Below are 139000 nucleotides of genomic sequence, written 5' to 3' on the forward strand. Positions count from 1 at the left end.
GTTCCTGTCGTCTAATAAACCTCTGTTTTACTGGCTGGCTGAGAGTCCCGTCTGACTGCGAAGTTGGGGGGCAGGACCTTCTGGCTTCCCCAGGACCCCACCTGGGGGAAGTGCACGGAGGGGCAGAGGATGCTGAATGGTCCGAGGTCAGACCCAGGAAGGTGGAAGCCGTGTGAGCTGTGTGTCCTGCAGACAGGCTGCTCCCCGAGAGGAGACTTCCCCAGAGTCCTGCCTGGCTTCGTAGGGAGCAGTTCCAGAGCATCGCCCGGGGACTCCGTGACACCCTCCCATGCCACTGCCATAATCCTTGTGTAATCTCCCCACCACCACCCCATGCTCTGGCTCCAGTCCTGCGCCAGTGCCCTGTATAGCTCCATGGCGTAGCGGCTCCCCCACCTGGGGGCACTGCTAGAGGCAGGGGTTATGTGGAGGGGCCAGGGGCCTGCAGCTGGTTTGGCAGCTCGGGTGGCTGCAGTTCTGCTGTGGAAGGACCAGCCAAGGGCCTGAGCACAGTCTGGGGAGCTGCTCGGCTGGAGCACACGGTAGGGGAAGGCGCCACCTTCCCTGGGCCTGTGGAGGCAAGGATGGGGGGGCATTGGTGGAAGCCATGGGGGGGGGTGTAATGTGGAGGGGGGCATAGTCCTGCTGCCTGCAAGGGGGATACTTGTGATGGTGGCTTGATGCAGAGGCTCATCCCTGAGGACCAAGGCTCATGTCACACCCCTGTCCCGCAGTGGGGGGTCCTGCTGGGGACGGGGTGCCCCCAGCTTCTAGGAGAGGCAGCCCAGCCCGGAGAGGAGGAGAGCCCCTTTCAGCTCCCCGGGACGTTGACTCTTGTCCCTAAGGATGGCGGAGCACTGTGAGCTTCCACCGCGGAGCCTCTAGCGAATGCGCTTCGTCCCCCGCGGCTGCCTGCCCGGCCTCAGCCCTGGGGCGCCCCGGGCGCGCTCCAGGATTTGGTGCGTGAGCAGCGCCCCGGGCCCGTGGGGCCAGCGCGCGAGGCGCACACGGGCTGCAGCCCCCAGCTCGGCGCCGGCCTGCGGGGGGTCGGGGCTGGCCGGGGGGGCGCCCAGCTCTCGCGCCGAGCAGCAGCGGCCGGGCCGCGGATCCGCTTCCAGGCCCGAGCACCGCCCCGGCCCCGGCCCCGGCCCCCGGCCCCGGCCCGCGCGCAGCCCGGGGGCCCGGCGGGGTCGCGCGGGGCTGGCGGCGGCAGGGGGCGCTGGGCTGGCTCCGCGGCGGCGGCGGGCTCTGTGCAGTCACGTCCGGAGGGAGGCGCAGGGCAGCGGGGGCCGGGGCCGGGGGCGGGGGCCGGGGGGCGGAGGCGGCCTCTCCCGGGGAGCCGGGCGCATTCGGAGCCAGCGAGCGGCGGCGGCTGCAGCAGCAGGGAGCCGCCGGCCGGGGCTGGGCAGGGGGCCGCGGAGCGGGGCGGAGCGGAGCGGAGCGGGGCGGGCAGGGCCGGGCCCCCCATGGCGCCGCCGCCGCGGCTGCTGCTCCCGCTCCTGGCCGCGCTGTGGGCCGCCGGGCGCGCCGAGCCCGAGGGCGCGAACCGCAGCCTGAGCCTGGCCGTGGTGCTGCCCGAGCGCAACGTGAGCTACGCGTGGGCCTGGCCGCGCGTGGGCCCCGCCATCCGCCTGGCGCTCGAGGCGCTGGAGCGCGGCGACCCCCCGCTGCTGCCCGGCCCGCTCGCCGTCCGCCTCCACTTCAGGAGCTCGGAGCTGGAGGGCGCCTGCTCCGAGTACGTGGCGCCCCTCAACGCCGTGGACCTGAAGCTCTACCACGACCCCGACGTGCTCTTCGGGCCGGGCTGCGTCTACCCGGCCGCCTCGGTGGGGCGCTTCGCCTCGCACTGGCGCCTGCCGCTCATCACGGCCGGGGCCGTGGCCACGGGCTTCAGCCACAAGCGGGAGCACTACGGCACCACGGTGCGCACCGGGCCCTCGGCGCCGCAGCTCGGCGCCTTCGTCTCGCAGCTCCACGCGCACTTCAACTGGAGCGCCCGCGCCGCGCTGCTCTACGCCGACCACAAGACCGACGACCGGCCCTACTACTTCACCATCGAGGGCGTGTACCAGGAGCTGCAGGAGGCGCTCAACCTCACCGTGCGCTACCACATCTACGCGCCCGACGAGGGCGGCGCGGACGCGGCCATCCACTTCATCCGGGCCAGCGGGCGCGGTGAGTGCGCGGGGCGGGGCGCAGCGGCCGGGGGGCGCGGGGCTCTGCGCGGGGCGGGGCGCAGCGGCCGGGGGGCGCGGGGCTCGGCGCGGGGCGGGGCGCACTCATGGGTCGTTCCCCCTTTTGCTCTCTGGGTGGGCACCGAGGGCGCGCGCAGCCCTTTGGAAATTGGGCTGAGTGTCCGCGCAGGAGGTACCGCCGGGCGCGCTGGAGCATCAGCGGACCAGGAGGCATCGCCGCGCCCGGAGGAGTCTCGGTACCAGCCCGGGGTTCCGCCCGGTGCCCAGCCACCGGCCACGCCTTGGTCTCCTCCACGCTCCATGGCCCCTGCCCCAGCGCCATCCCCGCCCCGGCCAGGGCACAACCGCTGGAGGCAGCCCCTGCCCGGCCCGCTGCGAGCGGCAGTCCCGGTCCGGCGCAGCCCCCGCCGCCCCCAGCCCAGAAGCACCAGCCGCCCAGCTCTCCTCGGGGCCCGGGTTGGACTCAGCCTGCCCGGCGCTGTGGCCGTCCGGCGGTCTCGGGGGGCGGAGTGGGAGCAAGCGGTCGAGCCGCAGGGGGGCGAGGAGCTGCGGAGCGGGGAGCCGGGGCAGGCGCTTGCTGCTCCCAGCCTGGAGCGTGGGCGGCTCAGCTCTGGGGGGCCCTGCGGCGGGTGGACGCAGCGGCTCCGGCCGAAGTGTAAAGGGAGCTGTGGGGTGGGGCGGGGCCAGGAGAGACCCCAGTGGCTCCTGGGCTGAGCCCTGTGCCCAGGCAGGGGGGTGAGACCAGCCAGAGGGGAACGAACTAGCCGGGAGCCCCCAGCCCCGGGCTGCGCCCTACAGGAACTGCACCCCCTCTGGCGCAGCCCCACCCCCCCATAGGCTTTGTAGGCCTGGCTCCGGTGTGGGTTCCCGGGCTGGCTCTGGGGCACTGGGTGGGACTTGATTATTATTTGGGATAGCAGCACTTAGACCCCGGCGGAGATGGGGGCCCCGTCGGGCCGGGCGCTGCCCGGACCCCGGCGGAGATGGGGGCCCCGTCGGGCCGGGCGCTGCCCGGACCCCGGCGGAGATGGGGGCCCCGTCGGGCCGGGCGCTGCCCTGATGCAGAGCGAGAGACAAGCAGAGGGGAGGGGACAGCACGGTAGTGGCAAAGGACATGCCAGTGCCATGCTGGGAGTGGGGTTTGGCCTGGGCAGAGCTTGGGGAAGGCAACGTGGGCTAAAACCCCCTGGCAGGAGCGGCAGAGCAGTGCCAATCTCTGAGCTGTCATGCGCCCTTTGGGCCAGGCTGGGCAGTGTCACCTTCTCCGGCCCCAGCACGGTCCCCAGGAGGGGCAGCTGCAAGGGAGCAGAGCGCGGAGCTGGAAACAAGTGCGTGACTTTTCCCGGCAGATGGACGGAGCTGGGATTCCAGGCCCGGGTGATGGGGGAGGGGGCTAGGGGCTGCGCCAGCCTGCTGATGGATTGATAAAGCTGCCGCCCGCCTGGGGAGGTGGCCCTGGGAGAGCGGCTATATTGGGAGCAGGAGGAAATGGAGAGGATTACAGAGCAGCTGGAGCCCAAGGGCAGCCTGAGGCTGGTTCATTATTGATGAGAAGGGGTTATTGATTCCGGAGGCAGCTGCTCGGCTGCTGGCTAATGGATCCTAAGATGCTGTGTCATTAAGAAGGGCAGGGAGTTGGGGATGCTGGAGCCGGCGTGGCTGGTGGGCCCTCCGCTCTGCTCCCAGGAAGCCTGGCCACAGCAGGAGTGGGGCCTGGGGCAGTCGGTGCTTTGCACTGGCTCCTGCCCCAGGTGCTGAGCCTGGGGTGCCCCCTACGCTGCCCCACACTCATGCTGGGGCAGGTGGGTGCAGGCCCAGGCTGGAGACGCAGTTCTGGCCTCAGTTCTTGCTGCTGAGCGTTAGGAACTGGGAGCTGCAGTGACCTGGCCCTTGGGGGGGCTTTGCATCCCTGTGAGTGTGAGGGGACCCGGCCCCTGAACTTAGCCGAGGGTCTGAATGCTGGGCCCCCAGGGCCCGACGCTCAGATCAGGGAGGGGTCAGTGACTCGGCCCTCACACCAGTGCCAGGGCTGACTGACAACGGGCAGTTGGGCCAGGCCAGAGGAGGGGGCTTAGGGGTGGTCCAGTGGCCAGGGCACTCGCCAGGTGCTGGAGACCCCTGCTAAGTCCCTGCTCCAGGGATGGGTTAGTTATTTATATGGGTGGCAGCGACTGACTGGCCCCGTTGCTCAGGGTGCAGAAACACCACAGCCAGGTCTCCTCTGTTCATCGTGCTCTGGGGGCGCGGCGTCTCCCACGTCCCAGGTGAATGTCCTAAGCACTGCACTTGGGGCTAGAAGGGAGCTCCCGCTCCGCCCCACTCGTTGTGGGGCCAGCAGGCCTCAGCTTGGGCTGAAGGGCCTGAGATCAACCTGAGAAGCGCTGGGCTGAGACGGAAGGTGGGCCTTAGGCCGGAGCTAGTGGATCCCTGCCCGGGAGCGATACTGGCACCGGGACCCTGCACCCTCCTGGCTCCTTCCAGCGCCCAGCCCTGTGCCAGAGCCTGGTGTCTCCCCCGTCCCGCAGCCGCCTCGCCTCTGCTGCCGTGCTCCAGCCCCCGGGTGCAGCCCCCTCTCCCCCACGTGGGCGTGGGCATGCCTGTGTGCAGGGGCTTGGCCTGCAGCACCCTGTGACATTCCTGCCGCAGCCTCCTCCACCGGCCTGCTCGTGGGCTGGGGGAGGCCCTGGCTGCTCCCGCCTCTGGCCCCCCTGCTGGGGCAAGGGGCCCCCTTGGGGAGGGGATTTCAGCGGGCAGGCCGGGGGCTGTGGGCAATGCTCCAGCCTGGCTGGGGAGAGCAGCCTGGCTGTCCCCTTCCTGTCCGGGGAGGCGCCGGCAGGGCAGCCGTTCTGTTTCCAATTAGCGCCGGAATCCAGGGACCTGCACATTCCTGCCGCTGCCGCAAACCCAAACATGTTTTCACCCCGCTTGGAGCCTGGTGGCTTTGGCCAGGGATCCTCAGCTGTGCCAGGCTCTGCCCCATGTGGGTGTCGGGGCTCCTGGCCCCAGGGCCGGGGCTGAGCCAAGGGGCACAGCTCAGAGCAGGCTTCTCCCAGAAGTTTTCTGCCCCGTCCAGAGGAGCCCACAGAGCAGCCGGGGCCAGTTTTGAAGCCTGTCCCCCGTCAAAGGCAGGCCCGGGGCCGGGTGAGGCACCGTCGGGGGCAGAGGGGCTGGTCCGGGGGATAAGAGGAAGTGGGGCAGGTGGGGGCTGAGTTCTGGAGATGCCAGAGCAGGGATGGGGGGCAGGTGCGAGGCTGGAGCAGTGGGAAAGGGCAGGTCCCTACTTTGCGACGGGAGCACTTGCTGGGGTCGGCCCGGTACGTGGGGCTGGCTGGAGGCCTGCCAGGGAGCAATGCCCAGCATGGGGGGGGCTGGCGAAGGGGTTTGACTGGAGGTCTGTGTGGGGGTGGCTGGCACATGGGTCTCGCTGAGGATGTCTGTGGGGCTGGTTGGATTCTATGGGAGCTAGCTAGAGGTGTGGGGGGCTGGCTGGATGGCTGGGGGCATGCAGGGGGGCTGGCTTGGGACACGCGGGGATGGGGAGGGGCTGGCTGGTGGGGGGTCACATTCATATATATCATTTTTTCTCCTGTAAGATCATACAAGTCTCTGCAGGGGGTCCCCCTCATCCCCCACCCTAGGGATTGAACCCCCCTGCCAGCCACCCTAGAAATGGCACTTTCATTTTCCATGGGCACTTAACAAAGGGGGGACAGGCAGGGCCATAAGCTCTGGTCCGGGTGTGCCGAGAGAGAGGAGCTGGGCGAGGGGCAGGGTGGGGAGAGGGTTATGAACCCTGGGGATGAGTGTCCAAGGGCTGAGGTGGGTTCTCCCCCAGTGACCGTTTTTTCACTCAGGATGGGATGGGTTGCAAAGAGATCTGCTCCTGGCGCCTCCGTCCCGCGTCCTACGGAGGTCAGACCAGGGGGCACAGGGGGGCTGCCCTTGGAGCGGCTGACCCTGGGAAGGGGCCGAGGGGGGATGGCCATGTTCTGGCTCCTGGCTAGTGCGACATGCAGCAACAGGCCTGTCACGCTCGGGCACCATTGGCTCTCGGGCCTCAGCCTGAGGTGGGGAGAGGGAGAGGGGGTGTGCGCGAGAGGGTGTGCGGGTGGGTGCATGCGAGTGGGTGCATGCAGGGGTGTGCGCGAGAGGGTGTGCGGGTGGGTGCATGCGGGGGTGTGCGCGAGAGGGTGTGCGGGTGGGTGCATGCGGGGGTGTGCGGGTGGGTGCATGCGGGTGGGTGCGCGAGGGGGTGTGCGGGTGGGTGCGTGCGGGGGTGTGCGCGAGGGGGTGTGCGGGTGTGCGCGAGGGGGTGTGCGCGAGGGGGTGTGCGGGTGTGCGCGAGGGGGTGTGCGCGAGGGGGTGTGCGGGTGTGCGCGAGGGGGTGTGCGCGAGGGGGTGTGCGGGTGGGTGCGTGCGGGGGTGTGCGCGAGGGGGTGTGCGGGTGGGTGCATGCGGGGGTGTGCGCGAGGGGGTGTGCGGGTGGGTGCATGCGGGGGTGTGCGGGTGGGTGCATGCGGGGGTGTGCGCGAGGGGGTGTGCGGGTGGGTGCATGCGGGGGTGTGCGCGAGGGGGTGTGCGCGAGGGGGTGTGCGGGGGTGTGCGTGCGGGGGTGTGCGTGCGGGTGCGTGCGTGAGGGGGTGTGCGGGTGGGTGCATGCGAGGGTGTGCGGGTGGGTGCATGCGGGGGTGTGCGCGAGGGGGTGTGCGGGTGGGTGCATGCGGGGCTGTTTCCGCACTGCTGGAAAGGTGTGTTCCTACCTCGAGTTCCATTCGCGGCGCTGACTTGGCTCCGTGGCTTTAACCGGGCCCAGCAGCCTGAGTTACACCCTGTGGGGCAGCCTGGGCTAGAACTTGGCGACCCACGGGCCATGTCTGCGCTGCTCTTGTGACCGAGTTAGGAGCCTTTTTTGCAGTGAAGAGGCACGTTGAGTGACAGCCGGGGTGGGGGGTTGTGGGTATCAGTGGAGGGGGGGGTGGGTGAGAGCGGGGGGGGGTGATGGGCTGGGTGGACCGGGTGCCAGGGGAGAAGGAGCCAGGTGAACTTCCCATTCTTCCCCAGTGAGCTGCCTGTCCCCCACCCCCGTCCCCTCACCTTCCCTCCCTCTGCTGGCCCCCAGCTAGCTTGTGGGTGGGGGCAGGGCTGGTCCAGGGATCCCCAGTGCCATGAGGGCCGTGCACTGGGGAGCTCAGGGCATGGAGGCGAGCAGGTTCGGGACATTGGACTCCGTCCGGGGCAGCCCTGAATGTAGCGTGGGATGGGGTCGCTGGAGCCAGCATCCTAGGGACCAGTCTGACCATCTGGGGCTGCCCGAGCTCCAGCATCACCTGGCCAGAGACACCCTGAGCCGCAAGGAACCAGAGCCCAGCCGCAGGAAGAGATGCCCCATCTGGGTGCAAGAGTGACGGAGAATCCCCCTGTCTCCACATTAGCTCTTCCCAGGCGTTGTGCCCCTCACTGGCATGCTTCTGGCTGGGTTTGCCCAGTGCCAGCTGCCGGCTTGGGCACTGCCCTCGTCTGCCTGTGCCCTGAGTGTGCTCCCCCGCCGAGGGGCTGACAGGTTGAGGTGATGTCGCAGCTGAACCATCCCTTCAGCACTCTCACCGACAGGCCGAGTTCTCCACTGTCCCCATCCTCCGGGGAGCGGGATTCCCAAACTGAACCCATCCCATGATGGGCTCCTGGTGCCGTGTGCTGAGTGTGGGGCTGCCCCTGCAGAGCTGAGACAGTTTATCCACTGCTCCCCATAGGGATTTCCCTACACACCCCTGAATTTCCCCAATCTCCCCCCCCCCCCCCCCCAGTTTTGTGAACTAGTTACATTCAGTGTTGCCAATGTAGTGATTGTTTGGAAATTTGAATTGAAACTGAAACATTAATACACACTTTAAAGCATATACAGTGTATGATAAAATACGCGTATCTGAAAAAGTATCACAGATTTGAAAAGTATGAACATAGACTAGCTTCCTTATACAGCTGTTGTTTTTTATGACAATGTCACTGATGTTGACCAACCTAATAATTTCAAATGATGATTTGTAAGCAAAGTCTAAATGAGCTCTCTCTGACGGGTTGGGTCACAGAAACCCCCCCTGGGACCTGCCACCTGATGTGCTGGGACTACCTCTGAGCCCGTTTTCCCTGGCAGCTTGGGACTCCGGAACCCTTGCCTGGTTTGAGCCAGACATGCCAGCCTGCTACAAACACAGACCCAGGTCTGAACCACGTCCCTCAAAAGCTGCAGGCTTAACTGAAAACAGCTTAAGGGGTGTTCCTGTCTCCAGCACTCAGATGCCCAGTTCCCAGTGGGGTCCAAACCCCAAATAAATCCTTTTTACCCTGTATAAAGCTTATACAGGGTAAACGCATAAATTGTTCGCCCTCTGTAACGCTGATAGAGAGAGATGCACAGCTGACTGCTCCCGCCCCCCCCCCCCCCGGTATTAATACATACTCTGGGTTAATTACTAAGTAAAAAGTGATTTTATTAAATACACAAAGTAGGATTTAAGTGGTTCCAAGTAATAACAGACAGAACAAAGTGAATTACCAAGCAAAATAAAATAAAACACACAAGTCTAAGCCTAATACAGTAAGAAAGCTGAATACAGATAAAATTTCACCCTCAGAGATGTTTCAATAAACTTCTAACACAGACTGGACACCTTCCTAGTCTGGGCCCAATCCTTTTCCCTGGTGCAGTCTTTGTTCCAGCTCAGGTGGTAGCTAGGGGATTTCTCATGACTGCCGCCCCCTTTGTTCTGTTCCACCCCCTTCTATAGCTTTGGCACAAGGCAGGAATCCTTTGTCCCTCTCTGGGTCCCCACCCCTCCTTCTCAATGGAAAGCACCAGGTTGAAGATGGATTCCAGGTCAGCTGACATGATCACATGTCCCTGTGAGACTTCATTACCCACTTGCCAGCACAAGTAAAGACTTACAAGTAAACAGAGCCATCACAATTCCAGACCACCGTTAATGGCCCACACTTTGCATCGTTACAATAGGCTCTCAGAGTTATACTTCCTACGTCTAGTTTCAGACACAAGAATGATACATACATACAACTAGGATGACCTCACTCAGTAGATTAGAAGCTTTGTAATGATACCTTACAAGAGACCTTTTGCATGGAGCATATTCAAGTTGCATCATATTCACACTCATCAGCATATTTTCATAAGATCATATAGAGTGCAACGTCACACACTCCCGGACAGCTAGTGATGAGCTGGGGGCAGGGGGGAAAGGCTTCAGGACCAGATTGTATTTACAGTCACACCTCATCTACTGAGGTATCCAGCAGACAGAGCTGCCTTGCCGAAGTGATAGATTTTGGCTGGAGCTGGGTTACAAATCACTTGAATGCGGGGGGAGGTGGGTGGGAATGAAATGCTGCTGTTCTTATTGTCTGAGTAAAGGGCAGTAGAACTGTACTTCACCTGTGCTGACTGAGGGCATCGAGAGAGAGGGTGGGGACAGGTGTTTTGCTTGATGGTCTGCCTGATTCACAAGTACGATTTGACCTGCCCCTCTCCACCGTTTAAAGACAGAGCTGATCAGGCTCCATAGAGAGTCTTTTGTTCTGTTACGTGACCGCTACAGCTGAAGTCACTGATAATCAGGTGTAAGTGCTTAGACCTGCTGTGGGGACAGTGTTTCTGTGGCAGAGACGGCCCAGCCTGCGCTCGCAGCGAGGTTCCCACCCTGAGCGCTCAGCTGAAATCACTAAGAGCCGGTGGAACCTCAAGAGACCGACTCGCAGAGGTCACAGTGGCAGGTGGCAGCGGAAGGTGACGGCGCAGGGCCATTGGCAACCGAGCAGTGGAGTGAACAGTGGCACAACGAACAGCAGTGGCCAGAGCGAACAGTGGGCAGCTGGAGGAACAAGCCAGGTGCCTTCTTGCCCCCACCTGGGAGGTGAACTCACGTGAAAGCACCTCTGAACTCTGAGTCTCCACTGACCAAGGACAACAGCGGTGAGTGGGGTGCGGTGGAGGGAAAAGTGAGGGGCACGTTAAATAAACATTTGTTTGTTGGATTATATTTTAGTGACTTTGCTTCAGAATACTAGATTTGTGACTGGGAATGGAAACTTATATACATATGTTTCCTAGGAGGCCAAGATTTTTAAAATACATTATTTGCCAAGGTTGTTATCTCACATTGTTGCTATCTTGAGAGGTCATTATGTTGGGGAGTTTCTGTACTAAACATTTTTATTATTATAATTTACATAAGAATGACCACACTGGGTCAGATCAATGGTCCATATAGCCCAATATCCTGTCTGCCGACAGTGGTCAAGGCCAGGTGCCCTAGAGGGAATGACCAGAACAGGGCAATCATCAAGCGACCCATCCCCTGTCACCCATTCCAAGCTTCTGGCACACAGGCGAGGGACACTCAGAGCATGGTGTTGCATCCGTCCCCATCCTGGCTAATAGCCACTGATGGACCTATTCTCCAGAATTTATCTAGTTCTTTTTTTAATCCTGTTATAGTTTTGGGCTTCACAGCATCCCCTGGCAAGGAGGTCTACAGGTTGACTTTATGTTGTATGCAGAAATACTTCCTTTTGGGTTTTTTTTTAAAACCTGCTGCCTATTAATTTCATTGGGTGACTGCTAGTTCTTGTGTTATATGAAGGATTAAATAACATTTCCTTATTCATTTTCTTCACACCAGTCAAGATTTTATAGACCTCTATCATATCCCCCCTTAGTCATCTCCTTTCTAAACTGAAAATTCCTAGTCATTTTAATCTCTCCTCCTGTTTCATGCCCCTAATCATTTTCGTTACCCCTCTCTGTACCTTTTCCAATTCCAATATACCTTTTTTGGGATGGGGTGACCAGATCTGCACGCAGTATTCAAGGTGTGGGCGTTCCATGGGTTTATATAGAGGCAACATGATATTTTCTGTCTTATTATCGCTCCCTTTCTTAATGATTCCCAACATTCTGTTTGCTTCGTTGACTGCCCCTGCACACTGAGTGGATGTTTTCAGAGAACAATGACTCCAAGATCTTTCTTGAGTGGTAACAGCTAATTTAGATGCCGTCACTTGCTATGGCTAGTTGGGATGATGGTTTCCAATGTGCATTACTTTTCATTGATCAACACGGAATTTCACCTGCCATTTTGTTGCCCAGTCACCCAGTTTTGTGAGATCCCTTTGTAACTGTTCGCAGTCTGCTTTGGACTTAACTATCTTGAATAGTTTTATATCATCTGCAATTTTTGCCATCTCACTGTTTACCCCTTTTCCCAGATCATTTATGAATATGTTGAATAGGACTGGGCCCAGTACCGACCCCTCAGGGACACCATTTACCTCTCTCCATTCTGAAAACTGATAATTTATTCCTACCCTTTGTTTCCTATCTTTTAATCCATGAGAGGACTTCCCTCTTATCCCATGATGGCTTACTTTTCAAAAGTCAATTTAAATTAAATACATTTTTAAAAAAATTATATTTGTTTTAGAAATCTAGAATTGTTATGTGTTTTGGTGTATTTTGCATTACCCTTATGTTAAATTTGCATTATCCTAACAAAACATTTACTTTATTCATATCTCTTTTATATGTTGCAGGTCAAAGTGAAAATGAAAAGACAAAAAACAATGCAACAATTTTTCCACTCAAAGGCCTCAAAAACCAACTAAGGTGAAGAACACGTTAAGAACCAAGAACATATCAACATGTCGTCTGAAGGTTCAAGTGGTGTATCTACATCCGACCAGCCTGAAGCACGAATACAGCTGCCTACTGAAGAAACAGTGTCTCCAAAACCTAAAGGCAGTTCCTGATGTTTGTTGGTCAAAGTGTTCCCATTTATTGAAGTTACAAAAGATGGCTACTGGTGCACCTCTTGCAAAAAAGCTTACGAAGAAGGAAAGCTTCCCAATGCTATAATTGGTAAAAGTGGAGGAGCTTGGTTTGTCAGACTGATCAGCAAAGCGAATGCTGACAAACTACGTGGAAAGGCTGCAAAACACCACGCCTGTGGAGTGCATCAACATGCAGAAAGCCTCATAAGCCCAGTTTCAAAGGCAATTTTAGAAGTACTTAATGAGGCTGTTAAGAATGCTGGAGACACAACACAGTTCACGTGAACAAACGTGGCTGTGGCATCCTACTTTCCATTTAAGCAAGAGATACCACACGCTGCAAACCAGAGGCCAGTGTTAAGTGCATTGTCACTTGTTCATCCTGGAGCTGAACACTGGTTCCGAACAAGCCCAGCAAATGCTCACTGTCTTTCTGCAAGAAACTCAGTTGACTGGCTAGATGCATGCGGTGCAACAGTGAAAGACTCAACAGTTGAAAAAGTGAAGAACTCTCTCACCACATTCAAAAAATTGAGAGGAGCCTTCCCCAGAGTCCTGCCTGGCTTCGTAGGGAGCAGTTCCAGAGCATCGCCCGGGGACTCCGTAACAGGCATCAAGTATTGAGTCATTGTGTACGTTATCCTGATGTCAGTGATAGGCCAGTAGATGCGTTTCTAGATGTTCAAGTTATAGAAGACACATCGGCTGCATCTGTGACAACCCACATCTTAGAAGAGTTAAATGCGTGTCAATTGGACCCCAAACAGATGCTGCTTGTGCATTTGATGGAGCCGCAAACTTCTCTGGAAGACATGGTGGAGCACAAGGTTTGCTCAGAGAAAAGCGTAACCCTAGTCTCTCCTATACACACTGCAGAGGCCATCTACTCCAACTAGCGCTAATACGAGCTGCAGAATCTTCAAAAGACATTAAAAAAGCTATACATTTAATGTCTTCATTGTATTCTTTTTTCAGCAAGAGTCCAAAGAGACTGAATATCTTGGAAACAAATAGAAGATACACTGGGACTGAAGTTCAAATTAGTCCAACCTGGGAAAACCCTCTGGCTTTCTCATGAGCGATCCTTGGCTCTTGTCTTAAAATTACTCCAGCTGTTATCACTGGCTTTGGAAAGTATCTACCAAGATGGGATGGATCTAAGTAGTGAGGCTGGGGGATTACTTTTGCTACTACGTTCAGAGAAGACTGTCGCCATTCTCTCTCTCTCGTAAGTCTACTGTGGAAAGCGCTCGGGCCATTGAACAATGGCCATCCGGGCATCTGCTACAACAGTAGTAGATCTCTGTCCAGCAACAGAAGCTACATTTGGATCAATCCGAGAGCTATCCATTGAAAAAGAACTGGACGAAGGAAAGACGTCAGTCCAGAAGTTGACTAATGAAGGCATTTATATTGAATCCTTAAGTGAAAAGGACAAGAGGTGTTTAAGACAACTGAGAAAGTACACAGGCTTGATTCTTAAAAATCTACAACAGCGACTTCTAGATTCTACTCAACCTCTACGTAGCTTTTACAGATCCCTGTCCTATAAAACACCGACAGCTGAGTGGAGTGAGGCACTACCAGCAACGGGGCTGCCGTGTGCTCAGGAGAGAATAGAGAATTTGAACACACAGTGGAATATCATACGACGAATGAATGAAGATTTGACTTCAACTTCTTTTTTATCATCGCTTGTGGCTCAGCCCGATCGTTGTGCTCTGTTTCTTGGGAGGAAAGAAGTCAGAATTCCTCTCTTGCTACTCCCAGTCACAGCAGCCACAGCTGAGCGTTCTTTTGCCTCATTGAATCGAATTTTGTGTTCGGAAAGAAGTCGCCTTCTGCCTGATCCTGTGACTGAGCTAATGAGCCTATCAGTTGAAGGACTGGAAGTCCCGGACACACGAGAAGCCACCGAAGTGAACTGCATTCAAGAAGTTCATTAACAGAGTTGTGCAAAATTATTACAAGAAACCAAGAAGGATGCAGACGTCGTGCTTCATAAAAGGCTTGAGTAGCCAACTTTAATTTGTGTGATGATTTTAAAATGTGAGTTAAATCTAATGAAATGGTCATGAAACATTTTTCAGTTTTTACTATCATGCCATACAGCCACCTTCACCCTCACGGTCTCAGCCCTCTGCGGCCTTGACACCTCCTCCCTGGTAAATTCAAACACTCCCCCAGTTTCAATTCCTGGGGAAAACACTGGCTCCCCAGACGTTGGTCTGTCTCTGCTGGGAGGTTCCCCGGCAGGCGGTGGGGGCCGCTCAGGGCAGGGGTAGCGCCATATTGGCTGGGTTAAGGGTCTTGCCCCGTCCAGCAAGGGCAGTGGCCCTGACCAGGCACCAGCCCCTTCACCTCTGCTACTCGCAATAGTCTAACTAGCCTTGTTGGCACTGCAAGTAACACGCCCAGCATCAGCCACACAGCACTGGGCCAGGTGGGCAGGGGCCTGGTGCGGAGGGGGGTTACGCCTTCCTCTGGCGCAGCAGTTCTCAACCAGGTGTCCGGGGCCGCCAAGATAAACCAGAGAGCAAGGCCGGTGTTAGACTCACTGGGGCTCAGGACAGAAAGCCGAAGCCCGAGCCCCGCCACCCAGGGCTAAAGCCGAAGCCTGAGCATCTTAGCTCTGCAGGGGCCCCAGGCAGTTGCCCTCCTTGGTACCCCTAGCACCGGCCCTGGCGTTTAGCAATTGTTGGGCCACAGGCAGGCCGGGCACTTTGTATCGCATGTTGCAGGGGAGGGATAGCTCAGTGGTTTGAGCATTGGCCTGCTAAACCCAGGGTTGTGAGTTCAATCCTTGAGGGGGCCATTTAGGGATCTGGGGCAAAAATTGGGGATTGGTCCTGCTTTGAGCAGGGGGTCGGACTAGATACTTCCTGAGGTCCCTTCCAACCCTGATATTCTATGATTCTAAAAAGGTTGCAAACCCCTGGGCTAGGGCATCAGGCACTGGCTAGCTGAGTCGTCCGGGGCCTGGCACAGCCTGTGTTCCCAAGCGTCCGGGGCTGCAGTGCTGCCCCGCTTGGAGGCCGCTCGTGCTGTGCGGGCGCCGAATACAGCAAACGAGCACCAGGAGCACCGAACGCTGGGGGGTCGAGGGAGGAGCCCCCAGCTCCTGGCTGCAGACAGCCCTGGAGAGCTGGGGAGATCTGGCTCTGGGGCGCTCCAGGCTGAGGGTGCCAGGAGAGGGGCTGGGCTGGGGAGGAGACATGCCGGTGCTTTGGGACTGGCCGGCTCTCGTCAGGGCCCAGTTCACTCTCCCCTCAGCCCTGGCTGCGTCTCTGCCCCTGAACAGTCGCAGAGCCTCTCTCTGTGTGCCCAGCACAGGCAGCTGGGAGCCACCGACTCTCTGGGGAACCAGCTAATGGGGGCTGGGGCTGGGGTGCAGCCGGCTGGTCCCTGTGCGGTGAGTGGATTAGCCGGGGAAGGCCTGGCTCAGCCAGCCAGAGGCTGCTGGGAAGGCGCTGGCAGTGACCCGCAACTGGAGGTGTGACTCGCCTTGGTGGGGGGTGGAGGGGCTGTCCTGGGGGGGCGGTGATGCTCACTGGGGAGGCTGACCCAGGGAGTGATTCAGGGGCATGTTGGGGCCGTTCCGGGGGGTGACTGTCACGGAGTCTCAGTGAGAACGGCTCTGGATGAAGTTAGACGACTCTGGGGCAGCGTCTCAGGGCACCCTCACCAGGGCAAGGAGCCTGCTCGGCTTCGGCACCTCCTGGGTCTGACCTAGGAGCATTCAGCCCCCTGCTTGCCTCGGGAGCTCCCTGCAGTGAGTCCCCCTGGGGAGCCTCACCCCCCCCAAAGGGCTCTGGCCCCCACTCCGCAGCCAGCAGTGACCCAGCCAGCGTGTGACACAGACGGGTTATTAGGTGTGGGGATATCACGGTGTCCCCGGGCGATGCTTTGGAACTGCTCCCCATGAAGCCAGGCAGGACTCTGGGGCAGTCTCCTTTCTGTGACCAGCCTGTCTGCAGGACACACAGCTCACACGGCTTCCCCCTTCCTGGGTCTGACCTCGGAGCATTCAGCCTCCTCTGCCCCTCCGTGCGCTTCCCACAGAGAGTCCGCCCAGGCGGGGTCCTGGGGAAGCCAGAGGGTCCTGCCCCCCAACTTCGCAGTCAGACGTGACTCTCAGCCAGCCAGTAAAACAGAGGTTTATTAGACAACAGGAGCATGGTCTAAAACAGAGCTTGTAGGTGCAGAGAACGGGACTCCTCAGCTGGGTCCATTTTGGGGGGCAGTGAGTCAGACAACCACGTCTGCACTTCACTCCATGTCCCCAGCCAGCCCCAAACTGAAACTCCCTCCAGCCCCTCCTCCTCTGGGCTTTGTCCCTTTCCCGGCCAGGAGGTCACCTGATTCCTTTGTTCTCCAGCCCTTTAGCTCTCACCTTGCAGGAAGTTGCCAGGAAACAGGGTGTTGGCCATTCTCTGTGTCCAGACCCCTGCACACACCTGCCCTCTAGGGCTCTGCAAGGATCATACACCCTTATCCCACCACCTAGATACTTAAGATCTGCATAGGGGAAACTGAGGCACCCTCACAATATTCAGAGGAAACATTAAGAACAGTCCCACTTCATCACGGGGGAACCCAGCGTAGAGCAGAGCTTGTTCCTGGTTTCTGAATTAACATTCAGCAAAGTCCACCTTGGGGCTCCCCCCATCCTCCCTGAGTCCCAAAACAGGAGACTGACCAGCTTGCAGGAGCCCAGCCTCTGTCAGGCCCAGCTGCCCCCCTCTGGGCATTGTCTCTTTCCTGGGCAAACAGCAGGTCACCTCACTTGGCCTCCACCTCTTTCTTTGTTCTCTAACATCTCCAGCTGATTCTGCAGGGGCCTGCTCTGGCCATCAGTTGCCAGGATACAGGTTGTCAGCCATTCTCTGTCTCAGGCAGCCCGTCGGTGTCACACTTGCCCTCTAGGGGCCTCTGCAATGATCACACACCCTTGTCGAACCACCTAGGTACTTGAGTAACACATAGGGGAAACTGAGGCACACACAGTATTCAGACAAAACATTAAGAACATTACCACTGCGTCATAGACTCATTGGGGGGTTGTGTGTGATAGGGTTGCCAACTTTCCAGTTAGAATCATAGAATATCAGGGTTGGAAGGGACCTCAGGAGGTCATCTAGTCCAACCCCCTGCTCAAAGCAAGACCAATCCCCAACTAAATCATCCCAGCCAGGGCTTTGTCAAGCCTGACCTTAAAAACCTCTAAGGAAGGAGATTCCACCACCTCCCTAGGTAACCCATTCCAGTGTTTCACCACCCTCCCAGTGAAAAAGTTTTTCCTAATATCCAACCTAAACCTCCCCCACTGCAACTTGAGACCATTACTCCTTGTTCTGCCATCAGCTACCATTGAGAACAGTCTAGAACCATCCTCTTTGGAACCCCCTTTCAGGTAGTTGAAAGCAGCTATCAAATCCCCCCTCATTCTTCTCTTCTGCAGACTAAACAATCCCAGTTCCCTCAGCCTCTCCTCATAAGTCATGTGTTCCAGCTCCCTAATCATTTTTGTTGCCCTCCGCTGGACTCTTTCCAATTTTTCCACATCCTTCTTGTAGTGTGGGGCCCAAAACTGGACACAGTACTCCAGATGAGGCCTCACCAATGTCGAATAGGGGGGAACGATCACGTCCCTCAATCTGCTGGCAGTGCCCCTACCCATACATCCCAAAATGCCATTAGCCTTCTTGGCAAGAAGGGCACACTATTGACTCATATCCAGCTTCTCGTCCACTGTAACCCCTAGGTCCTTTTCTGCAGAACTGCTGCTGAGCCATTCGGCCCCCGGTCTGTAGCGGTGCATGGAAACCGGACACCCTGCTTTGACCCATCTCCCTGAGGCCTTGCCCCCACTCACTCCTCTCCCCTCCAATCAAAACAAAAACACCTAAACCCCAAAGCAGGAATTATTGCAGGAAATTGTGTGTTTCCTACGCCCTCTTCCAATCTTAACCCTTATCACATGTTCTGAGGAAAGGGGGTGGTGAAGCTTCGCTGCAATACTTATCTTGGTATTTGTCAGGGTACTCTGGGAAGTGTCAAGGAGTTGCTCACTCCTACTGCATTAAGGGCCATTACTTGTATCCCTAGCACCGCAGCGCGCCAGAGACGCTGTGTGCAAGACGAGGGATGAGCCAGCTGCCGTAAGAACCCTTCAGCAGAGAACTGTTGGGATGCTGAGTTACTACACAAGTACGGTGCGGCCTGAGATATAAACGCAGGAAATGCATTTCAGCAACAGACACCTGCTCTGTTTCCCCCTCTCCCCCCTGTACGACGAGAGCAAAACAGGGACTTTTGCTGGCGGCATGTTCGTTTTGGCTGAGAAGTTCGTTCTTGCCCCCTCCTCTATCCAAAGAGCCAGCACCTGAGCCCCACCTTCCGCGAGCTCACGCTGAGAGCAGGTGACGCGGTCCTCTCTACAGAGCTCTCTGCGCTGTGCGGAGAAAAGGTCCACAGCTCAACCAGGCAAGTCCTGGAATAACCCCGACAGGGCAGCGGGTGTTTAGGACCCTCTTTAAGACACATCATTGAGGGAAGAATGTGGGGAGAAGGGGAGATACTGACTCTACTGAGCTAAACCTCAGCGCCCTCCCCAAAAAAGATTCCCAAAAAAGTCAAAGACCTTTAAATAAACTCCAATACTGACACACCCCCGCACACACATACACACCAGAGGCGAGGATACAACACATAGTAATTCCAGGGTGTTGGGATCGGGCTGGAGGGGCACTGTGATATCTGTGGTCCTCCTGGGGAATGAGTGGCAGGGGAGCTGGCTCCAGGTCCTGCGCAGGGATGGGGGAGGGCTGCGTGGCCAGGGTGCGTGCCCAGGAAGGGGGATGAGGCTTGGAGCCAAGCCGGCCCCATTGTGGGAGCGGGGCACACAGGGGTTTTGCTGCCGCAGGGGCTGGCTGGGGACAGGGCAGCTGCAGGCTCTGTGTGCGGGGTGTCGGCAGTGAGGTGAAACACTGCCAAGGGGTAGGTGCAGCCCCCCTGCCCGGGGGAGCAGGGACCTCCTTCCCCGTGAGCTGCCCTGGGCAGGGGGCACAGCAAGTGTAAGGACGGGGGGCACTCTGCCCCAGCCACTCACCCAAGCAAGGTGGGAGCGGGCGGCAGTGCAGCAGGGGGGCTGATGCGGGGGGCGGGGGCAGGTTTGCGAAGGGCAGCGGGGCAGGAGCAGGGTGGGGAGCCTGGGCGGCCCATCCCTGGTGCTGCTGCCCCTGCTCCCGCTGCTGGAGCAGGTGGGAATGGAGACTCCCACGCGGGCACACGCTGGGAGGAGCAAAGTGGGGGGCACGGCCCCTTGCTGCCCCCGCTGCCAGCTCTGTGCCCGATCCCCTCACAGCGCCTCCCTGCCCGCCAGCCCGCCTGCTTGGCCCCAACGGTCCTGGCGCCCCTGCAGGACTTTGGGTGTCCGGTCAGTGTTTCTGACTGGACACTGTCAGGTGCCCTTTTTGACTGAACTTTCCAGTCGAAAAAGGGGGCACCTGGCAACCCTAGGCCGTGTGGAGGGGCTGTCCCAGAGGGGCGGTTCTTGTTGGGGAGGGGATTGGGGTGTGGAGGAGCTGTCATGGGGGGATGGCTCATTGGGGAGGTTGGGATGTGGAGGGGCCGTCTCAGGAGGGTGACTTGTTGGGGGTGGGGTTGAGGTGCAAATGTGCTGTCCCAGGGGCGTGACTCACTGCGGGGTGACTTGTTGGGGGGGGGGGTTGGGGTGCAGAAGTGCCATCCAGATGGGGATGATGGAGTATTGAGGGTTTTTTATGGGAGTGTAGTCGCCTTAAATAGAAAGGTAGACTGGGAACTTTCCCTGTCCCCAGCTCCCCCCACAAGGAGAAAGGAGGGAACCCAATGAGACTGAAAGGAGGGACATTGAAAATGGATCAAAGGAAACTCTTTTTCACATGGTGTGTAATTAACCTGTGGAACTCACTGCCACAGGATTTAATTGAGGCCAAACTTTTAACAAGTTTCAAAGGGGATTGGCCATTCCTGAGCATTACAGCAATAGTCAGGGTGCAGTTAATGCTAACAGTTCTGGCTGGGAGATTAAACATTGTTCTCAGGGCTTGAAGCAATCTCTAACTATTAGAGACCAGGGTGGGACCTGAGGTGGGGTACATAATCCCACACCTGCTACTGTGGGGTTGTTGCGCCTTCCTCTGGAGTATCTAGCGCTGCCCATGGTCGGGGCCCTGGGATGATGGGTGCCAGTTCAGTCCTGTCTGGCAGTGCCCATGTGCCTGCGAACCTGTCCACGTGGTGGGGGTGGGCTCTGGGTATGTTCCTCTGCTGATCTGGTGTGAGCGCTGCATCGGCCCTGAGCCTCCTGCACTGCCCTTCCGTCAGGCTGGACCGTCAGAGCTCGGGGCCCTGCATCATACTGGGACCAGTCCCCCAGCTCTGCGCAGGCTCCCGGCTTTTCCTGCCTGGGACAGCTCTGAGTGTTCCCAGGGGGCCCGCAGCCCTGAGCTGCACGGCAGGTCCCAGCTGGCCAGCCTCGGGAGAGCCCAGGCCTGGGGCTGTGAGCAGGGGCATGTGGTCGTGCTGTGCGTTGTGACGCTTATGCTCTCCGCCTGTCTCTGCCCTCCAGCAACTGACACAGCCTGTCCCCCATTCTCCACCTGTCTCTGCCCTGCAATGACTGACACTTCCTGTCCCCCCTCCTTCACCTGTCTCTGCCCTGCAGCGACTTGACACCTCATCACCCCCATTTTCCGCCTGTCTCTGCCCCGCAGCGACTGACACAGCCTGTCCCCCCTCTTCCACCTGTCTCTGTCCCGCAGCGACTGACACCTCATCACCCTCATTCTCCGCCTGTCTCTGCCCCGCAGCGACTGACACAGCCTGTCCCCCCTCCTCCACCTGTCTCTGTCCCGCAGCGACTGACACCTCATCACCCCCATTCTCCACCTGTCTCTGCCCCGCAGTGACTGACACAGCCTGTCCCCCCTCCTCCACCTGTCTCTGTCCTGCAGCGACTGACACCTCATCACCCCCATTCTCCGCCTGTCTCTGCCCCGCAGCGACTGACACAGCCTGTCCCCCCTCCTCTGCAGCAAACTGACACTGCCCCTTCCCTCCCATCTCTTCCCCACAGTGACTGACACTGCCCCTGTGTTTCCCACCCCCACAGTCATCTACATCTGCGGCCCCCTGGAGATGTTGCACCGGATTATGAGGCTGGCCCAGCGGGAGAGCCTGACTAATGGCGACTATGTCTTCTTCTACGTGGACGTGTTTGGGGAGAGCCTGCGTGCCAGTGCCGCTCGCGACGCCTTGAAACCCTGGCAGAACAGACAGAGTCAGGACGTGGGCCTGCGTCAGGCCTTCCAGGTACCCCCCGGGGCTGGGGCTTGGCTTGGGCCTGTCCCACGCCAGTCCCTGGGGAGCGACCCTCCAGGGTGCCAGCCCCCAGGCAGTCCCACAGCCTCCCAGACTCCAGCGCTGGGCCTGTGGGCGCACACGATCCCTGTCTCCCTCTGCCTCCAGAGCACCCCCTGCAGTGCTCAGCCTCTGCTTTCCCCTCCTCAGGGCTTCTTAAACGAGCACCACCCGGTCCGAAGAGAATGAAGCATTCCCCGCCTAGGATCCGATTGCCCCTGCCCCTCCAGCCCAGCTCAGCATCTCTCTCCTCATGAGCTCAACGAGCAGTCTTTCAGATAGAACGATAGGCGGCCCTCCTCCCAGCTGCAGCTGGCACAGTCCTGCCCCCCACACCTCCCGCCTGGAGTGGGTTCTTCTCCGCAGGCCTCCCCCTCAGCGGCTGACTCAGGGCCCTGCAGGAGCCGCCTCAGGCCACATCTACGCTACAGACTGTGGCTGGCGCCCGGTTCGCGGGCAGGACGCCGCTGCAGTTGGTGCATCGCTCCTGCACGCGCCTGCTGGGGTCCTGGCGCTGTGGCCATGCTCAGGGCAGCGCTCCGTGGGTAGGTGTCCCAGCGTGAACTCGCATCGTCCGGCATCACGCTGGCTTTTGGGAAATGGTGGTGGTGCGACCTGGGCAGAGGTGACTGGTGCAGGGGTGACAGGGAGTGAGGCAGCAAGTCCCCAGCATGCGACATCCTCCGAAGTGCCACCCCTAGGCTGTAAGTTTTGCACCTTTTTAAAAGTCCCACAGACCTGCCCAGCACCTCACAGTCTGCTGGCTCTGACCGGAGCTCGGAGCCTGCACAGCTCTGCCCTCTTGTCAGACACCCTGCAAATGTGGGACACGCAAGCCTCCGGTGTTCGCAGAGCTGCAGGAGGAACCGCAGCAACAGGGAACGTGACGATTGCCGTGGGACGTACGAAAACCAGTTCAAGGTTGTTGGTGGTCTTCACGGGACAGCTGCAGACGGTGGAGCTGGGCTGAGAAACAAGCAGTGACCGGGGGGATCGCGTTGCAGCGCAGGTTGGGGACGATGAGCACTGGCACATTCCTGGAGCTGTGTGCCGCGCTCACCCCAGGCCGCCAGCGCAGTGACCCAGAGCGAGAGCTGCACTGACCGTGGAGAAGCGAGTGGCGATTGCACCGTGGAAGCTTGCAGCACCCCACTGCTGCCGGTCAGTGGGAAATCAGTTTGCAATTGGAAAATGCACAGCGCAGGCCATTGTCATGCGAGTCCCCAGGGCCATTAATCGTCTCCTGTTAGGCAGGAGCGTGGCTCTTGGCAGCGTGTAGGACATAGTGGCTGGATTTGCAGCTGTGGGGTTCCCGAACCGTGGTGGAGCAATAGACGGCACGTTTCGCTCTATTTTGGCCCCAGACCACCTTGCCACAGAGCACATCAGCAGAAAGGGCTTTTCCGTGGCTGTGCAACGCTGGTGCACCCCTGGGGACACTTCACCGGCATCAGTGTTGGCTGGTCAGGGGAGGTGCATGACGTGCACATCTTTAGAAGATAGCACTGCTCAGAAAGCTGTCGGCAGGGACTTTCTTTCCCCACCAGGGGATCATCACTGGTGATGCTGAAATGCCGGTAGTGATCCTGGGGGACCCAGCCTACCCCTTACTCCTCTGGCTCAGGAAGCTGTACACCGGCCCCCTGGACGGCACCGAGGAAAGATACGCCAGTGGAATGTGCTTTTGGTTAAGTGAAGAGACGCTGGTGGTGTTTGCTCACAAGATTGGATCTCAGTGAGAAAAACATCCCAATGGTTAGAGCTGTCTGTTGTGTCCTGCAGAATATCAGTGAGGCACTGGGGAGAAAGCTGCCGCTGGCATGGAGGGGGAGTGGCTGTCTGCTGAGTTTGACCAGCTAGACAGAAGGACTGTGAGAAGAGCTCAGTGCAGAGCTGTGCGGTTGTGGGAGGCCTTGAAAGAGCCCTTTACCAGTGAGCCAGAGCAATGTGGTGTGGGGGACAGTGCTCCAGCTGGCCCTTACGTGTTGGGGCTGTTACGAATTGTGTGGGGGCTGGTGACCATTTCTGATTATAGCAGTTTGTCAGTGGACCTGTTAATTTGGCGCTGCGTGCTGTACCTTTATCATTATGACACTGTGTGTCGCCGAGCCCAAGAATTCTGGTGCCCTGGACAATAACAAGTGGGGGGGTGCTTTCAGTAGCACTAGGCCTATTGTATCCTGTGTGGCGAAATAAAGATAAATGGTATTCCCCCAAATCAGATTTTATTGGGTACCAAAACCAGTGCATAGAAACGGTGTGCAATTAAAAACCAATATGATACAAAGTTAGAAAGAAAGGAACAGAACTAAACAAGGGGAAAGAACATTCTTGTCTCTTTCATCCCGTGTTGGCCACCCATACCGCAGTCGTGGCTCTCTCGCGTCAGTGTACAGGAAGCTGGGCTTGTCCTTGCTGGTTCTCGGGGTGTAGGCGTGCAGGCAGGGGGGCACCCCTCAGGCGATGTGGACTGTTAAGAGGGCTATAGGGAGGTGCTGCAGTGGAGTTCTCCATGGACTGCAAAGGGAGGAGAGCCCAGGCTTGTCGACCCTGTATGTCCACAAGAGTCTGCAGCATCTGTGTTTCCTGCCGGAGAAGTCCCATTATGGCCTGGTGCAGCTCCCTCTCCTTGGCCTGCTGGGACCCTGGGGCCTTTCTCTTGTCTGCTTTTCCCTTCTCCATACAGTCTGCAGTATTCTCTCTCGGGGCCCTCTGCTCACAGTCGGATGCAGCGCTGGCTTGCAGGATCTCACTGGATATGGCATCCCGAGTCCTCTTCTTTCTCCTCCTCTTCTGGCTCAGGCATTCCCCCCAAAGCCGCAGCCCCGGAGCTAGAGCTAAAACACAGGGCGGCACCCTTGTCAGCGTAGTCACAACAGAAAGTGAAAGCAAAGGTGCAGAAATCCCCTTGCTCCCCTAACATTTTAAACAAGTCTTTCTCATCGCTGCTTGGAGTGATTGTGCCCAGCTCTGTTCTGCATTCGGAGTCCTGGGGACCCTGGCGGCTGGGGCAGGGGGGCAAGGGAATGAGGAGAGAGTTGTATACACACATGGGGCAGTGGCACTGAATACAGGCACTCGAGGGGCCTTGGGGATTTCAGCGGAGCTCTCGCTCACGAGAGGCACAGAGAGCACAGCGGCTGCTAGTGTCCCGAAGCCGGTTTCCTGCAGTGGTACCAGCCGAGCTCATCGCAGACTGGCGTGGGAAGGGGTCCTACTGTGGAGGAAGAAATCGGGCTCCCATCCCTAGAGGCTTTCGGGAGAGGATTGCAGAGTACCTCTGTGAATGTTTCACCGAGAGCTCTGAGGAGTCAAGGAACATCCCTGAGCACATAAATACGCTGCTCCACCTGCCACCCTTGCCTAACTCTACAGGGCAGTGAAAAGCAGATACCAACTCTCCCTCTGGTCGATGTGTGTTACCTCTTCTAGTACGCGTAAATGAATGAGAAGTGGATGGCTGTGTCCTTTCACAGTGCGGTCCGTCACCACCACTGCATTTAAACTCCATGAGAAATGCGTTCACGTTCCTTCCCATGCATCAGGCGCATCCAGGCAGGACTGACTGGCCTGTGGGGAGTCTCAGATGGTCCTGGCTCGTGGCGTAGCAGGACCCACCAGCTGCGTGTCCCTCCTCCTCGTCCTCACTGTTGACAGCGGTGGTCTGCCTCAGGCTCTTGGAGGCATCCAGGGTGGTGGGCGGGGGGGTGTGTGTGTATGTCTCTGCTGAGGATGGCATGCGGCTCTTTGTATAAGCAGCGGGTCTGTGGCTTGGCATCGGATTGGTTGTTGGCCTCCCTGGCTTCCTGGTACACCCACCACAGCTCCTCTGCTTTCACACGGCACTGCCGCTGGTCTCTGCCATACCCCTTCTCCTGCGTCCCCCAAGCAATCTGCTCACAACTGTCCACGTTTCTGTGGCTGGTCCGTAGCTGTGCTCCCCACAGGCCTGGGAGATCCAGTACCTGTCTGCTCCAGGAAGGAGCGCGTCTGGAGCGCGTCGCTGGCTGGGCGGCTGCACACGACAGTGGAGAGCCGCTAGGCGAGCTGGGCAACCAGGAAAAGCCATTTCAGAAATGTCCGGTGGTTTTTCAGTAGGGAGGTGGGTTCCGGTCTTCGTGACCCCTGGGCAGCCGAGTTCACAGTTGTGACCAGAGTGCTTGTGCTGGGCATTGTGGGACAGCAGCTGGAGGGTTGTTAGGGTCGACATCGTCATGCTGCATTGACCTGCCTACATCGCCCGTCGGGGAGGCGGTGTCACTGCGTCGCCGTAACAGGGCGCTTGCGTGGGCGAGATAGAAATGGAAGTGTCGAGACATGCCTGGCTAGTTCGACACAAGGCAGCTCACATCAGCCTGACTGGAGTGTAGACAGGCCTTGCTCTCTGCAGACATAACCACAACTTCCTGGACTTCCCCTTTCTCCGCAGCTTCCTGCTGCTTCTCTCCTGGCATCACCTGATTCCTCTTGGGGGCGCTCAGTCTGCAATCAGGGTGGGCCAGCCCCAGTTCTCCAGCTGTTAAGGGGTGAGCCACCCCGTTATAGGTTCCCTGCAGAAAATCCTGCAGAGCCAGAGCCCCGAGGGAGCTCCCCCAGGGCACGCCGTGCTCGGTGATACCTGGCAGCAGTTTATTAGTCACCTGGCACAGCGTGCGAAGGTCCCGAGGTCAGCAGACAGATGCAGAGGTTCAGACGGGTCAGTCTAGCCAACACCCAGCCAAGCTGCTGTAGAATGCATTTGGGCCCTGGCTCGCTGTCTCGCCCTTTCTTGTTTGTCCCAGGTGCGTGCTCAGGGTCTCTGCACACTCAGCTCTTAGCACCGCCACCTGGCACCGGTCCCCTGTGCTCCACTCGGGGCTTTGCTCTGCTTCCCTGCAGACAGGGAGGGGAATCTCCTTCCTCGGCTGTTATCGCTCGGTGCGACGCTCCCGCCATTGGGCTCCCTTGGCTTTCCGGAGCTGCCCCTCACACACCTGTGGACTTTATTCACGTTAATGACTCTGGTTTCCAGCCAGGCTGCTGAGTCAGCACCTCCTCTCTTCCCGTCCACTCAGTGCCTGGCCACGCCAAGGCCAGAGGGAAATGGAGGCACGCGTGGGGTCATAAAAATATTACCAAAATTCCCCCATGTCACAGGCCGGGCACTGGGCTGGGGTCTGGGGTTGGGCCTACGCCAGCTCGGGGCCGGGGGGCAGGGGTTGGGCCCAGTGGTGAGCTGGAGCCGGTTGTTAAATTTAGAAGCCCCTTTAGAACCGGTGGTTCCGCGAGGGAGAGCCGGCTCTAAAAGGGCTTCTAAATTTAACCACCGGCCAAAAGTGGCGCCTTAGGCGCTGACTCCGGGGGTGCTCCGGGGCTGGAGCCCCCACTGGGAAAATTTGGTGGGTGCAGAGCCCCCACTGGCAGCTCCGCACCCCTGCTCCCCCCCAGCTATGCTCCCCCGCCCCTAGGAGCCAGAGGGACCTGCCGGAGGCTTCCCGGGAGCTGCCCCAGGTAAGCACCGCCAGGACTCCCCACCTCGCCCCCTGGCAGGTGCCTCTGGCTCTTAGGGGCGGGGTGGGCACCCACTACGGTGGCCCACGAGACCCTCCTGCCCGGCTCTGGGGGCAGTCAGGGGACAGGGGAGGGGGGTGGATGGGGCAGGAGTCCCGGGGGGCAGGGCTGGGCAACCACCCCCTCGTGGGGTGAGGAGGGAACCAGTTGTTAAGATTTTGGCAGCTCATCACTGGTTGGGCCTATGCACGGTCAGGGCTGGGGGTCAGGGGTTGGGCCGATGCCAGGCTGGGGGTCAGGGGTCGGGGCTGCACCAGGGCTTCCAGGTCCATGCCTGGTGTCGGGTTTGGGGGCCCCCACAAAAGCCATTCCTGCTTCAGTGAGCAGGACACAGGGCAGTGGGCGCCCACCCGTGTGGGGGATTCTGGGAGACCCCAGGGGGACACATGGTGTCAGACCCACAGGACCGGTGCTATGACCCCAGCTTTGGAACAGCTTCTGCAAGGATCCCATCCTGTGCCAGACACCCTAGGGTGTCACTCTTCCCCAGGGTGAGCCATGCGGCCTCTCCGCCTCCTTCGGCAGGACCACTGGGCCTGCAGCCCCCCTGCTCCACCCCGTGAGCTCCGCTCCGCGAGTCCCTCTGAGGCAGACCCTGAGAGGGAGACCTGTCCACCTTGGGGAGCAGTGCGCCCTTCGGCCAGCGTCTGCAGGGACACAGCCAGTGTGAGCAGACAGTCGGGGTCATTAATCGACTCGCACACAGCACGGAAAGTCCTTGCTTAGAAAGTTCCAGCCGGTCAGGTCCGCCCAGAGCCCCAAGCCTAGCCCCTGACTACCGTGTCCCAGTCGGTGTGTGCCCCCAGCCCTCAGCAGCCAGCCCTGAACCAGCCCCTGGCACCTCCCCAGCCCTTTGTTCTCCAGCTGGGCAAATGCTGCTTGGCTTCCTGGTGAGAGGTAGCCGTCCATGGCCGCTGGTTGCTAGGTATCAAAGTCCCGGTGACTGGGGTTGCCATTGTCGTCTCACAAACTACCTGGATATGGGGCCCAAGCCCCAGACTGCTGGGAGCCATCCACACCTGAGTCTCTGAGCCGCTGCAGAGAGCACCACGCCTTTCTACCCACTAGGTAACAGTGCGGCACGCAGGGGAAACTGAGGCACACATAGATTGCATAAAAATGTTACAGAAAATTCCCATGTGGTCACCCCTGGGGCCCTGAGACAGAACACCCCTCTCTGAGCGGGGCTGTCGCCCTCTCCTCCCTGGCCCCAGCAGGGTGGGCTCGCTGCTGGGTATGAAGCTGTGGCCTGTGCTTTGCCTTGCAGACGGTGCTGGTGATCACCTACCATGAACCCCAGAACCCCGAGTACCAGCACTTCCAGACCCAGCTGATCCTGCGAGCCAAGGAGGAGTTCAAGGTGGAGCTCGGCTACTCGCTGGTAAGTGGGCTCGGCCTGCCTGTGCGTGTACCGGGGCTGCTGTCTGCCTGGCACCTTCCCGCACACACGCGCACACACCTCTCCCTGCAGGCCCTGAGGATTCCCCGCTCGGCAGTGCTGGCGGCTGGGAAACAGCTGGGTCCCGACCAGTCCCCATCCCACCCACCTGCCCCGCTCCGGGAAACCTCTCCCAGGGCTCCGAGCAGGAAGGGAACAGCCTGGTAGAAGCAAAGGGCCCTTCTGGCTGTGCCACGGGCCGGCAGGGGCCCCACCTGGCCTGTTTGCGCCGGGGGATCTAGGGGCCCCACCCGGCCCCCGTTCACAATGGGAGATCTAGGGGCCCCACCCGGCCCCCGTTCACACCAGGGGAATCGTTGAGGTCTGTGCTGTGGGGCTGCAGGGTCTTGTTCACACGTGCATGGCACTAGTTGAACTCGTAGGAAGCCCTTACACACACAGTCCCTTACACATGTGCACGCTGCCCTTACGTGTGTGCACACTGTCCTTACACACACACACTGCCCTTACACGTGTGCACACTGTCCTTACGCACTCTCGCTGCCCTTACACGTGTGCACACTGCCCTGACACACACAGCCCTGCCCTTATATGCACACACACGCACACGCATGCACTGCCCTTACACGTACACGCACACCGCCCTTATATGTACGCTGATTGTACATGCACACGGACCCTTGTGCACACACACACACACACACACTGCCCGTACATGCACATTGACCTTACACACACGCTGTCCTGGTACGTGTGCACACTGTCCCTATGCATGCACACCCTGCCCTGACACGCAGGTGTGCTGACGGTACACCTGCACTCTGCCCTTATATACATGTACACACGCAGAGTGCCCTTATGCGCACGTACGCTCACTGTACACGAGCGCTGTCCTTATACGCACACCCACACCTACGGACCGTACACGCACACGGCCCTTGTGCGCGCACACACGTACACTGACTACACGAGCACTGCTCCTATGCACACTCAGCCCTGCCCTTATACGCACACGTACACACGCACGCCGCCCTTGCCTACTCACACACCTACACAGAGCATACATGCCCAGTGACCATACGCACACACAGTGCTGTCATCCACATGCATGCACACGCCAGTGAGCTGCTCCACACGCGCGGCGTCCCGGAGCCCGGGGGCCAGGCAGAGCCATGGCTGCCAGCCCTGTCTCTGGCCCGCCAACCCCAAGCAGCAGTGGGAGCTCCCCCAGGCTCTGTCACTCACTGAGGACTGGCCCTGGGGATGCCCCTACAAGGGCAGCGGGTGTGTGCCTCACGGTGGCAGCGTGGGCTGGCCCTGCCGGCAGGGCTCACAGAGTTACAGCCGCGGCCGTGCCTCTGATTGGGTGCAGGCAGGCGGAGGCTGAGGGCTGCTGCTCAGGGCCTGGGTTTAGGAAGGCTCCGAGAGTGTTGCTTAGCAACCTCCTGGACTCGGCAGGGGCGACGCGTGCGGTCGAATCTGGCACGCGGCAGCGGGAGTCTCTTGGGCTGTCGCTCTGTGCAGTGCCGGTTGTGCACGTGGGGCGGGGGTGGCTGCTCGTGAGAGCCTCTCTCCCCTCTCCCGTGCCACGAGGACAAGGAAGTTCCAGGGAAACCAAGGGGCAGCAACGTTACAGCTGATCAAAGGAAATGCACAAGGTGTGATCGACCTGCGGAACTCTCCGCCACAAGGTGTCACTGAGGCTGCAAGCCCAGGGAAGGCTCAGCTATTTCTGTGGTGAATGAAACCAGCCAGACTCACACATGTGCACAAGATTAAAAACAGTTTGGACGGGACCCATGCCTCGCAGTGACAGAGCCCTGAGTGAGGGGGCTGCCGTCCCCTCCTTGGGGCGTGGGGCTGGCCCAGGGCTGTGGCAGGCTCAGCTCCTCAGTGGGGCGTTGGCTTCTGTGGCTCCGGCAGCACCATGAGTTGCTTAACTTCTCTGTCTTTATGAACAACGGGAATTGCTTGGTGATGCCGCTTGCTGAGATCCCTCCTATGAGGGCAGCCCGTGCTGCAGAGGGGATACTCTCGGGGTTTAGCCCCATTCTGTGAAGGTCCTGGTTTGAGCTGGACCCCAGACTCCACTGCCCTGTGGCCAGGTGGCTGGGAGTCACTCCTCAGACAGGAAGCTGGAGTCTGTAGTCGTCTCAGGGTCCGCCTGCACAGCAAAGCAAAGCCCCTGGCTGGCCCATGCCAGCCAACTTGGGCCATGGGGCTTGGGCTGCGGGGTTGTTCCCCTGCTGTGTGGATTCTGCAGCCTGAGCTCTGGGATCCTCCCACCCCGCAGGGCCCAGAGCCCGGGGCTCCAGCCACAGCAATGACACAGCCCCGCGGCCCAGCCAGCTGGCATGGGCCAGTCGTGGGTGTTTCTTCGCTGTGTAGACAGACCTTTAGAAGCTTCCCCGTGGGGCTGGGCTGGTGGGTGGCCAAGGTCCCCAGGATGGGGCTGAAGGCTGCTGTGGAATGACTGGAGCAGGGGCCTGGAGCCGAGGGAGCCGGGGGTTGCTCTTGCTGTTGGTGAGTCTCTGGAGCGTGGCTGGATTGGCGGCACTCCCAGTTTGGCTGGGCTGAGCTGGGAGCCAAGCCAGCTGCAGTTGGGCTGGGCTGGGCCCTGGGGTGCCTGGCCGGCAGACCCCAGTCCCCCAGGTTATGGGTGCAGCACTGTGATGGGCGACGCTCAGGCTGCAGCACTGCCTGGCTCCCTGTGTCGGGCAGCGCCCGCTCCCCTGGGGTTGCCCGAGGGGAGGGCGCGGACACTCCCTTCCCAAGGAGCCAGCTCACAGCCTGCACAGGGGCAGGGGCAGGGGCTGGGGACAGCTCCAGCGAGGGAGCCAGGCTAGCGGGGCCAGAGGCCAGGAAACTCCAGGGCTCAGTGCCTGGGGGCAGATCTTCTCTGCCAAGCAATCTCTGGAGTGAGATTTGGGAAGCTGCCCTCTCCCCCAACCCCTGCTGTCCCCAAGGGCCCCGTGCTGCCCTCCAAGTGTGACCCCATGGAGCTGGGGTGGGTTCCCCTGCTGCCTGCTGGCATGGCCCAGGACAAGCCAGGGATCCGGTGGTGCCCTGGGGAACGTGTGGGGAGCCCACAGCTGTGTGCAGGCCCCAGGCACCTCCCACTGCGAGCTTGGACAGAGAGACGGCAGCTGCTTGGGGGGGGCTGTATGGGCCGTGTCGGGGATCAGGGCTGGGGGGGCCGTGTCGGGGATCAGGGCTGTACGGGCCGTGTCAGGGATCAGGGCTGGGGGCCCGTGTCAGGGATCAGGGCTGGGGGGGCCATGTCGGGGATCAGGGCTGTACGGGCCGTGTCGGGGATCAGGGCTGGGGGGCCGTGCTGGGGATTGGTGCTGTGCCGGGTACGGGGCTGTCTCTGGTGCAGGCACCGGGGCGGGCGCAGGGCTCTGATGACTCTCTCCCGCGGGCAGATGAACCTGGTGGCCGGCTGCTTCTACGACGGCGTGCTGCTCTACGCCATGGCTCTGAACGAGACGCTGGCCGAGGGCGGCTCCAAGAAGGACGGCACCCGCATCGTGCAGAAGATGCGGGACCGGAAGTTCCAGGGTACCGGCCTGGGGAGCCTGTGCGGGGAGGGAGATACCAGCCCAGGTGCTCTGGCTGGCACGGGCCGCTTCCCCCTCACTGTCCCAGCAGCGTTTTGCCAGGGCAGCCAGGGCCTGTGCTGGCCCCCGTGGGTGTGCTCGGGCTCAGCGCCCGGCCTGGCACACTAGTTGCCGCGGGACGGGGACAAGCAGCCCCAGGCCCAGCTGCTGCTCGTCGGAGTTCGGGAGAGGAGCTGCTGCCGAGCGCTCACTGGTCAGGAGGGGACCCCCGCACCCCTACCCCCACCCCCTGCCTCTGCCTCTCCAGCCCCAGGTCGCTCACCCCTGCCCCTCCCTTCCAGGGGTCACCGGACTCGTGAGCATGGACAGCAACAACGACCGGGACACGGACTTCAGTCTGTGGGTGATGGGCAACCCCGAGAGCGGGGAATACGAGGTGGGTGCAGCCCCGAGCCAGGGGGGCTCCAGAGTCCACAGGACTGTCCCAGCTGCAGAGCCACCTTCCAGGGCAGGGCTGGGAGCAGGAGCTGACCCTGCCATGGGGTTTGGGGGAGGGAGATGCAGCAGGGTCAGTGCCCCCGGCAGGGGTCGGAGGAATCTGGGGGGACAAAGCGGGTGCATGGGGGGAGGGGGAGGCTTAGTGACTCCCGTGCTCTGGGCTGTTGGGGGGTTGCTCGTCAAGGAAGGGGGTGCGTAGAGGGGTGGGGGATGTGCTGGTATGGGCCTGAGGGGGGGGCTGGTGGCCTGGTGTGGGAGGGGTCGCTGTGGAGCAGCCCCGCAGAGGCCCGGCTGTGCCCTCTCTCCGTGCAGGTGGCAGGGCACTACGCGGGCGCGGAGAAGAAGCTGAACTGGCTGGGGAGGCCCATTCACTGGGTGAAGGGGGTCCCCCCCCTCGACAACCCCCCCTGCGTCTTCGATGTGGATGATCCCTCCTGTGATAAAAGTGGGTGTGATGGGGAGCTGGCTGGGCCTGCACCCCTGCCCTGGGCAGTCTGCGTCCTGCTGGGCCTCTCTCCTGAGCCCCTGGCATCCCTGCCTCCCATTCAGCCTGTCCCTGGGGATGGGTGGGTCGGGGCCCTGCATCCCTCTGCTCCAGCAGCGTCTGGACTGGAAGGCGCCTGCCCCACATGCAGGAAAATACCCAGCTAAGCCGGGAGCCTTGGGGCTGCAGGCCTCCTGCTCCCCTGCCAGGTCTGGGGCTGCCCGCCCTCCTGAGCCCCCCACCTCTCCTGATGGGTTGACACGCCTCCCCTTCCCCGGATCCATCCCCGGATCTCTGAGCATGGGGAGCTCTGTCAGGTCTCTGGCTGCTGCCCTCAGGGCTGGGGTTTGGGCCCATCGGGCACCGGGCAGCACATGCTGGGTGCCCCGAGGGAAGGGCTGAGCATTTGACAGAGCAGGACAGGGTCTGGGGGCCGTGTGGGGAGTCCTGCCCCCTCTAACGAGCTCTCCGCTCTCTCCAGCCCCACTCTCCACGCTGGCCATCGTGGCGCTGGGCACCGGCCTCACCCTCGTCATGTTTGGAATCTCCAGCTTCCTGATTTTCAGGTGAGATGGCTATACCCAGTCATGGCACCCTGCTCCCGGGACCCAGCCTGGCGCTGTGCTCCCGGGGCCCAGCCATGGCACCCTGCTCCCGGGGCCCAGTCATGGCACCTTGCTCCCGGGACCCAGCCTGGCGCTGTGCTCCCGGGACCCAGCCTGGCGCTCTGCTCCCAGGACCCAGCCATGGCACCCTGCTCCCAGGGCCCCACCCAGGCACCCTGCTCCCGGGGCCCAGCCTGGCGCTCTGCTGCCAGGAACACCAAGGGAGCCTGGTGTCCCACCCCGGTTGGATCACAGCCAGTGCGTGTGCACTGGAGGGTGCGTGTGCAGGGTGCGGTGGGGTGGGTCCTCAGCAGCCCCCTCCCCACTGGCACTCAGCAGAGGCCAAAGGCAGAGGGGCCTGTAGAACAGAGCCCCCAGGAGGGGGGGCCGGGAGTGGGGGTGGCTCTGCCAGTGCCCTGGGTGCTCGGTGCCTGGCCCAGCCAGTCCCATCCGCAGAGCGCCAAGGCGCAGGGCCTGGCTGGTGGCAGAGGCGTCCTGTCCTGGGGGCTCCTGGGTGAATGTCCTACCCTGTGATTGCTGAGCCAGCAGTTCTGCCCAGGCAGCCCCAGTGGGGAGGGAGCTGTGAGGGGGAGCAGCCTTACACAGCATGGCCAGATCCCTTGATACCAGCTGCCCTTCGGAGGGCAGCTCTGGGTCCTCCGCCTGGCCGGCTCCAGGCCACGCTGCCCAGCCTGGGGGCACGCCCACCTTCCAGAGCACTTCTCTTCCGGCAGCTGGGTTCCTCTGGGAATCGCTCTGCTCAGAGCTTCTGTATTAACCCCGGAGCCTCCCGGGGAGCTCAGCCCCATGGCACCCTCCCACTACGTCTCAACTGGGAAACCATGAGCCTGGCACCCTCCAGGGCAGTATCCGAGCTGCTGGCCTGGCGCTCCCTCCCAGCACAGCGTCCGAGCCACCAGCTTGCCTCCCGCCCTGCGGTATCCAAGCCACTGGCCTGGTGCTCTCCCCCGGCACAGTCAGGGGCGGCAGGTTTGTATAATTTTTGGTAGTGCCCAACTTGGTCCAAGTCCTGTCCCCACCCCCACACCTGCCAGGAGCACCGGGTGGTGCCTGCTGGGGGGCAGAGCTGCTCCCCCCGAGGGCAGGAACCCTCCAGCCTGTGGGAGAGACGCCGCGAAGGCTGCTTGGGAAGGCCTTGGCTGGCATCACAGCACTGGTGCTGGGGCCAGGAGGCTGTGGCCAGGGCTTTCCGGAGCCTCTCCCGCAGCGAGCCTGCCACTTGCACCACCCGAGCCCCTCCTTCCCTGAGGCGTGCGCGCTGGCCCCCAGCTCCCGTCTGGTCGGCACTGAGCCCCGGCATCCACGAGACGCCCAGCGCAGGGTGACTGGGTCCCCCGCAGGGATCCCACAGGAGGCTCCGGAGGGGGCTGCTCCGAGGGAACAGCGCCCCATTCCCTCAGACACCCCGGTGCTGTGGCTAACGGTCACGGGCCCCCACCCCATGTTATATGTGCACAGGCTTCGTGCTCCACTGCAGGGGCGTGCTGCACGCACACAGCATAGTGCGCTGCACACGCACGGTGACTCTCCTGCGCGCACGCCCCGTGTGACTGGACAGAGCCCCTGAGAGGGGCTGGAGGGGGCTGCGTGGCACAAGGGTCTCACTGCACCCCGGGCCGTCCCTGGGGCTGGACCCTCTGGGACACGCCAGGCCAAGCCCCCCCTGCCCCCCAGACGTGTCACCCGTGAGCGCGGTGCCCTGGGGATCCGGGGGCTCCCTGACACCCTGTGCTCCCCAGGAAGCTGTTGCTGGAGAAGGAGCTGGCCAGTATGCTGTGGAGGATCCGCTGGGATGAGCTGCAGTTTGGGAACGCCGAGCGCTACTACAAGGGGGCGGGCAGTCGGCTCACCCTGTCGCTGGTGAGAACCCGCATCCCCGTACGCCCCGCGCCTCCAGCCATCCCTGTGCCCGTACGCCTGGGCCCCTTCCCTATAGAGCCCCTACGCCTCGGCCCCTTCCCTATAGAGCCCCTACGCCTGGGCCCCTTCCCTATAGAGCCCCTACGCCTGGGCCCCTCCCCCATAGAGCCCCTACGCCTCGGCCCCTTCCCTATAGAGCCCCTACGCCTGGGCCCCTTCCCTATAGAGCCCCTATGCCTGGGCCCCTTCCCTATAGAGCCCCTACGCCTGGGCCCCTCCCCCATAGAGCCCCTACGCCTGGGCCTCTTCCCTATAGAGCCCCTACGCCTGGGCCCCTCCCCCATAGAGCCCCTACGCCTGGGCCCCTTCCCTATAGAGCCCCTACGCCTGGGCCCCTCCCCCATAGAGCCCCTACGCCTGGGCCCCTTCCCTATAGAGCCCCTACGCCTGGGCCCCTTCCCTATAGAGCCCCTATGCCTGGGCCCCTTCCCTATAGAGCCCCTACGCCTGGGCCCCTCCCCCATAGAGCCCCTACGCCTGGGCCCCTTCCCTATAGAGCCCCTACGCCTGGGCCCCTCCCCCATAGAGCCCCTACGCCTCGGCCCCTTCCCTATAGAGCCCCTACGCCTCGGCCCCTTCCCCATAGAGCCCCTACGCCTGGGCCCCTTCCCTATAGAGCCCCTACGCCTGGGCCCCTCCCCCATAGAGCCCCTACGCCTCGACCCGTCCCCCATAGAGCCCCTACGCCTGGGCCCCTCCCCGATAGAGCCCCTACGCCTGGGCCCCTCCCCCATAGAGCCCCTACGCCTCGACCCCTTCCCTATAGAGCCCCTACGCCTCGACCCCTTCCCTATAGAGCCCCTACGCCTCGGCCCCTTCCCTATAGAGCCCCTACACCTCGGCCCCTTCCCTATAGAGCCCCTACACCTCGGCCCCTTCTCTATAGAGCCCCTACGCCTCGGCCCCTCCCCCATAGAGCCCGTACGCCTGGGCCCCTTCCCCATAGAGCCCGTACGCCTCGGCCCCTCCACCATAGAGCCCCTACGCCTTGGCCCCTTCCCTATAGAGCTCCTACGCCTCGGCCCCTCCCCGATAGAGCCCCTATGCCTTGGCCCCTCCCCCATAGAGCCCCTATGCCTCAGCCCTTCCCTATAGAGCCCCTATGCCTCAACCCCTTCCCTATAGAGCCCCTACCTCGGCCCCTCCCACATAGAGCCCCGTAAGCCTCGGCCCCTCCCCTGTGGAGCTCTGCCCTTTGTACCGTGCCCTATACGCTCCCTCAGCCATCCCCCGTAGAACCTTTCTAGGTACTGTCCCCTGTAGCCTCCCCAGCCATCCCCATGTGGCTCTTATAACTCACCCTTCACCGCGAGGCACCCACCAAGCCAGTCCATGCCTCACCCCCTCCCTTCCTGCTGCCCCCTGGCCCTCATGCCGCCCCCTAGCCCAGAGCGCCCCCAGGCCACACCCCTGCCCCCCACTCTCTCCCTGCCGTGCTCTCCTAACTGCCTTGTTCCCTCCCAGCGCGGCTCCAGCTACGGCTCCCTGATGACGGCCCATGGCAAATACCAGATCTTTGCCAACACTGGCCACTTCAAGGTGAGTCCCTGGTGTTCGCCTGCCCCGTCCCCTTGCACTGAGCCTCCCGCCCCGTGTGGCGCTGACCCTGTCCCTGTCCCTACCCCCCAGGGGAACGTGGTGTTCAATAGGCATCCGCGCCTGCCCCGTCCCCTTGCATTGACTTCCCGCCCGTGCGGCGCTGACCCTGTCCCTGTCCCTGGCCCCCAGGGGAACGTGGTGGCTATCAAGCATGTGAATAAGAAGCGGATCGAGCTGACGAGGCAGGTGCTCTTCGAACTCAAACACGTATGTACTGGGCAGCCGGGCAGGTTGGGCTCCCGGCCGGGGAGGTGATGGGGGGCCCAGGGGTCTGTGCTGGGGCACGGGTGAGGTGATGCTGGCGGGGGCTTCCCAGCACTGGCTGAGCGCGGCATGGCTCAGAGCCCTGGTTGGCACCACTTCTGCCTGGCCGTGCTCAGCTCACAATGAGGTGCCTTGTGGAGCCTGGTGGGTCCCACGTGGCACAAGGTGCCAGAGACATGTCAGAGACACGTGTCCATGTGGGGAGCACACAAGCAGCAACGCACACGGGCAGATGCACCCACCTCCCTGCTCCGCCCAGAACTCCACAAGCCCCATTTTATCATCCAGCCCGAATCTGGCTCTCAGGGCCTGAGCCGGGGCCCAGGAACAGCCATCGCTGTGCTCCCATCGGGCATGTTGTGCGGCTCTGATTCCAGAGTGCGTGTGGCCTAGAGCTTTGCAGCAACCAGACTGGCCCCATCCCCTCTCAGGCCTGGGTGGTGCGCGGTGACCCAGCCAGGGTTCTGATGGGTCCCTGCTTCTGTTTCCCGCCCTAGATGAGGGACATCCAGTTCAACCACCTGACCAGGTTCATCGGCGCCTGCATCGACCCGCCCAACGTCTGCATTGTGACAGAATACTGCCCGCGGGGCAGCCTGCAGGTGAAAAGGGGTTCGGGTGTAATGATGCTGGTTCTGGTGGGTGTCACGGAGTCCCCGGGCGATGGTCTGGAACTGCTCCCTATGAAGCCAGTCAGGACTCTGGGGAAGTCTCCTCTCTGGGAGCAGCCTGTCTGCAGGACACACAGCTCACACGGCTTCCACCTTCCTGGGTCTGACCTCGGACCATTCAGCCTCCTCTGCCCCTCCCTGCGCTTCCCACAGCCAGTCCACCCAGGCGGGGTCCTGGGGAAGCCAGAGGGTCCTGCCCCCCAACTCCGCAGTCAGACGGGACTCTCAGCCAGCCGGGGAAACAGAAGGTTTATTAGACGACAGGAACACGGTCTAAAACAGAGCTTGTAGGTGCAGAGAACCCGACCCCGCAGCCGGGTCCATTTTGGGGGGCAGTGAGCCAGACAACCACGTCTACTCTTCACTCCATGTCCCAGCCAGCCCCAAACTGAAACTCCCTCCAGCCCCTCCTCCTCTGGGCTTTGTTCCTTTCCTGGGCCAGGAGGTCACCTGATTCCTTTGTTCTCCAACCCTTTAGCTCTCACCTTGCAGGGGGGAAGGGCCCAGGCCATCAGTTGCCAGGAGACAGAGTGTCGGCCATTTATGTACCCTGGCCCTTTGCTCTGCAACAATTACAGTCCCTTATCCCACCACCTAGAGACTTAAGAACTGCCTAGGGGAAACTGAGGCACCCCCACACTATTCAGAGGAAACATTAAGAACAGTCCCGCTTTGTCACAGTGGGACCCACCTGAGAGTGCCAATTCAGGACAAATGGCTTCAAGCAGGGCAGCTGCAGCCCAAGACTGGGGTTTCTTTGCACACCAAGGCAAACCAAACCAGACAGACAGAGAAGACTTTGGTTTTACCCCACTGGCTAACCACACGTCACACAAGCAATTCCCTTAGACACTCCAGTTTCCCAGTATCACCACCAGTGCCACTCGTTGTGGGGACGAATGGTTATGAAAACCAATACCCCAGTAAAAGAAGAAAGGTTCTCTCGATCCCAAAGGCCCAAGCCCCAGACCCAGGTCACTATACAAATCAGATCTTACCCACAAATCACGCTGTTGCCAATCCCTTAGAATCTAAAATCTAAAGGTTTATTCATAAAAGGAAAAAGATAGAGATGAGAGCTAGAATGGGTTCAATGGAATCAATGACACACAGTCATGGCCAAGTTCTTGGTTCAGGCTTGCAGCAGTGATGGAATAAACGGCAGGTTCAAATCAAGTCTCTGGAGAACATCCCCAGCTGGGATGGGTCATTCAATCCTTTGTTCAGAGCTTCCATTATGTAGCAAAGTCCCTCCAGAGGCAGGAAGCAGGACTGAAGACAAGATGGCGGAGCTGCAGCAGCTTTGTATACTCTCTTGCCATGTGGTCTTTCTTTCTTTGTCCCAAGGACAAGCTGCCCATCACCTGGCCTGGAAACACCTCAGAGTTCTGTCCATAGGCAGGTCCCTGCCTACCTGGCTGAGTCACGAGGTGTGTCTGCCTGCTCTCAGTGGGTCAGTTGTGTAGCTGATGGTCCTTAATGGGCCATCCAGCAGGCTAGGCAGAGCTGACACCAACGTGTCTGGGGTGTCCCCCAGAGGCACAGCACAAGTTTGAAATACAGACAGTGTAGAGCCAATATTCATAACTTCAACTACAAAAATGATACACACATATAGACAGCATCATCATAATCAGCAAACTTTAACCTTGTCTGAGACACCTCATTTGACCCCCTTTATACAAGATTTGGTGCCACGACAGGACCTTGGTTGCAACAGTGTTCTATATGGTCCCAGATTATGTCAATAACGTCACATGGGGCATGCCACCGGCTCACTCGCTGCTGGGCGGTGATCCCTGGAGAGGCTGCGGCAGCTGACAGAGCCCAGGAAAGGGGCTGGCAGGGACTGTTGCAGACCACTGGCCCAACAAGAGAGCAGGACAAACTCCTTCTTAGGCACCTGTCACAGAGTGTGGGGGAGTCCAGGCCCTGCACCCCTCTTCCTGGGATTCACTGAGACTCTCAGCCAGCCAGTAAAACGGAAGGTTTATTGGACAACAGGAACACAGTCCAAAACAGAGCTTGTGAGTACACCCAGGACCCCTCAGTCAAGTCCTTCTGGGGGGCAGGGAGCTTAGACCTCAGCCCTGGGGTTCCCTGCGTTCCTCCACCCAGCCCCAAACTGAAACCTCCTCCCCCCCCCGCTGCGTCACAGCATCTCTCTGCAGTGAGTGGAAAGAAAAGTTACATTGTCGTGGGTGACGTTAGTCGGGAGGTCTCCTGCCTCCCAGGGTACAAGGTCAGCAGTTTCTAGACATTAGAGAAGGTGCTTTTCGAATACGAAAGGTGTTACACCCAGCCCGTGGAGCTCGTGATGGTGGGTACAGATGAATCCATCACTGGTGCGGAGGCTGGTGGTTGCCCAGGGACCAGTGACTGAGACCTGACCACACTCAGTACGAGCAAGCGGAGGACAGTTTCAACCAGTGAGATCAGTACTTGCTGCTTCAGAAGGGCTTCTCCCAACGCAGAGGAAAATTATGAGTGCAATTTATTGTGAGGAAAAATTTAGACAGAAGAATGTGACTGAAAAGTGGGAGTTTTGAAAGCAGAGTTTATTGGCTGGCCAAAAATGATCCCACAATTGTGCAAGAGGCGAACTCTGGCGAAGAGCCCGTCCTGGTTCAGTGGGGAAGTGATGCCAGCAATTCAAAATGGAAAAAGGGGAACTAGGTATCAGCGGCAAACTATGTGAATTAGAATGTACAAAGTGAAGAACATTCCTGTACTGGTAAAGTTTAAATGGCTACTCTGACAGTGACCCCCTGCAGAGCACAGGCCAGAGAAATCCCTCCAGTTACCTTGGGACTGAGCCCCAGAACTTGGGTTTGACTAAAGCATCTTCCAGGAAGGCCTCTGGGGCTGATCTGCGGACACAAAGAGATGGAGAATCCACCACTGCCCGTGGCAGTCAGTTCCCATGCTTCAGCAGCCAATTTCCAACTGAAATTTCTCTGGCTTTAACGTCCAGCCATCGGTAGTGGTTCTGCTTTTCCCCTTCAGTGCCAGGGATTTTCCGTCTGTGAAGGTGTTTACACGCTGATCATGGCACTCACCATCTTTTGGACTGAGCTCTTTAAGTCTCTCACTGTCAGGCATTTTCTGTAGCCCTCGAATCATTGTTGTGGCTCTTTTCTGCCCCCTCTCCAAGATCTGGTTCAAGATGTGGACACCAGAACTGGATGCAGTATCTAGTATCGGGCTCCCCAATGCTGTAGAGAGGTAAAATCCCCGCCCTGCTTCATATCAAAGGGAAGACTGAGCAGCGACTTGCTGACAGTGTGTAAGGACCTTTCCAGACAGCAAACCCTGGGCACTGATGGCTGGAAGCTGAAGCCAGACAAATTCAACTTGGAAATACAGCATCAGTGTTGATCAGTGAGGGTGGCTGACCATTGGAACAGACTGCCAAGGTCCATGGCGGTTTCTCCATCTCGGGCCCTTCAGACCCAGACTGGAGCCTTTCTGGGAGATGCTTTACCAAACAAAGTCAGTGAGCTCTGTACAGGGGTATGTGGGGGAACTAGAATGGCCTGTGCTCTGCGGCACTTCAGACTAGATGGTCTAATGGCCCCTTCTGGCCTGGTGCTCTGTGAATCTATGAAAGAGAAACCCCATCGTTATGCCAGGCATGACCCTGATTGCAGTGCTGTGTCTCAGTGTGGGTGTTGCTGTGTCCAGGGCTAGGGGCCTTGGCATGGGGTCACGAAGGCTGGGGCATGTCTTGGGGCGGGGGAGTCATGGTGCTGTTGTCTGGTGTGTCCTATGGGGTGTGGCACACCTGCCCAATGGAGAGGGCCTGGCTGGGGTGCCCGGAGCCCACACCTGACACAGTTCCCTCTCTGGCCTCTCCCAGGACATCCTGGAGAACGAGAGCATCAACCTGGACTGGATGTTCCGCTACTCGCTCATCAATGACATTGTGAAGGTACGAGAGCGTGGCGGGGTTCCTCTCTGCCCTGGACCCGTGGGTCTGGCTCCTCGTGCTGGGGCCCTGCTGGCACTGGGGGAGCAGCACTGGGGTGAGCAAGCCCCATGGCCAGACAGCATCACCGGCCCTGCAGGCAACCCTCCCTGCTCTGTTAGGCCCCACACCCCACTAGGGAAGGTGCCAGGGAACCACCTGTCCCTGATTTCGATGTCTCAGGGAGTGTGGAGCCCCATGGCACCAGCCCGCTAGCCAGGGTGGGGCACTGGCGATCTCCCTGCTGGTGACCCTTTGGTAGCCGTGGCTGGGTCGTGCCAGCTCTCGTGGCCCCTGGGCCGTAGGAGCTATAGTTTCTGCCCCGATGGGGTGCCCCCAGATTCTGGCTGGGGGGTAGGTCGGGGCTGTCTCCTGGTCTGGAAGCCCCAGGGGTCCCGACAGGCAACATCTCAGCAGTGTCTGTCTGGCACAGGGAATGGCCTTTCTGCACAACAGCATCATTGGGCACCACGGCAGCCTCAAGTCCTCCAACTGCGTGGTGGACAGCCGCTTCGTGCTGAAGATCACGGACTACGGGCTGGCCAGCTTCCGCTCCAGCTGCGATGCTGAGGACAGCCACGCGCTGTATGCCAGTGAGTACCCCCCACCCCGGAGTGCACCTGCTCTCCGCCCTCCCCCTCCTCCCCAGGAGCCCCCCTCCAGGAGCATGTGACGATGCTGGTTCTGGCGGGACACAACTGAGAGTGTCAGTTCAGGACAAAGTGCTCAGAGCCGGGCAGTCACAGCCCCAGGCTGGGGGTCCTTTACTGTTAAGGCACCAAACCAGCCAGACAGAGAGGACTTTGGTCTCACCCCTCTGGCTAACCACACGTCACCCAAGCAATTCCCTCAGACACGCCAGTTTCCCAGTATCTCCACCAGTGCCACTCGTTGTGGGGACAGATGGTTATGAAAACCAACACCCCAGTGAAAGAACAAAGGTTCTCCCGATCCCAAAGGACCAAGCCCCAGACCCAGGTCAATGTACAAATCAGATCTTACCCACAAATCACACTGTTGCCAATCCCTTAGAATCTGAAATCTAAAGGTTTATTCATAAAAGGAAGGGGATAGAGATGGGAGCTAGAATGGGTTCAATGGAATCAATGACAGACAGCGATGGCAAAGTTCTTGGGTCAGGCTTGTAGCAGGGATGAAATAAACGGCAGGTTCAAATCAAGTCTCTGGAGAACATCCCCAGCTGGGATGGGTCATTCAGTCCTTTGTTCAGAGCTTCAGTTTATAGCAAAGTCCCTCCAGAGGTAAGAAGCAGGATGGAAGACTAAATGGAGGGGTTTGCAGGTCCTTCTATATTCTCTCTCTTGTGAGCGGAAACCTCTTTGTTCTCCTGTGCAAAATCACAGCAACAAGATGGAGTTTGGAGTCACCTGGGCAAGTCACCTGTCCATGCATGACTCAGTTTGCAGGCCGCAGCCATTGCTCACATGCTACTTTGAGCATCCCAGGAAGACTTCTCATGTGTGGATTGGTGTCTCCCAAGGTCCATTGTCAGTTAAGTGTTTCCTGGTTGGGCACTTAATCTGCGAATTCCTTTCTCAAGAAGCTGACCACATGCCTCACTGAGACTACTTAGAATCAAACACATTGCGATACAAGTACAGAGCCAATATTCATTATTTCAGCTACAAAAATGACACACCCAGGCAGACAGCATCATCCTAACCAGCAAACCAGAACCTTCCCCTAGACACCGCACACGACAACCTTTGTACAATATCTGCTGCGAATATTACCGCAGTAATCTATACGGTCCCAGGGCATGTCAATAACGTCACAGAGGAGAAGGGGGCGCCTGTGCTCCGCAACCTGCCCAGGGCTGAGAGGGCAGCTCCGTGTGGTCCTTCAAGCCTGGGCTGCCCCACAGCCTGCCACCGCACTGCTCCCGGCCAGGCTCCACTGAGCTGGGTGGGGCTTGGCCCTGGGGCCTCTGGGCTGCTGGGTTCTCTCAGGGCGGGTGAAGGTCGGACCCGTGGGGCTCCGGTCAGACGTGGCTCTGCCCCTTGCTCCTCCCAGAGAAGCTGTGGACGGCCCCAGAGCTGCTGCAGAAGGGGCGCCTGCCCCCCCAGGGGATGCAGAAGGCCGATGTGTACAGCTTCAGCATCATCCTGCAGGAGATTGCCCTGCGCAACGGGCCCTTCTACATCGAGGGCATGGACCTGAGCCCCAAGGGTGAGGGGGGGCTGGGTCCCTAGGGATGGCGTGGCGGGGGGGGGTGGGCCCCAAGGTGACAGTGTGTGGGGCGGGGCCAGGGCTGGGTCCCTAGGTGACAGGGCCGCATGGCCCGGACCCTGAGGTGTGAGTGCGGGGGGGCAGGGCTGGGTCCCTAGGATACGGGGTGGTGGGGGGCTTGGACCCCGAGGTGCGAGTGGCGGGGGGCAGGGCTGGGTCCCTAGGTGACAGGGTGGTGGGGGGCTTGGACCCTGAGGTGTGAGTGTGGGGGGGCGGGGCTGGGTCCCTAGGTGACAGGATGGCGGGGGGCCTGGACCCCGAGGTGCGAGTGCAGGGGGGGCGGGGCTGGGTCCCTAGGTGACAGGATGGCGGGGGGCTTGGACCCCGAGGTGCGAGTGCGGGGGGGTGGGGCTGGGTGCCTAGGTGACAGGATGGCGGGGGGCCCGGACCCCGAGGTGCGAGTGCAGGGCGGCGGGGCTGGGTGCCTAGGTGACAGGATGGCGGGGGGCCTGGACCCCGAGGTGCGAGTGCGGGGGAGCGGGGCTGGGTGCCTAGGTGACAGGATGGCGGGGGGCCTGGACCCCGAGGTGCGAGTGTGGGGGGGCGGGGCTGGGTGCCTAGGTGACAGGATGGCGGGGGGCTTGGACCCCGAGGTGCGAGTGCGGGGGGGTGGGGCTGGGTGCCTAGGTGACAGGATGGCGGGGGGCCCGGACCCCGAGGTGCGAGTGCAGGGCGGCGGGGCTGGGTGCCTAGGTGACAGGATGGCGGGGGGCCTGGACCCCGAGGTGCGAGTGCAGGGGAGCGGGGCTGGGTGCCTAGGTGACAGGATGGCGGGGGGCCTGGACCCCGAGGTGCGAGTGTGGGGGGGCGGGGCTGGGTGCCTAGGTGACAGGATGGCGGGGGGCCCGGACCCCGAGGTGCGAGTGCAGGGGGGCGGGGCTGGGTGCCTAGGTGACAGGATGGCGGGGGGCCCGGACCCCGAGGTGCGAGTGGGGGGGGCGGGGCTGGGTCCCTAGGTGACAGGGCGGTGGGGGCCCGGAGCCCCAGGTGCAAGGGCTGGTCCAGCCCAGGGTGAGGACAGCCAGGCCGCTCAGACGGCACCCCGGGCCTGGCTGGGCTCCCCCGTGCCCTTGCCCCGGCGCGTGGCCCACGCCGTGCGGCGCTCCGTCCCTGCAGAGGTGGTGCAGAAGGTGCGGAACAGCCAGCAGCCCTTCTTCCGGCCCTCCATCGACCTGGGGCTGCACAGCGAGGAGCTGGCCGTGCTGATGGAGCGCTGCTGGGCGCAGGACCCCGCCGAGCGCCCTGACTTCAGCCAGATCAAGATCTTCATCCGCAGATTCAACAAGTGGGTGCCCCGGCTGGGGTGGGACAGGGCTTGGGGCGCAGCCTCATGGCAGCTGGCACCCAGGGGCGCTGGGGGAGGTGTGTGGGGCTGGATGCGCGCCCTCAGGGCGTGGGAACAGCTGGGAGCGGGGCCGAGATGCGTGATGGGGGCACGCTCCGGGCAGGAACGGGGAAGCAGGACGGTGTCACTCCCCAGCACCCGGAGTGTGCAAACACAGGAGCGTTATGGTGTCACACACGGCCCCTCAGGCAGGGGTAATACGGGGAGTTTCTTATCTCCCACCTCCCCAGTCCTGTGTGCTCAGCTGGGGCGGGGGTTCTGCTCCCCCTGGGGTGTTGGGTGCCGGCTGTCACTGTCCTGGTGACTGGGTTTTCGGATCCTCCATTGATATGGGGCCGGCCTCAGACCAGACAGCGGGGTGACGTTCAGACCCGTGTGTCAGCCGCCCTGAGAACAAACGGTCCTTTCTCCCCCTCCCCCACGGACCCATGCAAAATATAGAGGAAACTGAGGCACACCGCAAAGTCACGTAACATATTCCAGAAACTTCCCGCTCGGTCACGGTACCAAGAGGGGTTCTGGGTGGTGTCACAGCCGCTCCTTGAGCGCCAGAGCCAGGAGGCGACTGGGAGCAGCAGCCCTTGGGGAGCAGGCTCTGGCTGTGTGTGTGTTACGGTGCCCCGTGTCGTGGACACAAGGCCCCCCCAAGTCTCCTCCCGTGGCCTCTCCGCAGGGAGGGCAGCACCAGCATCCTGGACAACCTGCTGTCGCGCATGGAGCAGTACGCCAACAACCTGGAGAAGCTGGTGGAGGAGCGGACGCAGGCCTACCTGGAGGAGAAGCGCAAGGCCGAGAACCTGCTCTACCAGATCCTGCCCCAGTGAGTGACCCACACAAGCCCCTGAGCGTGCGCTAGCAAGGGGGGAAAGCCGGGGGGCACATGCCAAGCTCCGCCACGGGTGTGCGCTGGCGTGGGATGGGTGTGCGGAGCACCTCCAGGAGCGTGCGTGGAGTGAGGGGCAGAGTGCCCTGGGAGTGGGTGGTGGATGGGGGCTAGAGGCCTTAGCACTGGTGCACCCTGCACGGTGCCTGGGGCGGGGGGCAGGGGCCTGGTGCTTCTGCCTTGCTCCCCTTTCGCAGCGGGGGGGCAGTCTGGGGCAGCAGCGCTCACACTGACCTGCCCCCCCACCCCCAGCTCCGTGGCCGAGCAGCTGAAGCGTGGGGAGACGGTGCGGGCCGAGGCCTTCGACAGCGTCACCATCTACTTCAGCGACATTGTGGGGTTCACAGCCCTGTCAGCTGAGAGCACCCCCATGCAGGTAACCTAGGTGGGGGGGAGCAGCGCCCCTGCGGGTAACCAGGGGAGGGGAGAGACCATACCATGCAGGTAACCAGGGGGGAGAGCCCCCCATGCAGGTAACCAGGGAGGGGGAGAACAGCGCCTTGCGGGTAGCCAGGCGGTGCCCTGTGGGGGAGGTTCTGTAGGGGAGCAGCCTCCCCTCCCCCCGGCAGCCCAGTTCCCGGGGCTCTCAGCATGGGCTGGCCCGTGCGTGGGGAGCCGCGGCCCGCGGGGTGTGGCTGGGCGCCCGGGGCAGTGCCGGCTGCGCAGCGAGCGGCCAGGGAGGCTGGGCCCTCGGCCCTCACCTGTGCTCCCCGCCCCCAGGTGGTGACCCTCCTGAACGATCTCTACACCTGCTTCGACGCCATCATCGATAACTTTGACGTGTACAAGGTGAGACGGGCCGGCCGCTGTGCATGGTGCTCTCAGGGCCGGGCCTGGTGGGCGCGGGGAACTGAGTGCTCGTGCCCCGGGGAGGGGGTGGGGAGCTGAGAAGATGCTCCTCGGCAAGGGGCCCCGGGGCCTCGCTCTCATGGGATGGGAGTGTGGGTGGGATCTCCCGCTTTGAACTCCCTGGGGTGGCAGACCCGGGCATGCGTTTGCTGATGCTCCGCCCTGACTCTGCTTGGCCCCTAGGTGGAGACGATTGGAGACGCCTACATGGTGGTGTCGGGGCTGCCGGTGCGGAACGGGAAACTGCACGCCAACGAGATCGTCCGCATGGCGCTGGCGCTGCTGGAGGCCGTGAAAACCTTCAAAATCCGGCATCGGCCCAACGACCAGCTCCGGCTGCGCATCGGCATCCACACCGGTGAGCCGCTGGCCCCGCTCTGCAGAGACGAGGCTCATGCAGCCAGCGGGAGGGCCCAGGGAGGGCCTGGACCCAGCTCCCTGGTGGGGGCACCACGCTCCGAGTCACCAGCAGGACTGGGGGGGGACGTGCTATCCTGGGGCCAGAGGGGGCCTGGGCGAGGGCAGGGGTTCCCGGGTCCTGCGCAGAGGTGATGGCTCTCTCGCCCGGCAGGTCCTGTCTGTGCCGGGGTGGTAGGGCTGAAGATGCCCCGGTACTGCCTATTTGGAGACACGGTGAACACAGCCTCGCGCATGGAGTCCAACGGGCAGGGTAAGTCTCCCCCCCAGCCGGCAGCCCAGCCCTGTGCCCTGGCATCGCAGCTCACCCATCCCCCTCCCGCTTTCCCTACTCCTGGGCCGCTCCCCGGTGGGTACGGCAATGGGCCCCCGCCCAGCTGCAGGGTGAGTTCAGGGCTGGCCCTCGCTGCCCTGTAGCAAGGTGACCTGGAGGCAGCACCATGGGAACTGCCCAGTTGAGCCCATCTAGCCCAGGAACCCCCAGCCCAGATCCAAGCCGTGGGTCCACAGGTGTAGCTCCAGACCCCTTGCTCTGGCCCCTGGTGACTCCTCCCCCTCCTCTGACCCAGCACTGAAGATCCACATCTCGTCCACCACCAAGGAGGTCCTGGATGAGTTTGGCTGCTTCGAGCTGGAGCTCCGAGGTGACGTGGAAATGAAGGTGAGTCTGGGGTCCCGCTCTGCCAGGGCCGGTCCCACCAGATGGACGGGGGCAGGGCTGTTGGCATCTCAGTGCTCCTGGGCAGGGACAGGCCGGCTGGGCCCCCAGCGGGGATGGAGATACAGAACCGACGGGGCACTGGGCGCCGGCAGGTGAGCACGGAGCTGGAAGCAGGTGGAGGGGCCAGGTGTGGGGCCAGCAGCCAGGATGCCAGAGCCATGGGAATGCACAGACGGGCCCCTGCACAGCTGAGAGCCCAGCAGCCCCTGTGCCAACTTCAGCCACAGCAGCTCTGCCCATGATGGGCACATCTTGGCAGCGGGGAGAGCCCCTCAGGAGCGCACTGCACGGCTTGGAACGACGGGCACTGCCGAGCTCTCCAATGCGGCACCCCTTCTCGGGGCAGGGAGTGCAGCGGGGCACGGGCGGCCCCGGCTCTGCAGAGGGGAAGCCTGGAGAGGCCTGGCCCCAGCTGCGGGACATGGAGGATACGGGGCGGGTGAGCCAGCCCGGCCGTGGGGCCCAGCCCCAGGCGATGGCTCGGGCCTGACCTGCTCCCCTCTGCCTTCCAGGGGAAAGGGAAGATGCGGACGTACTGGCTGCTGGGCGAGCGGACAGACGACAGCATCATCTGAGGCGGGCCCCTGGGCTGACTCGGGCTCTGCACTGAGCGGGGCTTCGTCACTGAGCTCCGCACGCAGGAGGCTGTGCGCCGTCTCTGAGCACCACTCCCCGGCCGCGGCAGGGAGCGCCCAGCACGCAGGCGGCTCCTGGGCTGGCACCGGGCTCTGCCTCCGGACTGCAGGCCCCAACCAACCCAGCCGAGCTCCACGGCCCTGCTGGCAGACACACACAGCCGTGCTGCCCACCTGGCCCTGCCCGCCCAGCTGAAGTCTCCTTCCACTCAGCCTCCGAGTGCAGGGCCTGGCGGGGATAGCGGGAGCCGGCCGGGCCCACGACCCCACTCGGCTCCTCGGAGTCTGGCTGTACCGGGGCTGGCAGGGCCCCGGGCAGCGCCTGAGAACGAGCCCCCGGGGCCCTGAGTCTCTGTAACCCGGTATCCCCTCCCCAGGCTCGGCTGGCTCTGAGCCCCTCAGCCTCGCCACCCCCTGGGCCCAGCCGGCTCTGAGCCCGTCCCCCCAGGGGCCTGGCTGCTCCCCCATGGCACTTGGCCTTCTTTCCAGTACTCTGCACCCTCCCCCGAAGTGAGCGAACTGGGGGCTGCCGCCAGGGCTGGCCCTCAGCTGGAGTTGGGGGTGTTTCTCACCCACTGTCCTGTGGCCTGGTTCACACGAGCATGATGCAGCTGCTCACGCCTTCCCTTGTAACTGTCCCGCATTCCTCCCCCGTGCCCTGTAACTACCTAGTGGGCTGGGCAAACGCCCACAGCGTGGCAGTGCCCACAGCCTCCCTCAAGTGTACATATAGGGATCAAACTGTGCACACGATTGTGTTGAAATACAGACTTCCCGAACCAGACCCTGCACGTCTCTGGGGGGGCTAAGCGGGGGAGCAGGCTTCAGAGACGCTGCCGCAGTGCGACCCCGGGCGGCTGTCTGGGGGGTGGAGGGGAGCTGGTGCCACCCTGAGTGGAGGGCTGGGGAGACCTGGCCAGTCAGTTGGTGACCAGCTGCAGGGGCTGCTGTGAACACTGGCGCCTGCATTGTGTGCCAGTGCCACGGGAGGTTGCCCTTGTGCAGTGATGCCCTGGGCATGGCCATGCACCCGCCCTCCACCTGGCCAGCCCTGGCAGGAAGGCCATGCAGCAGCCGTGGGCCCCGCCTGGCTCCTGAGTGCAGAGCAGGGCTGGAGGCTGCCTCGCTGCGTCTCCTGGACCACGTTCAGAGAACGGCTCGCTGCCCACACTGGGTTTGCTTTGGCTGGTGGCCGGAGCACTTTCCTGTGAGCTCAGCGCCGGCTTCACAGCCAGCCCCTTCCTGGAAGGCACCATTGCCCGAGCACGGCAGCGGCGGGGGCTCTGCCTGGCCCAGGGGCTGGTGGAAATGAGACCACACACACTTCCCAGAGAGCGTGAGAGGGAGATGTGGGCCATGACATGGCCATCCCGAAGTGCAGAAAGAATAGCAAATATGGCAGGCGACCAGCTTGGCTTAACAGTGAAATCTTCAGTGAACTTAAACTTAGAAAAGAAGCTTACAAGAAATGGAAACTTGGTCAGATGACTTGGGAGGAGTATCAAAATATTGCTCAAGCATGCAGGGATGTAATCAGGAAGGCCAAGGCACAATTGGAGTTGCAGCTAGCAAGGGATGTGAAAGGGAACAAGAAGGGTTTCTACAGTTATGTTAGCAACAAGAAGAAGGTCAGGGAAAGTGTGGGCCCCTTACTGAATGGGGGAGGCAACCTAGTGACAGAGGATGTGGAAAAAGCTGAAGTACTCAATGCTTTTTTTGCCTCAGTCTTCACAGACAAGGTCAGTTCCCAGACTGCTGCACTGGGCAACACAGTATGGGGAGGAGGTGAGCAGCCCTCAGTGGAGAAAGAACAGGTTAAGGACTATTTAGAAAAGCTGGCCATGCACAAGTCCATGGGTCCAGCTCTAATGCATCTGAGGGTGCTGAGGGAATTGGCTGATGTGATTGCAGGGCCATTGGCCATTATCTTTGAAAATTCGTGGCGATCAGGGGAGGTCCCGAACAATTGGAAAAAGAAAAATATAGTGCCCATATTTCAAAAAGGGAAGAAAGAGAACCCGGGGAACTACAGACCGGTCAGCCTCACCTCAGTCTCTGGAAAAATCCTGGAGCAGGTCCTCAAGGAATCAATCCTGAAGCACTTACACGAGAGGAAAGTGATCAGGAACAGTCAGCATGGATTCACCAAGGGAAGGTCATGCCTGACTAATCTAATCGCCTTCTATGATGAGATTACTGATTCTGTGGATGAAGGGAAAGCAGTGGATGTATTGTTTCTTGACTTTAGCAAAGCTTTTGACATGGTCTCCCACAGTATTCTTGCCAGCAAGTTAAAGAAGTATGGGCTGGATGAATGGACTATAAGGTGGTTAGAAAGCTGGCTAGATTGTCGGGCTCAACGGGTAGTGATCAATGGCTCCATGTCTAGTTGGCAGCTGGTATCTAGCGGAGTGCCCCAAGGGTCGGTCCTGGGGCCGGTTTTGTTCAATATCTTCATAAATGATCTGGAGGATGGTGTGGATTGCACCCTCAGCAAATTTGTGGATGATACTAAACTAGAAGGAGTGGTAGATACGCTGGAGGGTAGGGATAGGATACAGAGGGACCTAGACAAATTGGAGGATTGGGCCAAAAGAAATCTGATGAGGTTCAATAAGGATAAGTGCAGGGTCCTGCACTTAGGACGGAAGAATCCCATGCACCGCTACAAACTAGGGACCGAATGGCTAGGCAGCAGTTCTGCGGAAAAGGACCTAGGGGTGACAGTGGACGAGAAGCTGGATATGAGTCAGCAGTGTGCCCTTGTTGCCAAGAAGGCCAATGGCATTTTGGGATGTATAAGTAGGGGCATAGCGAGCAGATCGAGGGACGTGATCGTTCCCCTCTATTCGACACTGGTGAGGCCTCATCTGGAGTACTGTGTCCAGTTTTGGGCCCCACACTACAAGAAGGATGTGGATAAATTGGAGACAGTCCAGCAAAGGGCAACAAATATGATTAGGGGTCTGGAACACATGACTTATGAGGAGAGGCTGAGGGAACTGGGATTGTTTAGTCTGCAGAAGAGAAGAATGAGGGGGGATTTGATAGCTGCTTTCAACTTCCTGAGAGGTGGTTCCAGAGAGGATGGTTCTAGACTATTCTCAGTGGTAGAAGATGACAGGACAAGGAGTAATGGTCTCAAGTTGCAGTGGGGGAGGTTTAGGTTGGATATTAGGAAAAACTTTTTCACTAGGAGGGTGGTGAAACACTGGAATGCGTTACCTAGGGAGGTGGTAGAATCTCCTTCCTTGGAAGTTTTTAAGGTCAGGCTTGACAAAGCCCTGGCTGGGATGATTTAATTGGGGATTGGTCCTGCTTTGAGCAGGGGGTTGGACTAGATGACCTCCTGAGGTCCCTTCCAACCCTGATATTCTATGATTCTATGATTGGTGAGGCCTCACCTGGAGTACTGCGTCCAGTTTTGGACCCCCCACTCCAGGAGGGATGGGGACAAATTGGAGAGGGTTCAGCGGAGGGCAACGAAAATGATTAGGGGGCTGGAGCACATGACTGACGAGGAGAGGCTCGCAAGTCTGGTCTGTCCCATGGGGGGCCAGCAGGGGTGGGCTCCGCTGTGCTGCCCCATCCCCCGCCCATGATGCCAGGAGAGGGAGGATGGGCGAGCCCTGTGCAGGCTCATGGTGCTGTCTGTGTCCACGGGAGGCAGGGCTTAGCTGGCAGCTCCGGTACCCCACCCTGTGCTGCAGTTTCCTGCACCAACCCCAGAGCTGCAAGGAGCTCAGCAAACCTGCCCGCTCCAGCCACCCCATGGCCTGATGGCAGCAGCTGCTGCCTCCGCCAGCCCCAATGGCACCAGGGCAAGGGCTGGGCCCTGCCGGCCCCAGTGGGCAGCCATCCCCGCCCTGTAGATCTACCTGCTACTGCCCCGCACAGCTGCATGAGACTCCTTCAGGGAGGGGGCTCTGGGGAGGCCCTGGCCCCAGGCCAGAAATGGCTGGGACAGGAGCCCCTTGCCCGGGACAATGCCCCCCTGGCCAAGCTCCAGCTCACCCAGGCTCCGTGGCCTGCTGCAGCTGGGATCACTGGGCAGGCAGGGCTAACATGCCCTGCTAAAGGGGGGCAGCCCAGAATGCTGTCAGGGCCCTGGCTCAGCACAGCACCTCATCCCTCCCCCTCCCCCAAATGCACAGGTGAGGGGGTAGTGGTGCCTGGGGCCCAAGTCCATGCCCGAGTACCCCGAGCCTGCACGGGGCACTACCAGATGCCTCCTGCAGCTCACTCCGGCCGTACCTGCCATGTGCCCTACCCCAATGCACATGCAGCATCCCTCCAGCCCAGTGCGGAGCCCCCAGCATCACACCAGCCAGCCGGTCCCATCCACTCTTTATTGCTCTGCAGGGCCTAGAGTTTGGGGTAGTTCTCTGGGGCGTAGGGCATGGGCTGGTCCAGGTACTCGCTGATGGGGGTGGTGAAGATTGCGTTCCTCCTAAAGGGGGTGTCACTGGTACGGATGTTGGAGACGCCCTGAAAGAAGAGGAATTGGACAACGTCCCAGGTGAACAGAGCAGGACTTCCAGGGAGGGCTCCCGGCTGGGGGGACGGGGCAGACATGGCAGGGCCCCCGGCTGGGGGGACGGGGCAGACACGGCAGGGCCCCCGGCTGGGGGGACGGGGCAGACACGGCAGGGCCCCCGGCTCGGGGGACGGGCCCAGAGGCATGCTGAGGAGAGGAGCAGGAGTCACTCCACACCCCTGCCCGCGGGGGTGGCTGCCAGTCTGTTGGGTCAGGCCCAGCCCTGCCAGCAGCCACACGGGATGCAGGTGGGAATGGCTGAGCTGCTGGGGCACTCGCTCGCTGCCCACAGACAGCCTGGCTGGCACAGACCGGGGGTACTTACAGGCAGCTGGCGGGCGCTCTCCAGCCAGAAGGTGTGGGGCTGCTCCAGGCGATAGTCATGGGGCTGGGAGAAGCACAAAGGCAGAGCGTGCCCATCAGCAGGGAGCTGCATCCCCCAAGGCTTCCCGTGCTCCTGCGATGGGCGCTTGGCTTGCCCTGCCTGAGGACCCCACAGGGGAGTCTCCATGGCCGTGGCAAGTCCCAGCCTCCCCGAGGGCACCACCCACGCTGGGGGGCACTACCGAGTGGGCTGCACTTGAGCCTGCAGCTCAGCCCGTCCGTGCTGGCTGTGATGCCGAGCGCCAGGAACAGCAGGGGCTGAATCACCCCGGCTGGGAGAGGGCAGGTGGCAGGTCCCTGCCCTGGCCATGTACCCTGCCATATGCCCATCCAGCTACCCACTCTGCCCAGCTCCTCCCCGCCCCAGTCCATGGACCAGTCACTATCCCACCCACCCTGTACCCCCCTCCTTTCCCTGCAGGCTGAGCAGCGACGCTGGGGGTGGCTGACGGTGCGGAGCCCTGGGCCCAGGTCTCACCCTGGTGGGGGGCGGCAGCTCAGCCCGGAAGCCCTCCTTGCGGTAGTCCCGGTGGGTGGTGGAAAGTGACTCCATGGGCCCGGCGGGAGGGTAAAGCTCCGTCAGGGTCTCCTTCCTGCAGAGAGATGCTGGGGTTACCGAGGGACGGGGCTGCAGCACCCACCGGCTCCCCTGGCACCTGCCACCCTGGTCCAGCCAGTGGGCCCCTTGGGAAAGTTCTGCAACCACAGGGGACCCAAGCTGCAAAGAGCCCCGCCCCATGGGGAGGAGCCTGCCCAGAGTTCCCACCCCAGGGGAGGAGTCTGTGAAGAGCCCCACCCCCAGGGGAGCAGCCTAGGCAGACGCCCGCCCCCGCACAAGGGTGGTGGAGTGGGAGGAGTGTTAATGTGCTCGGGAGCAGGGCATGGCTCTGCCCTGGTGCCCACGTGGGCGCCGGCTGCAGGGCGCTGGCTGGGGAAGCAGCAGAGTGGTGCATGTCAGGCTGGCCGGCAGCCTCCCAGGGGCTGGCCGGAGCCTGGGGGCAAGGCCGACGTCCTCTCTGTTCCGGCAAGCCAGTGCCCCTGCAGCATCACGCAGGCCCTGGCTGGGCCGTGCCCCCAGGGCTCCCACTAGTCAGGCGCCCAAAGCCGCTGGCCATCCCCTGCGCCCCCCAAGAACAGTCCCTCTCCGGGGCTCCACGGGCCAGCTGGGACACCCCACCAGCATTTAGCAGCCTCTGCCCCTCCTCGGCCTCCAGCTGCCACCCCCCAGCCAGGCCCATGGCCACCCGGGCGTTTCCCTCCCCCTGGGCATTGGCTAGAACTGGTACCCCCAGTGCTCCCCTGGCCCCCGCCTGCTCACACTGCCCCTGGGGGGAGCGCTGCCCCCCAGGCTCCTAATCTCTCCTGCTGCCTCTGCTTTCCCAGGCTCACAACAATGGCTTCCCTTATCACAGGGCCCGGGGGAGCGGGCCAGCACCTAGGCCCCAGACGCTATCACAAAGGAAAAGCAACAGGAAACCCCCCAGGCCTGGAGCATGACGCAGCCCAGCGGCTCAGCACAGGGCGCAGGCGAGGAACAAGGAGGCCTCAGGCCTGAATCTGAGCCGGATTCGCCTCTGGCTGGGGTCAGCATGTGTTGGGCTGAACCAGGAACCAGCCGGCATGGCCCCAGGCCCTTTGCAGCAGTGACCCACCTCAGTGAGCCCGACAGCCGCCCCGCAGGGGTGCTGCAGTCCAGACAGGCACCCGGCACTGCCAGAGTCTGGGCCACGCTGAGCGCTCACCTGGTGGGGCCTGGGCCAGCCAAGTGTCTCATAACCCCCCTCCAGGCTGAGCACCCGTCTGGGCCGGGCAGCCTCAGGAGGGGTCTTTCCGGTCTGGGGCTCTAGGTATGCGGGATAACACTGCGTGTGAGACAGGCACAACCCCTCCCCAGCCCCTGCCCCCAATCTGGCTCCCCCAGCACCTCAGAGATCAGGACCTGGATATCAGGACCCCTTCCCTGGCCCCATAGAGCACCCTGGGAAATCACAACCAGGGGCTGGCAGAGCCAAATGAGACTACAGGAGCTGTGGAAATCTGTGGGGGCCATACCAGGGCTGGGGGCGGGAATCCAGGGCAAGCAGCGCCCAGCAGGGGCAGGAGGCACAGGAATGTTGGCAGTGCCAGGGCAGCGAGCTAGCAGCCCTCAGCCAAGCAGCACATCGGGGGCGTTTCCACAGGCTCCTCTCCCGCACCGGCTGCTCAGCGCTCGCGTCTCTGCCGCAGCTGGCACCCAGCCTCCCCGCCGGGGGACGGACTCTGCTAGCGGGACTCCGGCCAGCACGCTGAGACCAGCAATGGACATGCTGCAGCGCCAGCGGAGACTCAGTCGGAGGCCACGCGGCCCCCGGGGGCGGGCGGGCTAGAGCTCGGGTGGGTAGCCCAAGCCTCTGCCACTTGTCCACACTGCGATTCTCAGCAGGCTGGCAAGGGCTGCTCCCCGGGCTGGAGATCCATCTCCCCCTGCAGCGTAGACCCAGCCAGAGTGCCCAGTGCAGCTGGCACTTCCCCCATGGCTGCCAGGCACAGGCGCCTCCCGAGACGGGGCCCTGCTCCCTGCACGGCTCAGCTGAGCTAGGGGAGAGCAAGGCAGCTCCAGGGAGAAGAGCTTGGCTGGGGAGCAGCCTGCTCATTGCCAGCCCCGCACTGCCCTACCCGCCCTCCCTGCTGGGAGCCTGAGCATGGGCAGGGAAAGGGCAGCAGGCTCACCTGTATTTCTGGTACAGCATTAACTCCAGCATGGCCTCCCGCTGCCCTGCAGGGAGAGACGGGGCACATCAGTGCCTGGGGACTGGCCTGGGCACTGTACTGCAGCCCCTGGAGTCAGAGCCCCTGCCAAGGCAGCAGTGTGGGGCAGGCTGGGGAGAGGGCTGGGAGGCCAAGAGAAAACACACGGGCAGCCCGCGAGGCACAGGGAGCACCATGGCCAGACAGGGAAGGGCAGCAACCTCGATCCACAGATACAGCGCCAGGCGCCTGAGATCCAGAGCAAGCCATCCTGCCCAGCCGCAAGCAGGGCCTGCAGCTGCTTCTCAGGAGAGCTGTCATAAATATAAAGGGAAGGGTAAACACCTTTAAATCCCTCCTGGCCAGAGGAAAAACGCTTTCACCTGCGAAGGGTTAAGAAGCTAGGATAACCTCGCTGGCACCTGACCAAAATGACCAATGAGGAGACAAGATACTTTCAAAAGCTGGGAGGAGGGAAAAACAGAGGGTCTGTCTGGGTGATGCTTTTGCCGGGGACAGAACAGGAATGGAGTCTTAGAACTTAGTAAGTAATCTAGCTAGATATGCGTTAGATTCTGTTTTCTTTAAATAGCTGAGAAAATAGCTGTGCTGAATGGAATGTATATTCCTGTTTTTGTGTCTTTTTGTAACTTAAGGTTTTACCTAGAGGGATTTTCTGTGTTTTGAATCTAATTATCCTGTAAGGTATTTATCATCCTGAGATTACAGAGATGATTCTTTTACTTTTTCTTCTATTAAAATTCTTCTTTTAAGAACCTGATTGCTTTTTCATTGTTCTTAAGATCCAAGGGTTTGGGTCTGTGATCATCTATGCAAATTGGTGAGGATTTTTATCAAGCCTTTCCCAGGAAAGGGGGTGTAGAGTTTGGGAGGATTTGGGGGGGAAAGATGTCTCCAAGCAGGCTCTTTCCCAGTTATATATCTGCTAGACGTTTGGTGGTGGCAGCGATAAAGTACAAGGGCAAAAGCTAAAATAGTTTGTACCTTGGGGAAGTTTTAACCAAAGCTGGTAAAAGTAAGCTTAGGAGGTTTTCATGCAAGTCCCCACATCTGTACCCTAGCGTTCAGAGTGGGGTACGAACCTTGACATGGTGGCAGAGTGGTGGGATTAACTTGAAATCACTTTGAGATTTTTTGAATCAGAAGCACAGATTTTAAAAAAGGAATTTTTTTTCCTTTGGGCTGCTGGAAAGCAGGTTTTCAGCTGAAAGCAGTTAGAGGGATTTTTTTTTTCTCCGCTTGGGGGCCAGAGCAGAGACAAAAGGGAATTGTCTTTTGTGAGCTGGAGTTTTCTCTACCTAAAGGCAGGGTAGTTCACCTCCTGCAGGGAAATTCACAAGTCTTCACAGACCTGAAGAAGTTTGTTTTTTTTCCTAAGAGGAACTAGAGGGGTTTTCTGCCTATTTGCCTTTCAATTTTCAATTTGGAGACAAAGGTGTTAGGTTGTTTTTTTTTAAGGATTTCTCAGTAGGCTGACAATCACTATCAGAGAACCTAGGTATCCGGACAGCACAGCAAAATTTTACAAGCCAAGGTTTTTTTGTTTGTTTTCTTTCTAACTCTCGGGTGTAAGGTTAGTTAAAAACAGAGAGGTTAGGATGACAGAATGCACTGTTCAACAAAAGCTGGAATTAGCCAGATTTGAGGCTGAGGAAAAACAAAAGGAACATGAAAGACGGACAGAACTCATACGGATGGAGATGGATGCACACACGGCCAGGGGAAAAGAAATGAAGGCTGCCCACAGGAGGGAAATGGAGGCAAGGGGAAAAAATAATGGAGGCAAGGAACAAAGAACTGGAGGAGAAGGAAAAAGAGAGGAAGCATGCACTGGAGATGGAGAAGGCAAAGGCTCAGTGGACTATACAAACAAACCCTAGCAATCCTTCTCCAGGTACCCCTTCCCATCCCAGAAAGTTCCCCACCTACAAGGCAGGCGATGATACTGAGGCCTTCTTAGAAAACTTCGAAAGGGCCTGCCTTGGGTACAGCATCCCTACAGACCAATACATGGTAGAGCTGAGGCCGCAGCTCAGTGGACCCTTAGCTGAGGTGGCGGCTGAAATGCCTAAGGACCACATGAACCAGTATGAACTGTTTAAAACCAAGGTGAGAGTCAGAATGGGGCTAACCCCCGAGCATTCCCGTCAGCGATTCAGAGCCCTAAGGTGGAAACCAGACGTGTCATTTACCTGACATGCCTACCACATTGTGAAACATTGGGATGCCTGGATATCAGGAGCAAGTGTTAAATCTGCAGAAGATTTGCCCTTCCTAATGCAAATGGAGCAGTTCTTAGAGGGTGTTCTGAGGAAACAGAAAGATACATCCTAAATGGGAAGCCCAAAACTGTAATTGAGGAGGGGGAGATTGGAGCCAAATGAGTGGAGGGGGCAGAAAAGAAAAAAACTGGTCGCAATTGGAGCGGATACCAGAAGGGACAACCTCAGACCATACCCTACTACCAGGGGCAGCCCAAGGCCCCACCTACCGCCCAAGGAACCCTCCAGCCACCTTATCGTCCCGCCACACCATTCTCCAGCAACTCACCTCGCCCCTGTGACCTGTCAGCTGGACGGTGTTTTAAATGTAACGAGCCGGGGCATGTAAAGGCCAACTGCCCCAAGAACCCCAACAGATTACAGTTCGTTGCACCAGAATCACACCAGAGGTCCTCAGGCCCAGATACCTTCGGAGCGGCGGGAAACTGTGAGTGTGGGCGGGAAGAAGGTCACCGCGTGGAGGGACACCGGAGCACAAGTGTTGGCTATCCACGCTTCCTTAGTGGACCCCAATTTAATCAACCCAGAGATCCAAGTGACGATTCAACCTTTCAAGTCTAACTCTTTCAATTTGCCTACAGCCGAGTTGCCTGTCCAGTACAAAGGCTGGTCAGGAACGTGGACTTTTGCAGTCTATGATGATTATCCCATCCCATGCTGTTGGGGAAAGACTTGGCCAATCGTGTGAAGCTAGCCAAGAGGGTGGGAATGGTCACCCACAGCCAGGCTAAGCAAGCTGTCGCGCCTAGCTCTGTTCCGGAAACTTCTACCAGGACCCCGTCAGAGGTGATGGACCCGGACCCCAGGCCAATGTCTGCAACAGCGCTAGTGGATCCAGTCCCAGAGACCCAGACAGAGCCAGTCCCGGAACCAGCGGAACAACCAGCACCAGACCCCTTGCCCACACTGAATCCAGTACTTGCAACCCCAACACCAGAGGGCCCCACCGAACCTGAACCGGCAGCAGCCGATAACCCGACACAAGAGGCTCAGCCGGAGCCTGAACCCCAACATAGTGCACCAGCGGAGAGCGGTTCACAGTCAACGGAAACAGCCCCATTCCCTACATCGCTTCCAGAGGGACCAAGCCTAGGTTCACAATCCAAGGAGGAACTGATGTCTCCAGCATCAAGGGAACAGTTCCAGACCGAACAGGAAGCAGATGAAAGCCTCCAGAGAGCTTGGATGGCGGCATGGAGCAACCCACCGCCTCTCAGCTCTTCTAATCGATCCAGGTTTGTTGTACAAAGAGGACTTTTATACAAGGAAACTCTTTCTGGTGGACAACAGGAAGACTGGGGTCCTCAGAGACAGTTGGTAGTTCCAACTAAGTACCAGGCCAAGCTCTTGAGCTTAGCCCAGGATCATCCTAGTGGCCATGCTGGGGTGAACAGGACCAAAGACCGGTTGGGGAGGTCATTCCACTGGGAGGGAATGGGCAAAGATGTTTCTACCTATGTCCGGTCCTGTGAGGTATGCCAAAGAGTGGGAAAACCCCAAGACCAGGTCAAAGCCCCTCTCCAGCCACTCCCCATCATTGAGGTTCCATTTCAGTGAGTAGCTGTGGATATTCTGGGTCCTTTTCCGAAAAAGACACCCAGAGGAAAGCAGTACATACTGACTTTCATGGATTTTGCCACCCGATGGCCGAAAGCAGTAGCTCTAAGCAACACCAGGGCTAAAAGTGTGTGCCAGGCACTAGCAGACATTTTTGCCAGGGTAGGTTGGCCCTCTGACATCCTCACAGATGCAGGAATTAATTTCCTAGCAGGAACTATGGAATGCCTTTGGAAAGCTCATGGGGTAAATCACTTGGTTGCCACTACTTACCATCATCAAATAAATGGCCTGGTGGAGAAGTTTAATGGAACTTGGGGGCCATGATACGTAAATTCGTAAATGAGCACTCCAATGATTGGGACCTAGTGTTGCAGCAGTTGCTGTTTGCCTACAGAGCTGTACCACATCCCAGTTTAGGGTTTTCACCATTTGAACTTGTATATGGCCGTGAGGTTAAGGGGCCATTACAGTTGGTGAAGCAGCAATGGGAGGGATTTACACCTTCTCCAGGAACTAACATTCTGGACTTTGTAACCAACCTACAAAACACCCTCCGAACCTCTCTAGCCCTTGCTAAAGAAAACCTACAGGATGCTCAAAAAGAGCAAAGAGCCTGGTATGATAAACATGCCAGAGAGCGTTCCTTCAAAGTAGGAGACCAGGTCATGGTCTTAAAGGCGCTCCAGGCCCATAAAATAGAACCGTCATGGGAAGGGCCATTCACGGTCCAGGAGCGCCTGGGAGCTGTTAATTATCTCATAGCATTCCCCACCTCCAACCAAAAGCCTAAGGTGCACCATATTAATTCTCTAAAGCCCTTTTATTCCAGAGAATTAAAGGTTTGTCAGTTTACAGCCCAGGGAGGAGATGACGCTGAGTGGCCTGAAGGTGTCTACTACGAAGGGAAAAGTGCTGGTGGCGTGGAAGAAGTGAACCTCTCCATGACCCTCGGACGTATGCAGTGCCAGCAGATCACGAAGCTGTGTGCTAGCTACGCGCCGACGTTCTCAGCCACCCCAGGACTGACTGAACGGGCATACCACTCCATTGACACAGGTAATGCTCGCCCAATTAGGGTCCAACCTTACCGGGTGTCTCCTCAAGCTAAAACTGCTATAGAACGGGAGATCCAGGATATGCTACAGATGGGGGTAATCCGCCCCTCTGGCAGTGCATGGGCATCTCCAGTGGTTCTAGTTCCCAAACCAGATGGGGAGATACATTTTTTTGCGTGGACTACCGTAAGCTAAATGCTGTAACTCGCCCAGACAACTATCCAATGCCACGCACAGATGAGCTATTAGAGAAACTGGGACGGGCCCAGTTCATCTCTACCTTGGGCTCAACCAAGGGGTACGGGCAGGTACCGCTAGATGAGTCTGCCAAGGAAAGGTCAGCCTTCACCACCCATGTCGGGCTGTATGAATTTAATGAACTCCCTTTCGGGCTGCATGCACCCGCCACCTTCCAAAGACTTGTAGACGGTCTCCTCGCGGGATTAGGAGAATATGCAGTCGCCTACCTTGACGATGTGGCCATATTTTCGGATTCCTGGGCAGAACACCTGGAACATCTATAAAAAGTCTTCAAGCACATAAGGGAGGCAGGACTAACTGTTAAGGCTAAGAAGTGTCAAATAGGCCTAAACAGAGTGACTTACCTTGGACACCAGGTGGGTCAAGGAACTATCAACCCCCTACAGGCCAAAGTGGATGCTATCCAAAAGTGGCCTGTCCCAAAGTCAAAGAAACAGGTTCAATCCTTCTTAGGCTTGGCTGGTTATTACAGGTGATTTGTACCGCAATACAGCCAAATCGCCGCCCCACTGACAGACCTAACCAAAAACAAACAGCCAAATGCCATTCGGTGGACTGAAGAGTGTCAGAAGGCCTTTAACCAGCTTAAAGCGACACTCATGTCTGACCCTGTACTAAGGGTCCCAGACTTTGACACACTGTTCCTAGTAACCACAGATGCGTCCGAGTGTGGTGTGGGAGCAGTTTTAATGCAGGAAGGACCGGATCAAGAATTCCACCCTGTAGTGTTTCTCAGCAAGAAGCTGTCTGAGAGGGAAAGCAACTGGTCAGTCAGTGAAAGTGTTATGCCATTGTCTACGCTCTGGAAAAGCTACGCCCATATGTTTGCGGACGGCGTTTCCACCTGCAAACCGACCACGTTGCGCTACAGTGGCTTTATACAGCCACGGGAAATAACAAAAAACTTATTCGCTGGAGTTTAGCTCTCCAAGATTTTGATTTCGACATCCAACACAACTCAGGAGCTTCTAACAAAGTGGCTGATGCACTCTCCCGTGAAAAGAAAAAAGAAAAGGAGGACTTGTGGCACCTTAGAGACTAACCAGTTTATTTGAGCATGAGCTTTCGTGAGCTACAGCTCACTTCATCGGATGCATAGCATATCGTGGAAACTGCAGAAGACATTATATACACACAGAGACCATGAAACAAAACTTCCTCCCACCCCACTGTCCTGCTGGTAACTAACAGCTTATCTAAAGTGATCATCAAGGAGGGCCATTTCCAGCACAAATCCAGGTTTTCTCACTGCTGGTAATAGCAGGAGAGTGAGTTTGTATGTGTGTCTGTGGGGGGGGGGGGGGGGAAAGGGTGAGAAAACCTGGATTTGTGCTGGAAATGGCCCTCCTTGATGATCTAGGAGGTGGTACCTAGGGAGGTGGTAGAATCTCCTTCCTTAGAGGTTTTTAAGGTCAGGCTTGACAAAGCCCTGGCTGGGATGATTTAACTGGGAATTGGTCCTGCTTCGAGCAGGGGGTTGGACTAGATGACCTTCTGGGGTCCCTTCCAACCCTGATATTCTATGATTCTATGATCACTTTAGATAAGCTGTTAGTTACCAGCAGGACAGTGGGGTGGGAGGAAGTTTTGTTTCATGGTCTCTGTGTGTATATAATGTCTTCTGCAGTTTCCACGATATGCTATGCATCCGATGAAGTGAGCTGTAGCTCACGAAAGCTCATGCTCAAACTGGTTAGTCTCTAAGGTGCCACAAGTCCTCCTTTTTCTTTTTACGAATACAGACTAACACGGCTGTTACTCTGAAATCTCCCGTGAAAGTTTCCCAGAATCAACTGGTTAAAATCGTCCTTGAGATGTAGAAAATATTGTTAGTCTTTATATACTTGGTAGTATATTTAGGGGTGCATGTGTCTTATTAACTCTGTTTTCTCCTAGAGCTCCAGGAAAAAATCACAGCCATCGTTTCACCCTATCTGTGATTTGGGGGGGGGCGTGTCATTGTGACGATGTGAGGCAGCAGGGAGGGGTGAAGTGTTGACCTGGGAATGTGCCCTGGGGATGGGAGACCTGAGAGCCTGTAACCTGAGCCAGGAGGGGGAGGGGGAGGTAACACCTCTGCCCCAGGAATGTGAAGACAGGCTGCAGGAGAGAGCTGCTAGGAGGGTTTAGTTTTCAGTTTGGGGCTGGGTGGAGGAACACAGAGACCCCCAGGGCTGGGGTCTAAGCTCCCTGCTCCCCCAGAAGGACTTCACTGAGGGGTCCTGGGTGTACCCACAAGCTCTGTTTTGGACTGTGTTCCTGTTGTCCAATAAACCTTCTGTTTTACTGGCTGGCTGAGAGTCTCAGTGAATCCCAGGAAGAGGGGTGCAAGGCCTGGACTCCCCCACACTCCGTGACAGTCATAAATACAAAGGGAAGGGTAAACACCTTTAAAATCCCTCCTGGCCAGAGGAAAAACCCTTTCACCTTTGAAGGGTTAAGAAGCTAGGATAACCTCGCTGGCACCTGACCAAAATGACCAATGAGGAGACAAGATACTTTCAAAGCTGGGAGGAGGGAGAAAAACAAAGGGTCTGTGTCTGTCTGTGTGATGCTTTTGCTGGGGACAGAACAGGAATAGAGTCTTAGAACTTAGTAAGTAATCTAGCTAGAGATGCGTTAGATTCTGTTTTCTTTAAATGGCTGAGAAAATAAGCTGTGCTGAATGGAATATAGATTCCTGTTTTTGTGGGGTGTGTTTTTTTTTTTTTTTTGTAAATTAAGGTTTTACCTAGAGGGATTCTCTGTTTTGAATCTAATTACCCTGTAAGGTATTTACCATCCTGATTTTACAGAGGTGATTCTTTTACTTTTTCTTCTATTAAAATTCTTTTAAGAATCTGATTGTTTTTTCATTGTTCTTAAGATCCAAGGGTTTGGATCCGTGATTACCTATGCAAATTGGTGAGGATTTTTATCAAGCCTTCCCCAGGAAAGGGGGTGTAGGGTTTGGGAGGATTTTGGGGGGAAAGACATTTCCAAATGAACTCTTTCCCAATAAAATATCCCAGTTAGACGTTTGGTGGTGGCAGCAATAGTTTGTACCTTGGGGAAGTTTTAACCTAAGCTGGTAAAAGTAAGCTTAGGAAGTTTTCATGCAGGTCTCCACATCTGTACCCTAGAGTTCAGAGTGGGGAAGGAAACTTGACAGGAGCCCATGAGCACGAGCCCGCGAGGAGCACCGTGGGCCAGCCTGAGACATGGGGGACTAGCTGGCCAGGGAGGCAGGGGCCGGTACACAGCATGACAGCAGCACGGAGCACAGGCCAGGCCCGCTGCATCCCTGCTCCCCCCCGCCCCATGGGATGCTGGGGCATCGTGCCGCCTCACACAGCTAGACAGTCAGGGCCTGACCACCATGGTACAGCTTGAACTGTGTGCTGAAGTCTTCGTTTCCTGTCCCAAATAGCTGTGTTGCTGTGGGGCTGTTAAACAGCTGGCATGCCCCACCCCAGAGGCAGCTGCATTCCAGTGGTGGGTAAGTGAGCCCTGCGTACACAGCTACAAAAAGCTTGGGTGCTGCCTGGAGGAAAAGTGCTAAGACTGCCTGATACTGTTACTGCCTCCAAGCCAGGTGGGCTCCCTGCCTGTGGGACAGGGATGGGGGCTGCCATGGCAGGGGTGGGGCGCTCACCCTTCCACAGACAAGCACTGCCAGTCCCATCCAGCCCCTCTGGGACTTGGCAATGGGGCCTGTCCCCACAGGCAGAGACTGAGCCTGCAGGCCCCTGGGGGGGCCAATGGGGCAGAGACCAGCCCCAGAGCACAGGGACAGGTGAGTGGCCCAGGGTGCTGCACCACCCCACCTCCACACTGGAGCACATGGAACCACATCCCTGCGCCCCCTTGCCCAGCTGCTCCAGGCCCCAAGGCCTCACCTCTCCCAGGCAGCCCAGTCCTTCGGGGGCTGCGGTAGGAATCCTTCATGGTGGTGCTGTCAGCCAGCTGCGCGAGGAGCTGGAGGGTGAGCAGCCCGCGGTGGCCGTGCCGGTAGAAGAAGCCCTCGCTGCCCACCTCTGGACTCGGCACTTGGTCCAGCTCGTTCGTGGCTCTCTGGAAACAAGCAGCAGCAGCACGAAGTCCAGGGTGGGGAGGGCACAGCCAGCCCTGGCCCCAGCCCTGGCCCCAGCCTCCCACGCCAAAGGGGACAGCTTCCCTCAATGCCTGTAGGGCAGCACGGCCTGTGGAGACTGCAGCATCCAGCGAGGCAGCCTGCCAAGGGGACGGCTCTGAGGGCGGCTCACCCCAAGCCCAGCTCCTTCTCCAGCTTCCTCTGCTCCCCTAATCCCCGAGGAGCTCCGAGACACAGTGCTGCTGTGCCAACGCCTGCTAATGCCAGGACTGTGCCCTCAGCAGGGGCCGCCACAGGGCCAGGGCGATGCAGACCCCTCCTCGCAGCGAGACAGTGCTGCACAGATACAGCCTCCCACCAACATCAGAGCCCAGCAGGAGCCCTGAGAGCAGCAGCTCAGTGACCGCAGGGTGGAGCAGGGACTGAGACGGGGGCACTCTCTCCTGCAGGGTCCAGAACTCGAGGACTCGCCAGAGACACTCTCAAAAGGGGAAGAGGGAAACCAGCCCTTGACCCTGGGGAAGGAAAAAGGTGCAGATGGCATCAAACTGTCCAGCCCGTCCCTGCCCTCCACTGGGGGTCACACCCCACTGTTCCTCTCTCTCCCTCAGATCCCCCTGCTACGATCCCGAGTGACCCCTCCTATGCCAGCATCCCTGGGCGCCTCCTTTACAGTCTGCAGGTATCCACAAAGGGGAACAAATATTGACTAGTGGCTCTTCAGTCTAGCAGAGTAAGGTGTAACGTGATCCAGCAGCTAGCAGTTGAAGCCAGACACATTCAGACAGGGACTCAGGTGTAAGTGTTTCGCAGTGAGGGGAATTAACCATTGGAGCCATTTACTGAGCATCGTGGGGGATGCTCCATCACTGACCCTTGTAACCCAAGATAGGATGTTTTCCTAAAAGCTGCTCTCCTCTGGATTAATTCCTGTTTGAAGAAGTTCTCCAGCCGCTATTAGACCGCAGGTCGGGCCGGTCCTAGGGCCCGTGCTGTAGAGGGGGTCACACTGGTCCTATGGCCTGTGCTGTGCAGAGGTTCAGACCAGTCCTAGGGCCCGCGCCATGCAGGGGGTCGGGCCGGTCCTAAGGCCCGCGCCGTGCAGGGGGTCGGGCCGGTCCTAGGACCTGTGCTGTGCAGGGGGTCGGGCCGGTCCTAGGGCCCGTGCTGTGCAGGGGGGTCGGACTGGATGATCACACTGGAGTCTAGGATTTATGATGTAAAACTGGCATCAGGGTACTGGACCCTCCCACCCTGGAACTCAATTCACTGAGCCACGATGGGCCTGATGAGTGGGTTAAGTGTTGCCATACCATAAAAGACACAGCTCCTTTGAGCCTCTGAACACAAAGGGCCAATCCCCACACACCCAGTGACTCTTATCATGGCAGGCACTGGGGCTATTGGGAGGATAGGACCCCCACAGGGAAGCCCATCCTGGCCGGTGCTGAGTGTACAGGGTTGGGACCATACGCACACCGCCAGCCCTGTCCGGGGTGGGGGCGCTGAGGTTGACATTTCAATAATGAATGAGATGTTAGGTTGGATGGAGATCAGCTATGTGGGGCCTTGAAAGTACAGACAGGCAGCTTAGGTTGGCCAGGGGAGCCAGTGGAGGGATGATGCAGGGCAAGTGACGGGCTAGGAGAAGGACCTGGGTAGCCGCATTCCGAATGGATCCGAGTGGGGCAGGACTGCACTGTCAAGGCCAGAGAGAGGGATGCGAGGCACTGGGATCCCGGAGGAGAGCTTTCGCTGTGTGGATGGACAGGAAAGACTGGGTCTTCCAGATGGGATGCAGAAAGAATCAGCAAGATGTAGACCTAGCCTGGGTGTGAGGACCTAGAGAGGTGCCTGAGTGGAGGTTACGGCCCCGGGCAGCAGGCAGGATGGTGGGTCCTACCAAACTCTGCCTGGGGAGTGTCTGATAAATGTTACCTCCCACCAGGACTGGCTCCAAGCCACCGGCACCATTCAGCACAAGACACTGCCATAGGACTCCATACCACCCCCACTGCTCATAGGGAGGGCAAAGCAGCCATGACACTGACCAGAGTCTTGGGAAGCCCACAGCAGCAGCAGCAGCCGCAGGGGCCTACAGACTCAGGCAGACACTAGGCATTGGTCTGACCTGTACAGGGAGGGGCGGGTATCAGGCTAGATGGGCCCTGATGCAGAGTGCAGGAGATGGGGAGATAGTGGCCTAGCTGGGCCATTGGGCTGATGCAGCATACCAGGGTGGGGTGATGCCAGGCTGGTGGCCACGGGGCAGTTATGTAGGGACATCACAGTGCTTTGCATCAATGTGGCATTGTCTGTGCTGTTGTGTAAATACTAGCAGGCAGCTGCTTTGCTGCAAACAGATGGGGGATTACCTCCTCCTGCCAGTTATGGACAAGGCATTTCCCTCGGCACTCAAGCCGCGGTTGCTCCTCAGGCATCTCAGCCTTGCTGGGCAGCATTTCGACCATGCAGGGCAGCAGCATTCCAAGGCTGCCCCCCGGCTCTCCATGGCAGGGTGGCATCTCAACCAGACAGGGCTCCATCTCAGCCTTGCTGGGTGGCATTTCTCCAGGCATCTCTGCCACGCAGGGCGACAGCTCTCTGTGGCAGGGCGGCATCTCAGCCACACTGGATGGCATCTCTCCGTTGCTCACTGGCAGCTCTCCCTGGCTGTGCAGCAAGGCTTGCTCTGTGAGAGAGGAGCTGTCGTACGAGGAAGGAGAAAGTGCTGTCATTTACACTGTAGTCCCAGCGCAATGGGCTCACAATCAATGTCTACTCTCCACAGCAAACGCCATCTCACCCTCGGCCCAACCCAGAGACCCAGCAAGACCAGGGCCTAGGTGCACCTTGATGCAGAGGTCCCTGGGGCTCTACCTGTGCAGCCTTGCCCCACGCTATGGCCCTCCCCACTCTGGTCCCGCCATCCTCAGAACAATGGTGGTGGCAGGGATCCCATTCTCCCCCACAATGAGGCAGGAGCTGCAGCAGGGCCCCTCTCCCTTCAGGAGCACCAGGGTTTCCTGTTCCCTCCTGGAGAGGCAGGGTGTGAGGAAATTGGAATTTTCTGTAATATTTTTGTGAGCTACAGCTCACTTCATCGGATGCTGTAGCTCACGAAAGCTTATGCTCAAATAAATTGGTTAGTCTCTAAGGTGCCACAAGTACTCCTTTTCTTTTTGCAAATACAGACTAACACGGCTGTTACTCTGAAACCTGTAATATTTTTTAGAGTCCTGTGTGCCTCAGTTTCCCCTGGGTGCTGCATCATTGCCAAGTGGGTAGCAAAGGGCTGTTTGGTCTAGGGCGGGCTAAGAGACACAGGTGTGTGTGTCACCAAGCTGTCTGGGCCTTGGTCCCCGCATCAGTAGAGCATTTGAGAAAACAATGGCAACTCCAATCCCTCAGACATTGACTCCCAGGGACCAAGGCCCCAGAGGGATCGGGATTTCCCCATCTCTCAGCAGGGAGGCTGAGCAACTTTTCCCAGCTGGAGAACAAAGGACTGGGGAGGTGTGAGATGGGGGATCAGAGCTGCCAGGAGCGTGGCTCTCCCTGGAGTCTGACCTACGAGGTCAGATGGTGAGACAGGGCAGGAGTGCAAGTAGGGCGGCACCCTCCAGTCCTGGCAAGAGATTTTGAGCGGGTACAGTGTACTGGAAAGATTTGGAGCTAGCCGCCACTCTGGAGGGGGAGTGGGGCTGCACTCTGCTCCTTAAAGGAGCAGAATGCTGTTAGGGAGGGCATTCATTCTTTAAATGGCTTTAACAGCACAATACATATGCTAACAAACTTCAACGAAGTCAGGAGTCCTCAAGAGGGGTGGGGGGGAGGATGGACAGTGTTTAAACAGTGTTTTTGATTCTGTTTCTCCCCACTGGTCTGAATTATCCATGACGTCCATACTGCATCACATCAAGTCCAAATCATTCGAGGAATGCCTCTGCTTGCACTGACCAGAGGATGTTTGGATTCTGATGTCAGCCCAGTTCTGCAGCCTGACGGGAATCAGGTGTTGTCCCCAGTGTACAAAGAATTCTTCTTTGCAGCCAGACTAGTCTAAAATGCATTTCATTAACTGGAACTGGAGCAGCAAAACAAAGAAAACAAATGCCTCATTTTCCAGCTTTGTGGGTGAGAGAACTATAAGTGAAGAGTATAATGCCGGACACTGACAGCCTTAAACCAGCTGCCTCAGGAATCTGCCAAGAACTTCGCTGACAATACGTTCGTCATCTTAGCAACGGAGCTAAGACATCACACATCTGCCCACCTTTATTCAAACGAAGCTCCTTCTGATCTGACAGTTCAGGCATTGTCAGTTTCGTCCAGAACAATTTACAAAAAGGGATAGAGAATAAGACGGAGAACATCTTATTGACCTTATATAAATCCCTGGTACTCCCACATCTTGAATACTGTGTACAGATGTGGTCCCCTCATCTCAAAAAAGATATACTGGCACTAGAAAAAGTTCAGAGAAGGGCAACTAAAATGATTAGGGGTTTGGAATGGGTCCCATATGAGGAGAGATTAAAGAGGCTAGGACTTTTCAGCTTGGAAAAGAGGAGACTAAGGGGGGATAGGATAGAGGTCTATAAAATCATGAGTGGTGTGGAGAAAGTGAATAAGTAAAAGTTATTTACTTGTTCCCATAATATAAGAACTAGGGGCCACCCAATGAAATTAATGGGCAGCAGGTTTAAAACAAATAAAAGGAAGTTCTTCTTCACTCAGCGCACAGTCAACCTGTGGAACTCCTGGCCTGAGGAGGCTGTGAAGGCTAGGACTATAACAGGGTTTAAAAGAGAACTGGATAAATTCATGGAGGCTGAGTCCATTAATGGCTATTCGCCAGGATGGGTAAGGAATGGTGTCCCTCTGTTTGTCAGAGGGTGGAGATGGATGGCAGGAGAGAGATCCCTTGATCATTACCTGTTAGGGTCACTCCCTCTGGGGCACCTGGCATTGGCCACTGTTGGCAGACAGGATCCTGGGCTGGATGGACCTTTGGTCTGACCCAGTATGGCCGTTCTTATGTTCTTACAAACTTGGAACCTAATCCTGTAAACCCTTAATCATTTGATCAGTTCCATTGAAGACAATGGGACTATATGCATGACTATGGACCACTTTTGTGGACTGGTAAGAGTTTCAGAAGTGTGTTCTTATAAAGGAAGTTGAACCCCCATTGAAATGCAATGTTTGGGTACAATACAATAAAGCAGTTTAGGATACCATTCTACTTAAAATTTGTCTTTTAATAAGTCATACATGTGTTGGAATGGCTCCTCACCCAACTCCCATATTCCACATAAACAGACTGAATACTACATATCTTGGGGGAAAGTGAGTAGTTAAGCATGTTGATGTTTGTATATACAAAGGGAGGTGTCGGAGGGGATGGGGAGAGTGTGGGGGCCCCAGGCTGGGGGTGGAGCAGGGAGGAGTCACATGGAGGGTCACATGGGGAGGTCACATGCTCCCCACCCCTTGTGTCCCTCCCATGAGTGCAGTACCAGCAAGAAATGATTTCTACTTGCACTACTGCCCAAGGGATTCCCTACAGCTTGGCTGGGCTCTGGGCTGACCAGACTGGACGATGCTCCGACCGTCAGTTCTCTGGGCTACCCTAAGGGCTCCCTGTGCTGTGTCCAGGTGACTGATCGACCGGACGGCTCTGGCAGCGCTGTGGGAGTGTCACTGCAGATGCTGGGCGAGCTGCATTAATCCCTGCGGAGTGGACAGGTCTCCACTGGGCTCTGTCTCAGTGGGACTCACTGAACGGAGCTCATGGGGTGGAGTAGGGGGGCTGCAGGCCCAGAGGTCCAGTCTCAAGAGGTGGTGAAGCCAGAGAAAGAGTGAGACCTCCCAGGGGTCTGGCCCACTGACGGGCTCCTCCTAGAGACTGTTCCAAAGCTGGTGACACAGTTCCAGTCCTGTGGGTCTGTGACACGGGTAGCAGCAAGGAGGTCCCCCAGCATTCACAACCCCAGCTTCTGAGATATCTGCTTTGATAGGAGCCATGTCCCTGTGCTATTCCCCACCTGCTACGTTCAGATCCCTCTGCTGGGGTGGGGCTGGCAGAGCATCTAACACCCCACTGAGATGCATAGGGAACTTCCCCCATCACAGCAATCGTCTCAGACTCAGGCAGACAGGGCTGCATCGATTCCACCAGTCCCAGCTCCCCCCTCTCAGAGCGATCAGCTCAGGCTCTCTGCAGACGCAGGCAGCATCGCTGCAACGCTCACCCTGGGTCAGTGTCAAGCTTTACTTTATGGCTGCAAGAGCCAGAAACTTCCCTTCTTTAAATGAAAGCTGAAGTTGTGCTGTGGTGGCCGGGGCCCTGCGGCTTGATCCAGCCCAGCTCATGCCCCATCTCCAGATACTCCTGACACCCTGACCCTAAATCCCACACATGCCCTAGGCCCTGCCCTTCTCATGCTCTATGCCCCACACCAGGCCCCGCCTCCACATGCCCTGTGCCCCACACCAGGCCATGCCCCCACATCCCCTGTGCCCCACACCAGGCCCCGCCTCCACGTGCCCTGTGCCCCACACCAGGCCACGCCCCCACGTGCCCTGTTCCCCACACCAAGCCACGCCCCCACGTGCCCTGTCCCCCACACCAAGCCACGCCCCCATGTCCCCTGTGCCCCACACCAAGCCACGCCCCCACGTGCCCTGTCCCCCACACCAAGCCACGCCCCCACGTGCCCAGTCCTCCCGCACCAGGCCCCGCTCCCACCTGCCCTGTCCCCCACACCAAGCCACGCCCCCACCTGCCCTGTTCCCCGCACCAAGCCACGCCCCCACCTGCCCAGTCCCCCCGCACCAGGCCACGCCCCCACGCCCCCTGTGCCCCACACCAGGCCACGCCCCCACCTGCCCTGTCCCCCACACCAAGCCACGCCCCCAACACTGGGCCCTGCCCCCACTTCCCCCGTGCCCCGCCCCCACCTGCCCTTAGCCCAACGCCAGGACCCACACAGCGCTACCTTTGATCCATTTGAACTCTGACCCCATCCATGACCCCGTGACCCTGGCATCGCCCCCTCACCCCTGCGGGCTCCCGTCCTCGCGTGGCCGTTCTCGCTCCATCTCGGGTCTGCCAATCACTTCTGCGCCTGCGCAGTCAGCCTCGCTGTCTCCATGGGAACAGTAAACAGCGTGGGGCGAGCCTTCCGAGGGCGCATGCGCTGACGGCCCCACCGGCCCTGTCTCCTAAGCGACGGGACGCCACCCGCCCATTGGCTGAACGGAGCCCGTGCCATCTAAGAAGCACCTCCCATTGGGCGGCTGCCGGGCGAGCGTCTGACTCCAGCACGGCCCCCTCCCCCCGCGTGGACTCGGGGGGCGGGGCTCCAGCGACCCCTCCTCCCTCGGCCCCGGCTTCAGCTGGGCCCCGCCCCCTGCTGCAAAGACCCGTCTGGGAGCCGCCGGGCAGGGCGGGGCCAGGCGGGAAAGGGGCGGGGCTAGGTGGGAAGGGGCAGGGCTGGTGGGCGGGGCTAGGCGGGAAGGGGCGGGGCTGGTGGGCGGGGCCAGTCGGGGACGGGGCGGGGCTGGTGGGCGGGGCCAGGCGGGAAGGGGCGGGGTCAATGAGCCGGTTCGGCAGGAAGGGGCGTGGCCAAGCAGGGGCTGTTGCAGCAGGACATATCACTGGCTGTCTTTGGGCCAGGGTGGGGGAAACCAGTCCCTTCCCCTTGTTAACTCTGAACCCTACTGATGGCGCAGTGACAATGTCTCTGCCCAGCTTGCAGAGCCCAGGGAAGGGCAGGGTGCTGGGCTGGGCGCCTGCAGCCCTGGGGTGTGGTGGGACAGTCCCCGGCACACCCACCCCCTGCCTCTTGTTTTAGCCTCAGCTGGGCGTGCTGCGGGGCAGGTGCTGTTTCGGGCCACTTGCCTGTGCAGCACCCGATGGCACCCGTATGCTGCCTGCGGCCTCCAGCTGCGCCAGTAGCCCAGCTGTGAGCAGCCCTGCTCTGAGTCCCGGGCCTCCCTCACTCCAGTAAGGAAAGCCAGGCAAGCCATCCGCTCTAAGGCAAATGGGATCCTTTCAACAGGCAGCAGCGTACAGAGGCTGGAATGATCTGCTGCAGCCCGGCCCGCGGCTGCGTGCGGGGAGCGCTGCAGAGCCAGCCAGCACCAGCCGCTGCAGTGGCTGACTGGACCCAGCAGCAGGATCTTCAGGTTGAAGGGATCTTGCTCAAACTTTCCAGAAAGTCTCGCTTGGGGCTGAGCCGGGGCCTCTGTCCTGCAGGTGAGAGCCGAGCAGGGAACAAGCTGGAAGCCGGGTGTGAAGGTGCCCCTCCAGGGTATTCGGGGGCAGGGCTCATGCTTTGGGACTTGTGGGCCTGTTCTTTAGTGTCCTTCTGCTGGGCCTGGGAGGCCCGGAAGGTGAAAGCCTTTAGCTCCTTGGTTTCCCCTACACAGCTCGGATCTGCCCAGCCTCCTCCATCTTCCTTGGCTGGAGGACTGCCAGGCAGTGGGGAGCGCTCCCTACTATCTGGGGAAGGGGCTGCAGCCTGCCCACAGAATTGCAGCACTGGAGTGAAGACGCTGGAAGCCGACGAGACAGCTTCTCCCGGCCGCGTAGTTAACCCACTTCCGCGAGAGGTGGTAGCTGTGCCGGCAGAAACTCTGCCATCGCCGACACGCTGTCTACACAGGGGTCAGGTCGGTGTACGTGTGTGGCTCAGGGGGGTGGATTTCTCACAGCCCTGCGCACCCCTGATCTAGGTCTGCAGTGTAGGCCTGGCCAGAGAGGTGTGAAGAAAAGCAAAGTGTCAGAGCAGGCTCTGTGAGAGTCCCTGCCTCACCCCACCCCACCCCACCCTGTCACCCACATGGGACCTGCCTGCAAAGCAAAAACTCCTGCCAGGCCTCTTCAGCTGTCAGAAAGGCGCCAAACCCACGCAGTGCTGTGCAGCACACCTGTATGCATAGCAGGTGCTTCACAAACTCCACACAGCAGCACTGAAATGCAGCCACCTCTGGGGTGGATGATAGGAGCCAAGCAGAGCATTGCGCCCGACTGGACAAGGAGGACAGCCATCTGTGGACGTACATTGACCTGCCCTTGCTCTCTGCCCCCCTCCTCCCTCCCCCAGGCTTCCCACATAGTCTCCTGCTGCGAGTGTGAGAGCCTTCTCCACTGCAGTTCCTGCTGGCTGGAGCAGCCTCTCTCCACATCATTTCAAGCTTGTGCTGGACCCCGGGTCTCCTCACCTGCGCAGGGCTGCGTGATCAGCTCTGCAGGATGGGGCAGGCGGGGTGCAGGTGCCATGGGCCTGTGGGGGGGAGGAGGCATTGCCCCATGCCGTGCTACTGACCTTGAATGTAAAACCGGGGCTCCTGCACCACTTCCCACTGCCTGCTTGGTCTGTGTGTGACCCAGACAGGGGTCTCGGCCCAGCTGGGGGCAGGTGTTCGTCCAGACAGCCCTGCAGGAGCAGCCTCTCCCCGCCCTTTCTGCCCTGCAGTTTGGGGCCCAGGCAGGCAGCTTCCTTCCTGCCAGTCTCTGTGCCAGGGGGAGCCGGCCTCAGCCATGTAGCACACACCCCACCTGCTCCCCACACTGCCCTGTGTTCACCTCCACGCCTGCGGAGTCGGCATCCCTGCCCCGGGACGTGCCCTCGCCCCCAGCTGGCTGGCTGCCACACCCCACACACACCCCCACTCCACACACACTGCCCCCGTGACACTCACCCCTCACCCTGCCCTGGGACATGCCCTCACCCCCAGCTGGCTGCCTGCCACCTCCACACTCAGCCCCCTACACCCTGCGACACACCCCACTCCACACACACCCCACGCCCTGCCCGTGGGACACATCCTCGCCTCCAGGAGGCTGCCTGCCACACCCACCATGCCGTGCAACACACACACACCCACCCCATTAAATCCACAGCCGGCATGTGCTCCCTCCCCGCCATCCCCATACACACGGACACACCCTACAATCCACACAGCCCCGGCCCCGTGCTGCGCCCCCCAGGCACGCAGACCCGCCTGCTCCACACGGCCTGGGCCCAGCGCCGCGCTGCAGGCTGGCCACGTGCTGGCTGATATAAATACCCAGCCGGGTGTTTGCTTTGGGAGCAGGACCGTCCCCAGAGCCGAGCGGAGAGAAACCAGCTGCCTCCCCTCCCCAAACCCACAAGTGGGCCCCTGGCCAGGAGCCCCCAGCAGTCCAGAGCCAATAGTAGGGCTGCCTGGCCCCGGGAGGAGCCCTGAGCCCCAGCCAAATCCCACAGAGCAAGCCTCAGCTCCCCCCCTGCCACACGGGATATTTATAACAACAAGCAGCGCCTTGAGCCGTGTGTACAGAGCAAGCCGGCCTGGCCCCACCACTGCCATGCCCAGCTCCTGAGGACGCTTTGCTCCCAGTCCTGGGGCGCCGGGGGCACAGCAGGGTCTCTGCCCAGCCGGCCAGGCCAACACGCATGGCCAGGAAGGGATTTCAGACCAGTGAACTGAGCTGCCAGCCTGTGCACTAGCCCCCCCAGGACACTGACCCCACTGGGCTGGGGGGGATCCCAGCACTTGCCCCCAGGGGCACAGACCCTACCGGGCTGGGGGAGGATCCCGGCCCTAGTGCCCCAGGGCAGATCCCGCTGCCCTCGGGGGCTGTGTAGGTGAGGCCCGGTGGTGCGAGGGCTGTGCTCAGGAGACGGGCTGTGAATGTTGGCTCCAGTGACTGCTCCGTGGTTCCTGCCCTGCCCCTCCCACCCAGCTGGGGTCCCACGGCTCTGACGCCAGGATCCACCACCCCTGGTCGTGCCCCTGGGTAGCTCTGTGTAGGGGCGTCCGTCATGGCACTGCACCCGGCGCCAGGGACATGGCTTCACCATGGCCCAAGGAGCGAGGGTACCACAGATGTCCGAAGGCGCCTCTCCTCCAGGGGACTGCAGGAAAGGAGCACGCGCACACCCATTCACCCACACTCACTGTCACACCCATTCACAACCAGACACAACTCCCACGCACAACCACTGTCACACCCAAGCACAATCATGATCACCCACGTTCACCCCTGGACGCAACTCCCGCGCGTAATCACTGTCACCCCCCACCCAATGCAACACCTGCACATGATCATAGTCACACCCAGACACGACACCTACACACAATCACTGTCACACCCAGACACAACTCTGCACAACCACTGTCACCCCCCACCCGATGCAACACCCGCACATGATCATAGTCACACCCAGACATGACACCTACACACAATCACTGTCACACCCAGACACAACTGTGCACAATCACTGTCACACCAGGCTGCAACTCCCACACACTACCACTGTCACACCCAGATATGACACCTGTACATAATCACTGTCACAGCTGTTCACTGAATACACTACATCCCCCCACCCCCAAGTCCTTGTCATACCCATTTGCAATACACTATCACTGTCACTAGTAACTATTAATGGGGAGTCATCATCCCGTAGGGTTGTTTCCAGTGGGTCCTGCAGGGATCCATTCTCTGGCCAGTGCCATTCAGTGTGGTTGTGCGCTGGAGGACACGTTGTTATGACGTTAATTAAATCCCATTGTGATTGATAGGTGTGAACTCACCCTTGTAAGCATAAGCCCCTACTCAAGACAAAACAGGGTGTGTGCACCAGCCCAGAAGCTTTTGGCTGAGTACTCTTTTAAGGGTGGGGGTCTGCAGGGAGATGATACAGAAATTGAGAACAGACAAGAACAGAGAGTGGGAGAAGCAAGAAAGCCAAGTAGGAGCCTGTGAGCACAGTGCGAGCCTGGAAAAAGCTAGAGAGCTTTTGGGTCTGGTGCTGGCTAAAGAGGCTTGGGGCTGTAAACGAAGAAGCTGCTCCTTTTGATCTCGGTTCCTCCTGTGTTCAGGGAAGCAGGACTTTGTACATTGCTTGTAAATAAATAAAGAGAACACCAGACCACTGTGATGTTACTGACGTAACCTCTGACCGTATAGATCACTGTTGCAACCACTGTTATATATTTGCAGCAAATATTGTACAAGGATTGTTGTGTGAGGTGTCCATGGAAAGGTTACGATTTGCTGGTTATGATGATGCTGTCTGTATGGGTGTGTCATTTTTGTAGTTGAAGTTATGAATATTGGCTCTGTACTTGTATCTTAATGTGTTTTCATAGAATCATAGAATATCAGGTTTGGAAGGGACCTCAGGAGGTCATCTAGTCCAACCCCCTGCTCAAAACAGGACCAATCCCCAACTAAATCATCTCAGCCAAGGCTTTGTCAAGCCGGGCCTTAAAAACCTCTAAGGATGGAGATTCCACCACCTCCCTAGGTAACCCATTCCAGTGCTTCACCACCCTCCCAGTGAAAAAGTTTTTCCTAATATCCAACCTAAACCTCCCCCACTGCAACTTGAGACCATTACTCCTTGTTCTGTCATCTGCTACCACTGAGAACAGTCTAGATCCATCCTCTTTGGAACCCCCTTTCAGGTAGTTGAAAGCAGCTATCAAATCCCCCCTCATTCTTCTCTTCCGCAGACTAAACAATCCCAGTTCCCTCAGCCTCTCCTCATAAGTCATGTGTTCCAGACCCCTAATCATTTTTGTTGCCCTCCGCTGGACTCTTCCCAATTTATCCACATCCTTCTTGTAGTGTGGGTCCCAAAACTGGACACAGTACTCCAGATGAGGCCTCACCAATGTCAAATAGAGGGGAACGATCACGTCCCTTGATCTGCTGGCAATGCCCCTACGTATACATCCCAAAATGCCATTGGCCTTCTTGGCAACAAGGGGACACTGTTGACTCCTATCCAGCTTCTCGTCCACTGTAACCCCTAGGTCCTTTTCTGCAGAACTGCTGCCGAGCCACTCGGTCCCTAGTCTGTAGCGGTGCATGGGATTCTTCCGTCCTAAGTGCAGGACTCTGCACTTGTCCTTGTTGAACCTCATCAGATTTCTTTTGGCCCAATCCTCCAATTTGTCTAGGGCCCTCTGTATCCTATCCCTACCCTCCAGCGTATCTACCTCTCCTCCCAGTTTAGTGTCATCCGCAAACTTCCTGAGGGTGCAATCCGCACCACCCTCCAGATCATTAATGAAGATATTGAACAAAACCAGCCCGAGGACCGACCCTTGGGGCACTCCACTTGATACGGCTGCCAACTAGACATGGAGCCATTGATCACTACCCGATGAGCCTGCCAATCTAGCCAACTTTCTATCCACCTTATAGTCCATTCATCCAGCCCATACTTCTTTAACTTGCTGGCAAGAATACTGTGGGAGACTGTGTCAAAAGCTTTGCTAAAGTCAAGGAACAACACATCCACTGCTTTCCCCTCATCCACAGAGCCAGTTATCTCGTCATAGAAGGCAATTAGATTAGTCAGGCATGACTTGCCCTTGGTGAATCCATGCTGACTGTTCCTGATCACTTTCCTCTCCTCGAAGTGCTTCAGAACTGATTTCTTGAGGACCTGCTCCATGATTTTTCCAGGGACTGAGGGGAGGCTGACTGGCCTGTAGTTCCGAGGATCCTCCTTCTTCCCTTTTTTAAAGATGGGCACTACATTAGCCTTTTTCCAGTCGTCCGGGACCTCCCCCGATCGCCATGAGTTTTCAAAGATAATGGCCAATGGCTCTGCAATCACATCCGCCAACTTCTTTAGCACTCTCGGATGCAGCGCATCCGGCCCCATGGACTTGTGCTTGTCCAGCTTTTCTAAATAGTCCCGAACCACTTCTTTCTCCACAGAGGGCTGGTCACCTCCTCCCCATGCTGTGCTGCCCAGTGCAGTAGTCTGGGAGCTGACCTTGTTCGTGAAGACAGAGGCAAAAAAAGCATTGAGTACATTAGCTTTTTCCACATCCTCTGTCACTAGGTTGCCTCCCTCATTCAGTAAGGGGCCCACACTTCCCTTGACTTTCTTCTTGTTGCTAACATACCTGAAGAAACCCTTCTTGTTACTCTTAACATCTCTTGCTAGTTGCAACTCCAGGTGTGATTTGGCCTTCCTGATTTCACTCCTGCATCCCCGAGCAATATTTTTATACTCCTCCCTGGTCATTTGTCCAATCTTCCACTTCTTGTAAGCTTCTTTTTTGTGTTTAAGATCAGCAAGGATTTCACTGTTAAGCCAAGCTGGTCGCCTGCCATATTTACTATTCTTTCTACACATCGGGATGGTTTGTCCCTGTAACCTCAGTAAGGATTCTTTAAAATACAGCCAGCTCTCCTGGACTCCTTTCCCCCTCATGTTATTCTCCCAGGGGATCTTGCCCATCAGTTCCCTGAGGGAGTCAAAGTCTGCTTTTCTGAAGTCCAGGGTCCGTATTCTGCTGCTCTCCTTTCTTCCCTGTCTCAGGATCCTGAACTCGACCATCTCATGGTCACTGCCTCCCAGGTTCCCATCCACTTTTGCTTCCCCTATTAATTCTTCCTGGTTTGTGAGCAGCAGGTCAAGAAGAGCTCTGCCCCTAGTTGGTTCCTCCAGCACTTGCACCAGGAAATTTTCCCCTACACTTTCCAAAAACGTCTTGGATTGTCTGTGTACCGCTGTATTGCTCTCCCAGCAGATATCAGGGTGATTGAAGTCTCCCATGAAAACCAGAGTCTGCGATCTAGTAACTTCCGTGAGTTGCCGGAAGAAAGCCTCATCCACCTCATCCCTCTGGTCCGGTGTCCTATAGCAGACTCCCACCACGACATCACCCGTGTTGCTCACACTTCTAAACTTAATCCAGAGACTCTCAGGTTTTTCTGCAGTTTCATACCGGAGCTCTGAGCAGTCATTCTGCTCCCTTACATACAATGCAACTCCCCCACCTTTTCTGCCCTGCCTGTCCTTCCTGAACAGTTTATATCCATCCATGACAGTACTCCAGTCATGTGAGTTATCCCACCAAGTCTCTGTTATTCCAATCACATCCTAATTCCTTGACTGTGCCAGGACTTCCAGTTCTCTCTGCTTGTTTCCCAGGCTTTGTGCATTTGTGTATAGGCACTTGAGATAACTCGCTGATCGTCCCTCTTTCTCAGTATGAGGCAGGAGCCCTCCCCTTTCGCGCACTCCTGCTCGTGCTTCCTCCCGGTATCCCGCTTCCCCACTTACCTCAGGGCTTTGGTCTCCTTCCCCCAGTGAACCTAGTTTAAAACCCTCCTCACTAGGTTAGCCAGCCTGCTCGCGAAGATGCTCTTCCCTCTCTTCGTTAGGTGGAACCCGTCTCTTCCTAGCACTCCTCCTTCTTGGAACACCATCCCATGGTCAAGGAATCCAAAGCCTTCTCTCCGACACCACCTGCGTAGCCATTCGTTGACTTCCACGATTCGACGGTCTCTACCCAGGCCTTTTCCTTCCACGGGGAGGATGGACAAGAAGACCACTTGCACCTCAAACTCCTTTATCCTTCTTCCCAGAGCCACGTAGTCCGCAATGATCCGCTCAAGGTCATTCTTGGCAGTATCATTGGTGCCCACGTGGAGAAGCAGGAAGGGGTAGCGATCCGAGGGCTTGATGAGTCTCGGCAGTCTCTCTGTCACATCGTGAATCCTAGCTCCTGGCAAGCAGCAGACTTCTCAGTTTTCCTGGTCAGGGCAGCAGATAGATGACTCAGTCCCCGAGGAGAGAGTCCCCAACCACCACCACCCGCCTCCTTCTCTTGGGAGCGGTGGTTGTGGATCGTTTTGAATCTAAGTAGCCTCAGTGAAGCATTTGGTCAGCTTCTTGAGAAAGGACTATTCTCAGTAAGTGCCCAATCAAGAAACACTTAACGGACAATGGACTTTGGGAGACGCCAATCCACATCTGAGCTTTCCTGGGAAAGTTCAAACTAATATGTAAACAATGGTGTCGGCCTGCAAACTGAGTCATGCATGGACATGTGACTTGCCCATGTGACTCCAAACTCCATCTTCCTGTAATTTCCACAGTAAGAACAAAGATGTGTCCTTCCACCTGGAAGAGACTATAAAAGGCAGCTGCCTCATCTCCATTTGGTCTTCAGTCCGGCTTCTTACCTCTGGAGAGACTCTGCTACAGACTGAAGCTCCGAACAAAGGATGTTCTCCAGAGACTGGATTTGAACCTGCCGTTTATTCCAATCACTGCTGCAAGCCTGAACCAAGAACTTGGCCATGACTGTGTGTCATTGATTCCATTGAACCCATTCTAGCTCTCATCTCTATCTTTTTCCTTTTATGAATAAACCTTTAGATTTTAGATTCTAAGGGATTGGCAACAGCGTGATTTGTGGGTTAGATCTAAGTTATCATTTGACCTGGGTCTGGGGCTTGATCCTTTGGGATCGAGGGAATCTTTTTTCTTTTCTTGGGGTTTTGGTTTTCATAACCATTCATCCCCATAACGAGTGGCACTGGTGGGGATACTGGGAAACTGGAGTGTCTAAGGGAATTGCTTGGGTGACTTGTGGTTAGCCAGTGGGGTGAGACCAAAGTCCTCTGTGTTTGGCTGGTTGGGTTTGCCTTGGTCTGCATAGAAACCCCAGCCTTGGGCTGTAACTGCCCTGCTTATAAGCAATTTGTCCTGAATTGGTACTCTCAGTAGTCTCCCACCAAAGCCAGCATCATTACAACCATGTCAATTTCTTCCAGCCGGAACATGCCCTGGACCCCAAAATCTGACTGGCTGCTTGGGTTGAAAAGGGGCAGCACTATCTTGCAATGATCTGGAAAGAAACATAAGGTCAGTACTACTAACGCTGGGAGATTAAATAAAAATGGGAGTGTAACGAGGCTGGTTCTGGCGGGACCCCACGGAGAGTGCCGATTCAGGACAAATGGCTTCAAGCAGGGCAGTTACAGCCCAGGGCTGGGGTTTCTGTGCACACCAAGGCAAACCAAACCAGCCAGACAGAGAGGACTTTGGTTTTACCCCACTGGCTAACCACACGTCACACAAGCAATTCCCTTAGACACTCCAGTTTCCCAGTATCTCCACCAGCGCCACTTGTTATGGGGACAAATGTTTATGAAAATCAACACCCCAGTAAAAGAACAAAGATTCTCTCGATCCCAAAGGACCAAGCCCCAGACCCAGGTCAATATACAAATCAGATCTTACCCACAAATCACGCTGTTGCCAATCCTTTAGAATCTAAAATCTAAAGGGTTATTCATAAAAGGAAAAAGAGAGAGACGAGAGCTAGAATGGGTTCAATGGAATCAATGACAGACAGTAATGGCAAAGTTCTTGGGTCAGGCTTGTAGCAGTGATGGAATAAACTTCTGGTTCAAATCAAGTCTCTGGAGAACATCCCCAGCTGGGATGGGTCTGTCAGTCCTTGGTTCAGAGCTTCAGTGTAGCAAAGTCCCTCCAGAGGAAAAGAAGCAGGACTGAAGACAAGATGGAGGAGCTGCAGCAGCTTTGTATACTCTCTTGCCATGTGGTCTTTCTTTCTTTGTCCCAAAGACAAGCTTCCCATCCCATGGCCTGGAAAAACCTCAGAGTTCTGTCCATTGGCAGGTCCCTGCCTAACTGGCTGAGTCCCAAGGTGTATCTGCCTTCTCTCAATGGGTCAGTTGTGCAGCTGATGGTCCTTAATGGGCCATCCAGCAGGCCAGGCAGAGCTGACACCAACTTGTCTGGGGTGTCACCCAGAAGCATAGCATAAGTTTGAACTACAGACAGTGTAGAGCCAATGCTTATATCTTTAAATACAAAAATGATACATGCAAACAGACAGCATAATCATAGCCAGCAAAGCATAACCTTGTCTTAGACACCTCATTTGACCCCCTTTATACAAGATTTGGTGCCACTACAGGACTTTGGTTGCAACAATGTTCTATACGGTCCCAGTTCAAGTCAATAACGTCACACCCCCAATGCAAAATTGATGCAGGAAGGATGACACCAGCATCGCTGAGAGCATCCCAAGAGCTCCCCATCCTTGGTTCTATCTTACTACAGCTAGTATTGGTTTAGAAGCCATATCAATGTATTAAAAATGGTTTATCAAAGTCATGTTCAATAACACGATTGAATCTCTTTACAAACTCAACGTAAAACTTGGTTAGAACGACAGTGGATTGGATCTGCTCTTGCAGCATGGTTCCTCTATGTCTCATGTGAATCTTGCCAAGAGCTAAAGAACCTCGCTACTTTATCCATACAAGCTCTGGCAAATGTTTGAAACCCAATTAACATCAAGTCAATGTAGATATTAATGTTGTCCATAGCATAGAAATCTTGGCAGTTAGCCATGAAAGCAATATGGTACTGTGCCTCAGTTTCCCTTTTCATACAGCACATCAGCTTTGAAATGTCTTTTTCTGTGTGAAAAGTTTCAATACTGTTTACAGGCACTGACTGTGAAACATCAGTATAACAAGGCCTTTTAACATAAAGTGTGTCTTTATGAATTACTCTTAACATGTCCAAGGGATTTTCCAAAAGAGTAGGCACAGTGTACCTCTTTACAATTCTTGGTAATAGCAACGCAGTAGTTACAAAAATTACCATTAGCAATAACAACAAATTCATTGCAAGTGTCCATCTACAATCATGTTTGTCTTGCCACACCTCTGGCTCAATACCATTGGGGTTTGGGCCTTTTAGGGTCACCCTGCGGCTTCCCTTTGCAAAATTAAGGTCTCTTTTTTCTTTTTGACCTGTAGGATCAAACCCTGATCTCTCTTGCTTAACACAATGCACTGGCTGATTGGGTGTGATTTCTTTCTGAAACTATTAGCAAGTCTTTCCTCCCCCAGTCAGTCAGGTAATTTGCATTACCACAGACAGGAGCTAGTTCACCAGTTTTCAGATCCTTAACTGTTACCAATTCCAAGGCTGGACTCTGACTTAAAGAGATACTATCCGTTTTCACAGAATACAAGTCATATCCAAAGTGTCTAGAGATGAGAGTTTACCTGCCATCCCCTGCATTCTCGAGAGATTAGCTGCACAGCTGTTCTGCTCTGCAGACTCAGCTACCCAGTCTTCCCTCGGAACCTGAGACACAGACTGTTCACTTACAGAATCAGCATGGAGACATTCCTCTCTCAACAACCTTGTCTCCCCAACAAGCTGGCCAAACACAGCCACTTGGTTAGAGGACTGTTTAACTTTCTTAACAGCTTTCACTCCATTTGAGACCTTCTCAAAGCTATCCACACTGGATCTTTCAACAGGAAAGTCAGTGGCTTCAGTCACAACAGAAAATTTCTGGCCATTAGGAACTGAAACTTTCTTGATTAAATCACTTTCACACCCTTCAGTGGCAGTAAACTGCTTGTAAAGACTCCATGAGGATTCCTTTCCCTAGGGGCTTTTCTATGCAACAATTCACCCCTCACAGAATTCTGCCCCTTACCCTCTTCACCTAGGGCTTGCTCTAGAGGAACACGTTCCTGAGCAACAACAGACTCTTTCTGGGTCTCCCTTACATCCAGAATTACCTCTGGCCCATCCGGCGGATTCCTACACAATCCCTTTTCAGGCAAACTGACAGACTTCCTAGAGAAAAGGTCAGAAGCATTCTCCTTCCCTTTGCCACACACAAGTCCAGGAATCTTTTCCTTCTTGCTACAGGTTTCCACACCCTCAGTAGGTAACACAATCACATCACCTTCATGCTCTCCTTGTGCCCTGGCTAGTATCTCACCTGATTAGACAGAGTTGCTACACCCTTTCCCAGCCACACACTAGCAACAGGCAAAATACAAGCACCAAAATTGTCTGGTCTCTTGGGATTTTGCATAGACACTAACTGGATGCGACCTAGTTACAGGGCCATTCTCCCGAGCAGACACAAACTTAGGACCCTTCCCTTCCTGGGCTTTAGCTGAATCCAGAACAAACTCTGAGACAACTGCACTCCCCTCAACCGTCACAGGCTGAAAGGCCCCTTCTGTCTGCTCCATGGACAAAGAAGAGCCGGACACACTTTCTCCCTTTTCCAGACACACAGCTTGGGATCTCATTCACCTGGTCCCAGCACACAGGGCTGGTGACAGACAACTGCTTGGAGATCAGGGTAGCTCCCTCCATAGGCAAGTCAATACCCCTGACAGACACAGGCACATTTCCTTCACGGTCGCAATTCTCCACCCAGCTAACAGGTAAGGTCCAGGGACACTCACCTTCCCCTCTCCTCGCCTTCCCACCCTGCTGACTAGACACAGCCATCAGCTCACAAGGCTGCCTAGGCTCATCCCAAATCTCCTTCCCAGGCACATTGCCACTCCCCACAGATAAACTGCTGCTCTTCTCACTACCCTGAGCTACTTCAGCAAATCAGTTACCTTTTCCAGGTTCACTTTTACAAGCTGTACTTGCCAATAATCCATTACCCATCAAAAATCTACCCTTTGCTTCCTCATTCGGGCTTCCACCTGACCATCCACTTTAATCTGCTCCTGAGAAACATTGTCGTGACCAATGAGTTCTTTCTGTGCTTGATCTAATTCCAGATTCACTTCTGAGACATTAGACAGACATTCAGAAGCTTCATTCACAGACAAACAGCTATTTCCCACTTTTCCCAGGTTAGAATCCCCCTCTCCCTGGCCATAGCAAAACTGGTTAAACGCAGAAAACTGCTCAGAGGAATACAACATATCAACAGAGTTATAAACTGGACTTTCAATAGGATACAGTTTCTGCCGTTCTTCCATTGCTGTTTTGACTAGGAGCTGGAGTTTCGCCGTCTCCTGTTGCATTTAGTGAGCTTTCTTCTTCCTTTCATCAGCTTCTTTTTCTCTCTCAGTAACTTCTCTTTCTAATTCAGCATTCCTTTCTTTGGCTTCTTTCTCTCTCTCAGCAGTTTCTCTTTCTAACTGGGCCAAGGCTTGCTTCTCTCTCATTCAAATTTCTGCCAGTTTTTGTTCATGTTCAAACTGCAGGCTGTCTCTCAGGGCTTGCAGATTCATTGCTTCTGCTGTTGCTTTCTGGCTCATGGTCACTGCTCTTTAACCGACAAAATTCTCAATACCAAAATTCAAATTTGGATAGCGTGGGGTTCTGACCCAAAGCTTAATTGACCTGGTTCTGTGGATCCAAGCACGACTACGCCACTGTAATGATGCTGCTTCTGGCTGGACCCAACTGAGAGTGCCAATTCAGGACAAATTGCTCAGAGCAGGGCAGTTACAGCCCAAGGCTGGGGTTTCTATGCCCACCAAGGCAAACCAAACCAGCCAAACAGAGAGGACTTGGTTTTATCCCACTGCTAATCACAAGTCACACAAGCAATTCCCCGTCAGTTCCCACCTGGCTAGGTGCGGAGAGCACACCCCTCTGCCTAGTCTGGCTGCGCCCTGAGAGACACCCACACACCCAGGGCCAAATTCTCTGCTGGCATAAGAATAGGGCCAAGGACACGGAGTCTCTCTCTCTCTTCTCACACGCACACACTACAGTCTGCCTCACCCGAGGGCTCTGCCCAGGAAGCCCTGGGGGAGTCTGGACTGTGACCGGAGGGTCAGAATGGGCCCTTTCAGCCTGGACATCTCTGACCAGTCCACACACACAGGCCCCTTGCGCCGTCTCTCAGTGCAGGGTGGGTGCAAACAGTCTGCAATAGGCGTGCTGGTGCTTGGTGCCCATGCTGCCCGGGCTGGCTGGGGCCGCCCGGATCCTGCCCAGCGTGGTGCCGTCTGGAATTCCCAGCCCTGCGCCCCACACGCCGGGGAGAAGAAGGGCCCTTTGATTGCTGAGCGGCAGGTTCCTGCTGGAATGTGCCGGGCGCCTGACGCAGGCTGTTATTCCCAGGCAGCTCTGCGGTGTGTGCCGAAGGGGCGACCTTGTGTGAGGGGCACCAGCAAGGGGCTGGGGGCCTCTGTTCAGCCTGGCTCTGCCTCCCTTGTCCCTCCTGCCCCCAGCACGCTGGGAAGGCCCTCTGCCCTCTGCAAGCCAGGAGCAGGGCAGCCGTGGGGGGCAGCAGCAGTCACAGAGTTTCCTGCTGGCCACTGGACGGGAGGACTGGAAAGGGCTGGGGGGACCCAGCGATGCTGGGCCAGGGGAGGGAGGAGGAGGAGGTGATGGCAGTGGGGGTAGACACTGGGAGCTGAGTGGAAAGCATTAAGGGCTGTTGATGTTGCCAGCCCCGCCAGCCAAGGGGGGCTCCAAGTGGACACATCTCATCTGTGTCCATCTGCCGAACAGCTGCCGGGAAGGAGAAACAAACAACCCAGGAGCTCTGGCTCCGCACACAGCCCCCACGTGAGTCAGGACGCTGCCGGCTCCGGCGCCGCACACAGCCCCCCCATTACACGGCTGGTGCCAGCTCCGCACACAGCCCCCGGCTCCGGCTCCACACACAGCCCCCCATGAGTCAGGACACTGCTGGCTCTGGCGCTGCACACAGCCCCCCATTACACGGCTGGTGCCGGCTCCACACACAGCCCCCTGTGACGGCTCCGGCTCCGGCTCCACACACAGCCCCCCGTGAGTCAGGACGCTGCTGGCTCCGGCGCTGCACACAGCCCCCCCATTACACGGCTGGTGCTGGCTCCGCACACAGCCCCCCGTGAGTCAGGACACTGCTGGCTCCGGCGCTGCACACAGCCCCCCCATTACACGGCTGGTGCCGGGCTCCGCACACAGCCCCCTGTGACGGCTCCGGCTCCGCACACAGCCCCCGGTGACAGGTGCTGGCTCTCGCTGAGCACAACAGCTCACAACACTCGGGGCCCAACCGACTCGGCGCTGGGGGTGCTAAGCGTGTGAGTGGCACTGTGTGCAGGGGTGATGTGTGCACTGCAGCGACCGGGGGGTGTGCACGGGGCAGTGAGCACGCTGGGGCCAGGGGCCGGGCCTGGAGCGCGGCAGGCCCCATTCACCGAGCCCAGGGACGGGGCCCAAGTCGGCCGGAGGCTCTGGCGGGGTTGCGCCCGGGACTGGGCCTAAGTGGGAGGGGAGGGGAAAGCCTGAGTGTGCTGAGCCCAGGGGCTGGGCCAGAGGGGAGGGCGGTGGGGGGGGAGCAGGGAAGGTCCCAGTGTGCTGAGCCCAGGGGCTGAGGTGTGTGTGGCAGTGAGGAAGCCCCCAGTGTGCTGGGCTGGGGGGAGGGGAAGCCCCTGGTTTGCTGGGCTGTGGGGAGGGTGGGGGAAGGGGAAGCCCCCGGTGGGCTGGGCTAGGCTGGGGGAGGGCAAGGGGGGGAAGCCCCCGGTGGGCTGGGTTGGGGTGGGGGAGGGGAGGGGAAGCCCCGGTGGGCTGGGTTGGGGGAGGGGAGGGGAAGCTCCCGGTGGGCTGGGTTGGGTTGGGGGAGGGAAGGGGAAGCCCCCGGTGGGCTGGGCTGGGCTGGGGGGGAGGGGAGGGGAGGGGAGGGGAAGCCCCTGGTGGGCTGGGCTGGGCTGGGCTGGGGGGAGGGGAAGCCCCCGGTGGGCTGGTCTGGGCTGGGCTGGGCTGGGGGGGGAAGGGAGGGGAGGGGAAGCCCTCAGTGGGCTGGGCTGGCCTGGCCTGGCTGGTCTGGGCTGGAGGGGGAAGGGAGGGGAGGGGAGGGGGAGGGGGAAGCCCCTGGCGGGCTGGGCTGGGCTGGGCTGGGGGAGGGGAAGCCCCCGGCCGGCTGGGCTGGGCTGGGGGGGAAGGGAGGGGAGGGGAAGCCCCTGGTGGGCTGGGCTGGGCTGGGCTGGGGGGGGAGGGGAGGGGGAGGGGAGGGGAAGCCCCTGGTGGGCTGGGCTGGTGGGGGAGGGGAGGAGAAGCCCCCAGTGGGCTGGGCTGGGCTGGGGGAGGGGAGGGGAAGCCCCCGGTGGGCTGGGCTGGCCTGGTCTGGGCTGGGGGGGGAAGGGAGGGGAGGGGAGGGGAAGCCCCCGGTGGGCTGGGCTGGCCTGGGCTGGGCTGGGGGGGGGAGGGGAGGGGAGGGGAGGGGAAGCCCCTGGTGGGCTGGGCTGGTGGGCTGGGGGAGGGGAAGCCCCCGGCGGGCTGGGCTGGGCTGGGCTGGGGGGGAAGGGAGGGGAAGCCCCCCGTGGGCTGGGCTGGGCTGGGGGAGGGGAAGCCCCCGGCGGGCTGAGCAGTAACCACTCTGATGCAGGGCCACGCTGTGCCCTTGACGAGGACGAGCCGGGGCATGATCAGAAATATCTCCTGGGCTTTAAGCCAAACTGCCGCTATGAGGCCCGGCGCCATCTGCCCGCGCCTGTGACGGACGAGGGGCTGGGCAGGGCCGTACAGGGTCCCGCCTGTCCCCCGGGGCTCGGCTCCCTTGTGCTGTGGACACCGGGCACCAGGGGAGGATTTGCCGCCTGCCAGGAGCCTGCTGCCTGGGGCTGGCGGGAGCCCGAGCCTTGTCCTGCCACGGCTGAGCAGGGCAGCCCCTCGGGGGGAGCGAGAGCCGCGCAGACCTGCCCTGAGCATGGCCGGGCACCGGAGCCCTGCCTGGGCGGAGCTGCCAGCGGGAAGCGGACGGGGTCGGCTCGCAGGGACCCCAGCGAGGGCCGGCGCAGGCCCAGCACCAGCAGCAGCCCTGAGCTCAGCCCGGAGGGCACCCGGGCAGCTCCTGGGGGGCTCGGGAGCTGCAGCAGAGAGGGGCCCGGGCCCCCCGCGCCGGCGTCCCAGGGCCCCTGCTGCTGCCCAGCACCCAGCCCCACCCCAGGACGTCCAGCCCCATCCTCATCCCCTGCCCCGGCCGGCCCCAGCACAGCTGACCCCCCGCGTTCAGCTGGCACGAGTCAGACCCTCACACTGAGGGTATTGGGTTCCTTGGTTGCTCTTTTCAGCCCCCCCCCAGGCCCCCGGCGCCAAGTGTGGGGGGAGGGGCAGGGGAGTCCCAGCTCCCCCCACTCCCAGAGCAAGGGGCTCATGCAGCTGCCGGCTGGTGGGAGGACCCCACTACTCCCCAAACCCCAATGTTCTCATTAATCCTGCCCCTCCCCCCACCCAGCAAATACTTCTCATCCCCCCCCCACACCCCCTCTGCTCCAGGGGCTCGTCACCCCCCTTCCCAGGCGGCGCCCTGCAGGAGGGTGGGAGCAGGGAGCAGACTGACCCATGGCTCACGGGGGCGGGGGGGGCTGGGTTCTTCAGCGCTCCCCCCATCCTGGGAGAATGGTGTCGGCTGCCCCCCCCAGTAACTCCTCTGAGGGGGAGGAGCTCCTCCTGCCTCCTGCAGAGCTCTGATTGGCTGCTTTTCCCCAGGAGGTGGGGCAGTGGGGAAGCAGCCAATCAGAAGGGATTCCCCTTGGGCAGGGCTGGGCCTCCAGAGGCTGAGGTCCCCAGGGCCCCACCTGGCCGCACCCCCAGGTGTAGGGGGCCCTGCCTGGGGCCCGGCTCAACCCTGCATCCCTCCCTGTCTCAACCCCCCCACCCCATCCCCTGTCACTGAATCCCTCCCTGTCCCAACCCCCCCTGCACCCCATTCCCTGTCCCTGCATCCGTCCCCATCCCAGCCCCTCATGCCCCCATCCCCCGTCACTGCATCCCTCCCTGTCCCAATCCCCCCACCCCCATCCCCCATCACTGAATTCCTCCCTGTCCCAACCCCCCCCTGCACCCCATTCCCTGTCCCTGCGTTCCTCCCCGTCCCAACCCCCCACGCCCCCATCCCCCATCACTGAATCCCTCCCTGTCCCAACCCCCCACACCCCCATCCCCCATCACTGCATCTCTCCCTGTCCTAACACCCCCCCGCACACCATCCCCTGTCACTGCATCCCTCCCCATCCCAACCCCTCCACCCCCATCCTCGTTACTGCATCCCTCCCTGTCCCAACCCCCCCACACCCCCATCACTGCATCCCTCCCTGTCCTAACCCCCCCCGCACCCCATTCCCAGTCACTACATCCCTCCCCGTCCCAACCCCTGCACCCTCATCCGCCGTCACTGCATCCCTCCCTATCCCAACGCCCCCGCACCCGTATCCCCATCACTGCATCCCTCCCTGTCCCAACCCCCCTGCACCCCATCCTCCTTCACTGCATTCCTCCCTGTCCCCACCCCCCCGCACCCCATCCTCCATCGCTGCTTCCCTCCCTGTCCCAACCCCCCTGCACCCCATTCCCCGGTCACTACATCCCTTCCTGTCCCAACCCCCCCCATCACTGCATCCCTCCCTGTCCCAACCCCGACACCCCATCCCCCATCACTGAATCCATCCCTGTCCCAACCCCCCATCCCCCGTCACTGAATCCCTCCCTGTCCCAACCCCCCTGCACCCCATCCCCCGTCATTGCATCCCTTCCTGTCCCAACCCCCCCCATCACTGCATCCCTCCCTGTCCCAACCCCGACACCCCCATCCCCCATCACTGAATCCATCCCTGTCCCAACCCCCCATCCCCCGTCACTGAATCCCTCCCTGTCCCAACCCCCCTGCACCCCATCCCCCGTCATTGCATCCCTTCCTGTCCCAACCCCCCCCATCACTGCATCCCTCCCTGTCCCAACCCCGACACCCCCATCCCCCATCACTGAATCCATCCCTGTCTCAACCCCCCATCCCCCGTCACTGAATCCCTCCCTGTCCCAACCCCCTGCACCCCATCCCCCGTCATTGCATCCCTTCCTGTCCCAACCCCCCCCATCACTGCATCCCTCCCTGTCCCAACCCCGACACCCCCATCCCCCATCACTGAATCCATCCCTGTCCCAACCCCCCTGCACCCCATTCCCTGTCCCTGCATCCCTCCCCATCCCAACCCTCCACACCCCCATCCCCCATCACTGCATCCCTCCCCGTCCCAACCCCCCACACTCCCATCCCCATCACTGCATCCCTCCCCGTCCTAACCCCCCCTGCACCCCATCCCCTGTCACTGCATCTCACCCTGTCCTAACACCCCCCCTGCACCCCATCCTCTGTCACTGCATCCCTCCTCAACCCAACCTCCCCACATATAGGCCACATTAATTAATCTAGATCCCCTTTTAAGACTCCTGAATTTTACCCTGTAGGTTTCAGGTGTAATCTGGAACTGTTTCAAAACAAGTTCCTTAAATTTACCATGGTTTGAAGCATCATCAATAGGCATCCTAGTGCATATGTCCAGAGCTCCCCCAGTCAATTTTTCAACCAAAGTGGTCATTTTTTGGTCTTCAGGAATCGCATGGAGAGTGCATAGTCTCTCAAAGGTGATGAAATATTCGGCAACATTGCTGGATTCATCATACTATGGGCGTAATCGTTCCCATTTGTGGATTTTTGGGGAAGTAGAGCCAGCTGCTCTATTCCACTCCATTACAGCCAGTTCATGCTTCTGGGTCACAATCTGGGCCTCAATTTCTTTGTCTTAACTCCAGGGCTAGCCGCCTCTCTCTTTCCTTCTCCTCCTGAGCAGCTTGTTGGACTAACCTGGGCTTCCATGGCTTTTTTGTGAGCAGCTTCCTCTCTGGCTGCCTCTGCTTCTTTGAGCCTCATTTGAAACTCGCGGTCCTTTGCCTTCTCTTCCGCTTCCATCTGGCCAGCTCTAGTTTTGTAGCTGCCTCACTGGTAGTTATTTTCCTGCTTTCTTGTGCTTATTTCCCTCACCCAAAATAAACAAACAGAAAATAACAAACCAGTAACCACTTTGTCTATTCTCTGGCCACCACACTCAAAACTCACTTAAAATCACTACCAGTAACTCAGAGCAATCAGCTGTGCACAGATCATGTTCGACTACACCACTGTGATGGGTTCGGTCACAGAGACCCCCTTGGGACTGTCACCTCATGTGCTGAAATTACCTCTGAGCCCATTTTCCCTGCCAGCTTGGGACTCCAGAACCCTGCCTTGTTGAGCCAGACACACCAGCCTGCTGCAACACAGACCCAGGGTCTGAAACATGCCCCCAAAGCTGCAGACTTAACTAAAAACAGCTCAGCAAGTACTCCTGTCTCCAGCACCCAGACACCCAGCTCCCAATGGGATCCAAACCCCAAATAAATCCATTTTACTCTGTATAAAGTTTATACAGGGTAAACTCATAAATTGTTCGCCCTCTATAACACTGATAGAGAGATATGCACAGCTGTTTGCTCCCCCAGGTATTAATCACTTACTCTGGGTTAATTAATAAACAAAAGTGATTTTATTAAGTATAAAAAGTAGGATTTAAGTGGTTTCAAGTAATAACAGAACAAAGTAAGTCACCAAGAAATAAAGCAAAAACACGCAAGTCTAAGCCCAATACATTAAGAAACTGATTACAAGTAAAATCTCACCCTCAGAGATGTTCCAATAAGCTTCTTTCACAGACTAGACTCCTTCCTAGTCTGTGCCCAGTCCTTTCCCCTGGTACAGTCCTTGTTAGTTCCAGGTCAGGCGGTAACTAGGGGATTTCTCATGACTGGCTGCTCCTTTTGTTCTGTTCCACCCCCTTCTATAGCTTTGGCACAAGGCGGGAATCTTTTGTCTCTTTGGGTCCCCACCCCTCCTTCTAAATGGAAAAGCACCAGGTTTAAGATGGATTCCAGTACAAGGTGCAATGGTCATATGTCCTGTGAGACCCCAAGCCTCCATTCTTCCTGGCCTGACTCACACAAACACAGGAAGGCTTCCAAGTCAACAGAGCCATTTACAACCAATTGTCCTAGTTAATGGGAGCCATCAAGATTCTAAACCACCATTAATGGCCCACACTTTGCATAATTACAATAGGACTTTAGAGTTATACTTCATACGTCTAGTTTTAGATACAAGAATGATACATTTATACAAAGAGGATGACCACACTCAGTAGATTATAAGCTTTGTAATGTTACCTTTCAAGAGACCTTTTGCATGAAGCATATTCCAGTTACATCATATTCATATTCATAAAACATATGGAGGGCAACGTCACACCCTCCTCCTGAACTTACTGCCAGAGACTTGGACACTGTCCAGGGCAGAGGCAGAACATGTAAAATCCCTGTTTGTCTCTGGTTACTCACCCTTCCAGTACCTTTAAACCCTGTGATGTCATTCATAGGTGTTCTAGCAAAGTTCTGGGTTCCTGGTCCCTGGGTGCCTGAAAACATGTCGGGGTGCAGTATTGCTAACAGAATGCAGGTAGCAATATCTGTTAAAGTGTAGGTGTCTTGGCATTTAGCCACCAATGCCATGAGGCGGTGTGCCTCACTTTCCCCTCCCACACAGCAGCTGTAACAAGGCTGGTTCTGGCGGGACCCCACGGAGAGTGCCAGTTTAGGACAGATTGCTTCAAGCAGGGCAGTTACAGCCCCAGGCTGGGGTTTCTTTGTACACCAAGGCAAACCAAACCAGCCAGACAGAGAGGACTTTGGTCTCACCCCACTGGCTAACCACAAGTCACACAAGCAATTCCCTCAGACACTCCAGTTTCCCAGTATCTCCACCAGTGCCACTCGTTGTGGGGACAAATGGTTATGAAAACCAATACCCCAGTAAAAGAACAAAGGTTCTCCCGATCCCAAAGGACCAAGGTCAATATACAAATCAGATCTTACCCACAAATCACGCTGTTGCCAGTCCTTTAGAATCTGAAATCTAAAGGTTTATTCATAAAAAGAAAGAAATATAGACAAGAGCTAGAATTGGTTCAATGGAATCAATGACATCCAGTAATGGCAAAGTTCTTGGTTCAGGCTTGCAGCAGTGATGGAATAAACGGCAGGTTCAAATCAAGTCTCTGGAGAACATCCCCAGCTGGGATGGGTCCTTCAGACCTTGGTTCAGAGCTTCCGTTTGTAGCAAAGTCCCTCCAGAGGAAAGAAGCAGGACTGAAGACAAGATGGAGGAGCTGCAGCAGCTTTGTATACTCTCTTGCCATGTGGTCTTTCTTTCTTTGTCCCAAAGACAAGCTGCCCATCCCATGGCCTGGAAACACCTCAGAGTTCTGTCCATCGGCAGGTCCCTGCACACCTTGCTGAGAACCAAGGCATGTCTGCCTTCTCTCAATGGGTCAGGTGTGTAGCTGATGGTCCTTAATGGGCCATCCAGCAGGCCAGGGAGAGCTGACACCAACGTGTCTGGGGTGTCCCCCAGAGGCACAGCACAAGTTTGAAATACAGACAGTGTAGAGCCAATGCTTATATCTTTAAATACAAAAATGATACACAGCATACAGACAGCATAATCATAACCAGCCAACGATAACCTTGTCTTAGACACCTCATTTGACCCCCTTTATACAAGATTTGGTGCCACAACAGGACCTCGATTGCAACCATGTTCTATACGGTCCCAGTTCAAGTCAATAACTTGACAGCAGCATAGGCCTGTTATGCTTTTGCTGCTGTGCCAAGCTCTAAGCCCGTTTACAGGCATTAGCTGAGAAGCATCAGGTTTGTGGTACTGTCTTCTTACCACCCGTAGCATGTACACACGGTTTTTCTACAAATCAGGTATGTCACACATCTTCAAAGGGTTTACCATTAGTATTAACTCCTTTGTCTTGACCCCTAGACGAAGTAGCAAAAGACACAAGATTAACAGCCAATTTATGATGGATAGACTCCATTCACACTGCCTGGCTTGCCCAGTGTCCACTGCATTTCCTAATCCCTTTGTGTACCATGGTAGGTGCTCAGACACGGATTCTCCTGTCTCTTTGGAGAAGGCTCTCAATTCAGGCATGTGTTTGAGGTTTTGGCAAGGAAAGGGTACACTGCAACCATGCCTGCCCTCTGCCCCTCCCTCTGGAATCTCTTTGTGTGGGGCCACACACGCCTGTGAAGTTTTCCAAATGCAAAGTTTTTCTTCCTCCTGCCTTGCAGAGACAGTTTTATCTCTTACAAGTGCAGCAGGAACAACATCTTTCAATGGAGCGCTTTGGACTGGTAAGATCCCCTCGGTCACTCCACTCTCTGCTCCCAACAGGTCAGCCGGGTGGACTCTCCCCTGCAGGAGCTCTGACCCCCCCAGTCTTCCCTTAAAACCTGATCCACAGGTGAGGGGTCTGGCATTTCAGAAGCAGATCCTTCACCCTCCTCCTGGGGAAATGCCTTCCTACAAAAGGTGGGCAGACCCTTCCTATCGCCCCTCACCTTCTGTCTGGACTTCCCTTTCTGGGCTCCCACTGAGGCAGACACTCCTGTGTCCTCCAAAAGGGAAGGTGACCCTGGTCTGCCTGTGGGCTTACAACTACCAGCTATGACAGACCCTTCACTGGCCAGCAAAATCCCCACCTTTCACTCAGGTTGGACTTGCTTCCAGGTACAGAGTCTCGGGGGGTCTGTTCCCACCGCAGCGGTCACCAGGACCCCAACTTCCACCTCCGGGATACACGTCTCTCTGCACCCTAGGGCTGGACCTGTCCCCTGCTCACCTGCAACTTCCTGGCAGTCAGCAGCTGGGACGGCCTCCCTGTTGCAAGGTGGAGCATCCCCCTCCCCCGGGGAGATGATCACAGGACAGAAGCTGGCTCTGTTCAGCTCCTCCGGCAGGGACCTGCCTTGAACCCCGGGGCTACAGGAACTGGTTAGGACCATCCCTGCTGCTACCTAGGAATTAAAGAGACATTCTCCTATTTCCCCAGCAGCACTTGTGACTTCACCCTCCCCTCTGGGGCTTTCAGCACAAGAGTCATCCCTCCCCATCCCAACCCCCCACACCCATCCCCCCAGTGAGAGTGTGACCCTCAGGGGGCTGACACACAGAAGGGGTCCTCCTGGGACTTTTCCTGAGCCATGCGAGAGCATGGGACACGAGGCCAGCCCCAGTAAGCAAACCCAAGACAGGGCTCCCAGTTCCATGGGCATGGCCACCCCACCAGGACCCCCCAATAGCATAGGCACAGCCCCCCGTACACTGGCTCAGGACTTAGGCCCGGCCCAGAGGTGTGCAGTGAGGGTAATTCTTCAATGGGTGGCTGCAGAGGAGAAGAAATACTCGTATTTCCTCTCCCCCAGTGCCAGGCGCCTGGGAACACAGAGCAGCTGGGGTTGCTCAGGGACAAGCCCAGATTCGATCTAGCTGCTGTTACGGAGACCTGGGGAGGGTTCACTTGGTGAATGTTCCAGTCAAGGGCTGTAACCTTGTTAGGAAGGATCGAGTGGGCAGAAGGGGGGAGGGGAGAGAGCGCCACTCGGCATCAGAACTGGCATTCCCTGCTTCCGAGTGGCTGATAACTTGGAGCAAAGGACTGTGAATGCTGATGGATCAATGGCTGAGAACAGCCTTAGTTACTGTCTGCTGCAGACCCCAACTCACAGGAGGGACCAGGATGACCGGCTCCTTATGCACGAATCTATCATGGGGGACGCCGACCCGAGGGCCCTGCTGCTGCTGCCAGAACTAAAACATCCTTGGAATTTCTCACCATTGCAGGCAGCCACCTCCGGACCCACATCTGCTGCACCCAGAAGCGGGTAACTCTGTGTGAGGCTCTGTCCACACTACGGCCACTGTGCCGCGGCCAGGTTTCCTGGGTAGCCGCTCCCTGCCGACGGGAGAGAGCTCTCCTGCTGGCAATGAGCAGCGGTCGCTGTGTCTGCAGGAGAGCATCTCCCGCCAACATAGCACTGTCCACACTGCCGCGTCTGTCGGGGAACGTTTTGCCGGTCAGGCGGGCGTGTTTTTCATGCCCCGGACTGAGCAAAGTTTTGTCAGTGCAAGTGCTTATGTAGACAAAGCCTTAGACCTTGTCCTACCAGATAAAGGGGCACCGATCAATGAACTGAAAATGAACGGTAGCTTAGGAGCAAGTCATCATGACTTGATCCCATTTATAATGTGCAAGCAGAATGACGTCCAGACCCATAACCCGTATGCTTGGTGCTTTAACAGGGACAGCGTCACAAAGCTGAAAACTATTCTGAGCTGGCCCAGCTGGGAGGAAGAATTGAATCAGAAAAGTGTAAATGACAATTGGGAATTGTTTAAGAACATCTTCTGAGGGGCCCAGAAAGCCGCAATGGAGGGAGAAGGCCAGGCTGGTTAAAACACTCACCTGGGTTAGAGGGCAAGTGAAGGCAACTATTAAAAAATTGCAAAATAATCTTCCACACATGGAGGAAAGTGGAAGGTGACAGTTATTCATATAAATCAGAAGCTCTGGATTATAAAACATTGGTAAGAGAAGCAAAAGGACACCCGGAGGCTGCTACGGCCAGGAGCTCTTAGGAGGAGGTTTTTAAGCATATTAAATCCTAGCAATGGTATTCGCCCATAACCCGGTGGGAATGGCAGAATGAGCAATAACAATGCGGAGGTAGACAGGCGACAGTTCTCCGAAAAGGGCCAGTTCGTTGCAGTTTAACGTACCCACCCTACACACGCCCACATCACGGCTCATTTGAGAGCTTTCGTTAGGTGTGGTGAGGGGGTGTGCTGGAGCTGTCAAGTGGTGCCAGGCGCCGGGAGGCGAGAGGGGACAACGTCCGCAGACTGAGAAAGTGCCATTTTTTGCACAGTTCCACAACCATGGCAACATGGCTGTGACTGCAGCCTGTATTGGCCACGTTGATTTCAACCTCTGATTGCGGGGTTTGTTGGCCAAAGCTACCAAACAGCCATGTGTGGAGTGATTTCTATTGGTTTGCTCTGGGTTGTTTCCAGAAGTGCGGACGCTGTTCAGCCTGTGACAGAAGTGGGGAACAGCAACACACGGACACGAGACGGTTTCATGGCTCATATGCTTCATTTTCAGAGTCTCTCGGAAGTGATTATTTTTTCTCTATTTTCAACTGAAATTTGCCGACCAGCTCAGTCGCACGCTGCAGGTGGTGCACCAGGAGCACCAGGTCGCGTGCCCGCAGCTTGCACTGCGCCGTGGGCAGATCTAGATGCATGTGAATTCCTAATGTAATGCTTCCCCATGTGTAAGCGTCTGCACAGAGTGTAGCGCGTGTGCTTGGTGGAAGGTTTTACTCTGGAGTTACCTATGCGTGCAGTACTAGCCTTTCAAATATTCTCCTGTAACCTCTCTGCAAAGTGGTACCATAAGAACATAAGAACGGCCCTACTGGCTCAGACCAAAGGTCCATCTAGCCCAGGATCCTGCCTGCCGACAGTGGCCAGTGCCCGGTGCCCCAGAGGGAATGCACAGAACAGGGAATCATCAAGTGACCCATCCCCTGTCGCTCATTCTCAGCTTCTGGCAGACAGCGGCTAGGGACACCATTCCTGCCCATCCTGGCTCAGCCATTGATGGACCTGTGCTCCATGAATTTATCTAGTCCTTTTTTGAAGCCAGTTATCGTCTTGGCCTTCACAGCATCCTCGGGCAAGGAGTTCCATAGGTTGACTGTGCTCTGTGTGAAGAAATACTTCCTGTTGTTTGTTTTAAACTTGCTGCCTGTTAATTCCATTGGGTGGCCCCTAGTTCTTGTGTTATGGGAAGTAGTAAACAACACTTCCTTGTCTACTTTCTCTACACCAGTCATGATTTTATCAGCAGCAGCAAGGTCCGGGTTCGATGTCTAGGGGTTCCTCTTAACAATACAGCACAGAACCAGCCCCCATCCAGTAATCTGGGAAAATGACACCCCACTCCTGGGCGCCCCTCAGAGGCGATACTTCCCCTCTCCAAAGTACCGAGTCCGAGTACAATAAAAGAAAACTTCTCTTAGAAGGGAAGGGAACCCAGCATTAATTTGGGAAAATGCCACCACAATCATTCAAAAGCACATGACCATAAGCAAACACCCACCGCACAGCATGTTGGACAGTGTCCTTTGCCTCAGTTTCCTACCTTATGGCATGAAAGTCTGACAAAGGAACGTCCCTTTAACAAGCCCCTCTCCCTCCGCTGTAACCCACTCATGGGTGGCTGTCATTAGTCAGTGAAGAGCCAGAGCTCAAAGGTGCATCCCATGGGTCTACCTTGCACCCCAAAAAGAAGTGGGGCATCCAGCAATGCCTGCTGCTGCCAACCCCACGGCAGCCGGCTTGCTGCTGCGACGTCTCTGCTCCTGCCTGCCACGGGGTTCTCACGGCCCCTGGCCGCTTCTGCAGCGCAGCGTTCGGAGGCTCTTCCGCTTGCCCCAGCGACCTGGGCAGGTAGCAGCTGTACTGTCTTTTATGCCACACCCTCCCCACAGCAGGCCTAAGGTGTAGCCCTGACTGGCCGTTGGCCTCCCTCCCCCTGCTTAGCAAGTGAGGTCCGGCTGAGGGTGACCCCGCAGAGCACAGTTCAGCTGCCCTTTACTCAGACAATGAGCGTTACAACACTTCCTTGCCCTCCCCCCTGCACTCAGCCCTAGAGGGATCTGAAACCTGACCCCCACCCAAAGTGACCACTGGGGCAAAGCAGCTCTGTCTGCCGTGCACCTCGGCAGAGTGGGTGTGTCTATGCAAACACGGCCTGCTCCTGGAGTCTTTCCCCCCAGCTCCCCACTCCATGTCAGGTGAAAGTGCAGTCACACCCTGCTTCCACCAGAAACTAGCTTCTTACTTCAGTGACCCTTGGGCACAGGTCAGCATTAGTGTCAGAGATGACACTACACGGCTTCCTAGTGGGCTCCAGTCAAAGTGCTCACGAAACAAAACTGGCCATTTGGATGCTAACATTCAGAGGTAATTTCGCACCCGTCTGTGTACTTGCACACACTGAAAAGTGGTGGCAGCGGTGGTGGTAATGCTAACAATGTACTTGGGGAGTTTTATCTCTACAGGGAAGTTCCAGTGTACGAAGACATGGATGAGACAAGCCCTTTAAAGCTTACATCAAAGAGAAAAAAGACTCTCCACAAACTTTGAAAACCCTGTTATTTGTCAAGAAAACCGAGCTTTGTCCAGGCACCAGTGCAGGACTGAACTCTGTGCGGCTGGCTGCAGAGGAAGGAGAGATGAATGGTAGGCTACTGGACCAGGTTTCTCATTCAGACGACGTGCCCTCTAGCACAGGGGTTGTTTTCAGAAATACACAAGCAAGTCGATTTGGCACATGTCAGAGTTGTACTGAACCCAGGAAAGAAAACAGACTCTGAGTCTGATCAGAAAGCATCACGTTCACCAGTTCTGTAGCCACCAGAGCAAGCACGTCCTCCAGCAACTGGTCCTTTTGCGCTGTTTGCTTGAAAAAAACAAGACAGACAAGGAACTTCATAAAATAGAAACATCTGAGAGCACAACCAATCTAAGTGAGGCGGCTCTCCAAAGAGAAGCAGCCGCTGCTGCTGTGCAGAAGACCTGTGGAAGACTTGATTGCTAAGGATGCAGTTTGTAACGGGATCCCCAGGGTGCAGCCTGGGACCGTGGGACCACTGGGTCCCCTGAACTCTCTCCAGCCTGGGCTGTCTCTCACAATGCCTTGCTAGTGACCAGCAGCAAACCCCTCCCGGCGCTGTAATCGCTCAGCACAGCCACATGTGGAGCCCCACACCCAGCGAGATCGCATGAAGGCTCCCAGAGCTACTCGCGAATCACACAGGGAGGCACCAGCCAAATCCCCCCAGCTCCCAGCACTGTGCCCCAGGAATAAACCGCCTTGCACTGCTCAAGACGAGCTGTGCACGTTTATTAATTGGTTCACCACGTCATCAATGGAAAGTGGACATACACCGGCCTTTGCCAACCCGAGCAGGTTCACCAGACATCTCAGGCAAACTCACTGGTAAAGATAAACAGTTGAACACATTTATTGACTACAAAGGATAGATTTTAAGTGACTGTAAGTGATAGGCAAAAAGTCAGAGAGGTTACCAAAATAAAATAAAATATAAGCACGCAGTCTAAACTCTCAACCTATTAGACTGGGCAACATTTAGAGTAAGCAGTTTTTCTCACCCCACTGGATATTGCAGTTCATAGTACACAGATTTCACCCTTGAAACATGGGCCAGTCTCCTCCGTTGAAGTCTTCAGTCTTCTGAGTGTCCTTGTTGCTTGCAGCATCGATGGGGCAGGAGAAAGGTGAAGCATGGGGCCCCTGTGTCCTTTTTTATACCCTCAGTCCATGTGCTTGGAAAACACAAGTCCAGGCATGTCTGGGGGGCTTTGCTGAGTCCCCAGGCAAGGTTGAGCAATTCCCCTGGTGTGGCCTTATGCAGGCGAGTCATTGCATTGTAGCTCCCTTGCTGGGCAATGGCTGTTGATGGCTGTTTTGACACCCACCCGGGCTTTGGTCACTTTCCTTGCTGTTGTCTCTAGGGAGCTAATATCTGGCTGATTCCCCAACTTACAGCAGATTTTAGTGACAACCGTACAACACAATTCTCATAACTTCACATGCTCTATGATGTACATATTGAGACAGAACAGTGACTTTGAGCAGATCGTGGCCTTTCCCACGACACCTCACACGGCCTGCTTTATGTGACAGGGTGCTCCCCTGAGGTGCAAAGTGTCACGCAGTTATCTCTCACCATGCCTTTCTTTTTAGCCGAGTAAAGCAAATCTTACAGTGAAACCAGCTAGTTACACTGCAACAATAGAGTTATGGCACTGCATGTTCTCGCTGATTGAAGAGACAATGATCTTGTGTACACAAAGGAAGTTCTTCTCCTGCCCAAGCTGCTACAAAGGTATAAAGCCCTACTCCCCTCCGATGCAGAAACTTCAAGTATTCCAGCAGCAGATTGCAGGCAAGATCACGAAAACACTGCAGTGATTCTGCAAATTCATTCCACGCACGGCATGGACAAGGCAAGTCTGCTGTTGCTCTATGCAGTGCAGTGGGCTGATGCGATCCAAGCCGCTGTAATCAGAAGCAGGAACTTCAGTCATCCATGTGTTTTGTGGACGTTCTTCTGGCGCGTGAGCCTGACGAACAGCTTTCAAACGAGCAAGTGGGTTTGTATAACCCTGCTGCAATCCTAGCCAGAGTGAAAGCCTCCGAACATTAGCCAAAGCCAGGTGACTGTAGCCTGCAGAGCTCAGCTATGTGTGAGCCCCAATGGAGACAGAGGTTGGCCTTTGGTTGATAGATACAGAGCTGATAATTCAGCCAGCATTGAGTACCAGCCTTTAGAAGACACTCAAAGATGGTGCCACTCAACTACAGAGCACCTAGTATTCAACAGTTTCAGTATGTTCACCCCACTGCACACAAGGCTGCCTGCACGGCTACCCCATGAGTTTGGGGCTCACACTTGCATTGACAAAATGTATCGCCCTGGATTCGTCATCCAGTATGCGGCGCCGAGGCAGTCCATCACTAGTGTGGCAAACACTGAAGTGGAAAGACTCCAGGGAAGCGTGTTCATTCCAAGTAGAATTGTGCCATGTCATGCTGGTGGAATCTCCTCCAGGAAGGAGAGAATCATATAGACAGCAGCACAAAGCTGACTGATGGAAAGCACACCTTCCTTCAATGGCTAGAGCGGGATTTCAAGAACAGCCTGCAGAGAGCCAGCACCCCAAGAAATAACACTGACGGGTGGGAAAGAAAAGGCACTTACTCTCCCTGGGCAATCAGAGTCTTATAAGAACAAAAGAACAGTCAGACTGGGTCAGACTAAAGGTCCATCTAGCCCAGTCTCCTGTCGTCCGACAGTGGCCAATGCCACGTGCCCCAGAGGGAGTGAACAGAACAGGTAATCCTCAAGTGATCCATCCCCGTCGCTCATTCCCAGCCTCTGGCAAACACAGGCTAGGGACACCATCCCTGCCCACCCTGGCTCATAGCCATTGATGGACCTGTCCTCCATGAACTTACCTAGTTCTTTTTTGAACCCTGTTATGGTTTCTTATGCAATGCGCAGCATTCGCAAAACCTAGAACACGTCCAGAAACAATTTGCCATGGAAAAGTACTCGAGAATATGAACAGTGTCTGTAGCCAGAACAATCTGCCCTGCACTGAACTGGGTCTGTGCCAAGGCAACGGAGACTGTGGTAAGCCACACGCTCAGCAGAGAGCAGAATGATGAACAAGACGAAGATAATGATGTTGACTAGAAATGTCACCAGCGCTATCCCATTGCAGCGATGCCAGCACAGACTGACTATTAGTGAGGCCCTACTTCATTTGCGATATCGCGGATCCCGCAGTATTAGGCTTCCAGTGCAATTTTGTCAGCCAGACAGCTGACAGCAGGAGCCCCCATGGACCCTAGGCAATTGCCTTGCTCACGACCCTCCAGAGCTGGCCCTGAAGGGAAGGGGCAGCGTGGAGAGGCAATTCTTGATTTAGTCCTGAGTGGAGCACAGGATCTGGTCCAAGAGGTGAACAGAGCTGAACCGCTCAGTAATAGTGACCATAATGTAATTAAATTGAACATCTTTGGGGGGTGGGTGGGAATAGAAGCCCACCACAGTAGCATTTGTCTTCAGAAAGGGGAACTACACAAAAATGAGGAAGATAGTCAAGCAGAAATTAAAAGGTACAGTCTCAAAAGTGAAATCCCAGCAAGCTGCATGGAAACTTTCTAAAAACACCTTCATAGAGGCTCAAATTAAATGTATACCTCAAATTAAAACACAGTGAGAGGACCAAAAAAGTGCCACGGTGGCTAAACAACAAAGTAAAAGCAGCTAGAGGTAAAAAGGCGTCCTCCAATACCTGGAAGTCAAATCCTACTATGGAAAAGAGAAACGAGGATAAACTCTGGCAAGTCAAGTGTAAAAGTACAATTAGGAAGGCCAAAAAAGAAATTGAAGAGCACTAGCAAAAGACTGTAACGATGCTGCCTCTATTGCAACACTTGTGAGAGTATCAATTCAGGACGAATCGCTTAGAGCAGGGCAGTCACAGCCCCAGGCTGGGGTTCCTTTGCACACCAAGGCAAACCCAACCAGCCAGACAGAGAGGACTTTGGTTTTACCCCACTGGCTAACCACAAGTCACCCAAGCAATTCCCTTAGATACTCCAGTGCCCCAGTATCCCCACCAGTGCCACTCGTTATGGGGACAAATGCTTAGGAAAACCAATACCCCAGTAAAAGAAAAAAGGGTCTCTCGATCTGTGAGATTCAGAGTGTAATATAATATCTCATTGAAAGGTGACAGGGCCAGAAAGAGTTAATTACCTCCCAGACTGACCTGACCCAGGGCCGGACTTTAGGGACTGGTTAGGAAGAGATGGAAATGGAGAGAGCTGTGAAATGCAGCCGGCATTGTGAGAGAGAGAAGGGGAGCTGTGTGCTCAGGGCTTGTGATGTCCGCAAACAAGTCTTGTCTATGGCTGTAGCTTTGATTCAAAGATCAACAAAAGGAATATTAACATATACTTGAGTGCAATAGTGTTATTGTCTGTGTCTCTTTGAAGGTTGTGGTAACCTGTGTCTGAACTGTTAATGGATAAATTACCCTGTGCTAATGGCCAGGATGTTTGGAAGAAGGAAAGTTAAGCCCATTGTTTTCTCAGCCCAAAAGGCTGCAGAAAATGTATAAAAACCTTGGGACACGATCCTTCTTTATCTCAGATCTGCTCTGGGTTTCAAGAAGGGGAAACCTTAAGCCATAAGGATTGAGATCTCCAGTCACTGACTGGAGTCACCCTGAATATGGACATTGGACTATTACCTATGGACTATTTCTAAAAGGACTTTTGGCCACTACAAGCTCAGCTCTGCTCTGTATCTGAACCTCAAGAATTGAATTCAAGTCTGTCTGTGTATTGATCTTTTAACCAACACGCTCCCTTTTTTCTTTTTAAATAAATTTTAGTTTAGTTAATAAGAATTGACTGTAAGCGTGTATCTGGGGTAAGATCTGAGTTATCATTTAACCTGGGTCTCGGGCTTGGTCCTTTGGGATCAGGAGAACTTTTTCTTTTATATGATGAAATAAGATTTTCAGAATTTATCATCATATGTGTGACGAAGTGGGACTGTTCTTAATGTTTCCTCCGAATATTGTGGGGGTGCCTCAGTTTCCCCTATGCAGTTCTTAAGTATCTAGGGGGTGGGAGAAGGGTGTGTGATCATTGCAGAGCCCTAGAGGGCAGGTGTGTGCAGGGGTCTGGACACAGAGAATGGCCGACACCCTGTTTCCTGGCCACTGATGGCTTGAGCCCTTCCCCCCTGCAAGGTGAGAGCTAAAGGGTTGGAGAACAAAGGAATCAGGTGACCTCCTGGCCCGGGAAAGGAACAAAGCCCAGAGGAGGAGGGGCTGGAGGGAGTTTCAGGTTGGGGCTGGCTGGGACATGGAGTGAAGTGCAGACGTGGTTGTCTGGCTCACTGCCCCCCCCCCCCCAAAATGGACCCAGCTGAGGGGTCCTGTTCTCTGCACCTGCAAGCTCTGTTTTAGACCATGTTCCTGTCGTCTAATAAACCTCTGTTTTACTGGCTGGCTGAGAGTCAAGTCTGACTGCGAAGTCGGGGTGCAGGACCCTCTGGCTTCCCCAGGAGCCCTGCCCGAGCAGACTCGCTGGGGGAAGCGCACGGAGGGGCAGAGGATGCTGAATGCTCCGAGGTCAGACCCAGGAAGGTGGAAGCTGTGTGAGCTGTGTGTCCTGAAGACAGGCTGCTCACAGAAAGGCGACGGCCCCAGAGTCCTGACTGGCTTCATGGGGAGCAGTTCCAGAGTATCGCCCAGGGACTCCGTGACAACTGGTGGCAGCGGTGGGATCTACTGCACCCCGTGGACGGCGCTTCCTGCAGTAAGTGACTGGGGAACAGTAAAACGAAGGGGGATTGACGGGGACCAGGCGTGCTGAAGATTCAGAGAGAGACGGTTTCAGGGGGTGGTTAACTCCTGGAAGTGTGTGACCAGAGAGGAGGACTTTTGCAGTAACAGGGTCCCCCGGGGGACTGCAGCGAGCGGTCCCAGGGGCGGAGGAGTCTGCAGCTCGACCCTGGCAAAGGGGTGGTGACCTCGAGAAGGGCTGGCACACTAGGGGTTCTCCCTGGAAACCGTGGGGAGCTGAGAGCACACAGGCCTGTGAGTCCACAACAACTTGGGAAGAGCGGAGTGACGGCCTGTCACCGTCTCCTTAAGAAGGACATTGTAACCCGGTGCAAAAAGAGAGGGTTGAGCAGAGGAAAGTTCACCAAAGCACAGTTAATCGTGCAGCTGGAGGAGGATGACCGCTCTAAGGGACAGATTCCTGACCCCAAATGGGGCTATAGCAGGATCTCGGAGCAGCTGGAGTGGGAGCCAGGCATCGCCAAGACTCCTGTCCCCGACCAGACGAGGGTCTTCACGATCGGGTTCCCCATCCGGGGATCGGAGACGGACGGGATTGGAGCTGAGTCCGAGAGAGCAAGAGGACTGTGAGAGACAGCGAGAGCCCGAGAAAGAGCTGCAGAAGCAGCAGCAGCATGAACTGGCGGTGGGGGAGCGGAGAGGCCTAGGGGACCTCCCAGGGGTGAGTGGGGATAGACCCCGGGGGGCCAGCTCCGCAGGGAACCTCGAGACTAAATTGCTGCCCCTGGTTAAGGAGGGGGGGGATGTGGATGCCCACCTCACTGCCTTTGAGCAGGCTGGAGATTTGAACCAGGGGGATCCTGCGGAAAAGCCCCGGTGTCTAGCTCCCTTGCTGGGTCCCAAGGCCGTAGACTCCGTCAGCCAGATGGGTGGGGAGGTAGACAGGCTCCCACTCCCGACCCCAACCTATATGTCTGTGTGGAGTTTCCTGGGGCCAGGCCCCTCGGACCTCCAGTGGGAGCGGAAGGTGATGGCCAGCTTGTCGGGGAGAAGACCCAATCCCAGTTTGACCCCCTGGGGTTTTGGGGTGGCCAAAGGGCACGGGTCGCAGAAACCTTCCCACATGCGGCCTGCGAGTGCTATCGACCACCCCCGACCTAAGGGAGGGTGTAAAACTGGAAGGGCCTGGTGTAACTCCTAGCAAGGAATGGGAGAGATGCTGGGGCATCCATGGGAACGTTGGTGGCTTCGAACTTCCCCAGGTCACCGGGTAAAGTGACCCCGCTCAGTTCGATCTCGAAGGGGGGAGAGATGTGACGAAGTGGGACTGTTCTTAATGTTTCCTCCGAATATTGTGGGGGTGCCTCAGTTTCCCCTATGCAGTTCTTAAGTATCTAGGGGGTGGGAGAAGGGTGTGTGATCATTGCAGAGCCCTAGAGGGCAGGTGTGTGCAGGGGTCTGGACACAGAGAATGGCCGACACCCTGTTTCCTGGCCACTGATGGCTTGAGCCCTTCCCCCCTGCAAGGTGAGAGCTAAAGGGTTGGAGAACAAAGGAATCAGGTGACCTCCTGGCCCGGGAAAGGAACAAAGCCCAGAGGAGGAGGGGCTGGAGGGAGTTTCAGGTTGGGGCTGGCTGGGACATGGAGTGAAGTGCAGACGTGGTTGTCTGGCTCACTGCCCCCCCCCCCCAAAATGGACCCAGCTGAGGGGTCCTGTTCTCTGCACCTGCAAGCTCTGTTTTAGACCATGTTCCTGTCATCTAATAAACCTCTGTTTTACTGGCTGGCTGAGAGTCAAGTCTGACTGCGAAGTCGGGGTGCAGGACCCTCTGGCTTCCCCAGGAGCCCTGCCCGAGCAGACTCGCTGGGGGAAGCGCACGGAGGGGCAGAGGATGCTGAATGCTCCGAGGTCAGACCCAGGAAGGTGGAAGCTGTGTGAGCTGTGTGTCCTGCAGACAGGCTGCTCACAGAAAGGCGACTGCCCCAGAGTCCTGACTGGCTTCATGGGGAGCAGTTCCAGAGTATCGCCCAGGGACTCCATGACAATATGTTTGACGTGTGTGTCTGGATGGAGGCCTGCGGCTGGGCACTTTAAGGGCACTGCATTGTTTGGATGTCTGAGTACCCAGGGAGGGGCTAGAGAAGCTGTTTTGGGCTGGCTGGGTAAATCTCAGTATTGGAATATCCCCCAGCCTTCGGGGTTTGTCTGCCCCGCTCTGTTTGCAGATCACCGTGATTGAGTGACCTCAGCTGGCTCCCACAGGCAGCACCGTCACGCGATCCCAAAGGCCCAAGCCCCAGACCCAGGGCAATATACAAATCACGCTGTTGCCAATCCTTTAGAATCTAAAATCTAAAGGGTTATTCATAAAAGGAAAAAGATAGAGATGAGAGCTAGAATTGGTTCAATGGAATCAATGACATACAGTGATGGCAAAGGTCTTGGTTCAGGCTTGTAGCAAGGATGGAATAAGCTTTAGGCACAAATCAAGTCTCTGGAGAACATCCCCAGCTGGGATGGGTCATTCAATCCTTGGTTCAGAGCTTCAGTTTGTAGCAAGGTTCCTCCAGATGTCAGAAGCAGGACTGAAGACAAGATGGTGGGGTTTCCAGGGCCTTTTATATTCTCTGCCCTGTGGAAGATCACAGCAGCAAGATGGAGTCTGGAGTCACATGGACAAGTCACATGTCCATGCATGACTCAGTTTGCAGGCCCACACCATTGTTTACATGTTAGTTTGAATGTTCCCAGGAAAGCTCAGATGTGGATTGGCATCTCCCAAACTCCATTAAGTATTTCTTGATTGGGCCCTTACTGAGAATAGTTCTTTCTCAAGAAGCTGACCAAATGCTTCACTGAGACTACTCGGAATCAAATACATTTGAGATACAAGTACAGAGCCCATATTCATAACTTCAACTACAAAAATGATAATCCCAGACAGCTAAAATCATTATAACCAGCAAATCAGAACCTCTTAATAGACACCTCACACAACAACCTTTGTACAATATTTGCTGCAAATATATAACAGTGGTTGCAACAATGATCTATACGGTTACAGTTTATGTCAATAATGTTACAAAGACTCAAAAACTAACAGCAAAAACTTCTTTAAGTACATCAGAAGCAGGAAGGCTGCCAAGCAACCAGTGGGGCCACTGGAGGATTGAGGTGCTAAAGGAGCACTCAAGGAAGACAAGGCAATTGTGGAAATGCTAAAGAAATTCTTTCCATTGGTCTTCACTGCAGAAGATGTGAAGGAGATTCCCAAACCTGAGCATTTCTTTTTAGGTGACAAATCTGAGGAACTGTCTCAGATTGAGGTGTCATTAGAGGAGGTTTTGGAACAAATGGATAAACTAAACAGCAATAAGTCTCCAGGACCAGAGGGGATCCCCCAGAGTTCTGCAGGAACTCAAATGTGAGATTGCAGGACGACTAACTGTGGTCTGTGACCGATCATTCAAATCAGCTCATGACGAGGATCGCTAATGTAATACCAACTTTTAATAAAGGCTCCGGAGGGGATCCCGGCAATGACAGGCCGGTGAGCCTGACCTCAGCACCGGGCAAACTGGTTGAAACCATAGTAAAGAACAGAATTGTCAGACACAGAGATGAACACGATTTGTTGTGCAAGAGTCACCATGGCTTTGTAAAAGGAAATCATGCCTCACCAATCTACTAGAATTCTTTGAGGGGGTCAATAAACACGTGGACAAGGAGGATCCAGGGGACATAGTGTATTTGGACTTTCAGAAAGCCTTTGACAAGGTCTCTCACCAAAGGCTCTTAAGCAAAGTAAGCTGTCATGGGATAAGAGGGAAGGTCCTCTCAGGGATCAGTAACTGGTTAAAAGACAGGAAACAAAGAGCAGGAATACATAGTTTTCAGAGTGGAGAGAGGTAAATAGTGGTGTCCCCCAGGGGTCCGTACTGGGACCAGTCCTATTCAACATATTCATAAATGGTCTGGAAAAAGAAAAGAAGTACTTGTGGCACCTTCAAGTACTTCTTTTCTTTTTGCGAATACAGACTAACACGGCTGTTACTCTGAAAACTGGTCTGGAAAAAGGGGTGAACAGTGAGGTGGCAAAATTTGCAGACAATAAAAATTACTCAAGATAGTTAAGTCCAAAGCAAGCTGTGAAGAGCTACAAACGGATCTCACTAAACTGGGTAACTGGGAAACAAAACGGCAGATGAAATTCAATGTGCAGCAGCAGCCAAAAAAAGGAACAGAATGGGGAGAGGGATAGCTCAGTGGTTTGAGCACTGGCCTGCTAAACCCAGGGTTGTGAGTTTAATCCTTGAGGGGGCCATTTAGGGATCTGGGGCAAGAATTGGGGATTAGTCCTGCTTTGAGCAGGGGGCTGGACTCGATAACCTCCTGAGGTCCCTGTCAACCCTGTTATTCTATGAATGTTAGGTACCATTAGGAAAGGGATAGATAATAAGACAGAAAATATCATGTTGCCTCTGTATAAATCCAGGGTACACCCACATCTTGAATACTGCGTGCAGTTCTCATTACTCCATCTCAGAAAAGATCTATTGGAATTGGAAAAGGTTCAGAGAAAGGCAACAAAAACTATTAGGGGCATGGAACGGCTGCCGTATGAGGAGAGATTAATCAGACTGGGACTGTTTAGCTTGGGAAAGAGACGACTAAGGGGCCCAGAGAGTGACAGAGGTCTGTAAAATCATGACTGGTGTGCAGAGAGTGAATAAGAACATGTTATTTACCCCTTCATGTAACACAAGAACTGGGGTCACCAAATGAATTTAACAGGCAGCAGGTTTAAAACAAACAGAAGGAAGCATTTCTTCACACAAAGGACAGTCAACCTGTGGAACTCCTTGCCAGAGGCTGGCAGGCTGAGGGTGGGGAGCGCAGGCCAGGGGAGGAAATCGGGGGGTGTGTGTGGGGAGCACAGGCCGGGGGACAAGGGCGGGGGGACAGTGTGGGGAGCGCAGGGCAGGGGAGAGGGTCGGGGGGGTGTGGGGAGCGCAGGTTGGGGGGCGGTGTGGGGAGCGCAGGCCGGGGGAGGGGATCAGGGGGGCGGTGTGGGGAGCACGGGACGAGGGCAGGGGGACAGTGTGGGGAGCTCAGGCGGGGGAGGGGGCAGTGTGGGGAGAGCAAGCTGGGGGACAAGGGCGGGGGGACAGTGTGGGGAGCGCAGGGTCAGGGGGCCATGTGGGGAGCACAGGCAGGGGAGAGGGTTGGGGGTGTGTGGGGAGCGCAGGCCGAGGGAGGGGATCAGGGGGGCGGTGTGGGGAGAGCAGGCCGGAGAAGGGGATCAGGGAGGTGGTGTGGGGAGTGCAGGACGAGGGCGGGGGGACAGTGTGGGGAGCTCAGGTGGGGGAGGGGGCAGTATGGGGAGCGCAGGCAGGGGAAAGGGTCAGGGGATGTAGGGAGCGCAGGTTGGGGAGCGGTGTGGGGAGCGCAGGCCGGGGAAGGGGATCAGGGGGCGGTGTGGGGAGCGTGGGACGAGGGTGGGGGGACGGTGTGCGGAGCGCAGGCTGGGGGACGAGGGCGGGGGGACAGTGTGGGGAGCTCAGGCGGGGGAGGGGGCAGTATGGGGAGCGCAGGCAGGGGAAAGGGTCGGGGGGCGTAGGGAGCGCAGGTTGAGGAGCGGTGTGGGGAGCGCAGGCCGGGGAAGGGGATCAGGGGGGTGGTGTGGGGAGTGTGGGACGAGGGTGGGGGGACAATGTGCGGAGCGCAGGCTGGGGGACGAGGGCGGGGGGCGGTGTGGGGAGCGCAGGTGGGGAAGGGGGCAGTGTGGGGGAGAGCAGGGTGAGGGAGGGAATCGGGGGGTCGGTGTGGGGAGCGTGGGACGAGGGTGGGGGGACAGTTTGGGGAGCGCAGGCTGGGGGACGAGGGCGGGGGGGCGGTGTGGGGAGCGCAGGTGGGGAAGGGGGCAGTGTGGGGGAGAGCAGGGTGAGGGAGGGAATTGGGGGTCGGTGTGGGGAGCGTGGGATGAGGGCGGGGGGGCGGTGTGGGGAGCGCAGGTGGGGGAGGGGGCAGTGTGGGGAGAGCAGGGTGAGGGAGGGAATTGGGGGTCGGTGTGGGGAGCGTGGGACGAGGGTGGGGGGACGGTGTGCGGAGCGCAGGCTGGGGGACGAGGGCGGGGGGCAGTGTGGGGAGCGCAGGTGGGGGAGGGGGCAGTGTGGGGAGAGCAGGGTGAGGGAGGGAATTGGGGGTCGGTGTGGGGAGCATGGGACGAGGGTGGGGGGACAATGTGCGGAGCGCAGGCTGGGGGACGAGGGCGGGGGGCGGTGTGGGGAGCGCAGGTGGGGGAGGGGGCAGTGTGGGGAGAGCAGGGTGAGGGAGGGAATTGGGGGTCGGTGTGGGGAGCGTGGGACGAGGGTGGGGGGACGGTGTGCGGAGCGCAGGCTGGGGAACGAGGGCGGGGGGCGGTGTGGGGAGCGCAGGTGGGGGAGGGGGCAGTGTGGGGAGAGCAGGGTGAGGGAGGGAATTGGGGGTCGGTGTGGGGAGCGTGGGACGAGGGTGGGGGGACGGTGTGCAGAGCGCAGGCTGGGGAACGAGGGCAGGGGGCGGTGTGGGGAGCGCAGGTGGGGGAGGGGGCAGTGTGGGGAGAGCAGGCTGAGGGAGGGAATCGGGGGGCGGTGTGGGGAGCGTGGGATGAGGGTGGGGGACGGTGTGCGGAGTGCAGGCTGGGGAACGAGGGCGGGGGGCGGTGTGGGGAGCGCAGGTGGGGGAGGGGGCAGTGTGGGGAGAGCAGGGTGAGGGAGGGAATCGGGGGGCGGTGTGGGGAGCGCAGGCGGGGGAGGGTGACGATGGAGGGATACAGCCATGGGGGGGTATGAGGCTCCAAGCACCATCCTTGCCCCCCCCAAGCCCAGCCCCTTGGGCGGCTGGGACCATGTCTCACTCGCCCAGTGGGCCCCCTCCCCCAGGACAGGCTGCCCTGACGGACCCCCCGCCTGCCCCCCGGCGGTAGGGCCCCCCTGGGGCGCTCGGACCGCGGGCTGGGGCGGGGCGAGCCTGACGGACGCGGGCACCGTCTCCGGGCCCTCACCAGCCTCCCGGGGCGGAGCAGAACCTCGGCGGGGAGAAGCCCTGAGCTGGGGGGAGGGGGTTGCCAAGCCTCCAGGATTGTCCTGGAGTCTCCAGGATTTAATTAATCTTTAATTAAAGATGATGTCATAGGATGAACCCTCCAGGGATACGTCCAGCCCAAACTGGCAACCCCAGCTGAGGCCCCGGCACTCACTGCATTAATAATCCCCCCACCCCGGGCATACGGGGGGGCTGGGCTGCCACGGGGCCCTGCCAGCCCCTCACACCCGCGGATGAGCTGTGCTAGGCTGGGCGGGAGCGGGGACCCCCCGGAGGCTCCCCGTGTCCCGGGGGTTCACCCCAAGCCCCCCGCAGGAGTGGGCGGGCGCTGGGGGAGCTGCACGACCCCAGGGGGCCTGGAAAGTGCGGGGGGGCGACACACGGGGTCTGATGCAATTCACTCGGCGTCACCGCTCCAGGCCCTGGGCTATTCTTAGCAGCGTGGCCGTGGGGCCTGGGAGGCAGGGCTGCGCCGGCCGCAGCAGGGCCTGGAACCGGCCCCCTCCCCGCCGCCTCGCCGCAGCTGCCAGCCTAATTGCTCGGCCTCGTGCAGCAGAGCCCGTTAATTGGGCGCTAACTGGCCGCGGCTGCCCTGCTGCTGCACGTCGAGCTGGAGCCGGCGGGGCCAGGCGGGTGCAGCTCCTCCCTGCTGTGCGGGGCTCCCAGCCCTGCGCCCCCGAGCTTCTCCTGCCCCCCACCTTGGCCCTCTCGCCCCCGGGGCCCTGCCTGGAGCCAGGCCCCTCCCATGCTCACCCCGCTGTGGGCAATTCGTCTCGGCCGGCTGCTGCTCAGCACCGTCATCCCGGAGCCGGCGGAGGGAGTTTGCGGCTGACACGCAGCCTGGCACAAACCGATGGGGACGGGCCTGGCACACAGGGCGAGCGGGATCGCTTGGTCAGCTGGGCCCAGGCACACCGCGGCAGAGCCCTCCCCGTGGGGAGCAGGACTGCAGCCGGCGTGCAGAGCGGGGCGCGTAGCGACTCGGGAAAGGATGATCCGGGAGTGTCACGGAGCCGCAGGATCGGTGCTGTAGCCCCAGCTTTGGAACGGTCTCTAGGAGGAACCCGCCAGTGGGCCAGACCCCCGGGAGGTCTCATCTTCCCCAGGGTGAGCCACGTGGCCTCTCCGCCTCCTTTGGCTGGACCTCTGGGCCTGCAGCCCCCCTGCTCCACGCCGTGAGCTCCGCTCCGCGAGTCCCACCGAGACAGACCCCGACGGGGACCTGGCCACTTGGGGAGCAGCATCACTATCTCTACAGCTGCATGGGTCATGCGGCAGGTGCAGCCCCCGCCCATCTCTGCTGCCCATTTGCCTCTGTGCTGGCTGCGCGCCCCACGGCCGGTGGCAAAGAGGGAGCAATAGAGGGTCATTCCCTTCAAGCGTCGGAGTTGGAGGCCAGAAGGGCCCCCCCAGATCTCCCTGTCTGACTCCTGTGTAGCACCGGCCCACTAGCCCCAGGGCACTGCAGCGCCCGGAGACCCCGGGCGGAGACTAGGAGGGCCCACGGGGCACCAGTGCTCGAGGCACCTTCGCCCTAGCCACGTGCCTGGCTCCCAGCCAGACGGGTTTGCCAGGGGAGAGGCCACACACTCACCTGGTGGGTCTGGGGTCCGCTGGGAAGCAGCATCCTGGCAGGGTGTGAATGGCAGGGACAGCTCGAGGTGAGGGGCACTAGCTGGGTGAGCCGGGGGGACCTGCCACCCTGAGCCCCACTCGCCCAAGGGGAGGGGAGATGAGCTGCAGGCAGGTGAGTGTCTTTGCCTGGATCCCTGCCTATCGCGCGGGTGAGGAAGTGAAGAGAAAGGAAGGGTTAGGGGTCTGGGCAGAGTCTGTCTGTCTGTCTGCTGCCCCACGCCCCACGGGCAGTTACACCGTGACCCAGGAGGCTCGGACTTCCGGGGGCAGGCTGGGAGAGCAGCCCATGGGCTGACCGGGGCCGCGGGGATCCATGTCCGTGAAGCAGGAGCAGACTGCGGGATGGTGCCCACCCAGCAAAGGGGCCAGGAAGGGCCAGGAGCTGCTGAGACCCAGGGAGCGACACGCACGCACCCCGCGGCTGGGTTGCCGCACAGAGGTTGGGGGCGGCCAGCAGGGACAGCCCAGCCGGATCTGAGGCAGGCCTAGCGATAGGGGGGTGTTGGGTTCATGGGCACAGCTGGGGTGCGGGGCTGGGGAAGAGGCACGAGTGACGCCACCGTGGGGATGCAGGTTTTGGCTGGGGTGAGGATGGGCACAGCTGGGCTGGGGGGTGTGGGGGTAGGCGCACTGGGGGGGTGGGCAGTGCCGGGGTGGGGATGGGCACAGCTGGGGTGGGGGGTGTGGGGGTAGGCGCACTGGGGGGCGGGCAGTGCCGGGGTGGGGATGGGCACAGCTAGGCTGGGGGGTGTGGGGGCAGGCGCACTGGGGGGGCGGGCAGTGCCAGGGTGAGGATGGGCACAGCTGGGCTGGGCGGTGTGGGGGTAGGCGCACTGGGGGAGGGCAGTGCCGGGGTGGGGTTGGGCACAGCTGGGGTGGGGGGTGTGGGGGTAGGCGCACTGGGGGGCGGGCAGTGCCAGGGTGAGAATGGGCACAGCTGGGCTGGGCGGTGTGGGGGTAGGTGCACTGGGGGAGGGCAGTGCCGGGGTGGGGATGGGCACAGCTGGGGTGGGGGGTGTGGGGGTAGGCGCACTGGGGGGCGGGCAGTGCCGGGGTGGGGATGGGCACCGCCGGGGCTGGGTGGTGGTGACAGGCACAGCTGTAGTGTGGGGCACGTGCAGGGCGAGAGTTTGGTGGGGGGATGGGCACAGCTGGGGGCAGGGGGGGCAGGTGACTCCAGTCCTGGTAGAAGTGGCCGATCACCCCCTAGTACATTTTCATCCCCACCGGGCACTTCAGCTTCACCATGGGATATGCTGGGGAGGGAGTGCAGAGGGGCAGGGCGGGCAGGCGGGAGGGCAGGGCGGGCAGGCAGAGGGGCAGGTGGGAGGGCAGAGGGGCAGGGCAGGCAGGCAGGGGGGGCAGTATGTCAGCAAGGGGCAGGTGGCCCCAGCCTGCCTGGTCACTGCGTAGGCCACGATTCTGGGCTTCACAAGCTGCAGGAGCATGAAACAGAGGGGCCATGAGTGACTAATAACTGCTGGTGCCTTGTGGCCCCCAACAATTCAAAAAACTCCTGCCCCCACATCCCCCCGTCTGGATCTCCCCCACCCAGGATCCCCTTAGGAAGCAAAGCCAGTAAGAAAATGTTCACATCCCGGGAGACATTTTGTCTAAGGCCCCACAGATCAGCTGAGGTCGGCCGTTCCGCTCCCCCATATCAGAAACGAAAACAGCTGAATGAGATTATCGCTAATGGCCTGGGCAAGAATCTACCTTAATTTTCATATGGATAAAACGTCTTTCTCACTCCACCCTGGCTAAAAGGCTCCCCAGGTACAAAGGACGGGCCGCACCCGGCTTTCCTCCACATAGTGCCCCACTTCGCGGGGGTCAAGAGATGGGTGGCGAAGCTACACATGAAGCAAACCAGAAATGTGGCATCAAAGAGAGCGAAATGCCTGTCACCCCAAGAAATCCAAGAGCAAATTATAACCTATCCCTTGCGTTCCTTGTACTTCAAATATCCCGGATAATCGGTCTTTCACCCATGTTAGAATCTGCACGTTTGTTTGCCTTGTGAGTCAGATCTACGTCCTTCTGTAACTGGGAAGTGTCTCGCTGTATTGTAAGTGCGAAGTAGGATGAAACACTTGCGTACAATCAAAGAATGTCTGGAGCATGTCCTCCAAATGGAGATTAGAAGGATTTGGTTCGCTGTCATTGTAAATAATTGCTGCACTCTAGAAGTAATAGGAATTGTCTGGCACAAGGAAGCAGAAATGTTAAAAGATAAAACCCCGGGTGTAACTGAGATATCAAGAGAAATTGCTTAAAATCATAGAATCATAGAATCGAGGAAGGGACCTCGAAAGGTCTCTAGTCCAGTCCTCTGCACTCAGGGCAGGACTAAGTATTATCTAGACCATCCCTGACAGGTGTTTGTCCTCCCTGGGCAATTTGTTCCAGTGCTTAACCACCCTGACAGTTAGAAAGTTTTTCCTAATGTCCAACCTAAACCGCCCTTGCTGCAATTTAAGCCCATTGCTTCTTGTCCTGTCCTCAGAGGTTAAGAAGAACAATTTCTCTCCCTCCTCCTTGTAAAAACCTTTTACGTACTTGAAAACTGTTATCATGTCCCCTCTCAGTCGTCTCTTCTCCAGACTAAACAAACCCAAGTTTTTCAATCTTCCCTCATAGGTCATGTTTTCTAGACCTTTAATCATTTTTGTTGCTCTTCTCTGGACTTTCTCCAATTTGTGCACATCTTTCCTAAAATGTGGCGCCCACAACTGGACACAAGACTCCGGTTGAGGTCGAATCAGCCCGGAGTAGAGTGGAAGAATTACTTCTCGTGTCTTGCTCACAACACTCCTGCTAATACAGCCCAGAATGAGGTTTGCTTTTCTTGCAATAGTGTTACACTGTTGGCTCATATTTAGCTTGTGATCCACTATGACCCCCAGATCCCTTTCCTCAGTACTCCTTCCTAGGCAGTCATTTCCCATTCTGTGTGTGTGCAACCTATTGTTCCTTCCTAAGTGGAGTACTTTGCATTTGTCCTTATTGCATTTCATCCTATTTACTTCAGACCATTTCTCCAGTTTGTCCAGATCATTTTGAATTTTAATCCTATCCTCCAAAGCACTTGCAACCCCTCCCAGCTGGGTATTGTCTGCAAACTTTATAAGTGTACTCTTTATGCCATTATTTAAAGCACTAATGAAGATATTGAACGGAACCAGACCCAGAACTGATTCCTGCGGGACCCCACTCGTTATGCCCTTCCAGCATGACTGTGAACCACTGATAACTACTCTCTGGAAACGGTTTTCCAACCAGTTCTGTGCCCACCTTATGGTAGCTCCATCTAGGTTGTTTTTCCCTAGTTTGTTTATGAGAAGGTCATGGGAGACAGTATCAAAAGCTTTACTAAAGTCAAGATATACCACGTCTACCGCTTCCCCCCATCCACAAGGCTTGTTACCCTGTCAAAGAAAGCTCTCGGGTTGGTTTGACACGATTTGTTCTTGACAAATCCATGCTGACTGTTACTTATCACCTTATTATCTTTTAGGTGTGTGCAAATTATTGCTTAATTATTTGCTCCATTATCTTTCCAGGTATAGAAGTAAAGCTGCATGGTCTGTCATCCCTGGGTTGTCCTTATTTCCCTTTTTTAAGACGGGCACTAGATTTGCCCCTTTCCAGTCCTCTGGAATTTCTCCCATCTTCCATGACTTCTCAAAGCGAATTGCCAATGGCTCAGATATCTCCTCAGTCAGCTCCTTGAGTATTCTAGGATGTATTTCATCAGGCCCTGGTGACTTGAAGACATCGAACTTTAAGTAATTTTTAACTTGTTCTTTCCCTATTTTAGCCTCTGATGCTACCTCATTTTCACTGGCATTCACTGTGTTAGACGTCCAACCGATACTAACCTTTGTGGTGAAAACCGAAACAAGTCATTTCCACATTTTCTGTTATCGTTTTTCCCTCTCACTGAGTAACGGGCCTGTCCTGTCCTTGGTCTTCCTCTTGGGGGATCCCAGTTGACAGCAGGGGCTAATATTGAAACACAATCCTTGAAATGACTAAACTTAGCCTCCAAGAGAAGGACTGAAGGAATTGGTTACACGCCATCACCATCTACTGGAGACTGACAGAAGCAGCAAAGAAGCTGAAGGAGCTAAACCAGAGCAGTCACTTGGCACGTGTCCAGTGAGGCTCAGCGGGTGGCCCCCACTCCAAGGAGCCCTGAAACCAGGGTGTATAAACAGGTCACCAGGGGCTACAGAGAGCTGACTGCACTCAGGAGCAGGAGCTGCAGGATCATACGTGGCCCAGCCATCTGGCCAGGACTCTCCCCCAACCCAGGGTTAACGGGAGAAGAAGAAGGGGTGAGATTTCATTCCAAAGTTTGTATTTCCCCTGCTGGTCTTTAACATCAATGGCTGTGGGTTCTCTTGGTGAGTCTTTGCTTTTGAGAGAGACCTCACGTAACCGTATTTCAGATTTTAACTGCTTTATAAGTCCAAGAAAATTGAGCTAAGATTGCTTGGAAAGAATTGTTTGAAGCATTTGCTGTTAATATTCTAACCGTGTCCCTTTCGGACCAATCTGGTGAAAGAGACGTAACCAACCTCTTCCAAGTGCCTTCCAGTCAAGTGCACTCTGGGAGGTGGGACCAATGTGTGGGGTACTAAAGAACTCAGCACTGATGAGCATGAGTAAACGCAGGAAGAAATCCTGGTGGTTTGCACTGTTCCTTGGTACAGCTGCTGATCCTCAGCCCCAGGCTCTGATAATTGCTTGCAGAGCTGGGTTGTGCACGTAGTGCACACAACTGGCCGTGTCTCCCTTTGAGTGGGGACCGGCGACTGCATGGTAATGTGGGGCTGGGGGAATTTATGAACTGTAGGTTGGTTAAGAATACGTGAGTGTCCTGACATGGGAAATGCTGCTCATGTTAAAAGCTGCCCTGAAAAGATCCCAGTGGGAAGGGTGCAGATCAGGACAAGTAAAGAACATGTCAGATCTTCTGACTCATCTGAATGAATTCAAATCAGCGAGGCCGGATGCTATTCACCACAGGGTACTGAATGAATACCCCAAGCTAGCGCCCCCAGCCCCGGAGCACCAGGAGGATGGGCAGCGTGGCCACCGTGCCAGCCCCAGCTGGGGCCATGTGTCACGGAGTGTGGGGGAGTCCAGGCCCTGCACCCCTCTTCCTGGGATTCACTGAGACTCTCAGCCAGCCAGTAAAACCGAAGGTTTATTGGACAACAGGAACACAGTCCAAAACAGAGCTTGTGGGGACACCCAGGACCCCTCAGTCAAGTCCTTCTGGGGGAGCAGGGAGCTTAGACCCCAGCCCTGGGGTTCCCTGTGTTCCTCCACCCAGCCCCAAACTGAAACTAAACCCACCGAGCAGGTTCCCTGCTGCAGCCTCCGTCCACATTCCTGGGCAGAGGTGTCACCTCCCCCTCCCCTCCTGGCTCAGGTGACAGGCTCTCAGGTCTCCCGTCCCCAGGGCACATTCCCAGGTCAACACTCCCCCCTCCTTGCTGCGTCCCATCCTCACACCATGGCACAAGGGAAGAGCTGCCCGCAGAGCGGGAAATAGGAGGGGGACTGGGGGGTGGAGCGTGGGTGGGGCCACACCTGGCTGTTTGAGGAGGCTCAACCTCCCCCCGCCTATGATACCCGCCATCCGTGCAATTAGGTTGGTTTGACACGATTTGTTCTTGACAAATCCACTCTGACTGTGACTTATCATCTCATTATCTTCTACTTATCTCCAAATTGATTGCTTAATTATTCGCTGCATTATCTTTCCGGGTACAGAAGTTAAGTACCTGGTCTGTAATTCCCCGGGTTGTCCTTATTTCGCCTTTTAGAGATGGGCACTAGATTTGCCCTTTTCCAGTCTTCTGGAATCTCTCCCGTCTCCCATGACTTCTCAAAGATAATCGCTAATGTCTCCGATATCTCCCAGTCAGCTCCTGGAGTATTCTAGGACACATTTCATCAGGCCCTGGTGATTTCAGGACATCTAATTTGTCTAAATAATTTTTGACTTGTTCTTTCCCTATATTAGACTCTGATCCTACCTCATTTTCACTGGCATTCACTCCGTTAAACGTCAAACCGCCACCAACCTTCTTGGTGAAAACCGAAACAAAGAAGTCATTAGCGCACCTCTGCCATTTCCACATCTTCTGTTATTGTTTTTTTCCCCTCACTGAGTAGTGGACCTGCCCTGTCCTTGGCCTTCCTCTTGCTTCTAGTGTATTTGTAGAATGTTTTTGTGTCTCTAGCTAGTTTAATCTCATTTTGTGCCTTGGGACTGGAGGAGCTCTCACTCCCCACCGCGGCCCCAGCGTCCTGGTAGGGACAGAGCTTCTCCAGTCCTGGGGCCATAATGGGTGGGGGCAAAGGAGCAAACTGGTTGTAGGGCTTCAGTGGGGGGGGGGGGTGGAATGGGGGGGGATCGGGGGTGGAACAGGGGCAGGGCCCAGGGAAGGGACAGAAAGGGATGGGGCCATGGTCAGGGCTGCAGGTGGAAGGGGTGGGGAGGGGCCCCTGCTCTTGCACTGGACCAGGGCCCCAGGAAACCTTAATTCCCCTCTGGTTACCAGCTGCCGTTCCCCCCTCCCTCCCCATCACATCCTGCACTGGGCATTGAACAGGGACACTCACAGGAAGGCCAGTCCCAGGGCTGGAGCACCCATAGAAAAAAAGGAGTGGGTACCCAGCACCCACTGGCAGGCAGCTTCCCCTCCTCCCTCCCAGCACCTCCCGCCTGCCGCGATCAGCTGGTCTGCGGCACGCAGGAAGCTGTGGGGGGAGGGGGCACGCTGGGGGAGGGGATGGGACTGGGTGGGAAGAGGTGGGGGCTTAGGGAAAGGGGTCGGGTGCAGGTGGGAGCAGGGCCAGGGGCAGAGCGGGTGTGGGAAGAGGTGAGATGGGGTGGGGGCTTGGGGAATGGGGTTGGGTGGGGGCAGGGCCTGTGGTGGAGTGGGGGTATAGCAACCCCAGGCCTGTAGGAAGCCAGCGCCTATGGCTAGGAACACCAGCCCTGCCCATCCTGGCTAATAACCATTGATGGGCCTGTCCTCCATGAACTTATCTAATTCTTTTTTGAGCCCTGTTATAGTCTTGGCCTTCACAACATCCTCTGGCAAGGAGTTCCACAGGTTGACTGTGTGTTGTGTGAAGAAATACTTCCTGTTGTTTGTTTTAAACCTGCTGCCTGTTAATTTCATTTCGTGGCCCATAGTTCTTGTGTTATGAGGAGGAGTAAATAACACTTCCTTATCTACTTTCCCCACACCAGTCATGATTTTACAGAGCTTTGTCATATCCCCCCTTTGTCGTCTCTTTTCCAAGCTGAAAAGTCCCAGTCTCATTAATCTCTCCTCATACAGCAGCTGTTCCAAACCCCTCATCATTTTTGTTGCCCTTTTCTGAACCTTTTCCAATTCCAATAGATCTTTTTTGAGATGGCGCGACCAGATCTGCACGCAGTATTCAAGCTGTGGGTGTATCATGTGTCACAGAGTCCCCAGGCGATGCTCTGGAACTGCTCCCCATGAAGCCAGTCAGGACTCTGGGGAAGTCTCCTCTCTGGGAGCAGCCTGTCTGCAGGACACACAGCTCACCCGGCTTCCACCTTCCTGGGTCTGACCTCGGAGCATTCAGCCTCCTCTGCCCCACCGTGCGCTTCCCACAGCGAATCCGCCCAGGCGGGGTCCTGGGGAAGCCAGAGGGTCCTGCCCCCCAACTCCGCCGTCAGACGGGACTCTCAGCCAGCCAGTACAACAGAGGTTTATTAGACGACAGGAACATGGTCTAACACAGAGCTTGTAGGTGCAGAGAACAGGAGCCCTCAGCTGGGTCCATTTTGGGGGGCAGTGAGCCAGACAACCACGTCTGCCCTTCACTCCACGTCTCCAGCCAGCCCCAAACTGAAACTCCCTCCAGCCCCTCCTCCTCTGGGCTTTGTCCCTTTCCCGGGCCAGGAGGTCACCTGATTCCTTTGTTCTCCAACCCTTTAGCTCTCACCTTGCAGGGGAGAAGGGCCCAGGCCATCAGTTGCCAGGAAACAGGGTGTCGGCCATTCTCTGTGTCCAGACCCCTGCACACACCTGCCCTCTAGGGCTCTGCAATGATCATACACCCTTATCCCACCCCCTAGAGACTTAAGAACTGCCTAGGGGAAACTGAGGCACCCCCACACTATTCAGGGGAAAAATTAAGAACAGTCCCAGTTCGTCACACCATGGATTTATATAGAGGTAACATGATATTTTCCCCTTATCTATCCCTTTCTTAATGTGGAAACAAGGGTTAAAGGATTTGACTATAGGTCTGTAGCTATGTCGAGACAGAGCACAGCCAAGCTAACTCTTGAAGTCTCATACTGAGAGACTTGGGAAGCAGGATCTGTGTCTGAAGTGGGTGGGAAACAACAGCGCAGAGTCAGCGTGACCTCGCCTTGAGATAGCGATGTTTGAGAACAGAAGAGAGACAGAAGTGAGAAAATACTGGCATGGGCAGGACATAACATAAATCAACTGCAGATGTTTTCAATTAATGCATGCCACTAAATTGTATAAACGCTTGTGGCTTATTGCTTGTACTTTGGAGAAACTGAGGCAGAGATGCTCTCTGTCAAGTGTATTTCTTCCCTGGCAATTGCCTGAACTAAAGCGGTCTCTGATTTTGTTGCATTCCAACCTGCCATTGTGTTGCCCCGTCACGCAGTTTAGTGAGATCCCTTTGTAGCTCTTCGCAGTCTGCCTGGGACGTACCGATCTTGAGTAGTTTTGTTCAACACAACACGGCTCCGCGTGGCAGGGCCTGATTCTACACAGCACCACGTGCTGCGGCTCAACACGGAGCAGCTCAGCGCCTGGAGGAGGCTCCCTGGGCAGCTGTAACCCCGACTGGCTTGGCCCTGCCCTTCCTCCAGGGCGATCCCCCCAGCTCCAACCAGGGGCACATCGCTCTGCCGCCTGCCCCACCCCTGCCCCCTAACCCAGCCGGACAGCTTTGAGGCCTTATTGAGAAACAGGGCTGGGACTGCAGGGGGCCGCGGGGCAAGACACGGGAGCCCAGGGCTGGGATGGCAGGGGGCCGCGGGGCAGGACAGGGCAGCCCAGGGCTGGGACGGCAGGGGGCCGCGGGGCAGGACGGGGCAGCCCAGGGCTGGGACGGCAGGGGGCCGCGGGGCAGGACGGGGCTGGGACGGCAGGGGGCCGCGGGGCAGGACGGGGCAGCCCAGGGCTGGGACGGCCGGGTAGGGAGAAGGGGACACTGCAGGCCGGCACACGTCAGTGGCTCGGTTTTCCTGCCAGCACCTTGCCCCCCGGGGCAGGGAACCAACAAGCCGGTGATGCCGTCACCCATGGTGGCAGCAGCCGCCACCTGGGCTGGGTGTCACCCCCGCCTCCTCCCCGCCCCGGCACCCGACGCATCCCCAGCCTGGCCTGGCGTCGCACTCCTGCCGGCCCAGGGTGCGGGGGCAGCTGCTGCTGTTGGAGCAGGTCTGCGTTCAGTGCAGGGGGTGGAAGCTGCTCCCAGGCCTCGGAGCTGGTCCGTGGCCCGGCCCACCCCGGGGCAGGCTGGCATTCACCCTAGCGGGTGGGCAGGCGTTCCCCGCCCGAGAGCCTGGGACTCCAGCTCTCAGCCTTTGCCCCTCGCCCACAGCTGCCCAGCAGCAGACACCCCCCCCCCCATCCTGGCACAGCAACTTGTCCCCACGGTGCCCCCTTGGATCACGGGAACAGCCAGAGGGTATCAGAGCCAGAGTCCACCCAGCCCAGTGCCCCACCCTGCTGGGGGGGCGTGAGAGCCCCCAGGGATGGGATCCGCGCCCCAGGGACCCCTCGTGCCTCTCGCAGGTAGGGGCCGCCGCGAGCCCTGGAGCCGTGGTGCTGCGTTGGGGACTGGAAGTGCCCGGTAAGCTAGTCGCAGCTATTGCAGCCAGCCCTCGGCAGCAGGGAAGGGCAGTAACTGCACTGTGAAGCCAGGTCCACGAGAAGACATTGGGGCAGCGCCGAAGGAAGCTCCAGCTGGGGCACAAACCGCACGACCAAGAGGACGCAGGAGGATGCGGTGAGCTCTCCGCCCCAGCGCGTGCAAGGTCGCGATTGCCTCTGGATACAGATGGAAAACTTCACAGGAAACCCAAGTTATATCATCAACTGGACTTACCCGACCAGTAGAAAAGGCAGGCGCGGGGGGTGTGACGAAGTAGGACTATTCTTAATGTTTCCTGTGAATAGTGTGGGGGTGCCTCAGTTTACCCTATGCAGTTCTTAAGTATCTAGGTGGTGGGATAAGGGTGGGATCATGTTCCTGTTGTCTAATAAACCTTCTGTTTTACTGGCTGGCTGAGAGTCACGTCTGACTGCGAAGTTGGGGGGCAGGACCCTCTGGCTTCCCCAGGAGCCCACCTGGGCGGACTCGCTGTGGGAAGTGCACGGAGGGGCAGAGGATGCTGAATGCTCCGAGGTCAGACCCAGGAAGGTGGAAGCTGGGTGAGCTGTGTGCCCTGCAGACAGGCTGCCCCCAGAGAGGAGACTGCCCCAGAGTCCTGCCTTAATTCAGGGGGAGCAGTTCCAGAGCATCGCCCGGGGACTCCGTGACAGACCGTCTGGCTTAGGGTTCCCGTCCCGTCCCGGCAAGGACTAGGGGTGGGGGTACGCTGACAGGGCCGGGCAGCTTTTCGGCTCTATACACGCATAACACAACCCCGGGTTGGGAACTGGCCCAGCCTGGGCATGGGGCCGCAGCACTGGCCCTGCGCAGACCTCGCCCCCACCGCAGGCAAACAGCCCCTCGCGGCAAGGCAGAGAGCGAAGGAACCAACCCCCCCAACCCGCAAGCCTCGGGGGCCGGGAGAACACACCGCAGCCCTTCAGACACGTGGCTTCAGACACGGGCGAGGCGCCCAGACGCTGCGGGAGCAGAGCCTGGACAGACGGGCAGCCACAGCCCGCACATCACACGCCCCCCATTCTCCCCCCGGGCACCACACGCCCCCTCATTCCCCCCCTGGCCCGCGCATCACACGCTCCCCCTCCCCCGCCGGGCATCACACGCCCGCCCAGCCCACCCCACCCCCCCCGGCTCGCGCATCACACGCCCCCCCTCCCCTGCCGGGTATCACACAGTCCCCCCCCCATTCTCCCCCCGGCCCGCGCATCACACACTCCCCCTCCCCCTAACCCTGGGCATCGCACAGTCCCTGCCCTCCCCGGCCTGGGCATCACACATTACCTCCTCCCCTCCCCTCACTCCTCTGCCCTGGGCATCGGGTGCTCCCCTCCCCCAGCGCAGCCCCTTCCTGTGGGGCAGGAGGCCGACCCCCCTGCCCAGCGTGAGCCGCAGACAGCCGGGGGACGGGCACCGGGACAGACAGGGCGAGCGATCACATGGGCCCTCTCACAGTGCTTTAATTGAGGAGCGGGTTTGCCCAGCAGGGCTGGTGCCGCGTCCACTGCTCCCGCCACTCCAGCTTCAGCTCAGCCCGGGGGCCAGCCCATCTGACGCCCGCCCAGCACGTGCAAGTGCAGGTGGTAGACGGACTGAGCCCCCTGCTTCCCGTCGTTGATCACTGAAAGGCAGAGAAACGGGGTGAGCGAGCTAGGCCCCTGCAGGGGGATCAAGTGGGGCGGGGCTGGCCCCCTGTGGGCGGGGCGTGTGGGGTGGCATGAGAGCATGGCAAGAGGGCAGGGCCAGCCCCTATGGGTGGGGCAGAGTGAGGGGATGGGGCTGGCTCCCTATGGGCGGGGCAGGGTGAGTGGGGTGGGGCCGGCCCCCTGCAGGCAGGGCACGTGGGGTGGCACAAGAGGGCGGGGCCAGCCCCCTGCGGGCGTGGCGAGAGGGTGGGGTCGGCTCTCTATAGGTGGGGTGGGGCCAGCCCCCACCCAGAGCAGGGATGCCAGGGCAGCGGTGGGGGGTACAACACGTGCTGAGGCCACGGGGAGGCGCGTGCAGGGCCCCACTCCAGGGCAGCGACGCAGGGAAGTGCTGGGGGGCACCAGCGCTCACACACGTCTGGGGCAGGGTCACAGCTGGGCTGGCGGCAGGCAACGCTGGTGAGCGCCAGGGAAAACCAAGGACAGGGCAGGCAGCTGGGCGCTCCCCAGCGCGGGGGGTCCCAGCAACTCACCCACTCGGTAGCCATCCTCCAGCCCCTCCACCTTCGCCGTCTGACTGGCCACCACCAGCAGGTGCCCCAGGAGCTGGGCGCGAGCAGAGGGGCAGGTTCAGGGGAGAAGTGGGACCCAGGGCGGGGGCAGCACATACAGCACCCCCAGAACCCCTCCCTGGGGACCTAGAGCACTGCATCCCTGAACATCCCCCAGGTGACCCAGAGGACCCACCTTCACACCCAGCCCCAGGGGGACCCCAAGGCCTCACCGACAGCCAGGCAGGGGGCAGCTGGGCTCTTGATGGAGGGCATCCCGCCAAGGTCAGAGCCAGTCCGTACCAGGGCTGGAGCCAACGCCCCCCTGCCCCGTGGTTCTGGGGCCAGCACCCCCTCCAGCCAGCACATGGAGCTGACCCGCCCCCTTCCTGTGTGTGACGATGTGACGCAGCAGGGAGGGGGGAGTGTTGACCTGGGAATGTGCCCTGGGGACGGGAGACCTGAGAGCCTGTCACCTGAGCCAGGAGGGGGAGGGGGAGGTGACACCTCTGCCCAGGAATGTGGATGGAGGCTGCAGCAGGGAACCTGCTGGGTGGGTTTAGTTTTTCAGTTTGGGGCTGGGTGGAGGAACACAGGGAACCCCAGGGCTGGGGTCTAAGCTCCCTGCTCCCCCAGAAGGACTTCACTGAGGGGTCCTGGGTGTACCCACAAGCTCTGTTTTGGACTGTGTTCCTGTTGTCCAATAAACCTTCTGTTTTACTGGCTGGCTGAGAGTCTCAGTGGATCCCAGGAAGAGGGGTGCAGGGCCTGGACTCCCTCACACTCCGTGACAACTGGTGGCAGCGGTGGGATCTACTGCACCCCGTGAACGGCGCTTCCTGCAGTAAGTGACTGGGGAACAGTAAAACGAAGGGGGATTGACGGGGACCAGGCGTGCTGAAGATTCAGAGAGAGACGGTTTCAGGGGGCGGTTAACCCCTGGGAGTGTGTGACCAGAGAGAAGGACTTTTGCAGTAACAGGGTCCCCCGGGGGATTGCAGCGAGCGGTCCCAGGGGCGGAGGAGTCTGCAGCTCGACCCTGGCAAAGAGGTGGTGACCTCAAGAAGGACTGGCACACTAGGGGCTTTTCCTGGAAACCGTGGACAGCTGCCCGGCCTGCGAGTGGCCAGCCGGGAGATGTACGCTAAACACCTTAAGAGCGACCTGGTGGAGCTGTGCAGGCAGAAGGGGCTGCGCGTCGGGAGGTCCACCAAGGAACAGCTGATTGCCCAGCTGGAGGAGAGGGATTGCTTGGATGACCCGATCCCTGTCCCTGAGGGAAGCCGCCCGGCGGACGCAGCGTGGGCCCTGGGGCCTGACCAGGCTGGGAGGGGTCAGACTGCTGCCCAGGACACCCCGAGACCCTTCCTACCTATGCCTGGGGGAGGGGTTGTGGGAAGCCCAGCGAATACCGAGGGCCCCCTGACCCCAGCAGCCAGCAGGGGATCCTCCCAGCGGAGCTCCCCATCCCTGGAGCGGATGCGGCTGGAATGGGAGAGGGAGAGGAAAATGAGGGAGCTGGAGGATCATGAAAAACAACGTCAACATGAGCGTCAGGAGAAGGAGAGGGAGCGTCAGGAGAAGGAGAGGGAACGTCAGGAGAAGGAGAGGGAACGTCAACATGAGCAGCAGGAGAAGGAGAAACAAAGACAGCATGAACTGGAGCTGGCCAGGCTGAGGAGCAGTGGGGCCCCGGCTGCGGTGAGTGAGGGGGGACCCAAGACTGCAAGGAGCTTTGATAAGTGCTTCCTGGCCCAGCGGAAGGAGGGGGAGGACATAGATAGCTTCCTGACGGCCTTTGAGAATGCCTGCGAGCTGCACAGGGTTGACCCTGCAGACAGGCTCCAGTTCCTCACCCCCTTACTGGACCCCAAAGCCGTGGAGGTCTACAGCCGGATGACAGGGGCAGAGGCAGGGGACTATGAACTGTTCAAACAGGCCCTGCTCCGTGAGTTTGGGCTGACCCCCGAGATGTACCGGAGAAGGTTCCGGAGTCAGCGTAAAACGCCTGAGGTCACCTACCTACAACTGGTCAACAGGATGCAGGGATATGCCCGCAAGTGGACAGCGGGGGCCCAAACTAAAGAGGACCTGCTTGACCTGTTCGTACTGGAGCACCTGTATGAACAGTGCCCTTCCGACCTGAGGCTGTGGCTGGTGGACAAAAAGCTCGCGAACCCCCAGCATGCAGGGCAGCTGGCCGACGAGTTTGTGAACAGTCGGTCAGGGGGTAGCCAGGAGGAGTCCCAAAAGAACAGGCCCCCCCCGATGCAGAGAGAGAGTCACCATGGGGCCTCCCAGCGGGGAAATAGGGAGAACCCCCTCCAAAGGGGAACGCCTGGTGTCGGGCCCCTCCGACCCGTTCGAGGGGACCAACGTGACCTGAGCTGCTATCACTGTGGCCAGAGAGGCCACGTACGGGCCCAGTGCCCCGGGCTCCGGGACAAACTGAGCAGACCCAACCTACCCAGGGTTAACTAGGTAGGGACTCAGCTGGACGAGGGGCAGGCGACCCAGGAAAGGGGGGCTACCAGTTTGCCACCTGCTCAGGAGGGAAGAGTACCCCCAGCCAGCCCCGCCAGAGGGCTGGAGGCTCTGGACTCAGGGTGCTCGGTTTACAGGGTGGGTGCGGGGCTGTCCCTCCGGAGAGAGTGCCTTGTTCCCCTGGAGGTGGATGGGAGGAAGGTCAATGGATACTGGGATACGGGCGCGGAGGTGACGCTGGCCCGGCCCGAGGTGGTGGCCCCAGATCGGGTGGTGCCCAACACCTACCTGACCCTGACGGGGGTGGGCGGGACCCCATTTAAGGTGCCCGTGGCAAGGGTACACCTGAAATGGGGGACCAAGGAGGGCCCCAAGGATGTGGGGGTACACCACCATTTGCCCACTGAAGTTTTGATGGGGGGAGACCTAGAGGACTGGCCAAGCGACCCCCAGACCGCCCTGGTTGTGACCCGTAGCCAGAGCCGGTGAGGGGCACTGCGCCCCGACCTTGGGGAGGGTACCACACTGGAGGCGCGAGACCCTACTCGGGTGGGGAGGGAGCGCCGAGGGGCACGGCTCAGAGAGGCTGCGGCCTCAGACCTGGCCACGGAGGGGGAACCGGGCCCCATCCCTTCCCCAGCCGCTGACTTCCAGGCCGAGTTGAGGAAAGATCCCTCCTTGCAGAAGCTCAGGGACCTGGCCGACCTCAGTGAGGGACGGACCATGAGGAGAGGCTGCCAGGAGAGGTTCCTGTGGGAGAAGGGGTTCCTGTACCGAGAATGGGCTCCCCCAGGGGAAGGGGAGTCCTGTGGGATCAGGAGGCAGCTGGTGGTCCCCCAGAAGTACCGCCGCAAGCTCCTGTCCCTGGCCCATGACATCCCCCTCGCAGGGCACCAGGGAATCCGGCGCACCCGGCAGAGGTTGCTACAGAACTTTTACTGGCCCGGGGTCTTTACCACCGTCCGGCAGTATTGCCGATCCTGTGACCCCTGTCAGAGGGTGGGGAAGGCCCGGGACAAGGGGAAAGCGGCGTTGAGACCTTTGCCCATCATAGAGGAGCCTTTCCAGAAGGTGGCCATGGACATCGTGGGGCCTCTCAGCAAGACGACCCGGTCGGGGAAGAAATACATTCTGGTGGTGGTAGATTTCGCCACCCGCTACCCCGAGGCAGTGCCCTTAGCTTCCATTGAAGCAGACACCGTGGCAGATGCGCTCCTGACCATTTTCAGCCGAGTGGGGTTCCCCAGGGAAGTCTTGACAGACCAAGGCTCCAACTTCATGTCGGCCCTGCTCCGGTGCTTGTGGGAGAAATGTGGGGTCCGGCATGACTGGGCCTCAGCGTATCACCCCCAGTCCAATGGGCTGGTGGAGAGGTTTAACGGGACGCTAAAGATGATGCTGAAAACCTTTATGAACCAGCACCCGCAGGATTGGGACAAGTACTTACCTCACCTGCTGTTCGCGTACAGGGAGGTGCCCCAGGAGTCTACCGGATTTTCGCCTTTCGAACTGTTATATGGAAGGAGGGTGAGGGGCCCCCTGGACCTGATGAGAGACGAGTGGGAGGGGAAGGCCACTCCCGATGGAGAGTCAGTGGTGGAGTATGTCCTGACCTTCCGAGAGAGACTGGCTGAACTCATGGGCCTGGCCAGGGAGAATCTGGCCAGAGCCCAGAGGAAGCAGAAGGTCTGGTATGACCGCACGGCGCGGGCCCGTGCCTACGCCACCGGGGATCCGGTGATGGTTCTCATCCCCGTGAGAAAGAACAAACTACAGGCCGCCTGGGAGGGCCCGTTCAAGGTCGTCAAGCAGCTCAATGAGGTAAACTATGTGGTGGAGCTGTCGAACCGGGCCCACCACCGCCGGGTGTACCATGTGAATATGATGAAGCCATATTATGCCAGGGGGAATGTGGTGTTAGCTGTGTGTGGTCAGTGGGAGGAGCAGGGAGATGACCCTTTAGTAGATCTATTCCCTGGGACCAGAGCTGGTTCCCCCCTGGAAACAATCCCCCTCTCGGATCAGCTCACCCCTGCCCAGCAAGCTGAGGTCAGGGGGGTGCTGCATCCGTACCGACAGCTGTTTTCCAACCAGCCTGGACGCACTAATCTGACTGTCCACCGGGTGCAGACAGGGTCGCACCCACCGATAAGATGCTCCCCCTTCCGAGTCACAGGGAAAACTGCTCAGGACCTGGAAAGAGAGGTCCGGGACATGCTGGCTTTGGGGGTGATCCAGCCATCGGCCAGCCCTTGGGCCTCGCCGGTGGTGCTGGTCCCCAAAAAGGATGGGTCAGTCCGGTTCTGTGTGGACTATCGGAAGCTCAATGCCATCACTGTATCGGATGCCTACCCCATGCCCAGGCCGGACGAGCTCCTAGACAAGCTGGGAGGAGCTCGGTACCTTACCACCATGGACCTTACAAAGGGCTATTGGCAAGTGCCGCTGGATGCAGATGCCCGGCTGAAATCGGCCTTTATCACCCCTCTGGGGCTCTATGAGTTTCTGACCCTGCCTTTCGGCCTCAAGGGAGCGCCGGCCACCTTCCAGCGCCTGGTGGACCAGCTCCTGAGGGGGATGGAGAGTTTTGCCGTGGCGTATATTGACGACATCTGTGTCTTTAGCCAGACCTGGGAGGACCACGTGTCCCAGGTTAGACAAGTGCTGGACCGACTCCAGGGGGCTGGGCTGACTGTCAAAGCGGAGAAGTGCAAGGTGGGGATGGCTGAAGTATCTTACCTGGGCCATCGGGTGGGGAGCGGCCGCCTAAAGCCGGAACCGGCCAAGGTGGAGGTGATCAGAGACTGGCCCGCTCCCCACACCAAAAAGCAGGTCCAAGCCTTTATTGGGATGGCAGGATACTACCGAAGATTTGTGCCCCACTTTAGCGCCATAGCCACCCCCATCACTGAGCTATGCAAGAAGGGGAAGCCAGACAAGGTGGTCTGGACCGAGCAGTGCCAGGAGGCTTTCTGGGCGCTGAAGGAGGCTCTGGTCAGTGGCCCAGTTCTAGCAAACCCAGACTTTGACAAGCCCTTTGTGGTGTTCACCGACGCCTCCGACACGGGACTGGGGGCGGTGTTAATGCAGGAGGATGAAAAGGGGGAGAGACACCCCATCGTGTACCTGAGCAAGAAGTTGCTACCCCGGGAGCAACACTACGCGGCCATCGAGAAGGAGTGCCTGGCCATGGTGTGGGCCCTCAAGAAACTAGAGCCCTATCTCTTCGGGCGACACTTCACCGTCTACACCGACCACTCTCCCCTGACCTGGCTGCACCAGATGAAAGGAGCCAACGCCAAGCTCCTGAGGTGGAGCCTGCTCCTGCAGGATTACGACATGGACGTGGTCCATGTGAAGGGAAGTGCCAACCTGATAGCGGATGCGCTGTCCCGGAGAGGGGGCCCCGAACTTCCCCAGGTCACTGGTCACAGTGACCCCGCTCAGTTCAGTCTCGAAGGGGGGAGAGATGTGACGATGTGACGCAGCAGGGAGGGGGGAGTGTTGACCTGGGAATGTGCCCTGGGGACGGGAGACCTGAGAGCCTGTCACCTGAGCCAGGAGGGGGAGGGGGAGGTGACACCTCTGCCCAGGAATGTGGACGGAGGCTGCAGCAGGGAACCTGCTGGGTGGGTTTAGTTTTTCAGTTTGGGGCTGGGTGGAGGAACACAGGGAACCCCAGGGCTGGGGTCTAAGCTCCCTGCTCCCCCAGAAGGACTTCACTGAGGGGTCCTGGGTGTACCCACAAGCTCTGTTTTGGACTGTGTTCCTGTTGTCCAATAAACCTTCTGTTTTACTGGCTGGCTGAGAGTCTCAGTGAATCCCAGGAAGAGGGGTGCAGGGCCTGGACTCCCCCACACTCCGTGACACTGTGCCCAGTCCCTCTGCTCCCCATGACCCTCGCTGTTCCCTGGGCCGCTCTCCCCACCCCAGCCCAGCCCCCGAGCAGGGGCAGAGGCACCCCGGGGAAGGGGGCCCTGTCCAGTCGCTCTGCTCACCTCTGTGTCCCCCGCTGCCGCGTGGCTCAGCCTCGGGATGGGGCGCTTGGGGATCACCAGGAAATGCACGGGGGCCTGCGGGGCCACATCCCGGAAGGCGAGGCACTGCGGGGAGAGCACCGTGAGCGCTGCTGCCAGGGGCACCCACCGCGGGGCAGGCACCAGCTCAGCCAGGGCTGGGACTGCGGGGTCACTGGCCCCTCCCCTGCCCCCCACGGGACCACTGACACATTCCCTGCAGGGTCATAGCCCTCCCCCCTCTCCCCAAGGCCTCCAGGGGTCCCATCACCCCCAGCCGTGCTCACAGCCCACTGGGTTGGGGACCGTGCCAAGTGCTCTGTGAAGCTAAACCCAGGACTGCAGGGACGCGAGGGGGCTGGGCCAGGGAGCTCTGGGAGGGGGTGCACACAGGCGAGCTCTGGGGGGCTCTGGGAAACGGGGGGCACCCCATCTCTCAGGGGCACTCACCCCTCAGCCGTCACCCAGCCCAGCCAGGCTGACTTCCCTGCCCCTGGCAGCCCGTTCCCAGCAGAGGGGAGGGCCCAGTTGGAGTCCCCCTGCCCTAGCCAGGGCCAAGGTGTGCAGGGGCTGGCGGAGGCCGCTCCAGGAGCAGGGCAAGGCTCAGAGCCCCCTGTGCCCCACATGGCAGAGACCTGGGCTTGTCCCTGCTTCACCCCTTCCTGGCCCAAAGGCTCCGAGGGAGCCAAGCTCCCAGCCCCACGCAGATGGCTCCCAGCCGCAGCATCCTCCCCTCAGCCCCACCCACCATGCTGGGAGCCAAGCGGGCAAGCCCTCGGCAGGGCGTGCCCAGGGCAGGGAGCAGCGTGGCCCCCAGCTCAGGCCCAGCCCCACGGCAGCTGGGGGCAGCTGCCAGCACTCGATCTAGGAGCCTGGGGGGGATGGGGAGAGATGGCAGGACAGAGACCCATCCCTCCGACTCCCGCATGGAGCAAGGTGGGAGAACAACCCCGGGGGGAGCCTGGCAGGCTAGGGACAATGGTCCCATCTCCCCCTGACCCCCACAACCACAGCGGGCTCAGCAGGGGGCAGGCCAACAAGCCTTGTTCTGGGGAGGGGAGAGGGCACCCGGCTCCAGGGCAGGTCGGGACGTTCCCAGCAGAGCTGCAGGAAGCTGGAGTGGGGCTGCGGGGAACCCCCCACGAGGGACCCGCATCCCCCCGAATGAGGCGGAGGGCGTCACCTTGTCGTCTTCGTAGAGGATGTCGGCCCGGATGGTGCGGTCGATGATCTTGCTGAAGATGGTCGGGGGCTGCTGGCCTGGTCCCTCTCTGGCCTCAGCTGCCCGCTGAGCCTTCTGCACCTCCCCGTCCTGCCCCCCGGCGGCCACGTAGCATCTCTGGGGCAGAGGGGCATCAGCTCAGGGGCCTGGGCACTGCCGGGTGTACCCCCTGCCCTGCACACCCTGGGAACAGCGCAGCCCCACAGACACAGCTGTGGAGGGCCCAGCCCCTCGCCTCCCACCCGGCTCTCCAGCCTCTCGTGCACGGGCCACCCCACGGCGAGCGAGACGGGGCTGCGGGCAGCAGCACAGCCCCCAGGATCCCGCCCCGTCGGCGCCCCCGGGGGCTGCTCCGCACTGAGCTGTGCCCGGGGTGGGAGCACGGCGGGGCCCTGCTCGGTGAGCGGCACGTAGCCGAGGGCACGTCCTGCACAGGCCAAACCTAACGGGCCGCGGGAGGGCAGACGGGGCCCTGCCACAGCCGCTCGCCAGCTGCCCCGAGCAGCCCGGAGGGCTCGGAGCTGCAGGCTCTGCTGGACCGGAGCTGGGAGACGCGAGCAGCAGCCCCCCAGCGCGACCCAGCCCGGGGGGAGCGGACCCTGGCAGGAGCTCGGGGAGCAGGCCCAGGCCTGGGCCATCGCTGGGGGCTGAGCCCGGCCCTCGGCTCGCCCGAGCCAAGAGCTCGTGCACCCAGCGAGCCGCTGCCCCACCACGCAGCCGGAGAACCCCCTTCCCTCGCCGCGGGGAGCGTCCACCCGGCAGCACCGAGCCGAGCTGGAGCCCTGCCCCGCCCCGGGGGCCGCGGGTTCGGGGGGCGCCTTGGCCGGCTTGGTGCTCCGCGGTGACCACACGGTGCAGGGCTGCGGGCGCGAGGCCATCGCCCCAGGCACCGGGCTCCCAGCCCCCCATCCACCCCACAGCAGGGACAGGACCCAGGAGTCCCGGCTCCCAGCCCCACCCCCATCCACCCCACAGCAGGGACAGGACCCAGGAGTCCCGGCTCCCAGCCCCACCCCCATCCACCCCACAGCCGAGACAGGACCCAGGAGTCCCGGCTCCCAGCCCCCCCATCCACCCCACAGCAGGGACAGGACCCAGGAGTCCCGGCTCCCAGCCCCCCCATCCACCCCACAGCAGGGACAGGACCCAGGAGTCCCGGCTCCCAGCCCCCCCATCCACCCCACAGCAGGGACAGGACCCAGGAGTCCCGGCTCCCAGCCCCACCCCCATCCACCCCACAGCCGAGACAGGACCCAGGAGTCCCGGCTCCCAGCCCCCCCATCCACCCCACAGCAGGGACAGGACCCAGGAGTCCCGGCTCCCAGCCACCCCACAGCCGGGACAGGACCCAGGAGTCCGGGTCCCGCCCCTTCCGCGCATGGGCCAAGCCCCGCGAGCCGGGGGGCGGGGCCGGACTCCTGGGTCCCCGGCGGTACCTGTCCCCAGCGGGCCCCCGGCCCCCAGCCGCGGGCCAAGCCCCGGGCCCCGCGCAGCGCCGCGGCCGCCATGCTGAGCCCGCTCCGCGCCGCCCATTGGCCCGCCCGGCCGCGGGGGCGGGGCTCACTCCCCATTGGCCGCCGGCCCTGCCACTCCCCGGCCCCTGGAGGGCCCGTGTCCCGCCCTCTGGATCCGGGGCGGGCGGGGGCGTGCCTCAGTTTCCCAGCTGGTGCCAGTGACGGGTCCCTCCCTCACATAAAGGCAAGCGGGACGTGCGCGTGTGCAAAGTGCACGAATGCACGTGCACGTTCCTGTGTGGGCACACGTTGGTGCCCAGCAGTCGTGCGCACACATTGGTGCAGGGCTGTTCGTGCGCACACGTTGGTGCCCGGCTGTCGTGTGCACACGTTGGTGCAGGGCTGTTCGTGCGCACACGTTGGTGCCCGGCAGTCGTGCGCACACGTTGGTGCAGGGCTATTCGTGCGCACACACGCGCTGGTGCAGCAGCAGCTCACGCTATGGGCCATTCCGTGTCTAACGGGTTTCGGGGCCGTGTTCACGCTTCTCCCTGGGGCTGGGGGCTCTGAGGCCGGAGGGTGGCTCCCAGGGGTGGGCAGCGCCGTGCGCTGCAGCCCTTTGGTGCTGGGCAGGTGGCCCAGGGAGTGACTCACCCTGGTTTGTCGTGTCTCCACCCACGATCGTGCACCCCCGAGCTGGTGCGCGCCATGCGGGCCCTTGGTGCTGGGGCGGCTCAGGCGGGCGCTCTGGAGCTCACTGGCCAGTCCCAGGGGTTGGCAGCGATCACCCTGGCAGGGGTGGGGCCCAGAGCGGGGCATGCAGGACGTGGGGGGCACCCTGGGGCGGCAGCGGATGCCGGCGGGGCAGTGTCTGGAGGCCCACGAGAGGCCTGCAGCGCCGCGGGAAGCCAGGGAGGGCTCAGCCCCGCTGGGGGGGCCCGCTCCAGCTGATGGGGTTGCTGCTGAACATGGAGGGGTGCCAGGGCATGTGCACCGCCAGTAACTCCCCCGCAGTGAACATCACCAAATTTCCTGAGCCCACCACAGCCGCTCCATGTGGGGGGCACGTGGCCAGGCAGCTTCCACATGCAGGCCCTCGGTGCAGCCCAGAGTGACAGCTCCTGTCTCCGGGGCCCAAGGAACAGCGGGCAAAGAGCCGGGAAATTAGCCACCAGCAGCTGCAGATAGCGACAGCCCAGCATCCAGACCCCGGGTACAGCGGCAGCGCGGGCATTGGCATCCCATAACCCCACAAAAACCTCCCAAGAGTGAAAATAACCTCCCCCTTCAGCTCACTTCCGCCCCACCGATCGTGCACTCCACCAGCCCCATGCCCCTAGCCTGTCTGCCAACAGGGCCGCTGCCGAGTGCCCCAGAGGGAAGGCACAGACCAGGGCAATTATCGAGCGATCCTCCCCTCATCCAGCCCCAGCTTCGGGCAGCCAGAGGCTTAGGGACACCCAGAGCACGGGGCTGCGTCCGGCCATCCCGGCGAAGAGCCAATGGGGCACCTGCCCTGCAGGGGCTTTCGTTCCTTTTTGAACCCGCTTACACTGGCTGGGTTGTGGGAGGAAACACGTCCCTGTGTGTTTGAAACCTGCTGCCCGTTACTTTGCTGGGGTGACCGCTGGCCATGTTAGGGGAAGGGGTAAAGGTCACTTCTCTCATCCCTGGCTCCACGCCGCTCAGGCTTTGCTAG

At 58.3% G+C, this 139000-nt stretch overlaps 3 protein-coding genes across 4 annotated transcripts; 1 reads left to right on the forward strand and 2 right to left on the reverse strand.

Annotated features, from left to right (window-relative positions):
• Positions 1-1466: 1466 nt before the first annotated feature.
• NPR2 (natriuretic peptide receptor 2) lies at positions 1467-49853 on the forward strand. 2 transcript variants are annotated; one of them, XM_074952198.1, is made up of 22 exons: positions 1467-2175; positions 21190-21389; positions 28255-28368; positions 31812-31947; positions 32288-32382; positions 32757-32889; positions 33410-33494; positions 35294-35414; positions 36939-37013; positions 37104-37280; positions 37835-37939; positions 41868-41939; positions 42409-42568; positions 44010-44165; positions 45342-45510; positions 46244-46390; positions 46706-46829; positions 47174-47242; positions 47486-47660; positions 47874-47972; positions 48289-48380; positions 48953-49853. In XM_074952198.1, exons 1-22 carry the CDS (start codon positions 1467-1469, stop codon positions 49013-49015), a joined length of 3276 nt encoding a protein of 1091 aa, XP_074808299.1. In that variant the 3' UTR covers positions 49016-49853. The 2 variants fall into 2 exon arrangements, with proteins under 2 accessions (XP_074808299.1, XP_074808300.1); XM_074952199.1 differs by having other exon boundaries at positions 37203-37280.
• A 3569-nt stretch (positions 49854-53422) lies between these two features.
• On the reverse strand, positions 53423-73162 carry SPAG8 (sperm associated antigen 8). The gene is made up of 7 exons (XM_074952191.1): positions 73041-73162; positions 68350-68680; positions 65781-65955; positions 56706-56751; positions 54475-54589; positions 53938-54000; positions 53423-53563 (listed from the first exon to the last, which is right to left on the reverse strand). Exons 1-7 carry the CDS (start codon positions 73079-73081, stop codon positions 53441-53443), a joined length of 894 nt encoding a protein of 297 aa, XP_074808292.1. The 5' UTR covers positions 73082-73162; the 3' UTR covers positions 53423-53440.
• A 54210-nt stretch (positions 73163-127372) lies between these two features.
• On the reverse strand, positions 127373-137364 carry HINT2 (histidine triad nucleotide binding protein 2). Its single transcript, XM_074952192.1, has 5 exons — positions 137284-137364; positions 135809-135964; positions 134608-134712; positions 128108-128180; positions 127373-127549 (listed from the first exon to the last, which is right to left on the reverse strand). The coding sequence occupies exons 1-5, from the start codon at positions 137353-137355 to the stop codon at positions 127458-127460; spliced, it is 498 nt and encodes a 165-aa protein (XP_074808293.1). The 5' UTR covers positions 137356-137364; the 3' UTR covers positions 127373-127457.
• Positions 137365-139000: the final 1636 nt, after the last annotated feature.

The sequence above is a fragment of the Natator depressus genome, chromosome 5 (assembly GCF_965152275.1).
Source record: "Natator depressus isolate rNatDep1 chromosome 5, rNatDep2.hap1, whole genome shotgun sequence".
Lineage (NCBI taxonomy): Eukaryota > Metazoa > Chordata > Testudines > Cheloniidae > Natator > Natator depressus.

Excerpts from the sequence above, each read along its gene's own strand:
- NPR2 (XM_074952198.1), top strand. The coding sequence starts at position 1,467 with ATGGCGCCGCCGCCGCGGCTGCTGCTCCCGCTCCTGGCCGCGCTGTGG. Across the intron at positions 2,176-21,189 it reads CATCCGGGCCAGCGGGCGCG|TCATCTACATCTGCGGCCCC; the intron begins GTGAGTGCGCGG and ends CCACCCCCACAG. Across the intron at positions 21,390-28,254 it reads GCCTGCGTCAGGCCTTCCAG|ACGGTGCTGGTGATCACCTA; the intron begins GTACCCCCCGGG and ends TTTGCCTTGCAG.
- SPAG8 (XM_074952191.1), bottom strand. The coding sequence starts at position 73,081 with ATGGAGCGAGAACGGCCACGCGAGGACGGGAGCCCGCAGGG. Across the intron at positions 56,752-65,780 it reads GACTGGGCTGCCTGGGAGAG|GGCAGCGGGAGGCCATGCTG; the intron begins GTGAGGCCTTGG and ends CTCTCCCTGCAG. Across the intron at positions 54,590-56,705 it reads ATGCTGTACCAGAAATACAG|GAAGGAGACCCTGACGGAGC; the intron begins GTGAGCCTGCTG and ends ATCTCTCTGCAG.
- HINT2 (XM_074952192.1), bottom strand. The coding sequence starts at position 137,355 with ATGGCGGCCGCGGCGCTGCGCGGGGCCCGGGGCTTGGCCCGCGGCTGG. Across the intron at positions 128,181-134,607 it reads CGGCAGCGGGGGACACAGAG|CTCCTGGGGCACCTGCTGGT; the intron begins GTGAGCAGAGCG and ends GCTCGCGCCCAG. Across the intron at positions 127,550-128,107 it reads GGAGGATGGCTACCGAGTGG|TGATCAACGACGGGAAGCAG; the intron begins GTGAGTTGCTGG and ends TCTGCCTTTCAG.